Genomic DNA, 144179 nt, shown 5'->3' with positions numbered 1-144179 from the left:
TCTGTTGCTATAAAACACCCCAGCTAAGCTGAATTAGAGAAGAAAGAGTTTATTTGTGTTTATGGTTCCAGAGGGTGGAGTCCATAATAGCAGGGACAAGATGAGAGCAAATGGCAGTGACGGCAGCTAGAGCAGCAAGCTGGGAGCTTACATCTTGAATTACAGCATGAGGAAGAGAGGGAACTGGAAGTGACAGGAGAACTTTAGTTCTGAAAGCCCACTCTCAGTGACACTAGCTGAGGCCAAGTATTCAAACACCTGAGCCTACCAGGAGCATTCTTATTCAACCCATGACACAAACCAAGATTCTTGTGTTATATCACCTAGTTGGCTCCCTTATAATGATTAACCCTGAATATCTAACTCAAATAATTTCCAACCTGATCATTCCCACCCCAGCATCCAATAAACTCACTATTTTTACTACAGGTACTTCACTTCCTGAGATGAGCCTATCTGCAATGTGCTACATTATATGGAGGACACTGTCTCTCTTCCCCACAACACCACTTAGTAAATGCAGAGCTGAACAAGTATGATGAGGGGTCCCTAAGCAACCCTAGAGATGCCTTGTAACTACACGTTAATTGTGTCTAGACTGCTAATTGTTGGAATAAACTTCCTCACTGTGTCCCTCTACTTAGTGATTGCAAGTCTGAGAACTTCTCTAAGTTCTTGGAGATGCATTTCTCCACTAACCTAAAAGAGAAATATCACCTCCAGTCACCCAGGCTACTTCCTCCAGTGTTTCTGAGGAGATATGCCTCACTGGTAGCATTTTTAATTAGACAAATGCTATGAAAAACTGTCTCAGATGAGCCTTAAAATATCCAGAAAAATGGTGACATTGATGAAATTTAACTCTTTCCTTCACCTTTCACCCTTCACCGGCATTCAAACAACTGATCTGGCAATATTAAAAATTTAGGCTTTCTGAAGACCTAAGAGAATGAGCAGGGAATAAGAGGATAAGGACAAATTACTGAGCTCCCTGTAGCCAACCATGAGTTTGGAAGTGAGAAGACATCTTTGGAAGGGATTAGGAACAGAGAGGATTCAGAGATTTCAAAGATAAACCCTGAAAGGAAAAGTATCAGTTCAGAACCCCCAAAAACCAAGTTCTTAGACCAAGTTCTCAGCACAAAGGAGATTTATTTACCCCAGAGGGACAGAGGGCAGAGATAAGGGACAAAGACAGGAGGTAGAGGAAGAGGGGGAAGGGGAAGGGAACAATGGAAAGAGGGAGGGGCATTTGTCCCAAAGGGACAGAGGATTTGACCACCTCTGGATAGAGTGGAGCCAGATGTGGCACATAGGAAAATGGCAGTTTACCAAGACACAAGGGAATCCCTGTTAGGATGAGGTGTTTAATTTTAATTGGGACTGTTAATTAGGTTCACCAAAGTGTGATTTTGATTGCTGGATTTCAGTATTTTGATGGCTGGACTTTAGTGGTTTAGCCTCAAGAGGAAGGACTGGCCAAATAAGGGAACAGACCTTAGGGGTTAGCTTCAGGAATGTAATCTAATGGTTTTTAGCAAGGTTGGGGGAATCAGGGAGAAGGGCAAGGCCTGCCAGAGCCATTTCCCCATGTCCCTTCAAACCCTGCAGAAAGACTTTTTGGTTTTAGCCTATAATAAATTAATCTTCAGTTCATGTGCTTCTCTATGCAGCCTCCTGAAAATGAATTCGTTTACTAGTCTTAGCCTGTTCCTAACTAGCTTCAGAACTTTTCTGTTCCTTTCTTATCTTGTGTTGGAACAAAAGCCAGGTGTTTATAAGATGTTCCAGTGCAAGCAGTGTGCATCTACCTACCTCCTCACCCAACATGTAGGGGAGCAGTGTAGGCTGGAAGGTGTTGGTCAAACCTTTCTGCTCCCTGTGGTGTTGATAGGGTCACTTGATGGTGGTTAGTAGGTCTAGAGTATCTGAGATGTCCTCTCATGTATGCCTTGGAAGGTTAGTGGGTGGCTTGGACTGTTCGCAGGATCATCTAATGTGCGCTTCTAATAGAGAATCTCCAGTGTGGTCAGATGTTCCTCCTAACTTCCTCCAGGCATTAATTCAGGAGAACACAGCAAAACCTGCATCTCCCTTGAGTCTTCTAGCTTTGGGAGTCACATTGTCACTTTTACTACAGTCCGTCAATATAAATTCAAAAGTTATTGCAAACTAAAAAGTAAGGAACTTAGGCACAGCTGTCATTGGAAAGTACTCCATAAAAAGAGTGTTCCTATTGGGCAGACATGAGTTCAAATCCTACTTCATTTCCTCTGAATGCTACTCTTAATAAGTGACGTATTTCTTTTTTCTATGAAATGAATTTTTTTGAATGCTACTTCTAATGTTAAATTACAAGATGCACTTTGGCTCAATATACACATATTTTCTTTCCCTGTTTTCCCTAACCAGCAATAATACAAACCCCAATTCTCACAGGACAGAGGGCCCACTGTTCCTGTGACTGATGTTCCCTTATTAGAATCTTCTCTTCCTTGGTCTTGCCTTGTTTTTCCCATACCTCTTTTAACACTTCATCCCAGAAACATTGGGACATGATATGCAGTTAGCTATATCAACCCACATATCCTCAGAACATTGCAAACTTGGGGTTATGGGAAAAGACCCAAAGATATTGAGAGCTGCTGGTAGCTATAGTCCATGGAGTATACAGCAGTGACAACTAGAGTTCATAAGGTCAACCTATCAGAACTAAGGGTTCTGTTAGAGGAAACCATCACACAAGGCGTTATGGAATTACTGCCTTTTGAATGAACTGACTGTCTCTTGTAAACTTCTTGTATAATAACAGCTATGATTCTCCCCATTTACCGTGTATTTCCATGTATGTACACATGTAATCTCACGACTGCATCTCAATCTTGGGTACGACTTTCCCTATACATTTGGGGTAATTGGACAACTGTCCCCAGCTGTGTTTATTTTTTCATTAACATATATTTGGCCAGGGCCATTCTCCAGAAATACTCCAAAAGTATTTCAGCAAAGATATCTTTTTCCAAGGACAAAACTGTACATAGATAAACATTAGCTCATCTCACCCACAGATAGAAAAGAACCACTAACAATTAAATCCTCAACTCCTTACCTTCACCCTGGGTTATTTACCCACGACCCTAATTTAACAGATTTACTGCTCACATTCTTGGGATGATGTTTTAGCCACTTGCTAGTTACTAAATTAAGGTAGTTTACTTCTCACTGACCCAAGGAGATTGCTGTCAAGGCCAGGCAGGTGATGGGCACCAACCTTCTTTCTTGTGCAAATTAAGTTTTAATTCCTCCTCAGCCAGGTGCTATTCCTAGATTCCCTAACTGATCTTAGCCTTTAGTTGACCCTGCCAACTAAAAACTCCCCTTTAGTCACTCCCCTTTTGAGTTGTAATTTGAAGCTGACATTTATTGCTTTATGTGTGGATCCTTATCACCTCTCTCTGTGACCCTGAAAACTTCAAGCCTCACATTGCTTTGCCAAAGAATTACTGCTTGGGGATATATACTAGTTCTTTGAGAGAACTGGAGATAATTGATTGAGAAGAAAATTAAAATGAGGATAGAGATGAAAAGAAGTAGATAGAGATGAGAGAACAGCAGAAGGGACTGAGAGCAGGAGGGACTGAGAAGAGCTAACTATGAGAACAGAAAAGAAACTGTAGATAGAATTGACTTAGAAGAAAAAAGTAAATGGACTAATGAGCTCAGTGTGCTTAGATTAATTTGATATCCCTCAGATTAGTATCCTTAGCCGATTGTAGCATCTGTCCTGGACCCTGATAGAAATCTCCTCAAGGTAGGCACTTGAGGGGAATTCGGTACAAAGACTCACTAACTAGGAGAGTGGCCAGATTTCAGCACCTCGTATCAGATTAGAGAATCTGCCTCCCTTTGGAGAACAAAAGGTAAGACCAGCTCAGGCCTAGTTCACTGCAAGTACTGAACGTATAGGCACACATTCCCAAAGTGTGCCTGATGGTGCATATGGTAAAAGTACAAATTACACCTTAAATACCGAGTGTAATTGCCAAACGATAATATAGAATTTTATATGAAAGTGCAAATCCAGGCAGAAGAGGGCAATAAACCTGTTAGGGTTGGTCTATGAGGCCTGTACTAATGCACCATGTATATTTGTTTTCACCGTTACTAACAAGGTACTTCTCCCATCCTTTCTTCTTTCCTTCCTACCTCATTTCTTTTATCTCTCCATCATTCCTTTTCTTTGCTCCTGTATTTATATCCACTCCTTCTCTGAAGTTTATGAAACTCTGATGAAATGTAGAATCTGGGCCAGCTCAGTGTGGAGCAAAGCCAGACTAGGTTTGCTTTCTTTCAATAAATGAAGGAAGGAAGGACAGTGGAAGTGAACCTCCTGCAGTCTGGCTCTGGATGGCCTACAGTGTTGTGGGAGGATTGGTGACTTGGGGAGGATCACAGAGGCTGTCTGTCTTCTTTGGGGAGAGCTGAGACTGTCTTGCTGTTTGTTACCCGGAGCATCTTCATGGATGAATCGTTTTTGCTGGAGGCATGAAGTAGCACTGTTCCTTTGAAGAAACCAGAGAAAAACTGTCAAGGACAGTAGCTCTGAACATCTTAGGCCCTTTTCTTCATGGAACAATAAGGGTTGAGAACAGCAATTAGATCAAAAGCTGACTTTACAGCTTGCGCGTCTGGCCCACAAATGCTCAATGCAGACAAGAGCTTACCCAGCAGTGCCCTCCTGGGCAGGCCAGCAGCAGTCCTGTGGACACACAGTCCTATTTGTACTTTCTTCTAATAAAGGTAAAGTCAGACTCCTGACAATGCCGTGTTGTGTCTTGTCTCATTAAAGGTGTTGGCCATCTAATCCAAGCAGTCATACTGTGGCCTCATGTAGACCAAAGATATTTACCATGGAAGTTTTAGCAGTATTTGAAACCACAGTGGTTGTTTTAGAGAGAGAACAGGAGAGGTCTCCAGAGCAGGCAGGCAACAGTGGTGATCACACCTGTACCCACCAACTGGAGCTACCACCATTAACTCTCTTGTCTTAGTCCATTCAAGTTGCTATAACACAATGGCCCTGACTATATGGTTTGTGAACAACAGCTTGTGTCTCAGAGTTTAGGAAGGAAGGCAGTCCAGTACTCAGACCCCACAACCTGTCTTGAACCTCTTCACAAGGCAGGGATATATGAAATCTCTCTCAGGCCATTTTTATAAGAGCACTAATTCTCTTCATAGGGCTCTGCCTTCATGTACACACCACTTTCCAATGTCTTGAACCTTAGCAATCCCACACAGGAATCTTGGAGAACGTATATTCGCAAGCTAGCATTTCCCTATCTGTCCTCAAATAATGGATGTTGTGTTTTACAATGACTTTATAAGACTTGTCCATATTCCAGGTATCTGCCCTGATATTTTAACATATGTACATGCTGTAAAATGGTCTCCATGACCAAGCCAATTAGCAGGCCCAACAACCCACTGATTCCTGTTTTCTCCCGGCGTGTGTGTGAAACACATACAGCTCTGGCTTAGCAGGTCTCAGGTTCTAATTGCTCCTCTTGCACCTGGAATTCTGCACCTTTTGAGCATTATCAATCTACTGGCCCTGCTTTCAGTCTCTAGAAACCACCATTCAGCTGCTGGTGGAAGATGCTATCCCCTTGGATCTTGTCTTCTCAAAGGAAAGAATTCAGCCAAGAGACATAGTTTAAGCAGAAGTTTGTTTAGCAAAGATGGACCACTCCGGAGGGATTGGAGTAGGTCAAAAGGCCATTGGGTTCTGTGTTGTTCATCTTTAAGGGGGATTAATGCACATTGATGAGCTGAATGCATAGCCATCAGGTGAGGCGACCTTCTCCTCTATCAAATCATGGATGGCAGAATCTTCCTTTTGGAGCATTTCTTCCTATGATCTTCTTGAAAACTCCACAGGGGTTGGATTAAGCCCATAATGCAAAAGATGTTATAATGAAATGGGTCTTTTGAGGACACAGACCCTTCTTAGTGTGCATATGTGGCAACCGGGAAAGTCCCTGGCATCTTAGTCTCTGAAAGAACCTAACTGAAACCTCAAGGCTGTTCAACCACAAAGGAGCATTCTAACCACCAGGAGACACAGCTGCAAGTTCCTTAGATGCCTTCTAACTTGCCTACCTGGTCTCATCACTACACCTCGGCTTCTATGAGATCCTTATTGCAGATTTTACAAGTGAGATTATGCAGTATTTATTTTTCCAGGTCTTGCTTATTTTACTGAACATTGCATCTTCCATATATATCCATGTTGTCCCAAACAGCAAGATTTTCTTCTTTTATAAGGCTGAATAAAATTTCATATGTGTGTTATGTATATGCATATATACATATGTGCATATACGTATATATATCACATTTTGTTATCCATTAGTAAAGGCTGATTTTGTTCATCAACTTGATTAGACTGAGACATGCCTAGTGGATAAGTGAAGCACACCACTTGGTGTGATCTGATGGTATCATTAGTCATCAACCTGATGCAGTTTGTAGTTTGGTATTCCTCCACCGGTATTCCAAACCCTTATAATCAATTCTTGCACACATTCCACTGACCTTGGGAGGCACAAGGAATCTGATTAGTGATAGTCTATAAAATTTTTTTTGTATATTTCTGGAAAAATAAGAAATAGAATGTTTTGGTCACTTGTCTTCAGCATATTTCAATAAAGTACAAAGGAAAAGGATGTGCTCAAATGAAATTTCCAAACTTCAAAAAGACTTTGATGTGTGTCCTGAAAGAGAATCTTCTCTCCAGCAGCCATAGGTCTAAGGATGCTAACAACCAAGGCTAAGCTTTATGAGTTATGACAGCCTACGAGGAATGTAACCGCTCCCCCTGCAGCCAATGTCTATCGCTCTTCAAATATAGTATCAGAGTGCTAACAAGAGTTCTTCTCCCACTTTTGCCACTACAAACAATTGCATTCCCTGCACTGCCTCCAAATCGTGTACTCCTTGTACTAAAGCCACATATTGCCTTAGGGCACTTACCCTCCTCTTGAAGAGTATAGTGTACCCCCACCCCTACATAGGTCACACTGTATACTTCACTTCTAGGGGTTCTGTCGAACTTGTGTCTGGCTATATGTCTAGAAGCAAAAATGATTGGTAAGGCTGGGCCCCAAGAGGCATCCACAGGAAGTGCAGACAGGGATATATCTGCTATGAAGGGTAAGGTGCATGCTTCCTCAGGTAAAACACACTCATCAGACTCTTAGAGCTTGATGTTTTCAGTCCCATCGGGATCCTCCTGTTATAAATGTGAAGCTGATTTCTGAAGTGTCTACTAAAGTTTCAGGTTCTTGTGTCCCAGGACAAAGAATTCAAACACAGAAGTAGACACCATTTAAATGGAAGGAAAAACATGCTGGAGAGTGGGAGTGGCCAGTGTGCTGGGAAGGGGCATCCATTCTGAAAATGCTGGACCACAAGTCACATGACCCTTTGTAGCTCACCACCTCACTCATTTCTGTACTATGAGATTTTGGGGGGGGGGGTGTAGGGGAATCTCCATTTGCTATACGACATTGCCTTGGTGGATCTTTTAAATGACACATGTGATAACGGTTCCATAGGAAGAAACCGGCAGGCATTACCCCTCAGAAGAACTTATTAGGAGAGTTGTATTTAATAGCATCATAGCCACAGACAGCTGTGATGAGGCCCTGAACGGAAGACCATTCAGTTCCAAAGAAGAGCTTCACTAGAAGAGACAGCCATGATAGAGAGCATGACAGGATTCCTGAGGGGACAGATGGATCCTTCAGTTCCCTTCAGTTCCAGGGAAATTGTTCCTGCTGAGAATTTAATCGTGGATATTCCCTGGTATGTCATTCAAAATCCTCTCACTATCTTTTTTGACAATTTAATTATAATGTATAATAGTGAAGTATGTTTTATATTCAAACTATTTGGGATTATTTGGGCTTCTGTTCAAGTTCTTAAAATTATTTTTATTGTGTGGATGTGTGTGCACATGTGTGGTGTATGCATACCATAGCACATGTGTGTGACAGGTAAGAAGGCAACTTTGAGGAGCCAGTTCTGCCCTTCCAATGTGGGATCTGGAGATGGGCTGAGGTGTCAGCTCAGGCAGTATGCACTTTCACCTGCTGAGCCGGTCTGTCAGTGCTGTTTAGGCCTCCATAGTCTGGCTCTAGATTTCCTTTCTCGACATGAGAGTTTCTCCTCCAGTGTTTCTTTAAGGATCTTGCCTCCTTGTTTCTCTTCCTCTTTCCACAGTATGTGACCTCCAGTGTGTGACCTCCACAGTGTGTGACCTCCACAGTGTGTAACCTCCACAGTGTGTAACTTCCAGGAGAGGATACAGTATTATTGGCTTTGAATAACAGAAACACAGCAGCATGATGGAAACCCAGTAGCAGACTCAACTAAAACTGCAGGGCATTGGTGACAACGGTCATGGGATCCATGGTTGTTGGGTCATCTATGTGAAGACCTTTGGTGTGGCTTTTGATCTCCTTCTCTGAGCCAGGAGAATTCCTCTTCATGATAATCTCTGCCAGCCTGAAAGACAGGACGACTCCAGTGAAGTGAAACTCATCCTTCATTCTTTTCTATGTTTTTTATGAAAACTGATTCCCTGAAATCATTCCAGTCCTTCCTCCAAATACCCCTGGCCAAGTGTATAAAAAGCAAACTTGAAGAGCTCACTCAGCAATGCAGGAGAGACTGTATATAGGATGGGACCCAACCACACAGGAAGCGTTGTGCAGTCACAAAACGTCACCCAACACCAGCTTGCTGTCCTGATAGTCATCCAGTGTCCATCCTGTCTAGGTTATACCAAGATGCAAATGAACAACAGCTTTCTGAAAAAGTGCAAGACCTTACTGTCCTGATGCCATTCTTCCAAGCTAGGCAGTGTAGGTAGAGTAGAATGAAGGGATTTTCCTGATGGGATTGGAGATGGATGCAACTTACCTTCACTTTAAAAATAAACTTACCAAAACCTACAAGGGCAAATTTCCATGTAGTCATACCACAGTATGAGTCACATTCATATTCTCTTGCTACTACAACTGAATAGCTACATCCATGATACACACACACACACACACACACACACACACACACACACACACACACGATGCAATGTGAAAATAAAAATAGTTTTAAAATTAGCTACTCTCTATAGGCAGCTGATGGACACAGTAACTCCCAGAAGGCTGTCTTTGTGCATCTCCCTCCTGCAAACAAGTGATTCATTTATGTAATTTTTCTTTTCTTATGGAGACTAAGACAATATCAATTTACTTACTATGCTAGAATACAAATGGTTCAACATTTCAAACATTATTACTAACTAATAGACACAGCAGGAAAAACCAAAAGACAAATTATTTACTTGCTCTGTTTACATTTTTATTTCAAAAGGCAATATTTTAGCCTACCAAAAGTTCTTCATCACAGGCATTTTTGGGTCTTAAAAAAAATGTAGCTACTGCAGGATCATGCTAGAGCCCAGCAAGCTAATGCTGTTTACAGGTAGTCCACTGTTGCTGATGGAGAGCTGTAGTATAACCAGTAACTAGCTCTAATTCCAGCAATGTACAATACAGAACCACCTGAAAGGAAAAGGTGTTCTTATTTTCCTGGTGTTGCATTTCTTAGTCACACACAACAACACAGGAATTGTTATTTTATTATTCTTCCCAGAGTCTTAGTTATTTAAAACAAACAAACAAACAAACACACCAACAAAAGAACAGTGGGCCAACGTTAGGCTTATCCAACTATTCTGAGTGGAAACAGATCCTTCTCCTTGTTACCTTTCAGTTCCTTTCAAGACCTGCCCCCTACTTACCAACTCTGTCGCCATATTCTCCATAGTTGTTATTTTTCTCTGCATTTGACAAAATACCCCAAATACATTAATGGAATGGAGGGGATACACTCTATCATGGTGGGGAAGGGACAGCAATAGTGGCCCGATGATGATGACGATGATGACGATGAAGATGAAGATGATGATGATGATGATGACTAAACCTTGGCGGTCTTCAACTCCTATATCTCTGTGTAACAAGAATAGAGCCCATACAGGATGCAGGACCAGGCTGTATCCCTCAAGGCCCATCTCCCAGAGACCCACTTTCCCCAGCTAAACCCCACTTCCAAAAGTTCTATAACCTCCTAAAACAGTCACTGGAGAGCCAAATGTTCAAATGGGAGCCTGTGGGTGGCATTCGCATCCCAGCCAGATTTAGTGGACTGGCTGTTTGAGGGACCGCCAACAAGTCGTGTGCCTTTCTTGGCCACACCCTCTGTAGTCTACATCTCAGACACTTGCTTCCACAGAGAAGTCCTGTTCCATCCTTCAGACCACAGATTGGCTCCATCCTCTAGACCACAGGCCTTCATACAAATTGTCTTCTTCAACTTCCATAAAATAAGCCTTGTCTAATTAGCTTATTATGTAAACCTGGCATCCTACACAGTGTTTGTCACACATACTAAAAGCTCCATAAATAACCACTGAATAAACACATAGCTTCATTTTCAGGGGAAACTGAAGAAGAGTCCAGCACTCTTCCATACAATCCTAGATATATCTGTCTTGGCAAAAAAAAAAAAATGAACAGGTTATAAATTAATATCTATTAAATCCTGTGAAGTAACATATCAAACAAATACAAGTTTGTTATTTCTGAAAATGTATGTTTTCTGTAATGATGTAAATCTGGGAGGGAAGGCATAGAAGACAATTTTCAGTGTCCTATTTCACATACTGTACTATCAGGATTAGCTGTTCTATAGACTGTTAACTTCAATAATGGTATTTACCATGAGGTAGGAGGTAAAACTGAAATGGACGAGAAGAATAAATTGCCCAGTTGTGCTGGCTACTTTTACATCAACTTGACACAAACTTCAGTCATTTGGTAGGAGGGAACCTCAACTGAGAAAATGCTCCCACCACATTGGCCTGTGGGCAATCTGTGGTGGATTTTCTTGATTGATGATTGATGTGGGAAGGCCCAGATCACTGTGGGTGGTGCCATCCCTGGGCAAGTGCTTCTGAGTTGCAAAAGAAAGCAGGCTGAGCAAGCCATGAGAAGCAAGACAGTAAGCATTCCTCCATGGCACCTGCCTTGGTTTTTGCCTCCAGGCTTCTGCCTTAAGTTCCTGACCTGTCTCCTTCAGTGATGGGCCTTGATGTAGAACTGTAAACTGAAATAAACCGTTTCCTGGAGAACTTGCTGTTGGTCATGGTGTTTATCACAGCAATAGAAACCCTAACTAGGACAACCACACTAGCTGATTCTCTATGGGAATCAGCTCTATTAATAATAATAATAATAATAATAATAATAATAATCTCTATTATTCTGTGAAACCCATAGCGCGAAAAACTGAATCCCACCCCACCCCCCCAAAAAAATGCCCAAGCAATTGCATGGCTTCTTAACCTTCTTAGCCTCTTTGACAAGTAGTAAAAGCTGTAGACTTGTAATCTACCACTTGGGCTGGACTCTCTTCTTCATACTGCAGCAGAATGCTTGAGAAGGCTCATTAAGATCACATACACGCATGCTTTCCCATTATCTTAAAATACCTTTCAAACTCCTTTCTAGCTTTCCTTCTTACCACAAAATGGTATTAACATCTACTCACCTTCAAGGAATATTTATAATGTACAATGAATCAAAAGAGCTGAAAAATTGCATACACATGTTATAATGGAAATGTCTAAAATGATTAAGAAGGAATCCATCCCAGCTTCACAAATCTTTGCAGCTTTCCAACATCACAGAAAAGCTAGCAAAAATAAAATACTTCATGACATTTCTCAGAAACAAAAAGAAAAGAATGTAAATTTCAAAGAAATAAGTGTCACCAAGAGAAACGGCATGTGAAGGAATTAAAATAGGACTCCTGAAACCCTCAGAAGCTGTGATAAGCACATTCAAAATGATGAGTAAGAGAGACTCACATACACAATGCGCCGAGTGGGTTGGTGGGAGGACTTAGTGGGCAAAAGTGCTGCCTCTAAGCCTGACAACCTGAGTTCCATCCTTGGGATCCACACATTAGAAATAATCAGCTTCTGCTTGATGACTTCTGACCTTCACCTGCAGGCCATATCACACAAGTGTCAACACCCCCAATGAATGAATGGATGAATTAGTAAAAATAGATAATAAGTAAATAAATAAATAAATGTAAAACCATGTTCTTAAAAGAACGCAGCAAGCAAGACATTCATGGGTATGTCACATCTCAATATAGACACAGATAACCCTGGTAAGGGATGCTTCCATTATGATTGTGATTACTATGAAATATCACTGTCATTATTTTGTTATTAAACAGGAGTTTTAATTCACATTTTATTTTATGTCTGTGGTTGTTTTGCCTGCAGGTATGTGTATGTAGCACATTTGTGCCTGGCATCTGTGGAGGCCAGAAGAGGGCTTTAGAACTAAAGTTACAGACAGTTGTGAGCAGCCATGTTGGTGCTGGGAATAGAACCCAGGTCCTCTGGAAGAGCAACTAGTGCTCCTAATTGCTGAGCCATCTCTTCAGCCCCTTACTGTTATGTTCTGTTTGTTTGTTTGTTTGTTTGTTTGTTTCTCTGGATTTTTGTTTTGCTTTTTTTAGGCAATATTTTATTATATATATCCTATGCTAGCCTCAAACTCAAATCTTCCTACTTCTGCTGTCCTTGATTTTTTTTTAAAAGACACAAAGTTACAAGGCAAACAGTCTCATTAAGACCACTGTCCTCTCTTATTATTATGATTGATTTCATTTATTATGAATGATACAAAAAATGAAATAGCACATTATTAACATAAACTTTCTTCCATCTGGTCCTTATCAAACTTAAAGTAAACACAGAGGGAGAATTTAGTATAATAGGCTAAGAACTGGCATATCATCTTTGTGAAGCCCTTTTATTCTTGGCGTTGGGTTCCTTGTGGATATGCCATTGTTGAGCAATAGGTCCTACAAGAAAACTGGCTTCTGACTTGCTAAGTAGATACACAGTCGAACTGCCTCTGCAGTACATGTTTATACTTGCGGATAAGCACCTCCCTGAACTTCACTCAGAGAGGGCTCTGCTCACTCCGAAGTGATTTGTAAGACTCATCAAGATGTAAAAACAAGTATTTGTTGAGTGTTCAGCCCTCAGCAGTACATACCACCCCTTCCAAGGATCCGGAAACCTTGCAGAAGGGAGGCAGAAAGGATGTATGATGATGTTCCCTATGATGGGGAAGAGAACCATGAGATGCTGTCTTCTGGACAAGACAGTGCAGTCTGAATTCACACAGCTGTGGCTGTCTACACAGGCCTTGAAGAAGACTGGGACAGTTACCCTGCAGGATAGGAATGGGGCTCATGGGTTCATACCACTTTGGGGGAGCTATTGGTAGTTTGTTGCTGGAGACAATATATTGTCTCTATTACTGGAGACAATAATTCCTTCTTCTACAAACAACCAATTGCTTGTAATACAGCCACTAATGGGTCGTCTGCTCTCCAGCCCCATTCACATGTGGGTGGCCCTGGTCAAACTCAGTGGGTCACAAAAAAAAAATTAAAAAAAAAAGGTGTGATAGTTAGAGAAGGGCTTGTGGTGATATTTCATCTGTGTCCCCCAGTAAAGCTTATCTGAGGATCAGAGGAAAAAGCCAGCCACTACAGCAAACATAGAAGTCAGGCAATGGTAGCACATGCCTTTAATCCTGTCACTTGGGAGGCAGGGATCTGTCTGGATCTCTGTGAGTTTAAGGCCACCCTGGGAACAGAGCCAGGCGTGGTGGCACTCGCCTTAAATTCCAACACTAGTTAACTGTAAAGGTCTGGAGGTCTTCACAGACAAACAGGAAGTGACAGAGGTGGGCAAGAAGAAGAAGTGATGTAGCTGGACAGAGAGAGGAAATAAGTTAGCAGAACAGAAAGGAATATAGGCGTGAGTATACAGGAAGTAGGTTTCTCTTTTTGGAGACAAGGTCAGTGAGGTGAGGTTGGCTGTGGCTTGTCCTGTTCCTCTGATCTCTCAGTTTTAACCCCAATTTCTGGCTCCATGTCTTTTTTATTAATAAGACCATTTAGCAATTCATCTATAAGGGCTTGCTGGGAGGAGGGGAGAGTGATTGGTGGTGGTGGAGGAAGATGAGAGGCGAGAGTGAGTGTGATCAGAATGTATTATATAAATGTATGAAATTGTCAGGAATAGAATAACTTTAAAAAAAATTTAAAAATATAAATGGACCTCATAGCATTAAACGGAAGATCTTCTGCCTAAAAGGTAATAGAATAACATGGTAACTGAAAGCCACAAAACAAACAAACAAACAAACAAACAAAAAACCCCACAAAGAACACTGGGAACCATATCTTGTAGTATATAAAATCTGAAAGCATGTATTTTTACATTTTATTCCTTAGCTCTCTAAAAGGCAATAATTTTAGACATTGACACAACATACAAGCATAACATATGTTGAGCTAAAAGTACAGAGAAGTGCAGCGAAATGCATACATATCCGAGTAAAGTTTCTATATTCTATTCAAATTAAACTAGTATTATTTTATAGGAGATAATGGTAAATTGAGATATATTTTATTTAAAATTCCCAGAGCCATCACTGCGTAACTAATTAAAAAAGCAATTGGAAGAATCCATAGAAGAATCGATTGGTGAACTAAAATTACTTTCTTAACAAAAGAAAATGTCAGAAAAAATAGAGCAACCAAGAAGTAAACAGCTGAGGTCACAAGAAGCCTTGATGGGGAGGGTCAGTCACTGGTAAAAGGTCCATAAATGGACCAGGTCCAAGCATGGCAGCCACCCAACATGGCTGACCCTGGAGAACAAACCACACAGGGACTCAAAATTCATGACCTTTTCCAGTACGCAAAGAACACTTTCCATAAGAACATTCTGTAGCCAGTAATCAGATCTCAGAACTTTAGAAAGACCGAAGTCATTCCGTGTGTTGCCAGCCACGATAGAACTAATTTAGAAATTTAGAACAATCTAGAAACTCCTCAAATATTTAAAGGGTAAATAATACACTCATGAGTCTGAAAAAAAAAATGATCAACCAACCTAAGTGTGCTTGTTCTTTGAAAAATACACAAATTTACAATTTTATATGTTTGCTTATAGCAGCCAATGAGAGACAGACAGACTGAGAGGCTAAATTTCAATCATAGAAGAAATCCTGTGGTAAAATAAGAAATGTTTTGCCCTGAAAGAAAAGAAACAAAGAACTCTATCCACAACATATCAAAGTCATTTGGTTAATCTGAGGCATGAGCTAGCGCCATATAGGTAGTGAGGGAAAGAGAAAACTACTCGTAGCTCACACATATTGCAGAAGGAGCAGAGCCTGAAAGGAAGATTAAGGGTCAAAACACAGAGCCCCAAGCACCAAGAGGAGTAAGAGGGCCTGTGGCTGGGTGTGAGGGGATCATCAGCTAAACAGGGAAAAGAGGGCAGAGCTCTGGGCCCCTGACAGCAGTCAGCAGGGTCCACTCAAAGCCTTCAAAGAATACATGTAAAGCGCTGTGGTTCTAAAACAGATCATTTTAACAGAAAAAAATGTCAGCCTGACCTACTTCAGTAAAGAGACCCAGATCCCCACAAGGACAAGGTGCTGAACATGAGCTAACCCAAAAGGTCTGCAGCTCCATCTTGGTGGCTGTCGTAGAGTTAATGTCTGCCCTGGTGAAACTACAAGCCAGGCACGTAAATGTGCAAACAGAAACAGCTTCATAACTTCTGCTTTGAATACTGTTCCCACAGGAGTCCATATCATTGATTTTTCTTTTGCATGTGACAACAAACTCCCAGCCTGGCCCTGTCTTATCTTGGGTGACAACGAATGTCTGTCATTTTGTGTCCTTGGGTCAGGCAAAATTGGTATGAATGTCATACTCACAATCCCTGCATCACAACCAGTGCTTTGAGAAACAATCACAGCTCACAGGCATACATAAGAAAAAAAAGACAGCTCCAAAGTCCAAGGTCTGTACTTCTGCCATATAGAAGCAGCTAAAGAAAAAAACAGGCTAACCTTAGAGTAAACAAAAGAATGGAACCAGGAAATATTAGAGGAGTCAGTAAACTATGAAACAAAAACAATAGGGGGAAAGATCTATGAATTTCAGAGTTGTAGCTGTGAGAAGATCAACAAAACTGGAAGTCTTTAGCTGGACTAACCAAGGGGGAAGAGAGTAAAAACACAAGTTAAGTCCAGAAACGACACTAATATCGCTACATTTAACTAGTATCGCTGCATTTAACAGCAATCGACTTTTAGTGTGTGTGTGTGTGTGTGTGTGTGTGTGTGCATGCCTGGGTGTGTGTGCCTGAGTGTGTGTGTGTGTGTTTGTCCAACGTGCTTGCAGGAGCCCATGGGTGTCAGAAGGGATGATGTCAGCTCCCCTGGAACTAGAGTTACAAGCATTATGAGCCACAGCGTTGGTGCTGAGAACCAAACCTGGGTCCTCTGCAAGAGCAGTAAGTGTTTTTAATTGCTGAGCCACCTCTCCAGACCCACCCACCCACTTAAACAGACACTTAAAAGATTATAAGGGAATTTATAAACAAGCATGTTTGGTGGTATTGTGTTCCCCGAAATATTGTCCACACTAATAAACTTATCTGGGGTCAGAGAACAGAAGAGCCACAATATTAAACATAGAGGATAGGCAGTGGTAGCACATGCCTTTAATCCTAGCATTCCAGAGGCAGAGATCTACCTGGATCTCTGTGTGTTCAAGGATACAGCCAAGCATGGTGACTCACGCATTTAATCTCAGGGAGTGATGGCAGAAAGCAGAAAGGTATATAAGGACCAGAAACTAGAAGCTTTTAGCTGGTCAAACTTCAGGCTTTTGAGCAGCAGTTCAGTTGATAGCCATGCTACAGGCATACCTAAGCATAAGATAAATAATACAAAAATGATTGAATTACTGAAAATAATGGGAAAACTTCTGAATTGTCATAATGCAGAAAGTGGAGAAGCTGGTGTGAAAACATCTAGTACATGTAGGAAGTACAAATTGAAATCATAATGTATCATTGAGCACACACACATACTAATGATGATAATCAAACAGAAAGATACTCCCGTGTGAACACAAACACAGGGAAGATCTGGACCCCTCATTTGTTGGTGGTGGGAAAGTAAAATGATACTACAAGTACGCAAAATAGTTAGCAGTTTCTTAAAAAGTTAAGAAAAAAAAACTTACTACATGCCGGGCGATGGTGGTGCACGCCTTTAATCCCAGCACTCGGGAGGCAGAGGCAGGCGGATCTCTGTGAGTTCGAGGCCAGCCTGGGCTACCAAGTGAGTCCCAGGAAAGGCGCAAAACTACACAGAGAAACCCTGTCTCGGAAAAAAAAAAAAACCTTACTACATGATTCACCAATTCTACTTCTTGGAACCCAAGTGAAATGAAGACAGTTGTCTACACAAATGCTTGTAAATGAATATTCACAACTGTAACCAAAAACTGGAAACCATTCAAATGCCCATAAGATGATAAGTGAATAAACAAAACATTATGAAATAGTAGACACCGGTCAGCAATGAAAAAGGGTGGAATGATAACATGAGGAACAGTGTGGATGAAGTTCAGAAATGTGTGCATGCCAGAGATCTAATCTAAAAGCTGGACACCAAACAGTTGCTCTCTGCAGAAGAGCCACATAAGGTAAATTTATAGTCATGGGGCAAACAGGGACATGGGTCCCTAGCACCAAGTGTGGGATAAAAAAAAAATCACTTGCAAATTGGTGGGAGATCAGTATACAACTACATTTGCTTTTAAAAAAAGATCAAATAGAATTGTATTCATAATATGATGGTGTTTATATCTTGTAAGCTATACATCAATAAAGATTAAAGATTAATATGAAAATTAAATACAACTATTTCAATTAAAATGTCTGATTCCTTATAAAAAGAAAATGTGAGCTAAAAGTGTACTGCACAGCTTTTACAACTCGGGTTTGCTGAGATTAAAAAGTTTGTCATGCACCCAATTTATAATGACATGGGCACAACTGACTTTATTCATATCTGGGACAAAAATATAATTTAGTATTTCCTTATTTGGAGAAATTTAGTTTATATATCAAAAAATAAAATTACATATTTCTTGTCAGTAATTATATCTTACTCCCACTGATGCCAAATGATGAGTTTATATTATTCCCTATGAGCAAAAAAATGCAGACCATCCAAAAGTCATCAAGAGAAAATGGAGCCAGCTTATGGCACAACCCTCTAATGCAGATGTGAAAACACACAAGTCTAAACTGTGTTCACATGCAACATGATTTTACATGCACAATTTTTCCAGTATTTTACTAGAACTAATAAATTCAGTAAAATGGCAGGACACAAGGTCAGTGCACAAAAATCAGTTGCCTTTATTTATAAAAACAAAGAACCTCCAGCAGAGTGAGAGGATACAACATTAACATACAAAAATTAGTAGTTTTCTTATCTACCAATAAAAAATATGCTAAGGAAGAAATCAGACAGACAATCTCATTTACAACTGCCCCGAAAAATAAAAGATAAAAATACCTTGTAATCAACCTAAGACGGAAGGAGAAAACCTTCTACAGGAAAGCCTGAACACGCTGAGGAAGGAAGCCGAAGAAGACTCTGGAAGTTGGAAGGACACAGGATTAACATAGCAAAAGTTTTCTACCAAAACTGATCAGCAGACTCAAATGCAACTCCCAATAAAATTCCAATTATATTCTTCACAGAAATAGAAAAAATCGTTCATGTAGAATGATCCCAAACAGCCAGAGCAATCTTGAGAAAAAAAGAACACGATTTCAAATTGTACTGCAGGAACTATAGGGACAAAGTGGCATGGTATTGGCCTGTGAATAGACACTCAGATCAGTGGAGAAAAATACAGGGCCCAAATAAAAATCCACGTGATTTTTTACAGAAATATCCAAAATATACAAATATGTGACCGACCTTCCAGCCCTTAATTCCTAAGTGCTGGGAGTGTGGGTATGCACCACCACACCCAGCCTGCCTGCCTCCCTTCCCTTAGTATCTATCACTCAACAGCAGTTTTCAAAGACTGTGTGGAGCACATTTGTAAATGCCAAGTCCAGCCCCAGTGGACTACAGAACCCACAGGCAGTGAGTAGCTACTGAGTCATCCTTGTCCATGTGGTCTTTCTGGTGGGTTGCTCCTATAGACCAAAGTTCACAAGGGAGTCATGTCTGCTCCGCACTCTGACTAACCTGTATGAGCTCTGGATCTTATCCCTTGTGAAGTTGGGTGTGATCCAATCTTAGGATGTTGCACTGGTCCCTAGGACCACCCACACTCAAGGCCACCTGTATAGAAACTCTTTTTGTCTGTGTTTAGCCATATAAAGGCTGAACCCAACAGTTCAGTATTCCTTTACATTGGTCAGAACTCTCTGGTCTTTGAATTCTGCTGATCCATCCTCACAGCTCACTCTAGGCTGCTCAAATGTAAGCTACAAACACAAATTCTACACTGTGGCAGTACAGACGGAGGCCCCGTGAAGAACCTGGGAGCTGTAAGTGTGGCTTAATGTTGTCCTAATCATGGAAAAACCTGTGAAGAGTCTCCTGGTCAGGGCTGAATGAGTGATGCCTCTCCCCAAACAGGAGGCAATTGCAGTATAGCATCTTCATTACTGAAGGGATCTGAGCCAAGGAGAGGCCAGTCAGAACCCTTCTTTCCTGGCCCCGCCACATCTCCTTTGCACATGTCCCTAATCCAGCTGTTCCTTCTCTTCTGGTTATAATTTGGCAGTTTTGCCTCACTGTCCAGCTCGTGTGAACCTTGACTGACATCCTGGCAGACCGTAAGCTTTGTTCACCAATCCAGCTTTGCCATAACTGGTCCCTAGTCAGAGAAACTAGGGAAGGGAGACCGTAGACCTGGTAAGTCAAACTCTTAAAGGGGCTGTGGGATGGTCTGTATGTCAAATTGCTCTGATTGGTCAATAAATAAAACACTGATTGGTCAGTGGCCAGACAGGAAGTAGGTGGGACAAAGAGAGAGGAGAATTCTGGGAAGCGGAAGGCTGAGGCAGGGAGACACTGCCAGCTGCCGCCATGACCAGCAGCATGTGAAGACGCCGGTAAGCCACCAGCCACGTGGCAAGGTATAGATTTATAGAAATGGATTAATTTAAGCTATAAGAACAGTTAGCAAGAAGCCTGCCACGGCCATACAGTTTGTATGCAATATAAGTCTCTGTGTTTACTTGGTTGGGTCTGAGCAGCTGTGGGACTGGCGGGTGACAGAGATTTGTCCTGACTGTGGGCAAGGCAGGAAAACTAACTCTAGCTACAATTTGGCAGTTTTGCCTCACTGTCCAGCTCGTGTGAACCTTGACTGACATCCTGGCAGACTGTAAGCTTTGTTCACCAATCCAGCTTTGCCATAACTGGTCCCTAGTCAGAGAAACTAGGGAAGGGAGACCGTAGACCTGGTAAGTCAAACTCTTAAAGGGGCAACACCTGAAAGAAGAGAGCAATTCAGTGGATTACTTCCCTTATTTCCTTTAAGGATTAAGGTAAGGAGAGTGGGTAAAGTTCACTTAAAGTTTGCAGAGTTCTTGATACACAGCTTATACTAAGAGGCATGCAGTTTGGAAACTGTGAATATCAAATGTTCCCCAAATGAAACAAAAGTTAGGGATACATATAAAAATTTGAAGAGATGAATCACTAAAAACCTAGTTAATGAATGCCTTGAAAATGCGTCCTTTCTTTGAGAGTTCACCTGTGACTCTGTCCATTTACCCTCATGCTGAATGACAGGCTTCAGTGTCACCACAAGTGACAATAACAGGACTCACAGCCCACTGTGCAGAGGAAGCCAGCACAGCACCCCGGGCTCGATGGGACGTGAGTCTAACAGTTGGAGAGGCAATACTGTTGTCAAGAGATGGGTGTGAAGCTGGCAGAGCTACCCACATTGAAATGCAATCCACTGGAGTGTGTTATATAACACAAACACTTACCAGCAACAAGAGTATCCAAGGAAACACTGGAGATCATGCCCATAATTCTATAGCATCCGAGACATATTCCATAAGACCTGGTTGCAGTTTGTAATATGAAAAAGAAATGGAAAACTTTAAATATCTCTGTTTAGAGGAAATCAAAGAAAATAGACTCTAAAACAAGATGGGACCCTTAAAGAACAAACGGAAAACTGGATTACAGAATGAGACCAAGTGCAGAATTCTGTATGTGAGTTGAACTGTGTATTAGGGACTGTGGAGATGATGTAGCTTGGATCTTGAATGTTCCAGAGTTGTGTAGCTATTGCTTTGACTTGAGACATTTTCCTCTGGATGGGAAGGCTCGCCAGACTCGGAGAGGACCAGTGGAAGGACCTTGTGGCTAAGTGCTTGTTCTGAAAGCCTGATGACCAGAGTTCTATCCCCAGAACCCAGGGTGGAAGGAGAGAGCCAACTCCCAGAAGTTGTAAGCTCCCCCCTCTGTTCACACTCTGACACCCGGTGTGTGTGTGTGTGTGTGTGTGTGTGTGTGTGTGTGTGTGTGAGAGAGAGAGAGAGAGAGAGAGAGAGAGAGAGAGAGAGAGAGAGAGAGAGAGAGAGAGAGAGAGACTCAGCGAGCTGTGGACTTTTACCGAAGTCTCAGGAAGCTGAGAAAGTTACAGGACTTACTAGGCCCCTCCCTACAATTACAAAAGCAGTTTTCAGCTGTTGGAGGAGAGGAGACTTTGGCGGAGCTACCTACAAGTTACTCCAGGAAACCCAGGGTCGTCACCACGTGGGTGGGCTTTTTGGAGACAATTATTTTTGAGAGAACTATGCTCCTGGAAGTGTTTCTGTGGTTTGCTGTCGAGGCCCTATCTGGGTTAAATGGATGCTCATGTCTCCCCCAAAGTCACACAAGACTCTATCCAGACCCATGGGATGCACGGCTCAGTCCCACGGTGCCATTATTGGGAGGAGACAGAACATTTCAAAAGTGAAGTCCAGTGAGGAGATTGGATTTAGAAGATTGGAGAAGTGCCTTAAAAAGGCGTAATGGGGCCCCACCTCTTCCTCTTCCTGCCTTGTGGCTCCTGGTCATGGCTGAATGGTTTGAACTGGTCATGCATTCACCACGATCTGCTACATTGTCATTGGCCCAAAGAGCATGACCAATCAACCACAGATTGGACCTCCAAGATCAACCTTTTATCCACTGCGACTCCCCTGTGCACAGTTCCACTCTGATCCCATGACTCAGGAGCTCCGGCTCACCCCAGCCTTTCAGCTGACAAAATGTGACAGAGAAGGAGAGAAAGGCTCAGGCAGGCACACATGTGCCAAGAGGGAGTTCAGACTGCACAGGAAGCAGAGGTGTGCAGGCCTCTCCCATGATGTAGAATTTTGGTGGAAAATTGTGTGACCAGAAATGAGAAATACCTCTCTTACCGCCCCAGTCCTTGCACCCAAATTTACTTTCTGATGATCTTCCTGAATTTCTTAGGCCCCTGCTTTCCACAAGGGATCTTTTCTCCCTCCTTTCAGCAAAAAGAATGTTCAAGAAGCTGGGGTTCTGTGCCTTTCTAACTGGAGCCGTTGCAGCTACTTTAATCTGCAGTGGCTTTCTGCATTGGGAAACGCCTCTCTGGATGCCTTGTCTACACTGGTGTCTAAGCTATTCTGCTCCCATCTCGGTATGTACTCAGATTGCCATCAGCCTGTGCTAGATTGATGCTCACCCTCAGGCAGCATTCCTTAAGGTTTCCACATCCCTGAAAATAACATCTGAGTGAGCAGAGTTCTCTGGAGCTGAGTTGTAACCAACCATTCACAAGCTGGCTTCCCCGCTGACCCAGGAAATATAGTATGCTGCTTTTCTTTATCTTTTATCTCCAGTGTCAGTGTCCTGGCTCCAGACACACTGAGTCACATGAAAAGACCCTGTGAAGTACCCAAGGAGTCAACACAAGTTTTTGTGAACCTGTGAATTCCTGAACCTCTGCATATGATGCAGTAAATTTTATGATCATAGAGAGATTAAAACAGGATCTCAACCTCAACACGTTCTGTTTCGTAGCCTGTGGAATGCTGAGGAAGCCCCCCTTCACAGTGCTCATGGAAGTGCTTGAAGACATGATGTTTGCAGAGGACCCGGGGCACGGACGACAGACACTCCATTTGTTAAGTCAGTTGCCATTCCAGCTGTGTGTTCTTAGTTTATCATCTGTAGAGCTAAAAAGAAAATAAACTCAATGGGTTCTCAGAGATTTGGGCACAGGATTATCAATAATTTATAGGAACCCCCCACAAAACTCAGTAAATACAGACCAAAATTGAGTGGCACAATCCACAAGCTTGTTAGAAATAGCCCACATAGGCTGTGGCACCCATACTTTGCTGCAAAAGTCTGCAGAAAAGTACCAAAATTAAATTCTATTGGACAGAAAGTGATATTATATACAGTGACAGGAAATGGATGAAATGTGACCACTGGTACCAATATGAATGAATCTTCAAACAAAAAATAATCTTTGAAAAGCTGGGTGTTTGCAAGGTGTTAGAATTTCCATATGGCTTTGAAGGCATCTGCAGGAATAAGGTAAAGGAGGGCTCAGTACCTGGGACTTGTTTGATGAGAGTATTCATGTTAGGTTAACTCCAAGTGTACACCGATGGTGCTCCCATAAGTTATTAGCAACAACAAAACCCTCCAGCACGCCCAGCTAGTAAGTGGTAGATCTGGGGTTCCAATCATGCTGCAGAACTCAGAACCTGGAGTGTCTGCAGGGCTTCTGTGTCAGGGGAACTGTCTCAAGTGTTTCTGGGTGTCTCCTTTGTTGCACTTTCTCCAGAAGGTCTAGGGAGAAATATGGCATCATCTGGATACCTGTCCCTAAACTTCTCTTTGATTCAAGGTTTGTTTCTTCGTGACTTTATTTGAGGATGAGCTATCCCTGTGTTGGGTAGTGTCATCTGTCAACTTGATAGACTCTAGACGGGCCTGGGAGGTGGGCTCTGGAGATGCCTGTGTTAACTGATGTAGGAGGCCTCATCTTAACTGTGTGGGACTAGTTCCTGAGCAGGTAATCCTGGCCTACACAATGGAGAATCAACCAAGTATGCATTTCATTGCTCTCTGTTTCCAGCTGTGGGCATGATGTAACAGCTGCTTCAAGCCCCTGCTGTCTTGACTTCCCTCCATGACAGAGGGAACCTTGAACTATGAGCTAAAACAGGCTGTTTCCTCCTGAGCCTCTTTGTCAGAGTATTTTACTGTCCTTGATACGGCATTTTACATCACAAAAGTGGAGAGGTGGGGCCAGAGATAGGGCTCAGGAGTCAAAAGCACTTGCTGTTCTTACAAGCAAGGACCCAGGTTTAGTTCCCAGCACTCGCATCTGGTGCCTTACCTGTAACTCTCGTTCCAGGGTATCCAACGCCCTTCTTTGGCCTTTTCAAGCTCTGCACACATGTGGGATACATACAGACAAACAGGTATACACACATACACTAAAAGTAAATAAATAAACTTAAAAAGTTGAGGGCAGACGTACCTCATCTTTCCTATCCAGTTGTTTCACATCTTCCTCAACAAATGTAAGTTTAACACCCAGTACATTAGCAGTACCTGAGGAGAAACATGGTGGTGAACTAGCACAAAAGACAGCATTTGCACCCATAAAGTGAAAACAATGATTGCATATTGTCATGGAGACCAAATTAGACAAAAAATGGCATTAAGAACACTGTGCTCAGAACAATAAGTGTGAAACACATTTCTGTCACTATTATACCTTCCACAACTTAACCATCTCCATGCATAGTGGAAGAAACTGGCCTCTGAACACTAGCACAAAGTGAACAGGAAGAAAAGAAAGGAGATCGCGTTTCTCATTGGACAGCACTTGGAGTTCATAAATGACCCAAGCAATGAGGCATATCCCAATTCACTGACAGCTGACCTTGCTAACAGGCTGGTGGACCCCACCCCCTCACATCTACAGAAACCACAGTGGGCTAAACTGCCTCTTGTTCCCTAGAGCACAGAGCTGCTCCAGATGATAAGTCAAGAAAGCCACACACTGCTCTTAACTATGAACTATGAAGAGTGCTGCTCAGGAGTGCACACTTGTGTCTCTGTTAGACTGTAGCCTCTACACCTACCTTACTTAAACCTCCACAGCTGCATCTATTCAACACCCTGCCTGACCCCAGGGAGCCTTTGCTTTATGCTTTTATTTTTTAATCTGCAAAGCTGGATGAAGTCTTTGTCCTACTAAACTTCAGGATTATCATGGCTAGAACTGGAAAGGGCTGCTGCTGCACTTGCCATTGTGAGGGGCAAAGGAGAGGCACTAGACTTTTCTCTCTATCTGTAGCCATGGTGGCCTCATAAGGATGCTTGTCAGAGTGAGTTTATGAGGCCAAAATTGTAATGTAAGTTTTCCAAATAGCAGCCACACACTATTGAAGAGCTTCCTACTCTGTGCACCTGACTCACTAATGCAGAAATAATGTAAACAGTTACTTTCTGTCCATTCCTAGTATAGTGTAGAAGGGAATCCTGGAGATGAAACCACACAGACATTAGCAAGCAGTTTTCAGAAAGTGTACATCACAAATACTCCAGACATGGTATTCACATCCACTTCCCCTGTCCTTGCAAACAGTATCCTCACAACCAGCTACTCATCACTCCTTAAAGCTAAAAAGACAAGTACATGCAGACAGAAGTTTCCTGTGTCCCACAGCCATTCAGTCCCAAATAAACACACAGGGGCTTATATTAATTACAAGCTGTTTGGTCTGTGGTCCAGGCTTATTATTAACTAGCTCATTCATTTTAAATTAACCCATTTCTATTAATCCATGTTTCACCACATCTTGTGGCTTTGAGTTCCATTACACCTCGCATCTCGAAGCATCTCCTCTGACCCCACCTTTCTTCTCCCGGCATCTCTCTTGGATTTCTCACCTGGCTGTCTCCCATCTTGTCATAGGTCAAAGAAGCTTCTTTATTAACCAATGGTAGCAACATATATTCACAGCGTACAGAAAGACCATCCCACAGCAATTACAGGTGGCTAGTTCTCCCGAGAAGGACTTTCAGGCAGAGAAAGAAGAAAAAGTATAGATCGAAAGCCCTGCTCTAACAAGTGGCACATCACTGTGCTGAGGGCCTCTACATGGGATGACCCATGTCACTTCATGGTCCACTTCCATAGACCATCCTCAGGACACCCTGGAGGCCACAATAAACAGAAACTCTGGATGGAGTGAGGAGTTAAGTGAGGTGAGAAGTAAGAGGCTCAAATGATGGGTGTGAAATCCATCTCTGCATTCCCTGACCGCAAAGACTTGTCTCTGCTGCTTTCTGGGAATGCTTGCGGTGTCAGCACAGAGGCCCGTTTACAAGTTAATGGGTGCTAGAAAGTATTAGCGCCTAGGAAGCAGGATGATTTTAATATCCTGGGCAGTTTCTCAGGAGCATCACAGTGGTGCTTTCCGGGAGGCTTTTTGTCATTGGCAGCTGCCCTGAATGCTCAGGGGGTTTACAGTATCCCTGGCTGATGCTCAGGTTCCCATTTATGACAACTAAAGATGTTCCCCCACCTTTCCAGATGCCTCTTCGCATATAGAAACTATCCTGAGAACCACTGGTCTAAAGCAACAGAAAAGAGGATTCAGGAATCTTCAATATCAAAAAATCTGACAGTAGAATCTCAGACAGAGTGACTAAAATTTAGGCACAGTATCCAGAAAAGAGGATGAACACATCCATCAGGTTTCCACAAGTCAAAAGTTGGCCTAAATCAAAGTTATATGAGAAACTGTCAAATGAACAACACGTAAGTAGTTTCGAGATGCAAACTTCAGGTCTAGCAGGTGGTAGGAATTCAACCCTGTCATCAGGACTCAGTTTCTCTCCACTGTTGAACGCTGCTCTGCTGCATAAAGGCGCCTCCTTGTGGTGGCAAAGTGCTCAGCCCTCTATGTCTACCTCCCATTGGCTCAGTCAACCAGTCAGGAAAGAGCATCCTGCAGAATTCTAAAGGAAACAAATTCCCACCACGGAGTTTCTTGGGACCATCCTAGAGCACATGTCCATCCTCAACTCAGCAGCACTGAGGGGATGTCCAGTAGTGAACCACCGAGTGAATGGATCTACTGGAATACAGAAACCAGGAAGAGGCCAGTCCCACCCCACAAAACTTAGATTAATGTTGGGGTGCAGAAAGGTCTTCAAACCCTCAAGAAAATGCTGTTGCTTGGGTGGGGACAGACACTGGCCCTGACAGGCAAGCCTGCAGCCTGTGCACGGAGAAGCTGGGCGTCCATGGGAGAGCAAAGTCAGAGCCTAGTGCTGCCTCCGGGACACCTGCTGCTCAGAGGGGACGCTGCTTAGAGCTGTTTTATTTAAATCCTTCTTGGCCAAGAAGATTCTGTGAGTACTTATTAAACATGAAGAGGTTTATGTATTCAAATAGCAGCACTAATCTTCGCCCTGCCTGCCTCTATTTGCATGCCTTGGCTTTTCTTTCTGCCCTTTCTAAAGCTCCCCTCAGGTAAACTTGGGCTTAGACCAGGCCCTCCCAGCTAGAAAACAGTCACTTCCTATTTTCTGCTGCCCCCAGCCCCTGACCTGTGGGTCACACACTGGGATCTGCTGACCACCATCGCCAGGCTAGGAACAGGAGAGGGAGAGAGTACCGCCTTACCCTGGTCGTGGAGGGAGATTTCAGCCTACCACAGCTAATGAGCAGGCTGTGCCCAGGAAAACCTCTTCATGCCCAGTAATGTATGTAAGCTGAAGCATCTCTGAGGGCCCATGTCTGCTGAACTCTCCAATGAATATGCTGTGTATTTCTCTGTAGACTGTCTCACCCCATCAGCCCCAGGTCTCTTTGGAAACTTCTGCCTCTGGTGCTTCTTGTGTGCTAAATGCATGAGTTAGACAGAAATGAAATGAGTCTGGTCAGCACTCATAAAATTAAGTTTGTTTTTCAGGGTTCCTTAAGAATACTGACTTGGGCTTGTTTGGGGCAACCTCAGCCAGTGGGAACAGAAAGTAGTCAGCGTCAGGGTCACTGATCTCAGGGTTCTGACAGCTCTTGGGGGTAGGATCCTGGATCCCCTAAAAAAGTGACAATAACATCTGTTGGAGAGTCTTCAAATACATACATCCCTAGAGACAAAATAGAGCTACTCATTTCCAAACATAAGAATAATCGGTGAGTCCCAGCACACATGTAGAATGCCCTCATAGGAGACCTCAGCCTCTTTTGTCATTTCCTGGCCTGGTTCTTCCCCTGCACAAGCTTGCTGGCCCTCTTCAGAGCATTAAATAGAGCCTCACCTCCATTCATGCTCTGCACAGCAGCGTGCTAAAGGTTGCAGATCTGTGTGTTCACAAACCTAGCTCTGCTTCCTACCAGTTGTGACCCAAAGCCAGTTTCTTATGTCTGTCATCCCTAAAATGTGGTCACACCTGCCAGCTTTTACTGTCATTTACCAGGGAGGCCACTGTGACATGTGACCCTGTTGTATTGTTTCCAGGTCTTTATTATGTGAAAACTATCTTTGGTTCCTGCATCTGCCACCATCTCACACCTCTTCCAAGGCAAGCTTCTGGGGCCCAGAGCTCACAGCAGGCTGGCTGCTTTGTGTGTCAGGCAGGGCTGACTAGGCTTTCTGTTTGGTCTTGTAGCCTTGTCCAGCATGGCCACCTCTGTGCCTTATTGGTTTCCTGACAAAAAAGCACTGCTGTGTGTCACAAGAAGAGCTTGCCACAAGCAGGATGGCTTGACCCTGTGTGTCTGTGCAGCTTCAGCTGTGTTGACTGCTTTATGTGACAATAACAGTGAGTGTGTGTGTGTGTGTGTGTGTGTGTGTGTTTGCACTCATGTCTAGCAGAGTGGGACAATGTTGCTATTCCACAGTACACAGTATTTACACACATATGCTGAGAGCACACACAGTCTAGAACAGATGTTTTTGGAGGAAAGGCAGTCTGCTCTAGGGACTGAACTCGATTAGATTCAAAACATCTCTCTCCACTGAAAACATCTCATGGTGACATCACCCCACTTGTTCTTCTTACTTCATTCCTCTGTCGCCCATGGGCTGAGAAAATTCTATTTCCCTCCTCAAATAAATAGAGTTAGCTCGGGAACACATGGCTTGTAGAAGGGACCTAGACAAACCTTCCAATTCTTTGGGGGATGCTTTCATAGTGCCTTTAAGTGTATTTAGAACATTTAGCATCTGAAGATTTGGCTAGTTTTATGGGTATTTAATATCTATATTCAAGTTTCAGCTCACGTCTCAGGGGTTCATCCCATATAAAATATCTTATCTGAGTAGATATAGATATAGTAGAAATCCATTTAATTAACAAGCAATGTTAGGCGTTTCCTATTAGTTCATCTCTACACTGAGAGTTGAGGATAGCTATATAAATGAGCCATTGCTGAAACATAGAAGAGCTGATAAAATAAGTAAGCCCCTAAGTGCATGAACTATAAAGCCATAGTATGTGAGCTTACAAGCCCTTCGGCATAAAAGCAGTGCACCCAGCCCGAAGCTGAGCTTTCTGGCCCTTCATGTCAGCTGTTAACACCAATGCAAGCACGGGTGACAGCTCTGACCCCACTGCTGCTGTGGACAGGTAAGACAGTACAGGTGAAATACCCCACTGCTCGGGCAGCCGGCTCAGAAAACAGGGAGTGTGGTCCCGAGGATGCGGCTGCCAACCAAAGGAGAAAGGGTCCTCAGACAGGAGCACCTCTTGCTTACATCTCCACTTATCCAGAGCCCAGCTGCAGTTGTCACGGATGATTCTTCATATGTGAAAGGATTTCTGACCTTGGCATTCATGAAAATCACAAGAGAACTCCCTGCCAGTAGTCAGTCACAGAAGTGGAAACCCCCTGCACCTCTCACCAACATCCCTTCCCACCCTTCACCTCGTATTACAACCATCTTTATAGGATGGAAATTATTTTCATTAATAGCAATTTTCTGAAAAAATAAGCATTTATTTTCTGTTTACTTTTTTGAAATAGCATATTATTTAGTAGGAGTTGACTGAAATTGATAGAGGAATTGGGACAAGAACAATCTTTCACAAATTACATGTTTAGGAATCCTTAGGTGGGTAGGTATCTAGGTATCTAGGGTACCAGGAGGCTCACCACATAAAGCCATGATCCTTAAAGTGATGAAGGGGATTCGTTCCATTTCTGCCATGACTATTTCTTTTCTTTTTTTTTTTTTTTTTTTTTTTTTTTTTTTTTTTTTTTTTTTTTTTTTGGTTTTTCGAGACAGGGTTTCTCTGTGTAGCTTTGTGCCTTTCCTGGAACTCACTTGGTAGCCCAGGCTGGCCTTGAACTCACAGAGATCCACCTGGCTCTGCCTCCCGAGTGCTGGGATTAAAGGCATGCGCCACCACTGCCCGGCCATGACTATTTCTATAAGCAGTATAAATCTCCTATGGTATAAGCATGAGCTTAATGCTGTTTGTCACTGTGTTTGGTGGAGGGACACAACAGTTTCGGGCTGAACTGAGAAGCTGATACACCCTGCTGGGCAGCCATAAGATCTGTCTTCTTCATTTTCAATGTGGAATGGAAATAAATGTTTTACTTCTGTTTAACTCTAGAATGTGCTAATTATCATCCACTGACCCCAGTCATCTCTACACTGCCAACAAAAGTCTAGAAGGTGATATTTTAATGTTCTGGCCAACCATCTGAGCTCCTCGGTGACTCATTATTTTTGTTTGGTTTGCCCAGAAACAGATGCCCTCAGGACAGGAGTCAGCAGCATAGCACAGGGCCCCTCAGGGGAGTAGGAACTAGCTAATCAGAGTGTTTTATGTAGCCAGACAGCTAAGTGGGCATGCTGTACACAAGCCTGGGAGAACACTCCGGTAAGACACTAAAACTGATACCACAGGATTTCCTAGCTCTATGTGTTCTGAATTAATTACTCCTCAGATACACACTCAAAAGATAAACCTAACTTAGCATCTTGGCCTGTGATCATAATTGAAAATAGGGTAATTACAGGCATAATTAATTAGAGTGTGGTAGGTTAGATTTTAAACCAATAAGACTAGTGCCATTACAAAATGACCATGGGCTGATGCAAAGAAGGAATGCCCTGAGTATGGAGGTGGAACTTGGTGAACACTGAGGATTGGAAGCTGTCTCCAAAAACAGAAAGAGACAGGGAAGAATGTACCCAGAATGGCAGAGCCCAGCATCATTTTAGCCCTCAGAATTTCAGAAAAGTAAATTTCTGTTATCTGTGGAGCTTTATACCATTTTTTTAAAAATTAGTTTTTACAAGTTCATACATGTATACAGTGTACCTTGAGCATACTCATGGCCAATTTTCACTTCCCTCAAATTCGCTGAAACATGCTGCCCACCCACCTTCATGCCACCCCCTCATTTATAACACACAGAATCTACTAGTGATGTCTGCTGGAATTTTGCCTGATCTACCTGTAGTGACTTTGTATAGGTTTTCTTCAGGCAACTTAGCCATAGGTAGCTGTAGCCACAGTGAGCCCATGAATACAAGAGTCAGATCATGTCCATTATTTTCACAGCCCTCCAGTTCTTCCCCATTCTCACTATATTCTCTGAGTATTCCTATTACTTGAAGTCCCCAAATTTGTCATCTCTTGTTACAGAAGTGCTAGAAAACTACCACATGGAAGATATTGCCTCTCTCTCAGTCATTGGCCAAGCACTGATCCCACAGAGACTTGAGTCCTCCACACCTTCCTGACTGTCATGTCTACTAAGAACAGAATTTTGAGTTTTCCAGAAAAATCTGTTACACAGAGTGAATGGAACAAGGAACCACTATATAGATTCTGAAGGGCAGAGAAGAGCTTTTCCCAGGCAGCCTTGTGACAGCACTTGTACTCCGTAGACCACAGTGACAGAAAAACATCTGGTCCAATGGTGGTGGGATTGTTCGTGATCTTGAATGCTCCAGCATCACCCGGCTTCCAGCTAGAGGCAGCCGCCACATGGGTTTCCTGTCTACATCATATGGAGCAGATCTGTCTGGTTGTCCAGTCTATTTATAGAATCTGAGAAATAGATATATGTTTATTTAAAAATTTTATGCAATGTATTTTGATCATGTCTTCTCTTCTCCTGACTCCTCAGAGGTGTTCCTCACCTCCCTACCCACCCAATTTCATGCCTTTCCTTTATTTCTCTTTTAGAAACAAAAACAAACAAAATCCTACGAAAATGAAAATCAAACTCAACAAGCAAAAGACAAAAAAAAATGGAATTTGTCTTGTATTAGCTAACTACTCCTAGGCACAGGGCCTATCCTGGAGTGTAGTTAATATGCCCAGTGATGCTCCAAACTGAGAGAAAACTTTGCTAGCAGGTTACAGGTAATTTTTTTAAGGATAAAATTTGAGGGCAGTTTTTAGTGCTCCAGAGACAACAGGAATCAGGCTTTGATGGTCTTGTTGCATACTCTGTTGCCTTACCCTGCTATCATAGCAACCTGACAAGTGGGTGCTGGCTTCTCATTCCCAATTTGCAATGAGGTAAGAGCTTTCAAGAATCTGAGCAGCCAGGCTTTAACCACCAATGTTTATAGTATCTCTATTCCTTCCTTTATATGGTGAAACTATATAAACTCAAACCTCTGCTTTTCACAAAGTCATTTCCAAAGTTGTGTCCTGAAAAGAAATTCTTCAACAGCCACTAACACAGGCTTAGCCTGTTGGAAGGGGACTGTCAGTACTGTGAGACTTAGACATGTGCCCCCAAATGCTGACCTTGCCAGGAAAGCAGTTGGGAGAAGATGCCCTAGGGAGAAGTAAGGATCCACCTACCACTAACCATATGTCAAGCTGTAATGAGGCAGCTTTTTTCCAAGAGGTAAGCATTCACAGAATTGTCACCTGTGAGCATATGGCCATTGGGATAGAGGAAAAGACCTCACCATTCTGTCAAGTGTTAAATACCACTTGCTAAAAATACTCACTGTTCATGTCATCTTCCAGTTTCTAGAAGAAGGCAGTGGTGGCTTTTTCCTATGCAGCTTTGTCACACTCTACAAAGTGAGCCACTGTGTTCAGAAAAGTGCCTGACCCAACAGTGGGGGATCTAAGAGGATGAGCACGTCCTCCTAAAGTTGTGGCCTAGATTATAGTCAACGTTTAACATGACCAGCAAACACGGAAAAAAGGGGTTCAGCTTCACTGAACATCTAAGAGCAAATGGAAACCCTGTGACATCACTGGAGCTCACTGAACAAGACTGAGATGGGAAACCACCAAGTGTACACATGCAGAGTGCAGACACTTCCACACAACCCCAATGGAAGAAGCATAAATCAGCATTCTCCGAGAGTCTTGACCAATCCAACTGCTTTTATAACCTGACAACCCCAACTTCAGTTTACCTAACCAAGATGGCTGCCCATGTTTACCAAAACATACATGAAGAGTTCATACCTATGTTAGCCGTACATATCCCCTAGACCATGGTTCCCAGGACCAGCCATGCTGGGACACATTAGACAATGTAGTGTACAAACAGCCCTGGATAGTAGCCAAGAACATTCATTAAGGATTCATTAAAGATCCTGAAACTGATCTTTACTGCTCTGCCGTGTAGACAAGGTACCTATGCATGGGTTTTCATGTCTAACATGAAGGTCGTACCATTTCCTGACCTATTTCAGGTAAAAGAAAACTTAACTAAGGTTCCCCATCATGGTGCTCAGGATCAAACCCAGGGCAGCAGGAATACCACTCAAGCACTTGACTGCTAAGACACACCCCTGACCCTTACTATGCTTTTCAAGGAAGAAAATTAAAAACAAAGAAAGAAAAGAAAAGAAAAATTGGGCTCTAAGGGTGGAGTTGGCTTTCACTTGTGATTGTTGAGGCAGATGGCATCCCAGTCATCCAGCTGATCTGAGCAGGCATGGGGGGCGTTGCAGGCAGAAAAAGCAGAAATGAAGAAGACGCAGTTGACTGGCCATGTCTAAGTTACTTCTTCCTGTAGCCAAAGCAGAGGGGATTTCTGCCATGGTGCCTCAGGCTGATGGGGCCTCTGCTGGCCAGCTCTTGTCATCTGCCCATTTGTGTGAACACTGAATCTTACCATGAGTGCTGCCATATTGGATTGTTCAGCTGGGGCTAATGCAGCAGAAACCAAGACATTTGATCAACCAGTTAATCAAGTGAGGCAGTTAGAGCAATATCAAACAGAGTTAGTGTTCCACAGTGGAGGTGCCTATCAAGCCATCCCCCACTTTATATTTATACTCCTAGTCTCAGGTACATTCCAGGCAGACTTAGTCCAGGTGAATTCTATATAAACATCTCAAGTCAATGGACCAGTAAGCATTCATGGAAACTATGAAAATCAAATCCACTGGTTTATAAATGCTGATGTTAACTGGTGATGGAGATAATTTCTTTCTGACTGCTGTTATGGACTATTTAATAGCAGCAATACATTCTCAGAAATGAACTAGCTGATGTCATCATGCTATGAATGCCATAAGCACACAAACCTCAATGGCATCCTCTTTCTACACCAGGCTGTGTAGTGTAGCTGAGGACTCCTAGGCTACAAGCCTACACAGCATGTTATTGTACTGAAGACTATCTAATATTGTGGCATAGTGACAAGCATTTGTAAAGAAAAGACAGAGTAAAAAGATGTAATAACAGGTGAAGAATGGCAGTGCTATGCTGAGACCTTGCCACAGGTAGCCTGCAGAACTATAGTTCTGGCTGTGTCCAAGTGGCAATGAACAGGAAGGCTTCAGATTGACTGTACACTGCAGCTCACTCATGTTGAGAGCTGCTGGTAGCAAAAGGCCATGGGAGTGTACAGAGGTGACAACTAGTATTCAGAAGGTCAGCCTATCAGAACCAAGGATTCAGGTGGAGAAAACCATCATGCAAGGCATTTTGGAATTATTGCCTTTTGAATGAATGGGCTGTTTCTTATTATAAACTTCTTGTGCAATAACAGCTGTGATATCTCCCCATTACCATGCATTTTCATAAAATGTATATATGTAATCTCATGATTACATCTCAGTTTTATGGGCATATATATCTGTGGGTGGTCAGGAAGATGACTTTTCATTTAGCTGTATAATTTTGATATATAGAAAATATACTAGGATATGCTTCATAGTCAGACCCATTTTCCCACGAGACTGTAGACACTGAAAGTCTGCTCTGTTCCTTTTGCTCAGACTAACACAGAAAATAATAATCTCTCCTCAGTCTAACACAACTGCACAGATTTAGCTCATTTTTACCTCAGAGCAAGTTCAAACTAGACTAAAGGCCTTTGTAAATAGATCATAAGTTTAAAAGTTTACAGTTATGCACAAGGTCATAGTTGCAGACGCCTACCAAGGCTACTAACACAAAACACCCTAAGGAAAGCCTGCCAAGTCTGCTGATAAAAAGCTATGTCTCAGAGTTTGTGGCAATGGCACTGTGGCCCCTCCCTCTGGTCCTGAGAACTTAGAACCTTGTGTTACTATGTTAATGGCTCTGCTCCTTATCTTCTATTCTAGGATGTGCTAGGACCTTGAGGGTTTTGAAACTTTTCTCAGGTTTTCAAAGAGTCTCCTGTTAGAAATGTAAGGAGTCAGGCAAGAGTAGAGCTAAGAATGAGAGCTGAAAAGAAGCTGTAGATTTAGAGAAGCGGTAGACAAAAAGATAACAGCAGAGAGATCTAAGGCAGAGTTGAAGCTTACTTAGAACAATAAAGTGATGGACTGAAAGAGTATGGTGTGAGTAGATTTATTGATATACCCTCAGATAGGTATATTCATTTGATATCCTTAACATTAGATAACTGCTGCTTGTAAGTACCTTCCCTGGACTCTGGGAGAAAGTTTTTTGGGGACAGACACCTGAAAAGCTTTGGATACACTCAAGAGTTTTCTTCACCAAGGCTATGCTAACTTTGAAAATGGCATCTTTCTTTCATAAGTAATAAATTAATTTTATTTCACTGCAACCTTTTACTTTATAATTTTTATTTTCTTTTAGTTTTGTACTTTTTCTACTCACACAGCTTAACACACAAATGCATCTTACACTATGCAAAACTATAATCTCTTCTTATGCATTTCTTCTATGAGTTTTTTTTTCTATTTTTAATTTGTTTTATTTTTAAACATGTTTTTTAAAACAATAACTAAGACACATATTAATCACAGTTATATGGCACCAAGATGTCCATATCACTGTTTCCATGCCTCAATTTCTCAATCCCTGGAAGGTCCCCAGGGGTTATAAAAGGCATGTACTACTATAACAACAAAATCTTCTAGATCCTTCTTGAGGAACCTGTCTGAGGCTGTCTTCAGGGAAGGGTAGGCTTTCAGATGTTTGCCTCAGAGGCAGCTTGGGTCTGTTTTTCTGCCCACCCTGGCTTTGTTGGTAACTGGATCATGCACCTGACCACCCCTCTGTCACCAGGTCTCTCTGTGCAGGGCCACGATTCTCAGAGTTCATAAGAAGCTCATAGACATCAACACATCCTCTGTTGAACCCTCACTGAGGGCTTTCCTGGGGGTCGCCTCTTCTCCTGTAGTTACCTGTCTTTTGCTTTTTTTTTTTTTCAGTTGTGGACTTCTTTTCAGATTCCACCAGTCCTTAACTAACAAACCTCTGGAAGTGTCTCTGAGCCCCGAAGGCCACCCTATCCTCTATCCAGATCTGAAGGGTAAGGTCATTCTACATCAACCACACCTCTTTGAGTTTTTGCAACCTCTCCATCAAATCCTCCAAGCTATGGATGAGCCTCTCTGTCTTCAGTTGCCATGAACGAACTTGAAGACATCATGCCAAGGCCGAATGAGGTTTATGCTGCAGTAACAGAGGATGTATGTTCATTTAATGCCTGCTGTGCAGCAGTAGCCTGGGCAAAGACCATGTGGGCAGTAGGCCATAAACATTGCTGTAAGTCCTGAATTAAAGAGATGGTACTTGGAGGCAAGGATCACTCCTTTGATACAGGGGGGAAACATTATAAAAGGAGAATTGTGAGAGCATGATTGGCAGTAAGCAAAACCTCAAAAATGGCATCGTTCTGTAGCCAGTCCTCATTTCCCTGGCCTAACAGTTCATGCACCTCAGAAAGCGCCAGGATCATATTGCTCCTATAGTGTGCTGGCAGTGTGTGCTAACTGCCATGTAGGAAGGCTTCTACCATGCCAGGTCCCTGAGGGTTTCAATCTGTCACTGATTGAAACACCATTACTCAGCACATGGCTGAATGCATTTCTGAACACCTCCCTTTCTAATTTGTTTAAATTAAATTTGGGATGTATAAAGTGCTTTGGTAAGCAAGTTGTATTTTGAATTCAATATATTACATACATTATTAACTATATGCATATCCAAACATTTGTTTAGTCAAGCCTTTCATTTATTTTAAGCTTGGCTAATCTAGAGAAAGGTAAAAAGTTAGCATTTTTAAGACTAAACTACTGCAGAAGAGAAAAAGCCATAATTTTTTTTTATCATATCTCCAGAGTCATGGCTGACATTTCTATAGCAAAAGGAACAAGAAACACAAATGTATTTAACTGAAGTTTTGTATGATATGCAGTTTATTTTCATTGTTTACTTGATGAAGGAAGTGGGTAGCCATGGAGAACTGCCAGACAGTAATGAGTATAAGATAATGGTAATGACTTGGAGGTCTCAGCAAGGCTTAGTTGTTTACACTCCCTGCCTCTCTGTACATCCCTTTCCCTGCAAATGGAAGCCCCTGTCAGAAAGATCTCAAAGAAAATGGGGTTCAGTGACCTTCCTGGGTTTTATGGCTTCATTTAGGAAGAGAAATTCTACTTTTTTGTGTGTGCAGTACTGGAGGCCAAACTGAGAACCATGTATGTGCTAGATAAGTACTCTACCTCTGAGCTACATCCCAAGATCAAAATCTACATTTCTTTGATTTGGAGGAGGGAGGAGATGGAGATACAATCAGACTGTTTGTTCCTTCATTTGTTTGTTTGTTTTTAGCTAACCTTTCTGCTTTCTTTCTGCTCCGAAAGAACTAAACATGCCATGGAGCACATGAGGTATCGTATTCTTGGCACTAACACTGCCCGTTTGCCTTGAGGTCTTAGCAGAGAACAAAAGTGCACTGTATTTAAGTCTTATTCCCCCAGCAATACATGCCCTTGATAGCTCTAGGTATTCAACCTTTCCACCAAGTGGCAGAACAGATTTTTTAAAATTGATTCCATTAGTACCTTCAAGGTAACATTAATATATTTCGCTCTTGGGAATCCTGGCATTGGGGATTGGATGTTTTAGGCCATAGCTACATGTCAACCTCAGAAACTCCATGTACTGGGCAAAGTGAGAAGATGAGAACTCACTGAGAACTTTCGCTGGGAAAATGGAACTGATGGCTGTCCTAGTGCTGGGTTCCATTAAGAAGAGCGTGACAGCCAGGTAGAAAGCTAGGGCCATGGGTCCCCAGTACTGTCTGCTAAAGAGCAAGCCAAGCTGTACACACGATGGAAAAATTACTAAAACTCTAGGGGAAGTAATGGGGCTTATAAGAAAAGAAACACTGCCATATTACAGAATTTGGCTCTGCTGAAAATATTTCCATGGCCATGACCATGGAAACTCTACATTGAGACACAACATGACAGAGCTATACTGTGTAAAAGGTAAACAGGGAAACAGAAAGAAAATACACATGCTCTGGGTCTCAACAAGGAAAGGTGGTAAAAAAAAAAAAAACAACTATCTTAGAAGTCTATTTGCCATGGAGATGACAGCTAAAATCTAAAAGAGATAATAGCTGCAAGGATTAAGAATTCAGATCAGGGACCCTGCCAGCTCCAACTGGACCAAGAGGTGAGTGACTGTTTTCCCAGCCAATCAGTCTCTAGGCCCTAGCCCCCACCCACCCATTGCAGCCCCATTTGCAGGTTATCAGGGCTGCTCACCTCCCCCCACCCCACTGGGCCCTGTAATCTACCAGCCCCACTCTATCCCCCAAACACCCCTGCTAGGCCTCAGTAGCTCCCTGAGACATAGACTCTGCCAGCTCCAACTGGACCAAGGGGTGAGTGGCTATTCTCTCAGCCAGTCAGCATAGTCTCTAGGCCCTAGGCTCCTGAGCACAACCTATGCTCCTCCACCCCCACCTATTGCAACCCCAGTTGTAGTCTATCAGGCAAGACTCCTGCTGGTAGGCCTGGCCATCACCACCCCCATTAGACCCTTTAAGTCCCACTCAGTCCCCCAAACCCACCCATCCCCCAAGACCCCAGTGGCTCCCTGAGACACAAACACCACCATCACCAATTGGACCAAGAGAGGCTCCCTGTGATGCAGACAACTCTTGTGTTGCTTGGATGCTAACCACTCCCTTGGGGGAGAGGGTAAAAAGGCATGACATCAACAATACAGACAGCAGGTGTCTGTTGAAGGCAAATAGTGAACTCATTTATTCAATAACAGGGAAAGCCTTATATATCCCCCTCCCAGCACCCAGTCTGTGTGGCTATCCCTCATTGGCTGGGCATGATCATTAACTCTGACAATAACTGGGAACTCTGACAGTGACCATGAACTCTAACAGCTCCTGTGGCTAGGCCCTCAGGCAGACTCCTGTTTGGCTCATAAGGAGTACATTATGTGCATGCCTTGGCAACTAGTCTGAGCTAATTTTCTCAACCCTATGGGCCTGTCCTACTACATATCCACCCTTTTATTTTATTACATGGGTACTCCGAGGGAGTCAGAGTTCTTTGGTCGAACCTTGTTGTCCCTGCCTCAGGGGGACTCAGCAACTGGACTGTGCCTGTCTTAGGTTGACTGCCCAAACAAGCTCTTACCTATCTTTGACTACCAGCCCTTGAAGAGCATTCATCCCTGGGAAGTCACCCCAGGTGGGGAGGGCCAGGCAGTAACTGAATTTTAGAAAGCCAGGCATGCAAAACCTCCTGTGGAGGACTATGAGTTGGATGTCTAAGAGCTATTAACACTTATAGAGCCACTTTAGTGGCCACCTGTTATTGTTGTATGTGCTGTAGGAGACACTTAAAAAGGAGAAAGATCTTTATATCATGCCAAACATTTTCAAAAAATAGAGTCAAAGGCTATAACCTGTGCTCTTGTCTGATTTAATTGGAAAATTTCATGTGTTTGCAGTAATGGATAGTATAGAAACTTAGCTGACACAGGTCCTTAATATATTTAGCTAGCTCCTGGCCTGCTAAACTAATGTTCCTCATCTTAAAAGGCATCATACAAAATGAGGAAAAGCAAGGCTCCATAAATCTTCAGCCTTTAGAGGCGCAATAAGAGCAAGAAAGGGGAGTATATACATTACCCATCCTAGGTTATTTCCTCCTTGGTGGAAGCAGGCTGACCTATGTCTAAGTGAACATCTCTTGCTGGGACCCATATTGACATAGTGGCACTCTGAAGAAAAACACAAGCATATCCTCTCCCATGGGTTAGTAGGGGGCTGGCAGCTGTCATTGGAGGGAGATAGAGTCTCTCCATCTCACCAAGGGAAGTGATGTGTTCCTTGGCAGAGACACCCAGTGCTTGTAGGCTGGGCTGAGCCCCTTGTAGGGCCTTGAGGGCCAGGTCTGAGATCTGTTGAACATAGGTATTCAAACCAATCTGTGCCTGGTACACAGGATGGACATATTTTCCATGCCTTGTGAACATATCATAGGTCACTGGGATGTTAAGAAAGATGTTTGTCCAGGCCTGGGATTCTGCCTGATCCTCATAGGCTGATTTCCAACTGAGAAAGACTGCAGGATCCAACACAGCTTTAAGCAAATGATACCAATGGAAATATGTTTGTAACTTCATCAACTATTGAATAAGGACCTGCTGAAAGTAAGGGGAATCTGAGCCTGACTCATTGGCTGCCTTCCTGATGAGGGAGAGATAAGCTATGGGAATAGGAATCCAGGGTTGGTCTTGGGTGTTTGGGCCCACATTGACTGGAAAGGCTTCTATGGGCCTATGGACTGACAGTGGCACAGGCTGTGAGGGTTGTAAGACCCCTGACACTGTGGGATCAGGATCTATCCCTAGTGCATGAGCTGGCTTTCTGAAGCCCATTACCTACAGTGGGACATCTTGCTCAGCCTTGATGCATCAGGGAGGGTCTTCCTCCTGTCTCAACTGAATGTACCAGGCTTTGCTGATTCCCCATGGGAGACCTTACTCTTTCAGGGGAGGAGATGGGTGGCATTGGGGGGAAGGAAACTGGAGGCAGGGGAGAGGGGTGAGAGGGGGGTCTGTGGTAGGTATGTAAAATGGATAAAACATTTCTTAAGTAAATAAAAAAGAAGAATTAATAATGAAATAAATCAGGATCATAGAAATGAACACCTCTCTTTGAATACATTATATTGTCATGAGACCATGAAAAAAAAAAGAATTCATATTACAGTACTTGGAGGTAGCATTTTCATTATTAGATTTGAAATAAAATTTTACTGTAAGACTGTATACATGTCTTATTCTGATTAAAATACTAACTTAAAAATGAGTTCATGGTTGGCCTTGTTGAGTCCTAGTAGTAAAACAAGGGGTGGGGCAAGATGGGTAGTAGCATTTTATAAATTAAAATGTTGACATTTATGGATAATCATTTGAGTCCTCTGGGTAGTTTACATTCTGCCCCTAAAAGCTTGGTCACCAAACCCATTCCCCCACTATGGTGAAGCCTGCCTGACTTAAGACACTAGAAAAAAGGTACAGAATCTTTTCAAGCTATGTTTTTTGTTTAAGAACAAACACTGCATTTAAATTCTAAGACTGTATCTGACAATAACATAATCTGATGGCATTGTTGCATCCCATCTGCTTTCCTAGGAAAGCCAGGAGTTCTTGGCCACTTGAAACTGCTTCATGTGACTTGCAATAGTCTATGAGAGGAGAGGAGATCACTCCCCCAGACACCTGAAGTTCTAGTTGTTCTATTACACCTGCAGCTCTTTGGTCTTGCTAATGAAATGTCCCTGGCTAGAAAAGGCAGAACCAGTTATTTGAGATGGCAAGCTGTTAGAATAATCGCATCACATCTTCTTCTGCTCTCCTTGGAGGTGGCAGAGGGCAGGGTGGGGGATAGAGATCATGAGGGCTGCTTTCTTCTGCTCTTCTCACTCCATTTGTGCTCACTTGATTGGAAGAGATAAACCTTCTTTCAGAAAAAAACTAGGCACGGGGTGATAACAAGAATGAAAATGGAGCAGTCATGCCTGTAGATCATCATCCCAACTGGAACAAAGAAATCCAAGCTAGAACTATTAAACATAGAGACCAGGCAGAGGTAGCACATACCTTTAATCCTTTAAGCATCAGGAGGCAGAGATTCATCCAGATCTTTGTGAGTTCAAGGCCACACTGGGAACAGAGCCAGGCACAGTGGCATACACCTTTAATCTCAGCACTAGTTAACCATAGAGCTCTGGAGCTCTGTACAGACAGACAGGAAGTGATAGAGCTGGGTGGAAAGAGGAAGTGATGTAGCTAGGTAGAGAGAGGAAGTAAGATGGCAGGGCACAGGAAGGTATACAAGGTATGAGTATACAGGAAGTATCTCTCTCTTGGACTAAGGATTTCCTAGGGATAAGAACTTGTGGCTTGGCTTGTTCTATTCCTCTAATCTCTCAGTTTTTACCCCAATATCTGGCTTCAGGTTTTTTATTAATAAGACCATTTAGCAATTTGTCTTACATGTATATGAAGGCAATCTAAAGGAAATAGCTAAATAATGAGGTAAACAGAGTTCCAACTGGCCAGCTCTTGTCACCAAATTAAGCTCACAGAATCAGAATGATGTTACATCTAGTTGAGTTGTTCGACAAAGGGCTACCTTGTGAATCCCCAAATAACCAGATTATTGCCAAGTCTATAGGTTGCTCTCCACAAACTGAGAGCAAGGCCCCATTGTTGAAAACAACACCTGAACAATCCAAAAGAAAAACAAACACCAGTCAAGCCACAAACTCTTTGATCTACAATGGTGTCCTGTCTTCAAAACATGCTAGGACAATGGTGGCACAAAGCTTGTGGGAGTAACCAACCAATATCTGATTTGACTTAAGGCCCACTCTCTGAGATAGAACTCATAACCAACACTGCTTGGCTGACCAAGAACCAAAGACTAGATATTCCAGGGACCCAGAGTAAAATTAAATCAAATGCTATTGTTCTAAAAAAAAAAAAGTGGCAATAAAATTACATTCTGTTATACTCATAGATCATTGTCTTGCTCAGTCATCCTCAGAGAAGTTTCCTCCTGCAATAGATGGAAACAAATACAGAGACCCACAGCCAGGCATTATACAGAGAGTGAGAGACCTTGGAACACTCAGCCCCAAATGGGAGATCTCCATCAAATCCCTCCCCTCAGCTCTGGAAACCCCAGTGAAGAGGAGTCAGAAAGTCAGTAAGAGAGGATGGAGGACTCCAAGAAACATGGCCTTCTAAATCAACATGATCGATGAATATATGAACTCAGAAAGACTGCGTCAGCATGCACACAGCCTGTATGAATCTGCACCAGGTCATCAGCAAATACATTAGGGCTTCTACTTTAGTGTTTTTTATGGGATTCCTGAGTGTGAGAATGAATGGGTCTCTAAGTCTTATGCTTTCTCTTAAGATCTTTTCTGTTTGTTGGTTTGTCTTGTCCAAATCTGATGTCTTAAGTTTTTTTCATCTTATTTTATTATATTATAATTCATTTTATTTATTATTATTCCTTAGAAACCTTCTCAATTTCTAATGAAAAACAGAAAGGAAGTGGATCCAGACAGGAGTGGAATGGGGAGAAAATGGGAAGAGTAGAGGAAGAAAAAAAAAACATAATCAAAATATATTATGTAAGATAAAAAAAATCAATTTTCAATAAAAGGAAAAAAGAAAAAGAAATCCAAAGTAGGATACTCTGTACCCTTTCAACATCCGAGGACAAGACATTTGAAGCAAGAAAACTGATGAAAAATTTTAAGGAGTTAACTGCATGGGGAAAATATTGGGGACTTGCCAGTTGGAATGAAAGTGTTGTGCTCAACTCCCTAAAGCCTGTGCTGCCTCGCAGCTACAGCTTGACCATGGGGTTGGCTTAGGTAAAACAATCATAAAGACTCCAGGTTTTCAAAGGTCATTTTCCAGGTTACCAGCCATGTGTTTCCTTACCTCACAAGCAGGGATTCACTCTGTGATAGTCAAGCATGCATGTGACTCAAAAACTTTGCCCTTTATTTTGGGAAACTCTATGGTCATAGTTGGTATTCTGTGCCATGAGGAATAGAAATCTAACATAGAAAGTAAAATGAAAATGATCACAGAGAAAGAAACCAGAATCCAGCACAAACTGTGTAAACCATGCCTGAGGCCTGCCCTGCTCCCATCATTTTGACAGATGTCAATAAATCCCCTTTGTTGTTGGAGCTGGTTGAGTCTTTTTTTTTTTTAACCAATAATGAAAAGTATCTGGCAGTGCACCTGAATCAGTTGAGGTCATGAAGAAGTAAAAGCTGATGAAATTTGGGGCAGCAGGATGGAGGACTCAATGTCTGAAAATAATCTCCTTTGAGCAGAGTCCAGAAGACAATGAAGAAAACATCCAGTTCTGGAAATGAGGAGATAATTGCCTAATCACTGTTTGGGCACAGCATGCAGGAAGGGTGATGCTTCATCCCAGTAGAGTTGTGGGGAAGAAAATTGCTCATTGTCCAAGTTAGTAAAAGCTGAAATCCCTCATCAATGTGTTAATTTGTTTATACTTGAAAAGAAACACATTTTTCTACCACCCTAGAGAAGATGATTTAGGATGGTAAGAAATGAGGAGTTGCACTTTAATAAACGAAATACAAAATGTGTTTATTCATAAACAATTCAGGTGGGGCAGAATCTTGTATTTGTCAATCATTGGACTACTTTATTTTCATTCATTGTGTGTGTGTGTGTGTGTGTGTGTGTGTGTGTGTGTGTGTGTGTGTGTACATGCATTTGTCATGGTGTTCCTGTGTAGGTCAGAGGACAACTTGGGGGAATCCCCGTGTACCATGCAAGTCAAGTCATCAGGCTTGGTGGCAAGCACCTAGTGCTTAGTACTTTAAGTACTAAAGTTTGGATAAAGTGACACAATGTAAGTAACTGCTGTACGCTGCTGAACAAAAGCCTCCACCTCAACTCCCACCCCTACCCCACTCTCTCTTGAGGTATCTGTGGAAAACCAAAACCAAAACAATTTTTGTTGGATCAGAACTAGGATCAATCCCTGGCCTGAGCCTTTGCCCTTTATCTCTTCCCTTAACCACAGTTGGCACCATTATAATTCATTTGCTTGTAGGCTAATTTATTCTGTGGTAAGAAGTCTCTTGATTTGTACATTGAAACTGCAACTACTTGCTGGTTGCTTCTAATTTGCAATTCAATACCAAATTATCCATTTCTTCATAAGTGGATTCCTGAGTCAGTGCCTTGAGATTCACACCTGTGATCCCTGAGTTGGAAGCTGAAAGGAGGATCGGGAGTTCAAAGTATCCTGGCTTGTTTTTTGTCAAATTGCCACAATCTGAAGTCATCTGAGAAGAGGGAACCTCAACTAAGAAAATGTCTTCAGCAGATTGGTCTGTGGGCAAGCCTGCAGGGCATTTTCTTGTTTAATGATTGATGTGGGAGGGCCCAATCCATTGAAATTGGTACCACCCCTAGGTAGGTGGTTCTGAGTTGTACAAAAGGCAAGCTGAACAAGTTTTGAAGAGCAAGCCAGTGAGCAGTGTTCCTCCATGACTTCTGCTTCAGTTCCTAACTCTGGCTTCTTGCCTTGAGTTCCTGCCCTGACTTCCTTCAATAATGAGCGGTGACATGGAACTATAAGCTAAATTAACCCTTTCTTCTGAAGATGCTTTCGGTCACTCTGTTCTATCACTGCAGGAGAAATCCTAAGACATAAAAATCACCATTGGCTACATAGGGAATTCAAGGACAGCCTGCACAACCTGAGATTCCATCTCAATACAAAGCAAAGTAACTTTCGTAGGGTCACCAGAACAAAACACCACAGACTGAATGGTTTACTCAATACAATTTTTTACCCAAATTTTAAGTTCCAAAAGTCTGAGATTAAGATGATGTCAGGCTTAAATCCTCTGAGACTTCTGCATTTTAGTTGCACTTGGCAAACACCAGTATGTTTCTTTGCCCTTTGTATTAAGTGTGCCCAAATTCCTTCTTATAACTACGCCAGTCAGAGTAGGCTGGGCTCCACTTAAGTCAGTAATTTCTATAAGTAAGTCAGTCATTTCTATAAAGGCCATCTCCCAACAGAAATACAGTGTGTCAGAGTGGGAATCAAGGCTTCAACATGTTGGATAGGAGCTCAGCTCCTAAAACTAGTTGTTACCTAAAAACCACTAGTGACCACCAGGGAAAATCATGAAAGCACCAGTAACAGCTTGAAGAATCCAGAAAACCAGAGACAAAACAAAGCACATGAAATGTTGCTTACCAATCTTAGGTAAAAAGCAGTGCTGGAGACACCACAACACCCAATTTCAAATTATACCACAGCGCCACAGTGACAGTGACTGTGTGGTGCTGGCACAAAGTCAGACATGGAACAAAGAGAAGACCTAGAAGTCATCCCACACGGCCAGTCTACCATCACCAGATGGAGGTGCCAACAGTAAACACTGGAGGAAAAGCAGTATCTTCAGCAAGTGGAGCTGGGGACACTGAATTCACATTTGAAAAAAATGAAACTAGACTCTATCTCTCACACTGCACAAAAACCATCTCAAAATGGATCAAATACTTTGATATAAGCCCTAAAATGTTGAAACTGCTATAGAAAAGCATAAGTCAAGTGTATAGAGCCACAGTCATAGGAAGGACTTTCTGAAAGGGACTAACAGAGCATGGGAAGTGTAGCAGTAATGCCCATGTTACTGCCTGTTCACCATGTCTGAGTGAGGGGCTGAGGATCAAAGAACAGAGACAAGACAGTGGGTCATTTGTCTTAGCAGAATGATGAATGCCTTTTATTGAAGGAGGGAGGAGGCCTTGAATACAGGCTTACAGCACAATGGGAGAACCCTGAGGCCAGAATTTTGCTGCTACAGATGTTTCACATTCTTGCAACCTAGCTGTTTACACCAAATGCAGGATACACAAACAAAGAACCTCAGGTAAGTGTTCAGGAGGAAGGAAACTAGCAGAGAATCAGCATAGGGAGGACATCTGGTCAAGGTCAACAAGCAAGGCAACAGCTACTCAAGAAACGCCAGGTGGGGAAGGGGTGTGTGGCACCAGGGCCCAACAGGGAAGTAACCAAAAACTGGTCAATGGAATCACATGCATGAAATGGAAAAGCATCTGCACAGCAAAAGATTTAAAAAGAAAAAAGAGACTGCCTGAAGGATAAGACAAAAGCTTTGCCACCTCTACATGTGACAGATTAACATCGCTAGGATTTATAAAAACAAAACTCCCAATATCAGAGAGCAAAGCACCATATCAGTGAATAGCTGAATTGAACTCACAGTTTTCAAAACAAGAAATATAATAGCTGGTAGACATTTGAAAGAAAGGTCAACATCCTCAGCAAGGAAGTATAAATTAATATTACCCTGAGATTCCATCTCAGAGCAATGAGAAGATAACCATAAAAAAAAAGCAGTAAACATTGGCAAGAATGTAAGGACACTGGGGCCCTTATGCACCTAGAAGAATAAAACAGTGCAGCACTATGAAAATCAGTGTGGAAATGTCTCAGAAAACTAAAGCTGGAACAACCATGTGACCCAGCTGTATTATTCCTGGGTAGACAACCTAGAGTAATCTAAGTCCATATGCCACAGAGATATTTACACATCCATGTGGCCTGCTGAACTTCATACAATAGCCAGGGTATGGAATCTGCTTAACTATCCATCAACACATGACTGGGTAAGAATATATAGATAGATATAGATATATAGATATATATGTATATTATAGTTATATATAATTTAATAATATATTATATATAAAATAATATTTTGTTCAGACACTGAAAAAGAATAAAATTGTGTCATTTTCAGAGAAATAGATGGGATTGTAGATCATCCTGTTAAGTGAAATAAGCCAGACTCAAAGGTGTCTCATGTTTTTCTCTTATATACAGAACCTATATTTATTTATAAACGTGTGTGTGTGTGTGTGTGTGTGTGTGTGTGTGTGTGTGTGTGTGTATGTGTGTCAGAAGGGTGACTACGGAGGTAAGAGGAGTGCTAAAGGGATGAGACTGTAAGTGGGGTGAAGAAAGACAATATTGACTGTCTCTATCATCTGTATAATCTATATTTTAATATATGGCATGAAAACAGAAAAGGGGCTGGTTTGGAGGAAGAAGGACCAGTGAGGAGGAAAAGATGGTGGTGAGTGAGTATGCACAGGATTCAATGCTACAAGAATGTATGAAAATGTCATAATGAAGCCTATTGCTCCATATACTAAGTTTTTAAAAACACCATAAAAATACCTATGACATGTGGGAAAAGAAAAGATGTACTGTGCACAGCACAAGATCAAGGAATGCTGGGAAACTAGAATGCATCACCACTGTTGTAGTGGAACAGGTTTTTTGTTTGTGTTTTTGTTTTTGCTTTCTCCCCAGTGACAGATGAAACAGACAGTGTATAATCATGGACACCTGTGCAGGTCATTCACCTGTTCCATCTTAGCCTCAAGCCAGCTGGACAGTATCTGTAATGCCAGAGGTAGGGTGTAGAGACTGTGCATCTCCCATTTCCCTGCTCATGTTGGGTAAACTTTACCAGTTGGAGACTCAACCAGGAGCCTGGAAGGCAGAAGGAGAGGGTGAAGGACTTGATTACTTTGCTTCCTGGACCTGTCAGAATCATGCAATGAACAGAAGACAGCTGTGTTTCCAGCCTCCAAATGCTTTATGGCAGTTCCAGACCATCCACATGGCATGCCTCTACAGAAAGATGGCCAGCATGCCTACATGCATTTCATTGTATTCCTCCAAGGATAGAGCACCAGGTTCATAGGACCAAGCTACCTGGCTCTGCATTCTTTTTTTTTTTTTTTTTTTTCCGGTTTTTTCGAGACAGGGTTTCTCTGTGTAGCTTTGCGCCTTTCCTGGAACTTGCTTTGGAGACCAGGCTGGCCTCGAACTCACAGAGTTCCACCTACCTCTGCCTCCCCAAGTGCTGGGATTAAAGGCATGTGCCACCACAGCCCGGCTTCTTTTATTTCTTATATGGTACTACATGTTAAGTCTCAATGGCTGGAGTACTTATTTAACATATCAAAGTGAACCTGGCCACCAGGTTCTCCCAGCATCCCTCAGTCCCTACCTGTTACAGGGTCCTCCTGGCTGCCATCCCCCATCCCCTGAGTTCTCCAGCCCAGGGGGCTGGGCTGCTCTTCCCATATACTGCAGCCATTTTGGTTACCCACCCCTTTTGTACCTTTGGACCTCCTGCCTGCTGCACCTGGTCCTCCTCTCTCCCATTTGCTCCTGCCCCACCCCACCCACGACATAACCCAGCACAGTGTGGCCATGTCCACTCTGGATTCTCCCAGATGTCTCTGCCTCTGGCTATGCTCTGCCACAAATCTATAATAAACTTTCTCCCACACCATACACAGAGCAGTCATGTCCTTTCTTTTCCTTTTTATTTCCTTTGTTTTTTCACATAATAATTAACATTTGCGGGTCATCTCAGCATCTATATTTTTTCTACCTTTGGCCTTGCAACAACTCTTGGTGGCTTCTGTTTTACTGCCTCGTTTTAAATGCCTGGCATGGGTGATGTTTTCCCAGATGGATGGACCCTCTAACTAATGCAGTACCCTAAAACAGATTAACTACAGCACCGCAGTGCAATTTAAGAACCTCTAAGTGATCTGTGTAGTTTTGATTAAGGATTTCTACCCCTTTCGGGTGTTGCTGGAGAGCTTCTCTCCAGGTTCCCCAAGTCCCGCAGTCCCACAATCCACGTATAAAATAATCACTCAGACGCTTATATCACTTATAAACTGTATGGCCGTGGCAGGCTTCTTGTTAACTGTTCTTTTATCTTAAATTAACCCATTTTTATAAATCTATACTTTGCCACGTGGCTGGTGGCTTACCAGAGTCTCTACATGCTGCTTATCCTGGCGGTGGCTGCAGTGTCTCTCCCCCCTTCTTCCTGTTTCCCCAATTCTCCTCTCTCTTTGTCCCACCTATACTTCCTGCCTGGTCACTGGCCATCAGTGTTTTATTTACATAGAGTAATATCCACAGCACTTCCCCTTTTCTTCTTTTTTTAAAAAGGAAGGTTTTAACTTTAACATAGTAAAATTACATATAACAAAACAATTATCGAGCAAGAATTACAGTTACAATATTAAAGAAGTTGTCCTATCTATCTTATATTTGTGAGTTTAAGGTTTTATATCTAACTTATCTTTTATCATAACTGAGGAAATTACAACTATCTAGTTTTCAACCACATCAAAGACCTGAGAAGGAAGATAATGGTACCTGAGAAATGGTAGATGGATGCAAGCAACTTTCGGGAATCTTGCAAGATTAGACCAAGACAGCTGGCAACCTGGACAGTCACCTAATGTTTCTCAGCATTATTGGTGCATTCAAATTGGCTACAGGCCTAGAGTATCTGACAGACCATTTTCAGAAGCAGGATTTCTGAAAGACCATCTTACCCTGTCTTGGCAGAGTACAGTGGTCGCTTTCCTTGTGTCCCGCTTGTCCAGAAAGGACAGCATTGCATTTGTACTGTCAGCCGTCAAGGCAAGGGCAGTTCTTTGCCCAGTAGGCCATTTTGTGCCAAAAAGACAAACTTCCAAATGGAAATGTCTTAGAAGCCCAACATTCTCTTGGGATCAATTGGTGCAGCCAGGAGCAATTGTGTCTCATGTCAACAGAATTTTAAGTTATTTAAATGCCATATTCTCTAGGTCTATGAAGTGTTTGAAGATTACCTATCTATCTGAAATATATCTATGTATACCTAGAAGACTTAACTAACATGGCTACAAATATGATTATCATAAATGACTAATTATTAATCTATTTTAATTATCCATTACAATTTTAAATGAGTTACATAAACATAATACCTCAAACAAGAATAGAAATATATATATACAGTATAACAAAATTAACTTAAAGTTTGTATCAATAAACTAAAATTTATACCAATGTAAAACATTTTAAACATAAACTAAAATCTATACCAATGTAAAACATTTTAAACAAGTTGTTCTTTAAAAGTAGGTTCATTAATCTACCCTTTTTTTTTTTTTTTTTTTTTTTTTTTTTTTTTTTTTTTTTTTTTTTTTTTTTGGTTTTTCGAGACAGGGTTTCTCTGCGTAGCTTTGCGCCTTTCCTGGAGCTCACTTGGTAGCCCAGGCTGGCCTCGAACTCACAGAGATTCTCCTGGCTCTGCCTCCCGAGTGCTGGGATTAAAGGCGTGCGCCACCACCGCCCGGCTTTAATCTACCCTTTTATCTTATCATCTCCATATCCTCCTATATATCTAATCATATCCCCTTTTTCTTTTTTAGAAAGAGGTCACATTTATAATCAACCTGTTTTAAATAAAAATATTGGTTTTTCTCTGTCCCACACCAGAGGGCTCTTCTGATTTGGGACACAAGAATCTCTTAACCATTTTTTTTAAGCAATATGTCTGGGTTTAGAGGGGGAGTGAGCCAATTCCACCTCTAAAGCCAGCTTGGTATATTTGGGAATTTGGGCGTAGCATCTCTTACTACTTCCTGCTGGAGGGGGGCGCTGTGTCTTATGGGGACGCAAAGAAAATTTTAGGCCTATGGGGTAGTCCTTGAGGCTGTATTGTGGGAGCCAGTTGCCTTGAAACCGTTCTGGATGTTGGATCATCTGGGCCATGGTGTCATCGGATATCTTTCAGGGGGTCTTGGCTGGTGAAACCTGATGTATCTTAATCTGGAACAAATCCACAGCCTCTGGCTTTCTGTGGAAACAAAAGCAGAACCTCTTTTCCAAAGCAACATATCCTTAAATCCAAATTTTGAAGTCAAGGTACCTTTAAAATATACATTTTGGCATAACTGAACAGCTTTTGTAATCAAATGTTTTTCTTTAGTTACGAATATCAAAGAGAACATAATCCAGATTCTCTGTGTGGTAGTCGTCTTTACGTGGCTTATATTTTTATATTACCTTAGCCTATTGCTTTAAACTGTACATTCTAAGACTGAAACGGCGCTGACTGCTGGCTCCGCCCACTTCAGCTTCCCAACATGGCGGTGGTACGTTTTCTGCCAGCTCTGGGAATCATTAAGTCTCAGAAATAGTAGGTCTACGCTCTTATCAAAGCATCGTGTAGCCCAGAAACCTTTTTTTTTTTTTTTTTAAATACTAGTAAAAAATAAATCTACCACACAGCGTAATGTGCCGCTGGCAGACGCCTCATTCCCGCCATACTGCCGGTCAAACGCACACGCCAGGAACCCGCCGGTGTTCAAACCTGCGTTTTGCAGCATCTAGCTGCCCGTATGAGACAAGAAGCAGGAACCTGTTTTTGGCTCTGTTTAGAATTGGTTATTAAATATTCTCAGGTTTAAGGTGGAAACTCGAGCCGTTGGGCGCCATTTGTTGCTGGAGAGCTTCTCTCCAGGTTCCCCAAGTCCCGCAGTCCCACAATCCACGTATAAAATAATCACTCAGACGCTTATATCACTTATAAACTGTATGGCCGTGGCAGGCTTCTTGTTAACTGTTCTTTTATCTTAAATTAACCCATTTTTATAAATCTATATCTTGCCACGTGGCTGGTGGCTTACCAGAGTCTCTACATGCTGCTTATCCTGGCGGTGGCTGCAGTGTCTCTCCCCCCTTCTTCCTGTTTCCCCAATTCTCCTCTCTCTTTGTCCCGCCTATACTTCCTGCCTGGTCACTGGCCATCAGTGTTTTATTTACATAGAGTAATATCCACAGCATTCGGGAAGATACTTTACCTCAATTATCCACTTCTTTAGCTTTGTGCTTTAGAGTAGCTTTTGCTTGGTATTCTTTTTTAACTCTTTATAGTTTCAAAATAGCACATTATCTGAGTGTCTTCTAATACCCTCATTCCTGAAAGCATTATCTGTAAAGAAATCATAAGCAAAGAAATAGTTTTTTAACTATTAAAATGTTCCTGAAATTTTAGCTTCATAGTAGTAGAAGGGTAACTTTCAGAATCGATATAAATTATCTTTAGCAATTTTAGGTTAGTGAGAAAGAGAGAGTTCACAGACTATATTGTTCTTTCACAAACAGGTGAGTTCTGGAATTTGTCTTCCAGAAATCTCTGCTTCCCCTCTAACAGCATCTTTCCCTGACCTTACGTCAGCCAGTGTGCACTCTGACCTCTCCAGGCCTCGCTGTCGACTCAGGGCAGCCAGTTCATAATCTGACTTCTCTGGGTCTCTATGACTGTGCTCACCTAAGAAAGTTCACTACTCTGCCCATCTGAACTTCTGTGACCACAGGTCATCCAGTTCATACTCTAACTTCTATAGACATTGTGACTGTTGCTCACCAATTCACTCCTCTGGTTTCCATAGACCTCTGTGACCTTAGGTCAGCTGACATTTTTTTTCCTCTCTTCCCTCATAAGCTTCATGATTTAAATTTTCTATAGTATATTTAGGTTTAGATTCTTCCATATTCTTTAATTATAGTTATACAATTTTGAATCAACTTTTAGATTCCTGTTTTTATTTTTAAACATATTTCAGCTTGTTCATTATTATGTTCTTTAGTCTCTGAAATACCACCTGGGAAATCCTTTTGCATTATTAACTCGGCTCTATTATCCCACATAAATTCCATACTTTATGTTAGAAAAATAGCTGCTTTAAGCAGACTTGTCATTAACTATATGTATCAGGCACCAACATGGAATTGAGCCAAATGAACATCCACATCTCTTTCCTTGAGAATTAGTTTGCTGGTCCCTCTCACAAAGTATAAGGCCATCAAGTGACTACATTTATTCCAACAAGAGTCAATAGTGTGCTGAAGCTAAAGTTTAGTTAATTCATTAAAGTTAATATGTTTTCTTTTTCTGAAATCAGCATACACAGCACTAAGCTTCATTGTGGCATTTTCAAATACAATCTGTTTTAGTCCGTCTTCCTCACTCTCTCCTCTCCCATTTCCTTGTCCACATTCTGCTTTCTTGTCACGTGTAGATGTAACCAACCGTCTTATTAAATAAGAAACACAGAAACAATGTAAAAGAGAAAGCCGAGAAGTCAGAGCTCAGAGCTAAAATCTCACCCTTCCTCCTGCTGTCCCAGCTTCGCAAAAAGAGACCTACTTCCTGTCGGTTCATTTTTTTATAGTATGTTGTTCTGCCTTCTCATTGGTTGTAAACCCAAACACATGACTGCCTCGTCACTGTCTGAATGTACAGCCCCCTAGGTCTTAAAGGCATATGTCTCCAATGCTGACTGTATCCCTGAACACACAGAGATCTTATGGGATTAAAGGCGTGTGCCACCACCGCCACACTCTTGCTATGGCTCTAATAGCTCTGACCCTGAACACACAGATATCTATGGGATTAAAGGCGTGTGCCACCACCGCCACACTCTTGCTATGGCTCTAATAGCTCTGATCCCCAGACAACTTTATTTATTAACATACAATCAAAATAATATTTCAGTACAATTAGATTACCACCACATTTCCCCTTTTCTATTTTAATAAAAAGAAAAAAAGCAAAAGGTTATAACTAACAAAAGAAAAACTATATATAAAAGTACAATAACTATATACAATATATACAAGTAATAAATACCTAAACAGGTATTTGACAAATCAGAGAAAATAATTCCATTATCTATCCTATTTTGGTAAATCCAAGATGTATCTAATGCACTTTCTATCCTAATTAATTTTCAACTATAACTAACTAATCTTCAACCATAACTAACTAATCTTCAACTCCCTCAGAGACCCAAGAAGGGAATAATATTAGCTAACAAAAATAAAAACAGGAAGTGCATGCAAGCAACTTCCAAAAAATTTGTGAGTTGACAGAAACAGCCAGCTGCCTGGGCAGTCACCTGAGGTTTCTCCGAAGTGTTGGGGCATCATCTTCAGCCTATAGGCTTAGTGTATCTGACAGACTAATTTGTGATGTAGGATGTACACAAGGTCAAAAGTTCAACCTCACATTGGGTGAGAGCAGTCCACGTACCAGAAACACCTGAATTCCACTAGTGTCCTGTCATGATTCAGGATTTTAAATTCTGGAAATTGTTGACAGTTTTTAAATTCAGCTGTCCATTCTTCTTGGCTGTGTATATATGGCTTCATCTCAGCATCCCCTTCTTCTCCACATCCCTCTATTAAATGCCAGTCTACTTTTGAGAGGCATGAGCTTTCAGCTGCTGTTCCATTGTACAACAGAATCCATCGGCCCTCTGCCTGTTAAGCTGCCTTCGAAGAAAAGGGCACTGTACCTTTTCTGGATGCGAAGGCCACTTCAGGGATGGGGCCATATTGTCCTGGCCTCAGAAGATGCCTTTTGATAAAGCCATAACCACACTTGTTTTGGCAAGAATCAGTAGTCCCTTGTTTCGTGATCTGTCTGTCCATTTTGTCCTGTTGATTCGAGGATACTTTGTTGTCCAGTGGCTAACTTTTGCCAGAATGAAAGTTGACTCCATATGCAGTTTCTTCAATGCCCATATTTTCTCTAAAGTAGATTGGTACTGCCAGGAGCCGACATGTCTCAAAAAAGAAAAATTTTCTAAGTTATTAAAACATTTTAAATGCCATATTCTGTAGATCTCTGAAGGGTTTGAAGATGACCTGTCTAAAACATCTCTGCTCAATTTTTAAAACATATCTAATATGACTACAAGTTCTATGATAATGTCTAACTACTAGCTTTCATTTATTTATATCCTAATAGTTGATAATAATAACATTCAAGGATCAGAAATTTGCATTACATTGTTAAATGGATGGAATAAATACAATTAGAAATATACATATAGCATTTTCTAACAATATCAGTTTCAAATTTGTGTACAATATAATAAAACAATTCAATCCAATGTAAAGTATTTAAAACTAGTAATTGTCTTTTTCTTTTCTTTCTTTCTCTTTTTTTTTTAATTTTAAACAAGAACCTTAAATCTAATCTCCTTTGCTTAGCCTTTTTCCTAACCCTTGACAATAACTTGTAACCAACCCTCCTAAATACTGAAAATTATCCCAGACCCAAAACCCATTAAAAAGACCAAAAAACCACCCGCCCCACACCACCTCTTTGGGAATGTGGGCGTCGTATTCTTAAAATTGCTTCCTGCTGGGTATGGGCGAAGTTTTCTTTATCCTGAAAGAAAAATTTTAGGTTAATTGTCAAATTCTAGGAGAGGTAACTATATCCTTCATTATCCAGTCTGTGTATAATGCCAAAGTTCAGGGTTTATCTCAAGTCCTTATTCAAGTAGTCTTTGAGACTGGATCATCTCAGCTAGTCATCTCAAAATTGCTCTGAGCACCTTGTAGTTCAAAGCTGATCTGTGGATGATGTTTGTCAGCTTAATGATATTATTATTGTCCACGTGGAATCGTTGTTGTTGTGGGGCCCCATCTTCTTTCTGGAAACTTCAGTTGATGTTAGGCCTGGCCGTGATTTCTTGCAGAAAACTGATAAGAGACTCGAACACAAAAACATATATATGCAGCTAGCCTTTTTTCTAGAATTAGTACTCTATGTGACCATTCATATCTTAACAAAGTTTAAAATGTATATATATATTAATCTTGTAAATTTTGATATAAAATTTATACTTTGAGAAAAGTTTAAAGAATCAGAATAGAATCAAAGAGTTGAGATTAGTAATAGAATAGTCCCTTAATTAATTTTGCTTTTGTCCTGTACCATAGCAGAAGATGGCTCTTATTCTGGCATGATACAGGGAGTTTGCATTTACCTTTTAACAACATGCTTGAGTTTAAAGAAGGAGAGAGCCATTCTCCAACTCCAAAGTCAGCTTTAAATTTTAATTGAACTGGGACTGTTAGAAGACCAATAGTGTTAAATCTTTAGAGAAAAGCAGAAACAAACATTTAGGAAGACATAAATTTTTTTTAGATAATATATACCCATACACCGTTTCACTCTGTTTCTTGGGATAGATGATTTGTCACTTTTCTTCAGTTGTCTCATTTGTCCAGTGTTCTTCAGATTCCTTAACCTTCATTCTCCTAAAAGACAAAAACAAAAACCTTTCCCCAAGACTAATTTTGGGGATGTTTCCTTTTGACAAGTTATTATCTGATTAAATGAAAAGGCATGTGTTATTGATACAAGTTAGTTTAAATTGGATGTTCATGCTGGTTAATGAACTATCACCTCCTCAATTAAGAGGTCTCTCTTGTTCAAATCGAACCTTTATCAATTTTGACGGTACCCACAGCTTATCTTCTCCTGTAGAAACAAAAGCAAAACCATGTCCCCAATGTAATACATACCCTGGTTTCCATTCTGAGGTCAGCACATCCTTAAAGTATATAGGCTGATTTAATTCTGTAGTTTTTTCTATTATCCAATGTCTCTCTGCAGCTGTTGTTCCTTTCTCATTGGCATTCAGAAAATTCAAAGTTAGAAGAGCATTATGCAGTCTATTTCTGGGGGTTTTTGTTACCCATTTCTGTTTATTTAGCATGTCCTTTAGAGTTCTGTTTGATCTTTCTATAACTGCTTGACCTGTAGGATTATGTGGTATGCCTGTAATATGCTTTATATTGTAATAAGCAAAAAACTGTTTCATTTTAACAGAGACATATGATGGAGCATTGTCAGTTTTGATTTGTGCAGGTATACCCATGATGGCCATAACTTCTAGCAAATGAGTGATTACAGAATCAGCTTTTTCAGAACTCAAAGCAGTTGCCCATTGAAATCCTGAATAAGTATCGATAGTGTGGTGTACATATTTCAATTTTCCAAATTCTGCAAAGTGAAACACGTCCATCTGCCAGATTTCATTTCTCTGAGTACCCTTTGGGTTACATCCTGCTGGTAATGGCGTTTGATTGTAGAAGGAACAAGTAGGACATTTCTTTACTATTTCTTTGGCTTGTTGCCAGGTTATGGAAAAATCCTTTTTTAAACCTTTACTATTGACGTGATGTTTTTTATGAAATTCTGAGGCCTCCAGCACATTTCCTATCAATAATTTATCAATCTCATCATTGCCTTGTGCTAGAGGGCCTGGCAGACCAGTATGGGATCGAATGTGAGTTATATATAAAGGATGATTCCTTTTCCTGATTGTATCTTGTAATTGAATAAATAGTGAAGTTAATTCTGAAGCATCAGGGATAAATTCTGCAGTCTCAATATGTAACACCACTCTTTCAGCATAGTGAGAGTCAGTTACTATGTTGAGAGGTTCTGAAAAATCCATTAATACCAACAGAATAGCATACAATTCTGATTTTTGAACTGAATTATACGGACTTTGAACCACTTTACTTAAATTTTCTGATTTGTAACCTGCCTTTCCTTCTTTGTTGGCATCTGTATAAAATGTACGAACTCCAGATATGGGTTTTTGCCGTACAATTCGAGGCAAGATCCAATCAGCTCTCTTTATAAGATCAATTCTATTGCTTTTGGGATATTTGCTGTTAATTTCTCCCACAAAATTACTGCAAGCTCTTTGCCAAGGTTCACTTTCTGTCCATAATTTTTCAATGTCCTCCTTAGTTAATGGTACGACAATTTCTGCTGGGTCTATGCCAGCTAATTGACGAAGTCTCAGTTTTCCTTTGTAAATCAAGTCAGAGATTTTTTCCACATAAGTTTTTAATTTTTTATTTGGTTTATTTGGTAAAAATATCCATTCCAATATAATATCTTCCCTCTGCATTAATATTCCAGTAGGAGAACGCCTAGAAGGTAAAATAACCAAAATGCAATCCAGCTTTGGATCAATACGATCCACGTGTCCTTCATGCACTTTCTTTTCTACCAAGGCCAATTCTTTCTCAGCTTCAGGTGATAATTCTCTTGGACTATTTAAGTCCTTGTCACCTTCTAAGGTTCTGAACAAATTAGTCAGTTCATCATTTTTTACCCCAACAATAGTTCGTAGATGAGAAATATCTCCAAATAATCTTTGAAAGTCATTAAGAGTCTGTAGTCTATCTCTCCGAATTTGCACCTTTTGGGGTCTAATTTTTTGTAGCTCTATTTTATATCCTAAATAATTAATAGAATCTCCTCTTTGTATCTTTTCAGGAGCAATTTGTAATCCCCAGCAAGGCAAAATTTTCTTTACTTCTTCAAATATTATTTCTAAAGTATCTGCATTTGAGTCAGCTAGTAAAATATCATCCATATAATGATAAATTATAGATTTAGGAAATTTTTTACGTATCACTTCCAATGGTTGCTGTACAAAATATTGGCACAGAGTTGGGCTATTCAACATTCCCTGTGGGAGGACCCTCCATTGAAATCTTTTAACCGGTTGAGAATTATTATAAGTAGGCACTGTAAAAGCAAATCTTTCTCTGTCTTTTTCTTGTAAGGGTATTGAAAAGAAACAGTCTTTTAAATCAATAACTATGAGAGGCCATCCTTTTGGTAACAGAGTAGGCAAAGGCATCCCAGATTGTAGAGAACCCATTGGCTGAATTACTTTGTTAATTGCCCTAAGGTCTGTTACCATTCTCCATTTACCAGATTTCTTTTTAATAACAAATACAGGAGAATTCCAAGGGCTGGTTGATTCTTCAATATGCTGAGCATTTAACTGTTCTTCTACCAGCTCTTCTAAAGCCTGGAGTTTCTCTGTTGTTAAAGGCCATTGCTGGACCCATACAGGCTTGTCTGTTAACCATTTTAAAGGTAGAGCTGTTGGTGTCTTTGGAAGATCATCAGTTATTGTGCCCTGTTCTTGTATAATATGGATGGCTGGTGACCACTCATTAGAACAATATCTTCTAATATTTCTCTCAGTAACATGTGCTAGTTTATTATTTGTTTCTGAGATTGGAGGGATGTTAATCTGAGTATTCCATTGTTGCAACAAGTCTCGACCCCACAGGTTCATAGTTATGTTAGCCACATATGGTTTTAATTTTCCTCTCTGTCCTTCTGGACCTATACATTCGAGCCATCTTGCACTCTGTTTCACCTGAGATAATGTCCCAATTCCTAACAGTTGAACGTTTACCTCCTGAAGAGGCCAAGTTGGATGCCAAAATTCTGGTGCAATTATGGTAACGTCCGCACCTGTGTCTACCAGACCAGACAACAAAACACCATTTATTTTTATTGTTAATTTTGGTCTTTGTTCATTAATAGAAGTTTGCCAAAAAATTTTCTTTATGTTTTCTCCTGAATTTTCTATTCTCTCTGTTTCATCATCCTGACCAGCATGATTTATTCCAATAGGCATTTGGTTATTTAATCGCTCTCCAGAGCAGGCATTTCCTCTATGGCTGCAGGAAAGGTTTGAACTGGATTTGCACTGGGGGCCTGCCTGAGGCCCCTCTGGGAGTTTCCCGAAGACTGAGGCAAAGGATTACCCTGTCTGTCCTTTGTTGATCTACATTCGTTGGTCCAGTGTTTTCCCTTACCACACCTTCTGCATACTCCAGAAGGAAGGGGCATTCTGTTGCCATTGTTCCTTGAAGAAACATTGTTTCTGGGAATGACCTGTCTACAGTCCCTTTTCAAGTGTCCTTGCTTTCCACATCCAAAACATCTAACACTCCTCAAACCTTTTGAAATTACTTCTCCTACCCATGTATCATCATGCTCATCAGCTTCAACATTAATTGTTTCTCTAATCCAATCTTCCATAGGTGCAGATCTTGCCCTTAATGGCCTGATTATTCTTTTGCATGCTGCATTCGCATTCTCAAAGGCCAAAGATTCAATTATTGCCTTACTAGCTTCTGAATCCGAGACCATTCTCTTTACTGCTGAAGCCAGTCTTTGTAAAAAATCTGTAAAAGACTCTTTTGGGCCTTGCATCACCTTTGTAAATGACTCAGATTTTTTTCCTGGTTCCTCAACTCTGTCCCATGCATTCAAGGCTGCCGTTCGACATAAAATTAGGGTTTGGACATCATATAAACATTGTGTTTGTGCTGAAGCATATTGGCCTTCGCCCATAAGCTGATCCTGGCAAACTTGTACTCCTTTATCCCTCCATTGTTTTTCTATGTTTTTAGCCTCCTCCTTAAACCAAGTCAGAAATTGAAGTCTCTGGCTGGGTTCCAGAACACCTTGTGCAAGGTCCCGCCAGTCCTGTGGTACTATCCTATTATATGTTGACCAAGTGTTTAACATTTGCTTTACATATGGGGAATGCATGCCATAAGATACTATTGCCTCCTTAAACCTTTTTAAATCCAACATTTCAATTGGAGCCCAAGTATTTTGTGTAGCCATTTGATCAGGCATCTGCTGTACGGTTACAGGATAAATTAAGGGTGACTGTGTGAAAACAGGCTTTCTTTCTGCAACCTTATGATCCCGACTTGAAACAACTTCACTGTTAATTTCTTCTGTCTGAATTTTTACAGGTTTAACAAGTTCTTCTAAAGCTGTTATCCTGGCACTTAAATTGACTATCTTTTTAAATATTAAAATGTGGATTATTATAGTGATAAGGTGCATAATTCCACCAATACTAATATTATATAGTTGTTCCATTGCCAGACTGCCTAAAATTTCGAACAAAAACCAATTTTCTTCCAATGTACACATAAAACCCATTTGTTTTTTAATGTGGAAAAAAATTCTCTTTTAGATAGTTTCCTTTAAAATATCTGATATATTATGACTTACCAAATCTTCGTAGAACAGTAGAAATTCGAGGGGATTTTCAAAGCAGCCACCTAGTGTCCCAGGTGTAAATCCAGAGAGAGAGAGAGAGAGAGAGAGAGAGAGAGAGAGAGAGAGAGAGAGGAAAGAGAGAACGCACAAGAAAGTGTAGGCGGCTAAAGCTTAAATGCAGCTACGTGTTCCCTCTTGTGCTGAGTCAAGGCTTGAGTCTGGCTTCCTTAAGCTCCGACCACGTGCGTTGGCTTTACAGGCAGGGCCCTGTTCGGCAGGGCAGGTCTGAGTTGTTTGTAGCACCGGCTTTAGGCAAGCTGCTCACAGACCTAGGCCCGGGCTAGAAGTTGCTACCCGGACTAGGAAGCCGGCAGCTCAGACTAGGAAGCCGGCAGCTCGGACTCAGACGCCGGCCGCTTCCTGCCGCTTCCTCCGCCGCCTGCCACCGCCTGCCGCCCTTGCGGGAAAGCGGACCTGCCGTCAAGCCAAGCGGTTTTTAATGGATTCTTGTCACGTTGGGCGCCAGATGTAGATGTAACCAACCGTCTTATTAAATAAGAAACACAGAAACAATGTAAAAGAGAAAGCCGAGAAGTCAGAGCTCAGAGCTAAAATCTCACCCTTCCTCCTGCTGTCCCAGCTTCGCGAAAAGAGACCTACTTCCTGTCGGTTCATTTTTTTATAGTATGTTGTTCTGCCTTCTCATTGGTTGTAAACCCAAACACATGACTGCCTCGTCACTGTCTGAATGTACAGCCCCCTAGGTCTTAAAGGCATATGTCTCCAATGCTGACTGTATCCCTGAACACACAGAGATCTTATGGGATTAAAGGCGTGTGCCACCACCGCCACACTCTTGCTATGGCTCTAATAGCTCTGACCCTGAACACACAGATATCTATGGGATTAAAGGCGTGTGCCACCACCGCCACACTCTTGCTATGGCTCTAATAGCTCTGACCCCCAGACAACTTTATTTATTAACATACAATCAAAATAATATTTCAGTACAATTAGATTACCACCACAGTCACGTGTGTCCTTCAGCCCTGCCCTCCCTTCCTTAAAACACCTTTTTCTTTTTTCATAGTCTCCTTAAGTTTCATAGCCTACACCCCTGTTCACGTGAATCTTTATACAAACGTGTATACATTAAAAGTAAGGATCTGCAGATGAGAGCAAATGTGATATTTGTCTGAATCTGGGTCACCTCACTTACTTTTACACTTTCCAGATCCATCCATTTTCCTACAAATTTCATGTTTCTTTATAGTCCAGTAAAATTCTACTGTGTTGTGAACCACATTTTCATTACCCATTCATCTATTGATGGTCATCTAGACTTACATTTCTTAATGATTGCGAGTTCAGCGGCAGTAAATATGGATATACAAGTACAACTATGGTAGGGTAAAGAATTCTTTGGATATATGCCCACCAGTAGTATAGCTGGTTTATATGGAATGTCCATCTCTAATTTTTGGAGCAAACTCCACACTGGTTTCCACAATGGCTGTACTAGTTCACACTCATGAGCAGTGAATGAGAGTCCCTGCTTCCTTACATCCTTTCCAGGGTTTCTGGTGAGTTTTCTTTGCTTTTCTTCTTCTTTTATTTATTCTTATTTTATTTATTTACTCTTTATATATTACATCCCAACTACAGTTTCCACTTCCTCCTCCCATGCCCAGCCCCCCACATTGCCTTTTCCCCAGATCTACCCCCACTCTACCTCCACTCAGAAAAGAACAGGCCTCCCAGCAACAGCAGCCAAATATGGCATAACAAGTTACAATAACACCAGGCACATACTCTTATATCAAGGCTGAACAAGGCAACCCAGTGGGAGGAACATGGTCCCAAAGGCAGGCAAAAGAGTCAGAGACTGCCCCCAGTCCCAAGGTTAGGAATCCTACAAGAACACCAAGCTACTCAATCATAACACATGTGCAGAGGACTCATGTCAGAACCCTGCAGGCTCCCTGATCTCTGTGAGCCCTCTTGAGTTCCCTCAGCTGATTCTGTGGACCATGTTCTTGTGATATCCTTGACACCTTTGGCTCCTCCAGTCCTTCCTCCCCATCTTCCTAATATTTGGCTGTGGGACTCTGCATCTGCTCCCATCAGTTGCTAGATGAAGGCTCTCTGGTCTCTCTGATGAGGACTCTGCTAGGTTCTGGTCTTAGGACACTCTGCAGGCAGGACAAACTGTAGGTCTGAGGATTTGTGGCTGGGTTGGTGTCCCAATTCCTCCACTAGAGACCTTACCTGTTTATAGAGGATGGCCAATTCAAGCTCCATGGCTCCCATTGCTAGGAGTCTTAGCTTGAATCACCCTCCTGGTTCCATGGAGTTTCCACTGTACTAGGTTTCTACTTCCTGATGATAACCATTCTGACTGGGGTGGAATGGAGTCCCAATGTAGTTTTAATTTGCGTTTTCCTGATAGGTAGGGATACTGACCTTTTAAAATACTTTTTGTACATTTGTGTTTCTTCTTTAGACAAGTGTCTATTCATTTCATTAGTACATTTTTAATGGTAGTGTTTTCTTGGTGTTTATTTTTGCATTTCATTATAAATCCTAAATAGTAGAATTCCAAAGGATAATGGACAAATGTTTTCTCCAATTCTGTAGATTATCCCTGTACTCTGCTGATCATTTTCTTCACTGAATAGAAATGTCTCAGCTTCATGCAGTCTCATTTGTTAATGCTTGGAATTTTTGAGTCATTTCTTGGTTTTGGAGTTCTATTCGGGAAATTCTTGTCCATATCTATATCTTGAAATACATTCCCCATATTTTCCTTTAGAAGTTTCAAAGTTTCAGGTTTTAAATGGAAGGCCTTTGACCCATTTCAAGTTTGTTTATATACAGTGAAATATGTGAATCTAATTTCATTCTTCTGCAGATGGATATCTATTTTTGCCAGCACCAGCACCAAATGTGGAATAGGCCTTTTTTTTCCTACTCTGCTTTTTATATCATTAACAAAAAATGAGTGGTCATAGCTGTGTGGGTTTATTCTTGGGTCCTCTGGGGTCTCATTTGCTGTTGATTTCTTCTTTTTTTTCACTGTGGTCTAAAACAATAGAAAAAGTAGCCTTGAACTCAGTGGCACAGAAGACTTTCTGAACAGAACACTGATAATTCAGGCACTAAGATTAACAATTAATAAATGGGACCTCATGAAACGTAAACATTTCTATAAGACAAAGACACAGTCATTTAGACAAATTCTGTAGCAGCAGCCTACAGAATGGGAAAGTACTTTTTAGCAACTCTGTTGCTATATCCTAATGGCTCTCTTGGAGGAGGGGGGAGAAGGCGAGGTGTCAACAACACAGACACCAGGAGTCAGTTGAAAGCAAGTGGCAGACTTGTTATTCAATAATGGAGAAGGCCCTATATACCCTCCTCCCAGCACCCAAGCTGTGTCCCAATCTGGTGGCATTGTGTGGTCGTTCCTCATTGGCTGGACATGATCAGGAACTCTGACAGTGATCAGGAACTCTAATGCATCTACTGCTAGGCCCTCAGGCAGATTCCACACAATCAGGAACTCTGACAATGCCTGTTGCTAGACCCTCAGGCCAACTCCAAGCTAGCTCATAAGTAAGTACGTTATATGCATGCCTTGGCAACTGGTATGAGACAATTTCCTCGACCCTATGGACCTGTCCTACTGCACAACTCCACATCTGATAAGTGACTAATACTCAAAATATACAAAGAAGTCAAGAAGCTAGATATCAAAAAGTAAATAATCATATTAAAAAATGGGTTACAGACCTAAACAGAGAATTCTCAATAGAGGAATCTCAAATGGCCAAGTAATGCTTAAGGAAATGTTCAGCATCCTTAAACATAAAAAATGCAAATCAACTATTTAAAGATCCTATCTTACATCTGTCAGAATGGCTCAGATCAATAACACAAGTGATGGCTCACACTGGCAAGGATGTGGAGCAATGGGAACACTCCTCCATTGTTGGTGGGAATACACATTTGTAAAGCCACTATGGAAACTAGTATGGGGTTCCTCAGAAAGTTTAGAATCAATCTACTTCAAAATCCAGCTATGCTACTCTTGGGCATAAATACCCAATGGATGCTCCATTCTAACACAAGGATACTTGCTCAACCATGTTCACTGTGGTTCTATTCATAGTAGCCAGAAACTGGAAACAACCTAGAAGCCATCAACAGATAAATGGATAAAGAAATTGTGAAAATTTACAAAAGGGAGTAATACACAGCTGTTAAAAAATGGCAATCATGAAATCTGCAAGCAAATGGATGGAACTAGAAAAAAACACTATTGGTCTAAAAAAAGAAAGTATCTATAAAATGACTCCTAATGATATTCTGGTATACTCATAGACCAGTGCCTTATTCAGCCATCATCAGAGAAGCTTCTTCCTGCATCAGATGGGAACAGATGCAGAGACTCACAGCCAGACATTTCATGGAGAGAGAGTCTAAATCAGATGTCTCCATCAAATCCCTTCCTGAGAGATGAGGGAACCCTGTGGAAGAGGATGCAGAAAGAGTGTAAGAGCCAGAGTGGGTGGAGGACACTGGGAGAACAAGGCCCTCTGCATCAACTGATCAAAGCTCATGTGAATTCAGAGACTGAAGGAGCAAGCTAAGGGCCTACAAGGATCTGTACCAGGTCTTACATATGTGTGTGTGTGTGTGTGTGTGTGTGTGTGTGTGTGTGTGTGTGTGTGTGTAATAGCTTTAAGCTTAGTATTTTTATGGGATTCTCAAGTGTGTGAATGAGTGGTTTTCTGATTCTTGGGACTCTATTCTTTCTGTTGGTTTGCCTTGTCCAACCCCCATGTGGTGGATTTTGCTTTATTTTATTGTATTTTATCTCTCTTAGCAGCCTGTCCTTTTCTGATGAAAGACAGAAAGGGAGTAGAATCAGAGGGAAGGGGAGGTGGGAAGTAACTGGGAGGAGCAGAGGAAGGGGAAATTGTAATCAGAATATACTGTATGAGAAAAGAATCTATTTTCAATAAAAGGAAAAAATACTTGAAAGGAAAAAAGAGAATCTGAATTTTTAGTATTTGTTAAGTTTTCCTTTGATCAATTTGGAGAAGGTTCCATGTGCTCTGGAGAATAATGTGAAATCCTTTCAGCTGAGTAGAATATTCCATATGTATCTGTTAAATCAATTTGATCTATAGTATAATTTAGCTCTGAACTGTCTTCACTGATTTTTAGTTTGGAAAGTGTATTGAAATCTAGTGTGGAGACAAGGAAGCCTTGAGTGCGTGTGTAAGGAGTGGATGAAGTCTTGAGCGAATGAGGTGCTGTAAGGACCAGCCTTAAGCAGCTCAGGAATTGAGGGAGAACCACAGAGTTGGCCAACTAATCACTCAATTTGACTTTTCTGAGGGAGTAAAACATAATTCTCTGGGGCCAGTGAGTAGGACAAAACTTAACTCTCTGAGGCTGGTGAAAAGGGGAATAACACACACACACACACACACACACACACACACACACACACACACACACACTTTTAGGGTCTTTCTATCATCTATCTCATTTCTTTATTTCTTTTCTTGCCTCAATCCAGATGTTTCCCTTCTGTGCATTCTTAATTTTTTTTCTTACAGGTTATATACTCCAGCAAAATGAATTCAAGTAAAAAACATAATTCTCATTCCCCTTAATGATTAAACATTTTATGTATCATAAGTGAAAAAAAATTATTCCTGAGAATCCATATACATTCATGTCCAAACAACTTGTTATAGATTAACAGAGTATAAGCAAGCAAGGTATTTTTTCTCAGCCAGTTCTTTTACTGGCAGGCTACATTTTTCAGTTACGAAGAAGAGATCAGTCACTTTACTATTTAACTTAAAAGCTATTCTTATAAAAAAAACTTTAATGAATCACAAATTTAAACTTTTATATATGAAAAACAATCAGTTAGTTCTTTTAATCTTCAGGATGCATACACACTTATCAACAATTTTTTATTAAATCATATCAGGAAGCTGAGGGTAAAATGGGTACAAGAAATTAATCATCACCCTTGATCACCAACCCATCCTAGCAATAAAGGCGTGTCCACTAGTAATAACCAGGCTGTCTTCGTTCTTCTTTCTTGACCTCAGAGAATCCCTCACTCCACTATATGCCTTTCTAAACTTTAAATTGTTCCCCAAGATTTTCTGCCTCAAAGTCATTAACAAAAACATTTCGGGCTTGAGAGATGGCTCAGAGGTTAAGAGCACTGCTTGCTCTTCCAAAGGTTCTGAGTTCAATTCCCAGCAACCACATGGTGGCTCACAACCATCTGTAATGAGATCTGGTGCCCTCTTCTGGCCTGTGGGGATACGTACAGACAGAGCAATGTATACATAATAAATAAATAAATCTTTAAAAAATTTCTTTCAACCTAACCTTAAGTCATTATTTAAAGCTTTGTTTTAGCTATGATGCACACTGAAACCTGTGAACACATCTCCCAATGTTAAGATTAAAAGAACTTGAGCTAGCCTAGCTTCTGGGACACAATCGTTTTTCTTAATCATTAACCTAAGTCACAGTCTATATGGCTCCTCAAGAGAAACTCTCAATTCCTAGCTGCATGACCCTTCCTTGTTCTTATTTTCCATCCTCTGCAGCCCCTGCTTTATCAGGGGTGGGAGCAACTCCATATCTTGCCTTTACCTATATTAATTCTTCCACTAAGTTAACCTCTATCACAAACCCTTACTATATTTATTAAAAACCTCCAATCCTCAAAATTTTATTTAAACTAACTATTTTTGTATAAAATCACTGCTTCAGTTAAATAGGACAGCTTCAGAGGAAATCATCTTCATAATAATCCACAGGTAAAAATTCTCAGCAAATCATCAGAACAGGATATTTTCATGAGACAATCACATTACATTAAAGGCAGTGGGGATCCCCCTCACACCCATTCACACCATGCCAGATACCAGAGAAAAAAGGCAGCATCAAACATGTAAAGGCACATCAGTAGCAAAAGACATTCTGGAGCCAAAGCCCTCTGGGCCTTACCTTTCTGAGATTCACCCATCAGTGCCTTGCTTCCTAGTGGGCTGAACTGGATTCAAGTGCCACTTGCTGTTCCTCTGACATGGTCACCAGTATGAATGTGTATTTTTTTTGACATGGGCACAGCCATGTCAAAGATCAATGCCTCAGATCCACGGGAGTAACAAAGACTTCCTCCAGAGGGAAAGCTCAGAGGAATGGCAAAGCCTTCCTCTGGTCTGAGCGTGAATGTTTACACTTGTGTGCAAAAACCCACAATCACATCTTCCTCCTCTCAGAAGTTTATAGCCTGAGATTGCTCATCTACAAAGACTAGCTAACTCCTCCTCATGTGCTGCACATAGTAAACATGATGAGGTTCCAGAATGTGGCCTGCCTGGTGTCACTCCATCAGAGTATTCATGCCATCTGACCAGCTTTTCTGTACACGTGTCTGTGTGTCTGTCCTTCCTTCATTCCCTTGCTGTCCCTAGTCTGGTCAAGTCTCAGTCCTGTGGTCTTCTGCTATTGTACCAGGACCTATACATAATTTTATGCCTGTGCTTGTTTTATGAAACTGGAAGCTCCAATAGCTTATGCACAGTGCCTATAACTTTTATCAGTATGTAGAGGCTTCGTTACCTCTTATGACTGCTTTTGGTGTAAATTCCACTTTATCAGAAATAAAATGTCTGCTTCTTTGAGGCTTTTGTGTTCTTGATAGATGCATTTCTATTCTTTGGCACTCAGTTCTTAGCTGGTTTTTCTTAAGTATGAAGTATGTTTCTTAGAAACAACAGCCAGTCAGTTTGTGTCCCTTCCTTCCTACTCAGGAAGCGTTTGGATGTTAGACTCCTTGCTACATTCTTCATTACTCTGCAGGCCTTTAGTTGTGAATGGTGGTCGCAGTTGTGCAGCTGCCTGCTTGTTCAGGGAGCTGGACCTTTTCGATCTGAGTACGTGCCGGGCACAGGCGCGTTCCTGTCCTCAGTGGGGTTCAGTGGGATCCTATGCCCATCCTTAAAACTGCACACAGTTGCAAGTATCCAAGGCTGTGTCTTACTGCTTGCATTGTAAACAGGCTTCTTGGGACCACCCAACACTCCTTTAAGCCTTGGAAGTTAAATGCACCCTCACTCCTGAAGGGATAAGCCTCAAGAAACTCAAAATCCCTCCAAAAGTGTTAAGCATGAACACCAAAGCAGACTGACCTGATGGGGATTTCTGCCTTCTCTAAGGTTCTTTTGGAAGCCACCAGCCTTGTTCATGGTGCCTTCAGCACACTGGTCAAGGCTGCCAAGTTACAGAGAGTCACTGTTGTACTCAACGCTTCAGTATGTTAGCCTGATCTACAGTACGCTACCAGAGCAATATCGAAACATTGTTGAGCCTGAATCACAGTTGATGTGATGGAGGCCATGAACTATCACTCAGGGAGGGATGAGGGACCCTGCCACTTATGGTTCTTTCTTTTTAAGCCAGTCAGTCACTCTGTGTCTTTTTATTGGTGAATTGAACTTAAAGTTATTACTGCAAATGACTTGTTATTGCCTAAGATTTTGTTCAATGATTCTGGTAGGCTGTGTTATTAGTATTTCTTTGGGGAAGTTTACTGTATTATACACAATCGATTGATTCACAGTTCTTCGTTGTTCATCAATCTTTCATGGAATGCACTCTTTCATGTGTTCTCATGGAGGAAGCTGCCTTTCTTCTTCTACTGTGTATATTATTCCTGTAAGAATTTTTGGCAATGCTGGCTTGTATGTTATAATTTGTCATGAAACAACCATCAATTAAAAAAAAAACTTTTCTTGCATGACTATATTGTTAACTTGATGAGATTTAGGATAACCATGGAAACAAATCTTTAAATTTGTCTGTAAAATAATATATTAGGTTTTTTGAGTGGGGAAGACCCACCCTAAATATAGATGGTACAGTTCCATGGACTGAGGTCCTAGATTCAATAAGAAGGAAAAAGCAAGTTGAACATCATCCTCTGTCAATCTCTGCTTCCTGACTAAGGATGCAAAACAACCTGCTTCTCTGAGCTTCTGTCATCATGAGTTCCCATCATGATGGATGTACCTTGGAACTGTGAGCCAAAGTCAATCCTTCCTTTATTAAGCTGATTGTGTAAGGCAAATGCCTCAGCAATAGGAGAGGAAACTATACATTATCTGTGTCCATCTTGGTTGGCAGTCACCTGTTTTCTGTGCTTGAGATATATTGCTCTATGCTTTTCTTGCTCTTAAGGATGCTGATAAAAGGATTTGAAGTTACTCTGGTATTCCTGCATTTGTATGTGGGTTAAAATGCTTTTGTTTGCTTTTTTTTTAAGCTTTTAGTGTGTGTCTTTGCTTTGTGCCTTTGAAAACTTGATACATGTCACAAAGTTTACTCTCGTCTAGATTACTTGCTGTTCCTAATGCCTCCTGTGTTTGAAAGCCAACTTTGTTCTCAGGCTTGGGAAATTTTCTGTTAAATTTTCATTAAACATTTGTCTTTCCCTTCAGTTTTCATCCCTGCTCAGTCTTCTACGCATGGATCCTGGGGTTATATCCCAGACTTCTTTGATGTATTGGTAATATGCATTATTATTTTTCTGTGTATTTGCTGGGTATATTGTTGTCTTCCATCACTGGAAAAACCCCTTCTGCGTGGCCCTGTCTGTTACAATGCTTTGTGCCAAGGCTTTTATTTGGTTCATTATTTTTATTTTCATTTCTGTTTCTGTTTGGTTTTTTTCAGTGATTCAATTTCTTTACCTAATTTTTCGTTCATATTTATGATTTTCTCCTCCAATTTACTGCTTTGGTCATTTCTGAGATTGTCTTGTCCAGTTCTTGTACATATTTCCTTAATTCTGTTTTTATTTGAGGTTTCTATGTGGTCTTTAACTCTTTAAAAGGTAAAATTGTGAGTTGTTTCTCAAACATTTCCACTGTCTCAGTGCTTGTGGTTCCCAGTGTAGGAGAGTTACAAGGTCAGGCGTGATTGTGGCAGGCTGCTGTCTCACATTCCGTGTGTCCTGTGCACACCTGTGCATACCTGTGCACACCTGTGCAAGGTATCTTCCAGGTGTGACTCCCCATTTTTCTAACTCTACTTGTCTGTTTCGTTTTCCTGTGAGTCTTACTAGAGAATAGTTTTCACTAGAAATTACGTTTGCTCCGATGTTTAGGGAAGGGCCACAGTAGTGCCCATCCCCACCAACTTACCATCACTTCTGGTTTGCCCAGCTGCAGGAGACTCCTTTGCATTGTGCTCGTTTCCCTGGGAAGACCCAGAGACTGCGCCGTTGTGGGAATAAAGGAACAGAAAGGCATGAGAGATGGCAGGAAAGGGAGCAAAAGAGCTCCAGGGAAATCCCAGAGCAACCCCAACAACAAAGGAGATCCAGTGCTTTTATAAGCTTTTAGGGAGTGGTAGGAACCTCTGCACCACATGATTTAGTTCAACACAACATACTTGACAAAGTGCATGCAAAAGCCAGGTACTGGTTGGGCTATAAATTAGGCTGTTGAGCCACAGAAAAGACAGCTTCTTAATTCTCTGTCCCAGGATGAGATCTGCAGGAGGCGTGGCCTGATTTCCTCGGGCTGTGGGATCTGGCATCTTAAGAATGACAGCTGTCTTAATACTTCAAACCCTGCTCCATTGTACACTTGATGTTTGCTTTTTGCTAGTCAGGCTCTTCTGAGAGTCCTGGAGCCTCATCTTCCTGAAACTGAGTCCTAGAAACAATTAATATGGTCTGCGGGTCAGGGTGGGGTAGTTGAGAGAATCCTAGCCAGTACCAAGGTGTCAGGGTAAGTTGCAGCAGCAGTAGTGGCTATGGTGCCTTGGGATGGCTATCACACAGTGGAAAGACACAGAGGTAGTGTTGCCAGGCACTTTTTGTTATGCAAGGTCACTGGTTATGTAGTTTCTACAGGCAGTTCACTGGGGACACATTTGGAGCTAGTCAGCTGATATGGCCTCCCTGTCCCAAAGGGATATTAGCCTCCTGTTACCCTGGAGGATGTAGAGTCCCATTATGAAGAAAGAGTGCTATCAACCTGTCCGTCATGAAATAATGGTGAACTTGGTGGAGTGTTCAAGCCTCCCTGGTACTTCTTTCTTAGCAGCACTAACCCTCACTCCTGGAACATGGTTTCTGCTCCACTATTTGCGCTGCAGATAATCTTCCCTCCTCAGGCATATGGCATTTCCCATTTCTTGCCTCTGGTTGCCTCCAACTGCATTTTCCTATCAAGTTGCTGAGGCCCACGAGTGTTTTCATTGTGATAAGGAGTGTTATCTTAGCTCCAGAGGCTGTGGAGTGCCTAGTGAAGCTGTGGTGGCCTGGTGTGTGTGAAGATAAAGTTTTTAGATTTCGTAATTTATATAGTCACAGTATTGAAAGGAACCTCAATTAATTAATCCCAATGGACCCTTAATATCCAGTCTTTCCTTCCCATGCTTCTGGCTAACAATTGCTTAAACTGTGCTTGAATAAATTAAATTAGCAGTAGTGTTCATTATCCACCCATGCAGATAAACGTATCCCAAACATTTCCATTGCCTGAGGCCCAGGGCAGGTGTCCATCTCATGCTCTACCACCAGCACTGAGAACATAGTCATTAAGTGCTATCTACAGTTTCCAGAATCTCAGGTCTGCTCTCTGAAGCTAACTGCCGAGTTCTGCTTTCATTCCTCTGCATGAGATAGAAATCATCACACCTTGGATTTATCTGCACAGGCCCAGGAAATGAGACAGAGCAGCCACCTAGTTATTCCAGGTCAATGGGAAATTGCGGCCGTTGAGGTGAAAGGGAAGCCAGGGATTCTGAACCAGCTAGACCAGCGTTTATTTTGGCTGAACTGAAATCACTGCTCACTCCTCCTCCAGCACTCTCACGCCCATATGCCTCACTCATCTCGAACATTTTGCTTCTTTTGGATGTTTTTTCTCTTTCTCAATTTATATTTTTAGAAAAGATTTGTACCACCCCTTATTCAACTAATTATCAGTTTCTAGCAGACTTGTTGATTTTCTTAATTAAATAGAGCTAACAAATCATTAAAAAAAAACATACAACCATTTGTCCTCAGCCAGTTAATTAATGATTTGTTATTTTGCTGTGTGTACCCCACATCCCAATGCAAACTGGGAAATGAACTGTGCATATAACACTTCTGATTTTACCATTCTCATCCTGGGTCCCCAGTTATCCAGACACATTCCTTTGGTATGCTGTTATTTTTTGAGAGCATCAAAGCTCACTTGTATCTTACTGGAGATGATAAAAAAGAAAACATAAAAGCCAAACAACTTTGGAACCCTCACAAAAGAGAAACACAACTTTCAGAGACATCTTATATTATTTTGTGGAAGTGAAATGGAAATTTTTGTATCTCATCATGGTACCGTGAAATTGAATACTTTCAACGGTTAAAATAAATTGTCTCTCTCTTATCAGATATTTTTATATGACCAAGAGTTATTTTCTTAAGCAAGTAATTTTTCTCATGTAACATTTCTCAAAAAAAATGGGGGGGGGCCTATTTGGTTCGATTTCACAGATAAATTCTTATGTGGCCCTTCTTACTGACCTATAGTGACCGTCACAAACCCACACTGTGACCACCTCACCTTGTGGATCTCAGTCAGTGCTATGGGTGGTGAAGAAAGTTCAGCTGGGGTGCAGTCTCACCCAGTAGGTGACCTTAGGGAAGCCAATTTACCCTTCAATTCCTGGAGGGTTGTCCTCTCAAAAATGGTTCGGAAGAAGACAGACAGAAGGTGTCACCTCAATCTGTCACAATGGGAGCGGCAGGATGATGGAGGAGCCTGTGTCCTGGTCCACCTCAGACAGGGTCCCCTGCTGGAGTGTTCTGCTTGGGATTTCTGCATTGCCCAATCCTCCCTTTGTCTCCTGAACAAGAGGCTGCTGCTATGAGGGCCTTCTCCCAACCCCCACCAGTAATCCCCAGATACATCTTATCTTGCTCTAAACCTTCTCTGATTGATTGACTGATGGTTGGTTGGATTCTTACAAGGGTACGAATGCACATAAGCCAGCACCTACCCTTAGCTGATGTTCTGTGGCCACAGAGCCCGGGATCCGACCGTGGAATTCAGATGGACACCACCAAGCATGGCTTTTATTCATGGAGCTAGGGCTCGAACTCATATCCTCACGCTTGCACAGCAAGAACTTTGCCAGCTGAGCTAGCCCCCAGTTCCTCCCTTTTTCAAAGTAAAGGTTCCCTTGTCTGACTCAATCATGGAGTGACCAAGAGATCTCAGTAGTCAAGGCTGTAAAAACTCCAAGGACAGCACTTTCAGCTGAACAAATATAAGTGACTATCAAATATGTTTTCCATATTTTGTTCCTTTAAAAATGTAGAAATTCTGTGACCTTTTCCAGAGATACTTTTCCATGAGCTCACTTTCATCCTCAAATTCTACAATTTTAATTACTTTACGTGATGGATTCATCCTCAGTGTCTGACGCTTCCAAGGCTGACTCACATATACCAACTCCAGATTTACCCTGAAATACCTACCTTAGCATGCCGGCTAACATGGAGGGTATAGTGGCTCCCAAGGATGAGATAACTGTGTCACAAGCTGAGTACATAAGAAGCAAGTCCTTCTTATGTCCCGTGAGACCAGCAAGACAGCCTGGGCTTGTGTTCATGGTGGTGGTGGAGGTTCAAGGTTCTACAGAGAAGTCAGTCTGGATGTGATGTGAAAGTCTGCTTGCATTTGTTACTAATATCTCCTAAACTAAAGCAACTTGCACAGTGGAGCTTAGGTCAAGCGCAGGGCACTCCATGTTGCTCACCTTGGGAGTCAACTGAAAATTAACAGGGATCCCCTTGCAATATAGTTTGATACCTTGATGAATAATTTCCTTCCCTTGCAAGCTACAAGTGTGCCTGTGTGCCTGTGTGTGTGTGTGTGTATGTGTGTGTGTGTGTGTGTGTGTGTGTGTGTGTGTGTGTGTGTGTGTGTTGTCTGTATGTATGTATTCCTGTGTGCCCGTGTGCCCATGTGTCTGTGGATTGCTGGAGAATTTAACTGGAGGCCTTGTATAGGATGGGTAAGTGTCCTATCATTGAACTGCATACTGAGCTGTCCAGTCAGGTTTGTTTCCAAAATCCTAGGGGTGTCAGCAGAAAAGCCACAGACCCACTGAAAACAGAAGTTTGTTCCCCCTCTTTTCACCAGTAAATAAGCTCTCTGCAGTCCCCAATAAATTTAGAGACTTCTTGCAATTCTGCCACCAGCTTTCACATAAGGCTTGAGTCTGCTCAGAAGGAAAGGGTCATCACTTTAGAAATACAGCAGTACTTGAGGAATGGAGAAATAAATAATTTTTTACTACAGCAGGTGGAATCATTTATATTGAGCCATATTTCTCATTCTTTCCTCAAGTTCCAATATTCTTCTTCATGTGTTAGCAGAGATATTAGTTTGTTATTGGGGTACTCTCCGTCAATATCTTCAATAGTTTATATCTTTAAAAGCCTATTTTGGAAATCCGATTAAGAGTGTTTTTTTTTAATTTAATTAAGAACATATTAACTATTTTACAAATAATATATTCATATGTTTTTTTCTCAATGGTTATAATATTTCACTTATATGCATGTAGAGTCATATTAAATTTCCTACATTTGGGTTATAGAATGGGTTCTCAGTAAATGTTTGTTCAGCAAGTTCACAGGTATATCCATTAATTCAAAATCCATTAATTCAAAATCACTAAAGCCCACTCCATGAAAGCTGGTGGTCTTCTCCCATACTGAACCTGAACTTGGTCATGTGGCTTGGTGACCTCATCTTTAGCTCCTTGTCTAAGGGGTAGTCTGGGTGGTCTCCTAGGTGGATGTTTCTTATTAGAAGGCATCCTTACTTACAGTTTAAACAAATGCAGTACAAACAAATGTAATACATCTTTGCCTAGTTAAAATAATAGTCCACATACACAGCTGTGTTACCTTGACCTTCTCTGCAATACTGAACCATAGGGGTGAAATAGCCACACTGGAAGACACATGGCATTCACAACTGTGTTCCCTTGTCTACCAAAGGACTAAAGACTGTGCTTAAAAAGATCGGAAAGACACAAGAAATCATCAGCCCTGTCAAAACTCAGAGTGTTTGTCAAGGTGCACACAGAACTTTCTAAAGGACAAAGCACTCTCTTGTAAGGAACTCCAAACAAAACTCATGAAATATTTTATTTTTATGGCTATCCTCAGACCTTAATATATCTTGTGTTGTGTCCCTATCCCAGGGCTTCACAAAAACAATCCAGATTTCCTCTTTCTTGGGAATTAAAAAGTGTGTTACGACTCATCACAGAAGAGAGATGGGGAAATAACAGCAGTAACCTTGAACTTCAGTTCCAAAATTCTTGCTCTTGGGCTTTTTTTTCCCTTTCCCCTCAAGGATAATTTTGTTAGAGTTTAAAAGAAAATAACCTAGAGCAGACAAGCTGTAAATCTCAGCAGCTGCCTGGAGGAGGAGAACGGGGAAAGAAAGGCAAAAAGCCATGCCCATGGTTCTACCAGCATGGATGTCAGCCCACGGTCACAGTGGGGAAGGGGAACTTTAGAGAAAAGTAAGGAGACCCGAGGTGCAAGGGAAAGCAAGCTTAGGAACAGAAAGAAAAATGGAGAGGTACTAAGTGTCTCCTTTAATAGTGACAACTAGGCAAGAAGGACATATGGGCTGGGCTGCCTAGGGACCTACAATTGCTCAGCACTACACACTCCGAATTAAGAGCAGAGCACAAAGCAACACCTGATGCCCCTACTATTTTGTACATAATGACTAAGCCCTATTTTCAAAATCCAGTTACCTAAGAGTGGAGAGTTACTCCAGGACCACTATCTCGTTAACTTTTAGTGACAGTTGAGTATACCTGAAGTCCCTGGACCACACTCATCTGGTCTGAGAAAGGCTCTGTCACTGTCAAAAGCTAGCATCCTGGCTACATGAAAAAAGAACCCATAATTCTACTCAACTTCTTACTCCTTCTTACTGATATGACATGAATGGACATTGGGTTAAAAGGAACATTAGCATTAAAACTATGAAGTCTAGGTGTTAGGGAGATGGCTCTGCCAATAAATGTGCTAGCTATATAAACCTGATGACCAGACTTTGATTTGGAAACAGGCAGAAAACCACAGATTGGTGGCCAACCAGCTAAGTCTAAACAGTGAGTTTCCCATTCAATGAGAAACCCTGTCTAGACAATAAAACAGTGAGTGATGGAAGACACAGGCAGCCTATTCTTGTGGCTACATGCACACAAGCAGGTATGCACACTCACACACTCATCTGCATGCACCACATACAAATTTAAAACAACAGAAACACAGCCACCATAAAAAAAAAAAAAAAAAAAAAAAAAAGGTTTGCAGCTGGTGGTGAGACATCCAAGCTGATAAGAAGAAGATGGAATATTCTGGGCAAAAAGGGACACACTCAAAATTGCTCCACAGACAAAGAGCTAGGTGAGAGGTCAAGAATGTCCACAACACAACATCCTGGTGGCTGTGATGGGAGTTAGCTTCTTGCCATGGTGAAACTCGGCGTGAGAACAAAGGGAGTTTAGTCTAATTAACAACTCCAGACCCTGAGAGGTCTGAGATGAGTGACACCCGGAAGACAGAAGCATAGTTATGTCGCCAGATGAGCCAAGGTCAATGCTCTCAGAGCAGAGGTCAGAGATGGACAGAGGCAGACTACAGCCGCCCCTAACTGAGTGAACAACCTGAGAACAGTGTGTGATCATCTCAGTGGTTGAGCAAGAAGAAAATGCAAACTTTGGGTCACCCTCAAATTGTCTTGGTTCCCAATATATTCAGAGAATTAACTGAGCTCAGTAGAAATTACCTCCACCTTTGACCTGTTTCTGCCCTAAGCCCTATACTTAAAAACCCCTAGACAAATATATTGATGACTTCTCCATCTCTTGAACCCCTGGCGACTCTGTGGACTTTCTCTCATCTTTCCTGCTTTGCTTGCTTACGCTCACATGTGTCTCATCCCTAATTATCTAATATCGTTGGTATAAGACAACAAACTCAAGGCCACTATCTCAGGTTGGCGTTCAGTGACAGTTGAGTATACCTGAAGTCCCTGAGCCATGCCCATCTGGTCTGAGAAAGGCGGTCACTGTCAAAGGTTAGCATCCTGGCCACAAGGAAGAAACGGGAGGTGTTGCCGTGAGAACTAACAAACGCACAGTCAGGCAGAAGTGCTTCTCACTACATTTGCTTCCTTGTCAGGCTGAAGTTCAGGAGTGTCAGTGCATGTTGTCATTGGAAAGGAGTTTTAGAATGAGTCCTTAGATACAGGCTTCCACAGTCCTAACTGACTCTGGGAGCTTGGGATGTACAACCATCTTGGTGAATTTTCATTGAGAGAAAGATAATAAAGTAAGCTTTAACAAAACTCTAGTTAAAGACATTTTACCCAATGTAACATTGTGTTGTTTAATGCTCAAGTGTGTATGTGTGTGTGTTTATATATAGAAAATCTAGCTACACAATACTCACAACCTATTGATTAAATTATGATCATGTGTTAGAGGCCAGGCTTTTTTTTTACCAGACACTGGGTGATAGAAGCAACTTTGAGTCTCAAAGAGGCCATTACTACAACTGAAGTGCCTCAAGAAAGCAAAACTTCACTATTGATCAAGAGAGTGTGCTCTGAAGAGCAAGCAAGACAGGAAGTGTATTTATACCAAGTGGTGACTATGTCTTTCTGAATTGGCTGGGGTCCAATCTCAGTCTTTCTCAGTTGGCCAGACTTTTTGGTTGGTTGGTTGGTTGGTTGGTTGGTTGGTTGGTTGGTTGGTTGTTGGGTGGGTGGGTGGGTGGTTGGTTGGTTGGTTTTCCAAGGCAGAGTTTGGCTGTCTTGAAACTGGCTCTGTAGACCAGGCTGGCCTCAAACTCGCAGAGATCCATCTGCTTGCTGGGATTAAAGGCAGGCCTGTGCCACCACCCAGCTTAGTTAGCTGTCTTAAGAACTGATGCATAAGAACGGAAGGGAAAGGAGTCAGCCACTTTAATCTGAGAATGTAGTGTGGAACTGCTGTACCAAAGGTTTTTATGAGTGTCTGTGTGGTGAGCTGTAAAATATTTGCATACAAGGTAGATGAGATAAAAAGATGTGAATTCCTCTTCTTCTTCTTCTTCTTCTTCTTCTTCTTCTTCTTCTTCTTCTTCTTCTTCTTCTTCTCCTTCTTCTTCTTCGGGAAAAAAAACAAACGGCAGACAACACTGGTGCAGCGGGAGGGCCTGGAGGACCCGGGGGGCCAAGGATTAGGAGGCTTCTGCGGAGGATTCGGCAGCGGCCTTAGGGGCCGCAGTCATGGTCGAGGCTGTGGTCGTGGCTGTGGTCGTGGTCCAGGCCGAGGGGCTGGTAGAGGTAAAGCTGAAGACAAGGATTGGATCCCCATCACCAAGCTGGGCCGCCTGGTTAAGGACATGAAGATCAAGTCCCTGTAGGAGATCTACCTGTTCTCCCTTCCCATTAAGGAATCCGAGATCATTGACTTTTTCCTGGGAGCATCCTTAAAGGATGAGGTTCTAAAGATCATGCCAGTACAGAAGCAGACTCAGGCTGGCCAGGGGACCAGGTTCAAGGCTTTTGTCACTATTGGGGACTACAATGGTCATGTTGGTCTTGGTGTGAAGTGCTCCAAGGAAGTAGGCACTGCCATCCGAGGGGCCATCGTCTTCGCCAAGCTGTCCATTGTCCCTGTGCAGAGAGGCTACTGGGGAAACAAGATTGGCAAGCCCCACACTGTACAAAGTGACAGGCCGCTGTGGCTCTGTGTTGGTGCGTCTCATCCCTGCCCCCAGGGGCACTGGCATCGTCTCTGCTCCTGTGCCCAAGAAGTTACTGATGATGGCCGGTATGGATGACTGCTACACGTCAGCCAGGGGCTGCACTGCCATCCTGGGCAACTTTGCCAAGGCCACCTTTGATGCCATCTCCAAGACCGACAGCTACCTGACCCCCGACCTCTGGAAAGAGACTATGTTCACCAAATCTCCTTATTAGGAATTCACTGACCATATTGTGAAAACCCACACCAGAGTGTCTGTTCAGAGAACCCAGGCTCCAGCTGTGGCCACCACATAAGGATTTTATACAAGAAAAATAAAGTGAATTAAATCTGTTTAAAAAAAAAAAAAGATGTGAATTCCTTGTTAGAAACACAGGTTTTATAAGCTGGGTAGAAAATCTGTATTTAATGTTTCTTACACTGAGGATGAGGTGATAAACCATTCTAACTTTCAGAACTTGATTCAAGAGAGGAACCTGTGCTATGGACAGCCTACCAGTTCCTTCTTCTATGCTCTGCAGAATGCACTAAAGATGAAAAGGGGTTAATATAATAAAACATGTTCTTCAATACGTATCTACCATGGTGCTAGATGCTGGGTTTGTTTTGGGGGTTTCTGTGTGTGTTTGTTTGTAGAGCTAGGATGAAACCCAGCAGGTGTTATTTTTGTGTTTGACAATTAACTTTTTACTCTGTATTCTCTGCCTATTGTTATTTGTTTTTTAACCATTTTAGGAATTCATTTTTGTCTTTTTCTTTAACTAACCAAATTGTCAAAGGTGACTAATTTATTCCAGTGTTGACTGTCTCACCCTGGAGAGTCACGGTATTTTATAATCAGTATTTTCATTCTGGAGCTGGTGAGAGTTTTAGGGTCAATGACTCAACCATTACAGAAACTAGAGCACAGTCTTTTCTAAATAACACAACCCAGAGCATCCTGCAAGCATATTAATGTGATCAGTACAATACTTCTAATATATGTCGTATGTAGTAATTAGAACACTCTGTACCAAGTCACAGAAATGTGACATGGTGTGATGATATATTGTGTCCCCCCAAAATACTGTGCATTCTAGTAAACTTATCTGGGGTCAGAGGACAGAACAGCCACTAGATAGACATAGAGGCCAAAAAATGGTGACACACACACACCTGTAATCCTAGCATTCCAAAGGCAGAGATCTGACTGGATCTCGCTGAGTTCAAAGCCACACTGGAAATGGCCAGGCATAGTGACTCACGCCTTTAATCCTAGAAAATGATGACAGGAAGCCGAAAGGTATATGAGGCATGATGAATAGGAACTAGAGTCTGTTTAAGCTTTTAGGCTTTTAGTAGCAGTTCAGCTGAGATCCATTCAGTTGAGGACTCAGAGGCATCCAGTCTGAGGAAACAGAATTAGCTGAGGAATTGGCAAGGTGAGGTTAGCTGTGGCTGTTCTGTCTCTCTGATCTTCCAGTATTCACCCCAATACCTGGCCCTGGGTTTGTTTCTATTAATAAGATCTTCTAACAGTTTGTACTACAACATGGTTGCTGAGGAAGAGACTGGGGTACTCACTCAAGAACGGATTTAGCTGTGAACATTTCAAATGGGAAGGTATCTCTGAATAATGATAGATCCTGTTCTTTATAATAAGTATTTCTTATGTATACAACTCTTTAAGTTCTTTGGTCATTTTATTTATTAAATGTAACTGCCATTCCCACTAATGAGAACAGGGAATTAATTCTAGAGAGAGAAAATTCATTCATAACCCACACATCTAAATTCAGCTGAAATTGCTTCACCACCAGCATTTCAACCAGAGCTGAAAATGGGGGCGAGGCATGAATACACAATCTGCTTTGCTTTGATTTCCACAATGAAAATACTTCAGTGTGAAACATAGCCTTGAGGCAGACAAGAAAACAAGGGAAGAAAGTCTCTGCATGAATGCACTGGGTAAACAACCAAAATGCAGATTAGGATAAGTCCTCTCATCATAGCCTCCAACCCCATTGTCTCCAGGGATGCGGGAGCTCTCAGAGACCTCACCAAGGATGATGAGGTTCTCAGAAATGAGCAGGACCTCACCGGAGATGCTGAAACTCTCAGAGGTGAGCAGGACCTCACTGGAGTTGCTGGAGTTCTCAGAGGTGAGCAGGACCTCACTGGAGATGCTGGAGTTCTCAGAGGTGAGCAGGACCTCACTGGAGATGCTGGAGTTGTCAGAGGTGAGCAGGACCTAATTTGCATAGTGCATCCCCACTTGGTGACATTGTTTGAGAAGGCTGGGGGATGTGGACTTGCTGGAGAAAGTATGCCACTGTGGGCAGGTTTTGAGCATTTAAACACTCTTATTCTTTTCAGATCACTTTGTCTGCTTCCCGTCATGGCTTGAGATGTGAGCCTTTGGCTCTCAGCTTCAAGCTCCAGTTGCCATGTCTGTTTCTGCGATATTCCCCACCCTGATGGTGATGGACTCCTTGATGTCTAGGACCATAAGCACCAAGTAAAACCTTCCTTCTGTAAGTGTTTTGTCACAGGAGTGGAAAAGTGACTAAACCACAGGCATGTAAGTCCGCCCCAGCATGCCTAATGACTTGCCAAAGCCTCATCCCCAGAGATCCCTGCCCAGTTGGTAAGCAGCTGCACTGAAAAATCTCCTCTCCCTAGCAATGGCTTCCTGCTTTTATAACCTTGGGGAGGGGCCTAGTGAATCGTGTAACTTCCTGAGCTTCCTGAGCCTTACAAGCTTCTTTAGCATCTTGAGTCTTTAGATTCTCCCTTCTATTTCCTCCTACTGGAGGACCTAGCTGAACAGCATCACACTTGGAACTTCTATAACACTGATCAATGTTTGAACCTTAATGGGAAACACTTGATTGAGACAAAGAAGTAAGCATGGAGGCTTGTGGTGTAACTCGGTGGCAGTGTCTGCCTAACATGAATGAGGTTCTGGGCTTGATGTCCAGAAACCCTCCACCTACACAAATAAGTAAAGACAGCATGGTACCTGCTGCTGTTGTGTCATGTGGTTCCCAGCCCGGGTCAGAGTCTGGGTGTGTGGCAGGGAGGAAACCTTTGTAGAAGTGACATTCATTGTTGTGGACAGACAGCAGACTGTGACAAATTATATTTCCACAGTAGCTGCATCTGTGTTTTGGATTTCAAGCATTCCTTGATTGCCTCATCACTTCCCCACAAATGTTCTAACCAACAGACCCAGGGGAAAGTCTCAGCCATCAGTCAGCATTAAACACCAACTATATGAGTGATAGAGTCTACAAACAGTTCTAGATCCCAGCTGTCAATCAGTGCCTCTTCATGGTCTGCCATGAATATCCAGCCATTGGGAACAACAGCAAATTATAACATATTCTCTGATGTCTATGAAGCTCTGAAGATAAGCAGATTTTTCCATAGGCCATGAAGTTCTGGGATAATTGGTCATGTGGTAGTAGATAAGCAAACATCCACAAAGGATGTACATGTCAATGGCATAATTCCCCTTGTTTTCTAGCTTAAACAAGGGTTGAAATGAAGATCAAGAGCAACTTTGAAGGTGAAATCTGCATCAGCTGAGCATCCAGATGGCATGGATACATTCCAAAGAGCTGTTGCAGCATAATCCAGAGCCTCTGCCTTCAACAACATCAGATGTGCTGATCTCAAGAGCATCACTTTATCTTTCCAAATACAGGCAGGGAAACCCTGGGAGCACCTCTCACCATCCATCCAAGAAACTCCCGACATCTGCTCAGGCAAGAAGCTCTACTCAACAAGACTCACCTTAGACCTCTTTCACCCACGACATCGTCAATCAGGGACTTTCACAAACAATATGTGAGACGAATGATAAATCATGTCACTGAAGACATTTGTTTGCCTTATGACATGACTCTTCTGGATACTGTTAGAACTTGGAAAAGAAGGAGCTGACATGGAATCAACCTTCAGAGGAGCCTTTATTAGGAGCGATAGCATCGCAAGCAGCGTGGTGGGCCTTGAAAGGACAGAGAGGGTCTCTGATTTTAGAAAGGACTGAATGAAGGACCGCCATGTGTAGCATAGCAGAGATATGGAGGGAAAGAGCCTTTAATTCCAGAGTATCCAGAGACCCAGAGCACCATGGCCACAGGCAGCCACGATGGGATCTTGAATGTAAAGAGACAGATTTCCCTTCAACTCCAGAAGACATAGGAGGTTTCTGGTTCCCATAGATTGGGGGTAGGGGGTTGTGGAGCTAAATACCATGTGACATGGAAAGGCCTAACCTCCATGCCAGGAGTCAGGAAGTTATAAAGACAAGCCGTAATTCAAGGTTGTCCTGGGCTTGTTCACAGCTGCAGGAGGCGGGGAAGAGACGGCAGGGCCACAGCACACTTTACCAACTCTGTCCCAGAGAGAGCTGCAAGAGAAGTGTGGCCTGACTTCTCAGAGAGAAGGAAGCAGTTAGACAGTCTCTTGTCTGATGGATATTACCTCTCCAAATTCCCTCAGGACAGCCTTGTGGAGGACGGAAGGATCTGCTGCACCCATATCCACGCCTTTTCTCACGCCACTTCACTGAACTTCATGCTACAAGCAACAATATTTCACAGCCCCACTGCTGTTGGGCTTGGCAGGTGATTTGCCATGACAACTGAGTGTGAGTGGATGAGTTAGACGCCACTCCAGCTCAGGGTTTTAGAAACAGTGCCTGTTCCTCCTGCATTTTGTCTTCACCACCGCTAGTGTTGCTAGTGTTATGCCTCCTAATGTGCCACAGTCACTTCAGCTATTGACTTGACACAAGCCTAGACCAAAGCCGGGCGGTGGTGGTGCACGCCTTTAATCCCAGCACTCGGGAGGCAGAGCCAGGCGGATCTCTGTGAGTTCGAGGCCAGCCTGGTCTACAGAGTGAGTTCCAGGAAAGGCACAAAGCTACACAGGAAAACCCTGCCTCGAAAAAAGAAAAAAAAAAAAAGACAAGCCTAGATCAACCTGGGAAGAGGAGCTTCAGTTGAGGCATTACCTCCACTTGACCCCCAGTTGATGTGGGAGGGCCCAGCCCACTGTGGGTGGTGCAGTCCTTAGGCGGATAGGTCTGAACTTGATGAGAAAGGTAGCTGAAGCCAGAGGAAGCAAGACAGTAAGCAGCACTCCTCCATAACCTCTGCTTCAGTTCCTGCCTGCCCTGGATGGAATAGGATCTATAACCCTTTTCTCCCCAAGTTTCATTTGCTCGGGTTGTTTATCACAGCAAAAGAACCCAAACTCGGGCTGGAGCTAACCAGAGTTAAGTAGAGGAAACAGCGCAGAAGTCAGCTGGTGCCCACACCCTGTCAGTGGTCCCCAGGAAGGAGAGCTGGTTTTGACCACTAGGGATTGTAGAACCCTAGGGATTCTCTCAGTGAGCTCCTGCTTTGCTCAGGTTAACTAGTGTCAGTGTCTCCGGCTGCTGCCCAAAGTGCTGCTTTTGTGTACAGTGGAAAGGACATAACCATAACCGAGACTATTGGGAGCATTCCTTCTTTCTACTGAAAGGAATCCACACCTAGCTGTCTTCAACCAGCACAGCCTGGTTCAAAGGGATATGGAAGGAAGGAAAACAGAGGAAGGAACAGTGGGAGGGAGGGACGAGGAGAGAGAGCTGGCAACTCAAAGTCAACCTGTACTCTGGGAAATGGAAACTGGGGTACAGAACAAAATTTGACCTTAACCAAAAGATCCATTGTACCTATACTTGAACCTTTGGCAAATGACTCTGCATTCAGAAAATGGAATCTACATGATGGCTGGGCAGCTTGGACAAAGAAAATTTTCATTTCTAGTCTTTAGCTTTCTGCTTGCCAACCAAAGTAGTCACATCTCTAACAAATTCACTGGACCTGGCTGGGGGGTGGGGAGCGCAGGTGTGGAATAGGGTCAAGGGTGAGGGGACACTGACTTCTAGTAAATAAAGACAGATCAAATTAACCAGACATGCCTAGGACCTGGCCCCACAGAGGCTGTCTGGGCTGTTGTATGTTATTTTTATAGTACTGTCCACAGCCTTGGTATATTTTCCTGTGTAATCAATCACATCTCACTCTTTCCCTGGCTCTGTGAAAGCATGTGGAACCTCACAGCCTGAGTACACACTGGTCACTTGGCAAGTTTATTTCTCAGTCTGTGGAAAGGGGTCAGAGGCCACATTCCATCATCCATCCTGCAGGACAAGCATTCTCATCTGGAGCTCTTTTCCCTTTTGCCAGAAAACCTTTTTTTCATTCTTCTGTACTTTATAAGATGCACGATTTCCCTGAACTTTAATACTAATACAAAGCACTCAACTTTGACCTTATATTCTCACTTCTCATTTCATGAAAAATAGAGGAGAAAAGAGCAGAAAATGAATTCTTACTATGTTCACCTCAAAATACCTCTCTATCTATGGGTTTCAGTATTCTAAAATATACTAAATATCCAAAGCTACAAAGAAAGAAAGAAGCCTGTCTATAACAGAAAGTTCACTTAAAGACTTGTATTTAAGACATTGTATGTAAATGCTTCCTCCCAGTCCCCCACCCCACCCTCCACCTCGACACACCCCACTTCTCCACACCCCTCCCACACACACCCCACACATGCTGTGAAAGGCACAGCAACCTCTCTTTACAATAACCAAGAAACAGCAATTTCAAATCTATGTTTCTTTATTGGGGATCTAGAAGCCAGGTGAACTGGCAAACACATGCAGATCTGAAGGAGACTGCCTGAATCTTTGTTCTACAGAGAATTCCTGCTTAGCAGGGGGCATTCCCAGGAGAAGGGCATCAAAAGCAAGTTCTGAACTCTGGTGTGCCAGAGATTGTTAAGGGTCTGCACATCCATCACCCAGCCATGTTCAAACTCATTAGGTTTGTCCTACTGTCAAAACATGGGCAACAGAAACTGATGGGAGCAAGTAGATTTATTAACATAGGCAAGTAGAGGAGGAAAGACTTTCTGTCTCAAATCTCCGTCTCAAGTGGAGGCTCTGCTCCAGGTGTGACAGGACACAAAGGAATCACAGTGAGAAACAGGCAGGAAACCCTTCACTATGAGGCCCCTCCAGAGCCGCCCCTCCATCAGAGACCAACATGTAAGAGCCTGGCCTCCTGGAGTCAGCACCCCGCTCTTCAGATGACAGCATTACTTCCCTGCAACTCAGTTCATTGGAGACTTGAAAAGAGGAAAAGGTGGGTGGAGATTAGTTGGCTAATATTCCTCCCTTTTGTTTATTATAAAAGGTAAGGAAATAGGAAGGGGTGACTGGTGAGGTAGCAGTGAGGCCTCTGTGCTCTTGAGACTATTTCCTGTTGTCGACATCTTTGGAGATCCAAGAAAGCTGGAGGAGTGCTGGCCAAGGCCAGGAACAGCAGGCTGTTTCACTAGCTGTCCAGGTGCTGTGGGACCGTCTGGGACTAGGGTAGTGCAGGCCACATTGGAGCAGTTTGTAGGCTTTAATTGATTGGAAATATGCTGGATTGGGGTGGGGGAGTCCCAAGACCAGGGGAGAAAAAACGATCCCACTCTCAGGAATAGGCAGGTGGAGAACTTAGGAGCATTTACCTGGAATCTGTTTGACCTTCCAGTGGACTCAAGTGGATTCCCTGAAGCTTACAAGAATTTTTTTGAGTTTATAAAAGAAAGATGAAAGTTTTACATATGTTAGCATTAGCACTATTTGTAATCTGTACTGAAATCTGTATTGTAGAAAAGGCAGTAGACTCATGCCTTTGAGCCATAGCAAAAGCACTAGCACACTTTCCAGAGGACTAGAAATGTCTCTCTGTGTGTGTATGTATGTATGTGTATATATATATGATGGACAGAGATATTTTTAGCACATGAGAGGCACTTTTAAGTGTATTCTTTTTTGTTTTGTTTTGTTTTGTTTTGTTTTTGTTTTTGTTTTTGTTTTTGTTTTTGTTTTTCGAGACAGGGTTTCTCTGTGTAGCTTTGCGCCTTTCCTGGAACTCACTTGGTAGCCCAGGCGGCCTCGAACTCACAGAGATCTGCCTGCCTCTGCCTCCCAAGTGCTGGAATTAAAGGCGTGCGCAACCACCACCCAGCTTTTAAGTGTTTTCTTAGAAGACAACCAAAGTAAATTTAAAATCTTGAGCTTGTGACTAATTATAGTACTCAGTGATTGACCAGCTCATCAGAACTCTATAGACTGATAATGAAATTTTGAACGTTAGAAATTTTAGTATAGCGAGGAAGAAAGAATATAACTCTTTCTTAGAACTTTATAACTTGCATTTATACATCTTAAGACACTTTTTAGACCCTCAACAACTTACTTAAGTTAAGCTTAAGTAAGTTAACTTACTTACTTAAGCTTCCGTAGCCTCAGATCTTTACAACTTGTATTTATACACCTTAGGACACTTTCTTAGACCCTCAGACCTCACATAAACTTTAAACTTCTTTCTATTTAATAATATACCATGAGACGTGAGCGATTGATTCTTTCATTTCTTTTGTTTGCTTGTTTGTTAGTTTTGTTTTTCGAGACAGGGTTTCTCCGTGTAGCTTTGGCGCCTGTTCTGGATCTCACTCTGTCGCCAGGTTGGCTTTGAACTCAGAGATCCTGCCTCTGCCTCCCGAGTGCTGGGATTAAAGGTGTGCACCACCACCGAGAATGATAGATTCTAAGAGCAGTCATTGTAAAGTAAATCTTTAAATAAAAGAGTAGTAAACAGTTATTGTGAAACCTGTTTTGTGAGTTGATCTCTTTTCAGAACAAGGTAAACTGTCTTTCTTGGCTGGAGACCTAGCAGCTCTGGGGCTAGGAAGGTGAGGCCTGAAGCCTGTTTTTTCCACATGAAGAGAAGGCAGCTCTAGCCTTGCGGGAGGGAGCTAATGTTCTTGTTGCTGTTAAACTGAAAAAGCTTCAGTCAGTCAATGTCATCAGAGATCCGAGCAGGAGAGATTGTGGCAGGAAGTATAATCCAAATGGTGTATGTATCAATTAGAATGACAGAAAGTTAACCACAGCCTAGACAGTTGCCCTGGGCTCCAGTGGTCCTGACGGCTCTGTTGGGGCATTGGTCATAGGTCTTCAGCTGTCATACAGAACAGCATTTAATCTGCAGCAGAACTGAGAGCAGCAATAATCACAGAACAGCATTGGCCTTCAGCTGCCAGACCCTGGTCTGAGAGATTTCCCTGTGGAGAAATTTGAGAAAACTGACCTTACTGTGACCAGGTAGAGCAGGGCAATCAGTCCAGTAGTGTCCACAGTTTGGGCAGAGGCCTGGGGGCAGGTGATGCCTGGGGTAGTTTTCCCCAGTGGCTAGTGTTACCACAATTCAGGTGCCCCATCTATCTTCTTTGGAAACCATAGGTTCCCAGTAGGATCTGTATGTCTATTATGGGAAGCTTTTTTTTTTAATTAATCATTTTAAATGCCATATTCAGCAGAACTCTGAATAGTTCGAGGACCATCGATCTATTAAGTATACCCGATTGAGTTACTTATCTTAGGCTTAACTTTGAATACACTTTAACTTGTATGTTTTAATTATCTTTAGCAGTTTAAGTTGGCAGCTTTTAAAGACTAGGGTTTTACAGCTTTATCCCTATTAAGTTTGAGTTTTAAAAATTTGAGTTAAAGATTTAATCAAAAACATTTTACCATCAAAATAAAACATTAAACTATAAATACAGTAACTTTAAAGAATAAATACAGTCCACTGGAAGACTGGGAACTTTTCTCATTCTTTTAATAGTTCACAACTACAGAATATCAATTTGCTTGTATGATTCACTTTATCCAAATAGCTAAAGCTTGAATCAGTTACTGTTAACCTGAGTAGACCTTAGGAATTTATAAACCTTATTCATCAAACATATGTTGTTCATTATTTAAATTTTATAGAAGCCTGGTGTTGAACAGTTAGCAAAGATATAAGTAGTTAGGTGTAAATCTCTAAGTCAGCTTTTGTTAATCTGGGTAGACTTTAGAATTTTAAATTTTATCATCATACAAAAATCCATACCAATCCAAAATAATTTGGAGATTTTCTGTTGCTTCCTTAGTCTAAAAAAAGATACAGTAATAAACTAAGGGCTCAGCAGGACTGGGATGTTTAATAATTGTTGCTTTATGCCACACCACATGGTCATCTTAAGATGGTGGTGTCCCATGGCATGTACTCTTCAACCTTAGTAAAGATGTCTGCCAGTCATGGGGTTGCTTCCGTCTGGATAAGGTCATCAGCCAAGATGGAAGCAAGCAAGATGGTTTCTATTTAAAACATCTGTTTTCTTAGTAGTTCTATTTTTAAAATGAGAAGTGTATCCAAATTATACACACACACACACACACATCCTAAACAAAAGTTAACTCACATATATATGAGTAACAAATTAAGATTACCTAAACATAGATTTCTTTTATTAAGAAATTCTTTTATTCATTTTACTTGCCAATCATAGATCCCCCTCCAACCTCCCCTGGCAACTCACCACCCATTCCCTCTTATAAGAAGGTAAGGCCTCCCATGGACAGTCACCAGAGCCTGGTACATCCAAGCCCCTCCCCCTGTCTCAAGGCTGTGTGAGGTGTCTCACCATATGTAGTGGGCTCCAAAAAGCCAGCTCATGCACCAGGGATGGATTCTGATTCTACTGCCAGGGGGCCCCTTAAGCAGATCAAGCTACACAACTGTCTCACTTATGCAGAGGACCTAATCTAGTCCTGTGGAGGTTCCACTGGTGTTGGTCTAAAGTTCATGAGTGTCCCCTAGTTTGGTTTGTTTGACTCTGTAGGTTTCCCCATCATGATCTTGATGCCCCTTGCTCATAGAATCCCTCTTCTTACTCTTCAACTGGACTCCTGGAGCTCAACCTGTCCCCTGGACATGGATCTCTGCATCTGCTTCCATCAGTCACTGAAGAAAAGCTCTGTGATGGCATTTAGGGTGGGGTAAACCATTTCAGGTACCCTCTCTACTATTGCTAGTAGTCATCCTTGTGGGTTCCTGGAAACTTCCCTAGTACTTGGTTTCTCCCTATCCCCATGATGTCTCCCTATAGAAACAATGAAGAAGACACAAACTGAATGCTGAAACAGAAAATCTCAGTAAATCAACAGGAACTACAGATGCAAGCATAGCCAACAGAATATAAGAGTTGGACGAGAGAATCTCTGGCATAGAGGATACAATAGAGGAAATAGATTTGTCAGTCAAAGAAAACACCAAAGTCAAAAAAGTCATAACACAAAATGTCCAGGAAATCTGGGACACCATGAAAAGGCCAAACCTAAGAATAATAGGTATAGAAGAAGGAGAAGAATACCAACTCAAAGACACAGAAAATATATTCAACAAAATCATGAAAGAAATGTTTCCCAACTATGCATAGATTTTTAATTATAAGCCTTTAGTTATACGTTTAAAGCCAAATTTTATTACAGATTTTATACATTTTTTATATGCATTGATGTTTTGCCTGCATGGGGCTGTAGGGTACCCTAGAACTGGAGTTACAGACAGCTGTGAGCTGCCATATGGGTGCTAAAAATTGAACCCAGGTCCTCTGCAAGAACAGTTAATGCTCTTAACCACTGAGCAATCTCTCCAGCCCCTTTATACATTTTTAACCATACTCTATGAATTCACAAAGATAGAGTTTATAGCATAGTCTTAAGATTTTTTTTGAAAGCAGAGCATAGAGAAATTTTAGAGATAAAAGATTTTAAGAGTGAGACACTGAGTTATAAAGCAGAGCAAGTTTAGATATAAGAGATTTGGAATGAACTGTCTGTGCAGTGGTAGCTGTTACAATTTGAAAAGATTTTGAAATTGCTGTAGTTGGAATGTAATTGACTTCTAGAATCTCACAGGGAGTGGCACTATTAGGAGGTGTAGCTTTATTGGAGTGGGTGTGACCTTGTTGAAAGAAGTGTGTCACTGTGGGGGTAGGCTTTGAGGTTTCCTAAACTCAGGATACCACCCAGTGAGTCAGTCAACTTCCTGTTGCCAGCAAGACATAGGACTCTCAGTTATTAATGCTGCAGCACCAAATCTGCCTGCATGGTGCCATGCTCTCAGCCATGATGATAATGGAGGGAAGCTCTGAAACTATAAGTGAACCACCCCAAATAAATTTTTTCATTTATAGGAGTTGCTGAGGTCATGGTGTGTCTTCACAGCAATAAAAACCCTAACTAAGACATAAGTTGGTACCAGGAGTGGGGTATTGCTGTGGTAGGCCTGACTATGTTTTTGTGTGGAGGAATTCGAACTTTGGTACTTTGGGTTATGAAAGCAGTGGAATGCCTTTAAGCACTTTTTGATGGGCCAGCCATGATAGGAGCATGGAAGATGGGGGTGCTAAGTGTAGCTGGAGTTTTCCTGGTCCTGCCTGGCCCACGGTCAGGATAAATCTCTCTCACCCGCCTGTCCTGCAGCCACTCAGACCCAACCAAGTAAACACACAGAGACTTATATTACTTAAACTGTTTGGCCTAATGGCTCAGGCTTCTCGCTATCTAGTTCTTCTATCTTAAGTTAACCCATTTCTATTAATCTATACCTTGCCACGTGGCTTGTAGCTCACCGCATCTTCACATGTCATGCTTGTCATGGTGACGGCTGGCAGTGTCTCTTTGACTCAGCCTTCCACTTCCCAGAATTCTCCTCTCTCCTTGTCCTGCCTATACTTCCTGCCTGGCTACTGGCCAATCAGCTTTATTTATAAATCAATCATCCACAGCAGCTAAGAGTTATTTGAACTGTTGGGGCTCACTCAAGAGGTTTCAGATAAGAATTTTAGAATGTTGGCTAGAGATTGTTCTTATGATATTTTGGTGAAGAAAGTGGCTGACTTTTGCCCTTGTCTGAAGAATTTGCCTGAGGCTAAAGTAGAGAGTTTTTGGATTACTGCCTGGGGCTAAAGTGAAGAGTTTTGGATTAATCCATTTGGCAGAAGAAATCTCAAAACAACCTAGTATAGACTCTGTCATGTGGTTATTATTGGTAACACTAATGAAGGTTTATAATGAAATGGTGCAAGCTGAGCAGGATAAATTACAAAATATAAATTTTGAGGAGAAAAAGAACACCGGGAAGTGGAATGGAACTCAATACTAAGAAATTGAGTAAAGGGAGTGGTGACCTCAAGGCAAGATCCCACGCAGCTAACCTTCCAATTTGTGAAAAGGAATTAAAGAAAAGTTAAGAGTAGGCTGTGGTGGTGCAAACCTTTAATCCCAGTACTTGGGAGGCAGAGGCTGGCAGATTTCTTAGTTTGAGGCCATCATGGTCTCCAGAGCAAGTTTCAGAACAACCAAGCTTAGGCAGTGAAGGACAGAAAGCTGATGAAGATGTAATTGAACAAGGGAGCCATGCTCCAGCCCCAGCAAGCAGTGGAATTCGGCAGCTTCAGCCATATGGTTCTGCATTTAGAATTAAGGACAGAAGGAAGGAGTTATGGAATGAAGCTGCTGAGGCCAGGCATGTATCAGGGGTGTCCTTGAATGGAGGCCTAGAGAGGCCATTGCATGAAGCTATGAAGTTGAAACTTGAATTGCCTTGGAGACACCAAGATGTTAGAGATGCCAGAATCATGGGATACCTGCTGAGAAGAGCTGCTAATCAGGAGTGGAGCCAGCCCAAGAGAAAAAGTGTGTTGCAGTCAACAAAGCTGAAAGGAGTTGGAGATCTGAAGAGCGTTTTGACATCAGACATGGAGATGCAGGATCTGGAGTTTATTTAGCTGGTTTTCCATCTTGCTTTGGTCCAGTATTTCCACACTATGCTCTCTTCCCTACACTTTAGAACGATAATGTATATTTTGTGCCATTATATTTTGGAAGAATGTGATCGTTTTATTTTTACTTTACAGGGGATTACAGTTAAGAGATTGCATGAATCTCAGAAGAGACTTTGAACCCCGTACTTTTAGACATTGTTGAAACTGTTATAGACTATGGGAATTTTTGAAATTGGACTAAATGCATTTTGCATTATGCTATTGTTACAAGTTTAGGAGAGCTAGGGAGTAGAATGTGATAGCTTGAATGTAATTGGTTCCTATAATCTCACAGGGCATGGCACTATTAGATATGGTTTTGTTAGAGTGTGTATGGCCTTGGTGGAGGAAGTGTATCACGGTGGGGGTGGGCTCTGAGGTTTCCTATGCTCAGGGTACCACTCAGTGAGTCAGGCAACTTCCTGTTGCCTAGAAGATGTTGGACTCTCAACTATTACTCCAGTACCACATCTGCCGGCATGCCACCATGCTCCCTACCATGACAATGGACTGAATCTCTGAAACTATAAGCCAGCCACCCCAATTAAATGTTTTCATTTATAATAGCTGCTGTGTTCATGGAGTCTCTTCACAGTAATAAAAACCCTAAGATAGGAATCAAGTGTGCCATTTTTGGCTATTGATCTGTACTGGGGCCAAGCTGTCTGTAGTCTAAGGAGAAGAGAGAGGGTGAAAAAATGAAACTCCACTGAAGGGAATTTCTATGATTTCTCTCTCTGAGAGGAACCTGAAAGCAGAAACTGCAGGATTGCAGACAGGAGACTAGAGATAGTTTGGTGGGACCACAGTTTCCAGGAGGATGTAAGAGAAAGCTAGCTGAGCAGAGGAAAAGGGAGACACCAGGTGTCTTTAGTGGAGAGACCTAGATGGGTGTAGCAAGGCAGAGCCAAGGGACACAAAACAAGTGTCACACATGGGTGTGTTGGGATGGCATAGAAGGCTGTAGGAGTCCAACACACTCACAGCATAGACAAGGGGAGAAATGATTACAGCACCTGGAGGGGAGGAGGAACTGAGAAGGAAGACTCTAGAATTTGGGGTCAAATTTGATGTCTGGCAGGAACCAGCAGAAACAAACAATCAGTATATACCTTAGGAGAGTCAAATCAGCATCTTGGTTTGGAGTGTCTGCCAGGGGTCATGTCTGGGTCTGTAGCCCTACTGTGGCTGGGCTCTGAGTTGACATCTGTGGCTCCTGTTGCTAGCAAGGGCTTTTCAGAGACCTGTGGTCTGGGCCAAGACCTGAGGCCATGTTGGTCTTAGAGGGTCAAGTTTCTGCTGGGGCCATACAGACCTAGGTGACCCATGCTGTCACCTGGGGCCATGGTGATGTCTGCTCCTGAATTGAGTCCATGGGCCATGTCTGGGTCCATGGCTCTACCGCAGTCAGAGTCTGTGTCCATGTCCATGGCTCCTGCTAGCATTGAAGGCCTAGTGGATGCATGGGGGGTGGGCTGCCACCCAGGGACATATTGACATTTGGGAGCCATGCTGTCACCTCGGTCATGCTAATCTGGGTGATCTGCAATGTCAGCTAGGGCCACAATGATATCAAGGCCTGGGTTTTGCCCAGAACCATGCTTGGGTCAATGGTCTTATAATAGCCTGAGTCTGTGCTGATGTCTATGGCCTATGTTGCCACCAAAGGTCACACTGATGCCCAGAGTCTGGGCCTCCACCTGTGGCCTTCTTGGTGCCCTAGGGTTATGTTGCTGCCAGGCCCATATAGACCTGAGTGACATGTACTGTCACCCAGGGCCAGGGTGTCGTACAGGCCTGAGCTGTTACGAGGGCCATGTCTGAGTCCATGGCCCTGCCACAGTCAGGACCTGCACTGATGTCCATGGCTCTTGTTACTGTGGATAGGGCTGCACAGAGTTGGCCCTGCCCCTCACTGGCTGCAGCACTAGGGAAAACTGGCCCTGCACCTCCCCAGCGCAGCACAGTAGAGCTGTCCCTGCTGGCAGGGCTGTGAAGACATGAGAGTGGAAGAGCTAGCCCCACAGTTTGTCATGCCTTGGCATGGGCAGGGAGAGATCCCCTTTGTTCCTCACACCCACCACCACCTACTGCAGGCAGGAAAAGCTGGTCCCAAGAGTGGGAGAGTTGATCCTGCCCCTCACCAGCTGCAGCCCTTGGGAGAGTGAGCTCTGCACCTCGCCTGGGCAGCACAGTAGAGCCAACCCCATTGACAGGGGTCCAGGTGATCCGGTGCCTAATGTGTGGGCTATCTGGCCCCACCCTTCATCTGCCATATGGTGGAGTGGGACAGGGAGAGAAGACCCCTCCCCTCCCCTTGCTGCCCTGATGTCATGAGAGTGGGAGAATTGGCACTGACCCCCGCAGGCAGCAGCACTCTGGAGAGCAGGTCCTGCACCTTGCCCAGGCAGCACACTAGAGCTGATCCTGTTGGGAGGGGTGCAGGTGAGCTGGTCTGGGGGCACGAGAGCAGGAGGACTTACCCCACACCCCCCTCACCTGCCATGTGATGGCATGGGTGAGGAAAATAATGCCCTCCCTCCCCTCGCCCCTTGCCACATGCAGCAGGTGAGAGAGCTGGCCCCGGGGTCACGAGAGTGGGAGAGCTGGCTCTGCCCCTCACCAGCTGCAGCACTTGGGAGAGCATGCATGGCACCTCACCTGAGCAGCAAACTGGAGCTGACCCTGTTGGTGGGGCACAGGTGAGCCAGGCCTGTGTTCATGGGAGCAGAACTGCCCCATCCCTCCCTCATATGCCATGGGATGGCAAGGGTAAGGAAAATATGCCCTCTACCCCCCACCCCTTGCCACCTGCAACAGGCCAGAGAGCTGGCGCTGCCCCTCACCAGGTACAGCAATCCTGTACTTCACCCGGGAAAAATAGTGAGGAAGAGCTGGCCCTGGAGGTGTGACTGCAGGTGAGCCAGTCCCAGGGGTGTGAAAGCTGGGAAACTGGTCCCACTCTTCCCTGTCTGCTACACTGGGTGAGCTCCCCAGGGCAGTGCTGGAGAGCTCTCCCAGGGGTGATGAGGAGGAAAAGCTGGTGGGCAGACCAACCCAGTTACCACCCAGGCCCAGAACCATGACAGTGAGGTAACCCACGCCAACATTCACCTCATCTATGAAATGCTGGAGCACATGAAAGGGCTGGACCTGCAGATCCAAAGCTGCAGGATCTCCATGACACACACGGGGCAACAACAGAATATCCAAGAGGAGTCCTAGTGAGGGCCCAGTGTCAATAGTGTAGCAGAAACCAGAGGCCTTGAGCCGGACCAATGACTCTTTTCAATGAACACTTGAAAGTTAAGATGTGTGAACTAAAGGGTGTACTGTGTAACTCACTGGACCACACTACAGCTTCCACACTAAGATTTTTGTTTGTTTGTTTTGTTTTGTGGGCTTGTTTTTTGTTTGTTTTGGGGTTTTACTTTTGAATTTTGTTTTTGGGGGTAGGCTGCAAGGGCAGAGGGTGGAACTGAAGGGACAGGGAAATGAATGGGATTGGGATGCATGATGTGAAATCCACAAAGAATCAGTGAAAAGTTAAAGGGGAACAGGGTTTGCATAACCAGAGGCAGGAACATCTGGGAGAGTACAGACTGAACATGACCCTGAGTGGGCCCATGTGAGGAGAAGGGGAGAGGAGAGCCGGGAGAGTGAAGGACAGATAGATGAAAGGGGGCCAGGTAACCAGAATGGCTGGGGGATGGGGCGCGGGGGGTGGGGGGGAATGCTTAGAGACAGGAAATTTTTGAGCCCTGGCTGTAGACATGGATGCTGCAGGAGGGAGCTGAGAGACCCAGGAGCCAGGGAGGAGTGTGTGCCTGGTGTGTGCATGCTGCAGCAACCGGCCTGCTCCTTTACTTTCTCCCCCTCCTGCCGGGTCCAGCTCCTGGCTCCACTTCGCAGCAAACGTACAGATTCATCAACCATAACCTAAAAGACTTCACACTGTGGGGAGGTGAGAGCAGACAGAAGCAAGCAGGGCTGAAGTGGAGAGAAGTAGGGAGTGAGGAATCTCCTTCCACTTCCCAATGCTCACAGTATTTGTAAAGATCCTGAATAATATTCGGATCTAGGGTGCAGACTGGTTATCTAAGGGACATTTGATTGCAAAGGCAGGCAAGTTTAGAGACCCTTAAGTCAGGCAGTAGTGGAGGGTCAGATGTTCTCTAAGATGCATCCCAAGGGGGAGCCAAAAGGTATGAATGATGCTGTTTCCATGGGTGAGAAAGAGGCAAAGATGCTAAGCCTGTAGTCTAGGGCATTCCCGGGACTTAGGGAGGACTGAGATAAAACACAAACCATTCAGAGGGTCATCACCACACTCATCAGGGGTCAGGAACTAAAGCCTGGGGAGACTTGGTACTTGATAACCAGGAGCTTTCAAGTGAAGCCAAAAGGTGAAAAATCAGGCTCAAGAATGAAGTCTCACCCAAGGGAAAGGGTTGGGATCAGGGTTGATAAAGAGGGTCAACTGTGGCCTTAAAGACTGTGGCTGGAAGTACCTCTGCCTCCAAGAGTACCAGAGAGGTGCTAGATTCTCAGTGTTCACTTCCTCAGATTCAGGGAAGTGTTTACACCAACCTAGAGGGATCACTTACCAATTGCCCGTGAGAGATGGAGATTCCAGCAATTGGTGAGCCAGTGAATGAGTCTGCTGCAGGTGGGACAGACGGGTAGGGTCCCAGTGTGTCTCAGACTCCAGGAGGAGCACAAACATTGGAGGGACCTGAGTCACTGCTCCAAAGAAAGGGTTGTGCACCAAGAGCATCTTGGCAATCAGAGTCAAGGGATGCTGCAGAAATCACACAACAGACCTCACGCAAGGGATTTGGTGGTGGTAGAGGATGAAAGGCTGCCTCTGAGCAGGCATGGAAAACAGGCATACCAGGTTGTGAGGACGGGCTTTAAGGAGATTTGGAGCACACACATGAGGAAAACACTAAGCGGGACAGTGGGAACTCAGAGCTGCTGGCACTCAGTCTTTGAAGGATGGGTGGAAACCAGTTCTGGGGTGTGGGCAATTCTTTGTGGACTAACAAATTTGTCTAACAAATGCAGACCACGAGTTCAGTCTCTGGAAAGCTTTGAGATACAGTCAAGCTGACCTCGTTTCCGAAAAGGCTGCATGGTAAGTGTGCTGCCTTGTTCTTTGTCAATTGACAAAGCTAGAGTCATCTGGAAGAGGGACCCTTAGCTGAGAGGGTGCTTCCATAAGGCAGGCCTGTAGGTAAATCTGGAGGACATTCTCCCGATGAAAAATGATGTAGAACTGTGCTGCAGTCGGCAAAGCTGAAAGGAGTTGGAGATCTAAGGAGCTCTTTCAACATTTGGCTCCATTGATGAGGAGAGGGGATTTTTTTTTTTTTTTTGATTTTTCGAGACAGGGTTTCTCTGTGTAGCTTTGCGCCTTTCCTGGGACTCACTTGGTAGCCCAGGCTGGCCTCGAACTCACAGAGATCCGCCTGCCTCTGCCTCCCGAGTGCTGGGATTAACCACCGCCCGGCTGAGAGGGAATTTTTTAAGAAAAATGGTTCGGTAGTTTGGATTAGGGGATCCTAAAAGTGAAGGTATTTTGCCTTCCCCCCATTGGATAAAAGCCAGAAATGTCCTTAGCCGTATCAGACACTTTATCGCTTCTCTTTTTTTAAATAAACACCTCTACTTGGTGGCTACGCACAAGACTGAGACTTCAGTTTGGACTCAGTCGCTCTGGCGACCAGCTTTGGAATTGTATTCCTAAATTGTATGGTGATATTTTATAGTGGGTTACATCCAGTCCTCAACTTCAGCCCATCTCCTCAATTATTCTAGAGTCTCAACTCTTCAGGCAGGACTATTACAATAGCCTTGGAAGCCATTGAGTGTGGATACTAGGGCTCTGTGAGGCACAGAAAGGGATTCTCCTGATCAAAAAAAAAAAAAAAAAAATGGAATCTATTTGAGGTCCTGGGTAGAGACATGACAAGCTGATGTGCTCTGAAGATTAGAATATCGCTTACTTTGTTCTTCTCCCTTAAGGGTTAATTCAATTGTACCTACCATTCATCTCGTGAAGAGACTACCTTTAAGCAATATGATTCATGTAGTCACGCTAAGAAGATGAGAAATAATTATTCACTAATGATAATGTGCTTTCCCTTTTCCAGAAATCCTGCCACAGTGCAGTTGCTTGAGGAGACACCACCATATAGCACTTCTAAGCCTTAATTTATCTTTTTCTAGCTCTCTTTCCAAAGTCTACTCAGTTTTTTCCCTGATACTCCAGGTTTCTCTTTCTTTGCTTCTACACTGTGGCTGCTTACAAACACCGTATTTTCCCCCTTTTCCTCCTACCCATCTTCCTCCTCTGGACAGCTGCCTTCAATGCTATTTTCCTCTTGAATAATGATAAAATTGTCCTTGAGTTTCCTTTCATGTCTGTTTTTCTATTCTTTTATTTATGAGATTAAGACCCCCCCCAAAAAAAGCCCAATTTCCCATAGCATCTAGCACCCAGTGTGGGGTTCCCCAAAGTTTCTGGAAATTTTTAAAAAGCTCCAGATTTCATTCCACCATCCCACAAGCTGAGAATGTCATCTAATTCTATCTAAAACCTGCAGCAGAGATTGCCTCGCTCTGTTGTAACACGCCTCGGTGGTGTCCTTGCCACTGGACTATAAAAAGTTAATGCAAGTGTTTCCATGTTAGAACACCTTCTTCGGGCAGCAGAGAGCCAAGTTCTAAGAAACAGTCACTCACAGTTTGCTCAGAATAAATTCTCTTATTTTATTTGAGATGAAAGCAATCTTTTTGCCAATAGCATATGCTTATGGAATATATCTTTCATTCATTTTTTTCATGCTTTTGCTGAAAATCTATAAGCCAGGAAAATAGAGTCATGATGCCTGCACTCAATCCCTGGAGTTCTGATTCGTGTGGCGGGAGACCTGTTTTGTTTTGTTTGTTTGTTTTATTGTATGTATATAGAAATTCAAACCTATGTAAGTCCCAACTCATTTTCAACCCTTCCTCTATCTGAAACCCAGTCTCTTCTTAGAGATTAAGGGGACTTAGAGCAAAGAAACTAATTATCTATTCTAAAATTAAGAAGCATGAGCTGAAGTCTCAAGTGGGTTAAATAAAGGCCTGTGGATCTGCAGTTTACATTGCATAGTTTTACAGGGTTTTGTGGAAATGTGTTTGTTGTTTAGAATCTCATTCTGCTCTCTTGTTCCCTAGTGAGAAAAGTCACACTACAAAACTGAGAAGCTTATTAGAAGCCTGCCGTGGTCGTTGCTTCGATTTTCACACAGTGGAGCCAACATGAAATGAAGGAGGGTGCTGTAAAGAGAAATTTGAAACACTTGCAAAAACTCCCAGATGGAAGTAAGACCACATAAGACATCAGGAAAACATGTCAAGGAGGTCCACCAGAATCCTCCCAGCACAGAGAACCGGAGACTGGAAGGAGCCTGGACACTGGAGGGAACCTGGACACTGGAGGGAGCCTTGCACTGTAGATCAAAGATATATGATGTCATTGGGAAAACTGCTGTAAAAAGGGCCATATTTTTATGTTTGTTGTAATGGTTCCACTTCACTTTTATTCTATTTTCACTTTGAAAGGGGCTTTGAATCATCAGGGGGCAATTAAGCTGAAGTATTAAGAGCCAAACCAAGTCAATAAATGTATTCATTTGGTTTTTGTTTAATTATTTTATTATTATATTTATTTATTTTTGTTGGAGATGGATGTACACATGCCACAGAGTGCATATGGAGGTCTGAGAACAACTTGTGGGAGTTGAATATCTTCTTCCATCATCTGGCTCTTAGGAATTGAACTCGGGTCATCAGGCTTGGCAGCAAACCCTTTACCCACTAAGTCATCTTGTCAGCCTTTCATTTCTTCTTGAAATGAATTTTGGTCAATAGACTGGGAGGCATGCTTGGAAAACACAGTTCAGAAATCATAGTAAAACTCAATGTGAGAAGTAAGTTTTGAAAAACATGAATCAGAACTGATGAAACAATGAGATAAAAATCCCCAGTTCTAGAGAGAGCTATTGGTGGAGTTCAATAGATAACTAATGAATTAAACATAAAATTAAAGGAAAAAAAATCCTCTGCACATGTACTTAGTAATAACTGTGCATAGGTCTGCCCAAATGGCTCAAGTCAGGACAGAGGCTAAGGGCAATGCCAGAGATGGACCCCCATCTGTTCCGTTAGCTTCCAACTAGGGAGCTCACAAATAGTAATTCCATATGTCTGGCAGAGAAAAACTGGCATTTCCCTAATGTGCTGACTAGTTTTATGTCAACTTTATACAAGCTAAAGTCATCTGAGGGGAGGGAACCTCAATTAAGAAAATGCTTCCATACATGGGGCTGTAAGCAAGCCCATAGGGCATTTTCTCAATTAGTGATTAATTGGGGAGAGCCAGCCCATAGTGAGTGACACCATTCCTGGGCTAGTGGTCCTGGGTTCTATAAGAAAGGCTGAGCAAGCCATGGGGAGCAAGCCAGTAAGCCACCCCACCATGGCCTCTGCATCAGCTCCTGCCTCTAGGCTCCTGCCCTGTTTGAGTTCCTGTCCTGACTTCCTTCAGTGATGAATTCCAATGTGGAAGTGTAAGCCAAATAAACCATTTCTTCCCCAAGTTGCTTTGGTCATGGTTATTCACCACAGCAATAGTAACCCTAACTAGGACACCTAACTTCCTTGAAGGGCTAGGATATGACAACCTAGGATACAACAGTGGTATAGCTTTAGAAGTGCTAGGCTAAAACTTAAATAATCCTTAATAATATTCATTATACTGTCTCCCTAGTAACCTGCTATTGAACCAACTTTGACAAAACTTGTATGTTCTACCATAATTTTTTTAGTCTCAATTACTTACCCAGGCTGGCTTGAATACATGATTCTCGTATCCCAATGGCTGAGATTTCAAGCACATGCCACCAAACTCATTTTACAACAGGGTTTGCAATAAATACTAACATTTGAATAAATTCTTTTCTGATAAAATCTACATTTATAAATGCCTGAGTTTCTCTCTGACCTTTAATATGAGCCTAGTTCTTCTGCTTCCTGTACTTTGTTTCATGTTCCCTCATCCATTGTCTCAAGAATATACACATTAGAAACATGCCTTTTATGGTGCTTATTTGTCATAAATGAAGTTAAATTATTCACAGCTTTCCTTAAGTTGAGCTAAATTAATAAGAATTTAAGAAGACCATGAAATTCTCTTTCCATGTATGTAAAGTTTTTTGTTGTTGTTTCTGCTTTTGCTAATGAGACAAGTCCAAAGGAGCTAACAGAGAATAGGATAGCTTTGCATAACTTTAAACAAATTAATTTAACATTGCCAAGCCTTAAATTTCACATAAAAATACAAAACTAATTATAAAGTATGTCTTTAGCAGAAAATTGTTATTCAGCATCAATGACAGAATTAGCTACAGTACTTGGTAAAACCTAAACACAGAGCATATGATTGGTAAATATTAGTATCTGTTACCATTGTTTGGTTGTTTTTTTTTTTTTTTTGGTTTTTTTGAGACAGGGTTTCTCTGTGTAGCTTTGCACCTGTCTATAGGCCAGGCTAGCCTCAAACTCACAAAGATCCACCCGCCTCTGCCTCCCGAGTGTTGGGATTAAAGGCGCGCCCCACCACCGCCCAGCTCTGTTACCATTCTTGATGTGTTCTGGGGTGGAGCAGAGTCTTCAACACCCAAGGCCATTTGTTGATTTGGCAGTCGTGTATTGAGCATCTATTGTGAGCAGGGTTGTGTAGTACTAAGTTAGGGAAATGCAGAAGAATGAAACCATCTCTCAGAAACTTGGAAGTATGTCTGGGAATATAAACCATGAGCAGAAAAACCTTCATACAGGAAGATATGTCTGTGAATTATAAAGAAGAATACCATGGTCTCATCATCTGCCCAGCACTCACCCTTCCTCAAGCAAGAGCTTGCAATAACCACCCCTTGTTATTCTTTTATTTTGTTTTATTTATTTATTTATTTATTGAGAATTTCCTATGATATATTTTGATCATATTCTTTCCTCTCCCCAACTCCTCCCAAATCCTCTTCCCACTCCCTATCCACCCAACTTCCTATTCTTTGTCTCTCTTAAAAACAAAAGAAGACAACACACACACACACACACACACACACACACACACACACACACACACACACACAAATTAATATTTCATGTTGTCCGATTTATGTTGGCCAATTACTCCTGAGCATGAAGCCTGCCCTGGTAGGTGTTTGATCTACTCTATGTCACTGATTTTCCCTCTCTAAGCAGCTATGAACTGCAAATAGGTTCTGGGCTAGGGATGGGACACTGCCCACTTCCCCTTCTCCATCTTGAGATATATCTGACTTGAGCTTGTGCAGGTGTTGTGCATACTGTCACAGTCTCTGTGACATCATATGTGTATCAATCCTGCTATGTCTGGAAGACAGTGTTTTCTTAGAGTTGTCTACCACCCCTGGCTCTTACAACCCTTCTAGATTTCTTTGAGAAAAGATGTGTGATAAAGACATCCTCTTTAGGGCTGAGTGGTCCAAGGTCCCTCACTCTCTGAAAACTGTCCAGCTCTGAGTCTGTGTTAATTACCACCTACTGCAAGAAAAAAACTTCTCCTATGAGAGCTGAGCAAGGTGCTGATCTATAGGTATAGCAATATGTCATTAGGAACTATTTTATTGCTATGATCATTGAGCAGAATAATAGTAGTAGGTGTTCTCCTGGGGCCCATGACCTAAAAAGCTTTTTGGCATCATTAACAGAGTCATCAACATCATTAACAGTTCCTTCTTATAAAGCAGGCTCTGAATCCAATCAAAAGGTCCTTGGTTGCTGCCACAGTGTTTGCGCCACTGTTGCACCAGCGAGTGTAACTTGCAGGCAGGTCATTATTGTAGCTTGCAGAGTTTGTTATCTAGGTGAGACTAATGATCGCTTTTCTCCTCCAGTAGCATGCTAGTACCTTCCAGCACTGTGAATGCTTGTCAGTGAGGGTGAAGCCTTCTGAGAACCAGATCATTTCTTCATGTTTGAAGACATAAATATGTGGTGTCTTCAGTAGGATCTTACCGTGAGGTTGTGGAGAATAACCAATAGCATTGACAATAGCCCATAATGTTTTATGTGTCAATAGGACCCCTTTGGCCAATAACTCAGAAAGATGTAACTCATTCCTGGTATTGGGGGTTTATTTAGCATATAATGCCTAGTTAGGGTATTGTCTCCCTCTATTATATAGTAATCCCATTTAAATTCATTTGATATATGTATCTATTTCAGAAAGCTTCTACAGTAATAGATTTCTACATAACTTTTTACAATTCAACATAATAAAGGCAATTTAGTGAAAGCCCACATCCAACAATGTCCTAAATGAAAAGAAGCTCAAAGCATTTCCTTACAATCAGAAACAAGACAAGGATATCCTCTCTCTCCATACCTATTCAATATAGTACTTGAAGTCTTAACTAGAGCAATAAGACAATTGAAGGTGTTCAAGGGGATATAAATAGGGAAGGAGGAACTCAAAGTATCCTTATGTGTAGATGATACGATTTTATAAATAAAGACCCTAAAAACTTCACCATGAAGCTTCTACAGCTTATAAACACTTTCAGCAAAGTAGCAGGATAAAATATTAACACACAGAAATCAGTAGCCTTCCTATATACAAGTAACAAACATACCAAGTAAGAAATCAAAATCAAATCAAGACTGTCTCCATTGAAAAGAGAGAGGCAGGAAGGTAGGAAGGAAGAGGTTTAGCAACAAAAAAGCCTTTGGGCCTCTGGGAGTTGATCCTAACACTCCCTGACCAGGCCTTCCTTGAGGTCTACTGATCTCATTTATCACAAATCTAGAGACTTAAGGAGCAAGTGGATTACAGGGATTAAATACAGGTCTGCACTCAGGCTAGGAAAGTACTCTACAACTGAACTAAACCCCTTATCCCTTAGAAATTGTTTTGTGTTTTTGTCTTGAGTTTCTACTGCTGTGGTGATAGACCATGACCAAAAGCAACTTGGGGAAGAAAGGGTTTATCTGGCAGGTTACAGTCTATTATAAGGGAAATCAAGGCAGGAACTCAATGAACCTATTGCTATCCTTCCCCTAAAGTGAATGCCCTTCCTTTCTTAGTAGAACTCCAAGATTTTAGCAAGAAACAAATTCTCCTCACCTAAAGGATTTCACTGCAGAGTCTCAGCTACATGTCATGTGACCAAGTTCTAGCCAGCAGCATCTACCATAGTTGGCTTTAAATGTCCTACACTGTAAGTTCAGGCCGTCTTGGCCCACCAGCCATCCTGGAGGAAGAGTTAAGGAGGGCGGCTGGCCCCAGATTGACTCCCTCTCTCCTAATTCAGTGGAAGGGAGGAATGGACTTTGATGTTTGTGAACAGTAATCTAAAGGTTCCTATTACCATCTAGATCTAATTGTGACTGATACAACCTCTATAGACTAAAGAATAAAATCAGCAAAAGTATGGTTTTGAGTTTAAAAAATTGAAGCCATGTACAAAATGATACTGGTCTTTAAAATGGGTAATATATTTATGTATGAGAATATACCAAGATTTGACCAAAAGAACACATAAAACAACCAAAAAACCCAAAACAAACAAAAAAACGCCATAGAGTCTCGTGGAATGTTTGTCCTTACACTCTAGTAGGAGGAATATGGACAGTGGCAGCTAAATAAACAAATCCTGCTAACAATGTGTGCTATGATGACAGAAAATAGAGTAACATGATACTGTCACTGAGAAAGGAGAAAGGTCCCTGCTGAGGACATGGGGAAAAGGAGAAGTCTCTCATGGGAGGTGTCATTGGACTTGGGGGATAACACACAAGTCATAGACAAACTCCTTTTTAGACTTCAGGATGTTGCATGCTTTTTGTTAGGTGAGCTTATAGGTGTCATAATCAGAAATTTACTCAGAAATTTACATAATAAGAAATTAGATATTGACTGTATTTCTGCTTTTCAATATGATTCCAAAAGTTTAATACACCAAGCATACTTTTTGGAATTAGTTTACGAAGAAATTAGCTATCACCTGGAATCTACCACTCACAATCAAGTATATCAAAATCCCCACTCTGTTTCCTTTCTGCCTGGGCTGTAGAGGGAAGCAGGAGAAGGCTTCATCCACTTGGCCACAGGAAGCTATCATTCATGCTGTGTGCAGACCTTCCAGAGCCTCTGCTATTGCGTATTCATGCTCTTGCTCATTGCCACTAACTAATGAGCTCCTTGCTTCCCCAGGTGAACTCTGGTGGAATTGAACTTTGGTTTGTTGTTAGGCTCTTGTGAAGAGGAGGAAGATGTTCTTTATGTCTCCATGGGGAAAGAACAACAGTTTGCTCACTGTTTTTCTACCTGTGTGTTGTTTGTTCTCCTCTGGCCAAAGGCCAGTTCAAGCCCCAGTTGCCACAGACAATGACAATTGCTTTTTAATTGAGTGAGAGAGCCAGCTGTGAGTACTGAGAGTGATCTGAGGACAGAAATGCTGGCAACCATGAACTGTGTCCCCAACAGTCAACAAAAGACTCTACATATGTTCTCACTTAGCCCTAAAACACCACTTCAGAGTCTAGGTGTAAATGTCCTGACTTTAGAAGTGAGGCTCAGAGAGATTAGACAAGGTGCCCAACAGCACATAGACAATGTCACACACTCATATTCAGACCTGGCTGGTTCTCTTAGTCTGCTCTGGGTAGATATTTCCAAGCTGCAGTTTAGACCTTGCTCACCAGTTGCTTCTTCATGGCCTGAGAAGAGAATGGGGATGAGTAGGAGAGGAGGGGAATAGGTGTGCATAGCACATAAAAACTACATGAAACACAAGTGCTCAGAAATAAAATTATATTGGGGCATGGCAGCCCTCATTCGTTAGGTATTGTCTAAGGCTGCCTTCCCTCTGGAGAGCAGAGGTAAGCAGTTAAATTACAGCAGAGACAGAATGCCCTACAAAGACTGATATGTTTGCTAGCATCATTTAAGGGAAACTTACCCAAGCCCTCCTGTAGATGAGCAAGCTAAGCAGTACCCCTCTTCACTTGATTAGAAAAGCAGGGCCAAAGTGCAGGTATTGGAGAGCTTGGCACAGGGATCAGAGCTTCCAAGATGGTAGAAGGAGCTGCATGGTGAAGATGGAGACAATGCAGCTGGACAGTAAGAAATGCCCTCCGCAAATTTCAATTTCCATCACCTCAGTGGGAAGGAAAAAAATGAAGCTTTGGGGGAACAATAACCAGGCTGTCTAGCCCCAGAAAGCAGGCTCATTGAAAGCCCTGTGCAGGCCCTTTGCGGCAGCCTAGGTCTTCTGAGAACAATGGCTGCTTCATCATTTCAATGTCCAGGAACTACATCACAAGTGGGGTTCTGGGAAATACAGTCCTGGCTTTATGAAAACTTAGGAATTGTGTAGACTGGACTGTAGCTAGAGTTTTCCTGCCTTGCCCACACTCAGGACAAATCTTTGTCACCCGCCAGTCCCACAGCCGCTCAAACCCAACCAAGTAAACACAGAGACTTATATTGCTTACAAACTGTATGGCCATGGCAGGCTTCTTGCTAACTGTTCTTTCAGCTTAAATTAATCCATTTCCATAAATCTATACCTTGCCACATGGCTGGTGGCTTACCGGTGTCTTCACATGCTGCTGGTCATGGCGGCAGCTGGCAGTGTCTCTGCCTCAGCCTTCCACTTCCCAGAATTCTTCTCCTCCTTGTCCCACCTATACTTCCTCCTGCCTGGCCACTGGCCAATCAGTGTTTTATTTATTGACCAATCAGAGCAACAGATTTGACATACAGACCATCCCACAGCACTGGACAACATAATCCAGTTCAGGGCCCACTCAATCTTGTCATAAAGCATAGATAGACAAGGGAGCTTCAGCAGGGAGGGTACCTATAGAGAGCCCTTCATCTGCCTGTAGAGATGAGGACACAGATTAGGGCCTTAGGTGCTGGAGTCAGTGGGAGTCCAGCTCTGACCTGCTCCCACCTTTCAAAGGGTTCTTTGGTGGAGGAGAGAAGAATGAGTAGATATCAGATAGAAAGAGAGTCCTAAACGACAAGAAGAAAGACAGAAACATAGGATAGCTTCTGGAGGGCCCTGGGTCAATACCCAACAGCCTCATCCTTTATTCAAAAGGGCTTTTTATAATATGCCAAGGGAAGAGGCAAAAGACTTCCCCCTTGCAAGATCAAAGCACACCATATAGCCAAGTGTAGACCCTTCCAAACACCTGGTAAACACACCTGTGGCCAAATCATCTCCTTACGCAGTCGTGCTGGGTTAAGCAAGCCCAGATTCTCTGACCTTGAGTAAGTTCTCACTAGGAAGCCTCTGTGGGCTCCCATACTTAGGCTACCTCTAGGAGTGAACACATGACTTTCCTAACTCCTGTCCCTTGGGTATGGCAGACTTTCTGCCTAGGGCTCACCACACCCTGCCTTCACAGCATGGGCTCTAATTCCTCTTGGAATTGGGATCCAGACTTGAACTTGGAAACAGTCTCATGCATGTTAGATGTGGGCCTGGACCTTTTGCCCTGATCCCATAGCCTGGATTAGGACATGCCTACCTAACACTCTGTCTGGGACCGAGAGATAAATGAGAAGCAGGCTGTACTGTGACTTGACAGTTCTCAATTTATGATACCTGGCTCCTCTATGCTATTTGTCATGTAGACTATGTTAACTTAAATCATGTGATGTGAATTTTCCCACCACCCCCAAAAAGTTATAAAGAAATCATATCTTTCTTTTGTTTTCAAGGTTGGTTAAGGACTCCTCAGGAGGATAACTGGACGATGCTTTCTGAAAGGGTTCTTGTGGCCTCTCCCTCCTGCATTCCTCTCATGGTGGCTCCCCCCACCCATCCCTGCCTCTCTCTCTCTCTCTCTCTCTCTCTCTCTCTCTCTCTCTCTCTCTGTGTGTGTGTGTGTGTGTGTGTGTGTGTGTGTGTGTGTGTGTGTGTGTGTGTGTTGAGATAAAAATCTCACTCTGTAGCCCTGGCTGTCCAGTAACTTGCTACATGGACCATGCTGGCCTCAAACTGAGCTCACAGATATGGTGATATTTTATTTGTACTGAAATGTGATCTTATTTGTATGTTAATAAATAAAGTTGCCTGGGGGTCAGAGCTGATAGCAAGCCATATCAGAAGTCTGGCAGTGGTAGCACACGCCCTTAATCCGGATCACATGACAGGTAGATCTCTGTGTATTCAAGGATACCACCAGCATGGAGACACATGCCTTTAATCTCAATACCAACCATAGAAGACGTGGAGGTCTGTATAAATGGGCAGTTTTGAGGAGGTCATGTGGTTGGGTTTATAACCAATGAGAAGGCAGAACAGAAAGTCTATAAAAAGACAGACACACAGGAAGTAGCGCTCTTGCTGAGAGGAAGGACAGCAGCGGCAGCGAAGAGTAAGCTCAGCTCTCAGCTACTGCTCTGACCTCTTGGGCTTTTAACTCTGCAATTGGCTCTGTGTTTCTTATTTAATAAGACTGTTCATCTACACACAGATCCACCTGCCTCTGCCTCTGGAGTGCTGGGATTAAGGTGTGTGCCCCCATGCCTGACTTCTATCATTGTCATCCTCATTTTGAATGGTGTTCCTTGTCCAGTTTTAAAAGGAAATCCCTGCTTCCTTTTAAGACACTGCTGTGCTCAGATTCTCCATACACTTTCTTTTTTTCTGCTGTCTAGAGTTCTTTTCCACCTTGGGGCCCAACATGGCTTCAAGGCCCTTTCTCTACAGCAAACGTCACTGAGGGAAATGTGTGTCACCTTCCTTTCCAAACTGGCCACTGCTGCTCATCTTGGTATTTTATCGTGGTCATCCTCCCTGTCACTAAAAGGCACTTGAACAATGTCACCTTCCTGCTTTGAGCTTTTTGGGGTACTTTATAAACATCCCGTTTAATTCTTCCAGTGATGCTTTCAGGTTTAACCTTTAAAGAGGTTTGATTTTCCGGATTCCACAGTGTACATGGCTTCCTCAGGCCTGGAACCCGCTTTGTGTGGGTCCCAGTCCTGAAGACACTGAACCCTCTGTGGCTGCCACAGTCCCGTTCTCCTCTGACCCTGCCTGATGCTCTTCCTGTCACTGTGTCCAACATGCTGGAGAACCTTCATTTTCTGGTCCCCTGCAGTCCCAGCCAGGCTGCCTTTCTCCCTCCATCTTATCTGGCCCTTGAAAAGTTTCAGGCTCAACTAGATTTTAGTAAACCTCTGGAATCCTGGTACTCACAGCTGTCTTTCTTCTCTCCTGGGTAGCATCAGGTACACTGGTCCCTCTGGTTGTTTTTAGCATCATTCACCATATCTGCCCTCCCAGGGGCATGCAGATCACTCCTTACAATGACAAGGAATTGCCCTACACAGTGTCTCCCACCAGCCCAGGGGAGGGCTGCTGAGCAGCTCTAACTGGTTGCTGCCAGCTTTAACCTAATCTGTCAGTCAGCAGAAGAGGATGTCATTTTCTTGTGTACTAAGGAAACAGTGTTCAGGCTTTCTTCCCAGACCACTCTGAGAGTTCACACACTGTACCAGAGTAGTCAGTACAAGCTGTTGGCAATGTTGAGTGTTACTGTTACATTCATAAAGATATAAAAAAAATACTTGCTATTAATCATGTTCAGTACTTACCTTCCTCCTCAACCCAGTCAGTCTGGACAATTGCTCCAGTGTGATGAAATGATTCTTTGGTATAATAGTGAGAAAACACTAACAGTGGTTAGCCAGTATGGCGCCTTGTGATTCTGAAGCAACCATCTCATTAATCATGACTGTGAACGACCATTTTTGTCCATGGCCTAAATCTCCAGTTAATGGATTCTGAGCAGGGTCATGCCACAGCAGCCAGAGGGCGTACGGGTTTGCAGAGAATCAGAGAAAGGCTTGGAAAGCCAGGGCTCAGCTGCTAATGCATGTAAGACCTGTGCAGCTGATCTGCATACTAATTGCTTCCTCAGAAGCCAGAGTGGGCAGTGGATAGAAACCTTGCCAGGGACACCCTTCCTTTGCTTCTCTCCCCTGTTGTCAACCCCCATTACATAATCTTTTTGTCACTTAAAAAGGGACTCTGTCTTATCCCCAAAAGGAAGCAAAAAGTCTGGAAATAGTTTTATAAGCATTCCATAGATTGGAAGTAAGTCATAACGGCACTCAGGATCCAGGCACACGAAATAGCTTTAAGCCCGAGGGAAATTCAGTCAGGTCTGTGCTGCAGGAAGATCCACCTGGAGACAAAGAGCTGAAGAGGGATTCAGCTGAAAGCAGGGGGTATCGTTATCCTAATCAACAGTGGAGTTTTATGGAATGGAACAAGGTATTGCAAAATGGAGAGAAAGATGTAGGAATCACAACTGGAAACTGAACCAACACAGGTGGATGAAGGAGTATTAGAAGTTCCTATCTCAGGCAACTGGGTCCTCTGGACCTGCAGATAATTAGGAATTCAAATTATCATTTGATTATGTGACCTGATACACTTATTAACACAGTACATCAATATGTTCATAGTAATGTTGAGATTGTATATCCACCAGATGTACCAATATGAGTCACCTACTGCATATGCATACAGATATATGTATACACACAGATACACAGAGAGACACACACACTAACACACAGAAAGACACACAAATACCCATCTGTTCTTATGCTGTGTCCAGCACCAGAGAAGATATGGAAATGAATAAAACACATGACAAAATGTTCCTAAAGGTGTAAATAGTTGAATAATGTCAATATAAGGAAGCAGAAAATTCATTCTCCATTATCAATATAAATTGTAGCCTCACAGAGAACCCAGCCCTCAAGGAAAGAACGGGCTTCAAGTTCCAGGTCCCCCACTACTTCTTGGAGGGTCTTTTTGTCTGTGTCTGGTGTGTGTTACCTCACCCCTAAAAAAACTTTCCTCATGGACTGATTCTGTCTGCTCCTCTGCCCTGCATTCAATAATTCCCCTGCTGCTACCGTATAGTTTGAGAGGTTTCCTACCTTTCAGTTCTTTACCAGGCAAAGAAAAGAACCCCATCAAGACCCCTAAACAAAGTTCCCAGAAATCTTCCCATCTGCCCAGCCCTGGCACTGGGGTGCTTTCTGCATGGGTTTCGGTGATTTTGACTCGGATCCTTATGCTTAGACAAAAAATGCTTTTTACCCACTGAACCTTCTTTCCAGCCCTCCAAAGGGACACTGTAGTTCACTGAACATACACAGCTACAGTGTGAGGTCATTAAGACAGAATACACTTACCATTTAACAAAATCATTAAATTGATCAAAGGACTGGTTTTAAGATAATTTCCCACTCTCATGAGGACAAGGAAGTAAGTGAGAGGGCATCCTAATGGGTTCATGGCCCTGGGCCTTGAGTGAAATTACATACTTTGTGCTATGAAGACTTTATGCTAGATTCAATTACAGCCGGACTCTGAGACTCCAGCCAGAACCCGGCATCTGCCTACCTGATAGCCTCCCTGGGAGCCTGGTGTTCACTAAAACTGAACCCTTGCTGTTGAGAGCACTGAGTTCACCATGGCCTCCAAAGACACTGGCTATTCCTTCAAATCTAAGCATCAGAAATGGAAAACCATGTGGAAGCCTCTTCAGGGGGTACACAAAAGCTCGTTTTAAGGAGCAGCATGTGCTCATCTTTCAAGTCACTGATTGCAGAAATGCATGAGACCAAAGAGTGTACATGTGTTCTGGGCAAGGCGGCTGAACTAGTGAAGTGAGTCAAAAAGACACTGGGCTTAGCCTTGCATGGGTGGGCCAGAGGAAAGCAGGGGCCAGAGGAGGAAGAGGTTGTGCAGTGTTCAGCTTGAGGTTGCTTTGCTGAAGAAAGAAATTCTTTAGCCTCAGAGACTCATTTGAATTTATTCTAAATCGTCAATAAAAATGGGCCGAGTTCAGAAATTGCTTTCGTGGGTGTTGAGTAAAGCACAAAGATTTGGGTCTATCCATATGATGGGAAACTGAGTCAGCACTGTGGAACTGAATGCGTACCATAAGGAGAGCTGGCAACTTTGTGGAGGCCCAAATGACTCAGGGTCCAAGAATCTGAGCTTGCTTAACCCAGCAGGGCTGCATGAGGGGATGATTTGACCACAGGTGTGGTTACCAGGGGGTTGGAAGAGTGATGTGCTTTGATCTCCCAAGAGGGAAGTCTTTTGCCCTGCCCCTGGGCATTGTTATAAAAAGGCCTTTTGAGTAAACAGAAAAGGCTGTTGGGTTTTGATCCAGGTCCTCCCGAAGATATCCTGTGTTTCTGTCTTTCTCTCTTCACTATTTTTCTATCTAATATTTTCTTATCCCTCTCTTCCTCATGGGAACCCTGGAAAATGTGGGAGCTGGGCTCCCACAGAACTTCCAAAGCGAGGATTTCCAGGAAACCACAGACACCATGCCCAACTCGACTTCTACCCCAACACTGATCCACACCCAACCCCAAGGGAAAGAAATTGGGGAGAACCTGTACTAAATAATAAGGCTCAGAGTAAGGTCAATACTAGCATATAAAGGAAACCAATAGGGAAGAGAGAAAAACTAAAAGGCTGCCCATCAAAGCTACTACATATCCAATAGAACATGCCCCATCACCTCCAAAAAGAAAAAAAAAAAAAAAACTGCCACCTATACAAGTGAGCTATAAATGTCCCAATCCACTGGGATCTGGGGCCATTAAACTTCTAACCTTCCCCTCACCTCTAGTCCACTTCCTTCTTTTGGAGTTCTCTCTGCCAGAATACACTGTCTGCTATTGCCACTACACATTACATCGGTCCCTGGCCCAATTCCATTTGAAGACACAAGGACCCAGAAATCCCAGCAGATGCCCACCAGACTGCTTGTAACAGCTCTGGCCAGGAGGTGAGATCATGTCCCTGAGGAGCTATTGACACAAAATGACACCCCTCAAATCAAAGCAAATAAGAAAAAGCTTATTCTGGAGCCAGAATATGTGTGGCCATGGCCTGGGAGAACACAGATTTGTTATCCCACTTCCATTTTTCTAATGTGGAATTGTTTAGTGGACTTTTATAGTAATAGAAAAAACGTTATAAACCAAAGCACTTTTTAAATACATTGATAGAAACATCAGAGAGGTCAATTACAGCAAGAGGAATCTCAACTGTAGGCCTCAGACGTAACCCAGGAGGATATTCTTAGCCATTCCATTAAGAGGAAACGATTTTGTTAAATCAGTACATTCCAAAGGTTTTATCTGTGTATTGGAGGTTAGGTCTGGCACAGAGGTGGGCAAAGGCTCTTAGGAGGCTTCAGCCAGTCTTGAGTATATAATCAGGCTCCCAATTTTGCAACATTCCAAACTGTCCATAATCTTGAAGTTTTAACAAGCCATCCCAGCAACAGCTCCTTTCCAGAATTCTTGTTCATGGAGCTGGGGATACTTTCCTCCATTCTTCTACTGCCTCCTTTCATTCCCTCCAAAGTGCATGGAAAAGGCAGATCCGGGTGCAGAGGTCATGGGCACATGACTAAAGCTGGCACTGAAAGCCTGCAACGGTAGACCTGATCCATCCCATTCCCTCCCTTTACCCCACTGAAGCTCACCAGGCCCCATGGTCAGTGTCTCCCTAGACCCTGCGACGGTAGACCTGATCCAACCCATTCCCTCCCTTTACCCCACTGAAGCTCACCAGGCCCCATGGTCAGTGTCTCCCTAGACCCTGCGACGGTAGACCTGAGCCAACCCATTCCCTCCCTTATCCCATTGTAGCTCACCCGGCCCCATGGTCAGTGTCTACCCAGACCCCTAGGCCCCATGCTGCTAGACTCACACCACAACCTCCAGAACCTTCAACAAAATTACAGTGTCTGCTAATGTTCATGCTGATGCAACTACACCAGCCATGATGATGCATACGGGGATACACCCGACATCAGGTAAGCAGACCTGCAGCTGTTGGACACAGTTCACACTCAAGGCCAAGGGACAGAAAAGCATGGATCCACAATTATTGATCAAGGCCTGCACCAAGACTGGGAGATATGTAGAGACACAGCCCTCAGGGGGACCTTCCCCAGAAGTCTTGGGCTTGTCTAGAGACAGCCAATATAGTGGCAGCACTAGATGGCAGTCATGGTAGCAATGTGGTGGCACCCACATGATAGTTCATGTGGCAGCCTAGGTCCAGGATACAACCCTGCCATTGGCTTCTCCTAGTATCATCACTTCCTCAGACTTCCCTGAGTGGCAAACATCTCTATCCCCTTAATTCCTCTCTTTGTCTTCTCTCTTCACCTTCCCTCAGACCTACAGGCATGGTGGTCAGGGGTGCCTCTAGGGTAGCAGTGACAGCTCACAGTTGTGAGCATTCTGTACCTCAAGATTTATAAGTTTATTTTATTGAATATGGTTAAACATCTGTAAAATCTATGAAAAAAACTTAAAACACTGGAAGTTGGAAGTTAAAACCTAGGCATAGGTTATTTTAAAGGAATTACGTGGCATTATTTCATTTTGAGATAGAAGCAGCATGTGGATTGTCACTATCTTCAGGCAGCCACATGGCTGGCAGCCATCTTTGCTAGGGTCGGAGAAGACAGATGTCATGTGACTTCACCACTACCTTGATTAAAGGTGACCTTGTGGTGTGGGCCTACCAAAGAGGCAACAACAAGTCTCCATGTTTAAACAACACTTACAGACACACTAGAGAACAGTCGGACAAAACTTTCCAACAAAATAGGCAGACACAACTTTCGAGAGAAATAGACAGACAAATGTTTCCAAGAAGACAAACTCGCCAGGAGGCCTCGGTAGATGTTTGCTGCATTTCTCAACATGTCAGTTCACTCCGACAGTCCAGGAACTGAAGGCAGCCTCGGAGCCTTGGAACATCCCAAAGCACGTGCCTCCTAAAGCAGACCCTCAGCCCTGGAGCTCCAGAGTAAAGGTCCACCTTTAGAATTTGGGTGGGTGGTCTAAATCTCACTGGGGGCCTCCAGAAAATGTTAATCCGCTGGTTGAGAATGAGACCACTACCACAGTTTAAAGTCAAATTTGAAGCAAGCTTTAATTAAATACTGGCCAGATAGATGGGCTTTGCCAGTCCATGCCCAGGTTTCCAGAAAATGGCTCTGAGTCATAGTTTGCAAAGACTTAAAGTACTCCCCATTAGGTCCAATCAGGGACAAGTATACACCCTGATGTATTTCCTCCTTATACCCAATGAGGGGCAAGACTACATCCTGACATATTTCCTGCCTGCGAAACTCCTACCAACATGTGATCAAGCACATCCTATGTAGTTGAGTCAAAAATTTGTTTAGGGGAGTGAAAATGTGGCTTATTATCTCCCACAAACAACAGCCTCCAGCATTTCTGGAACTATCTGTCCTTGGGCAAGGGGCTTATAGATCAGAGGCACTTTTGATTTATGGATCTCTTAAGCATAATAATTAAAACTTAATGATGGGTACTTGTTTGTCTAGGATCTTTGTGTTGAATCTCCTTTTCATAAGGAGCCACTATCCCAACAAGCAGTAACATTCGGAGTCTAGGAGTCTACATAATGGGAAAGGGCTATCATATCAAGTCTTTCTGAAAGAGAACCAATACTGTAAAACTTCAGGATAATTTTTAATTTATAATTGTGTCTTTAAAAATGTGAAAATTATTGCCTAGCTGCCTGTACACCCACCCCCAAAAAGGAACTAAGAATACTAAGGTTCTTATTTTATCCAATTTAAAAGAAGAGGATGGGGAGATCATTTTAAAATCAAACTGTTGACATCTGCTCAGGCTTCATAGAGACTCAGAAATAATCAGATGTGGCTCCCTGTTTTTGAAACCTAATTCTTCTACATTGTTAATCAAGTGTCATATCTTCAAAAGTACAAGTTTTAGATTAAAGATATCTTAGTGCTATGAAGAAAATAACTAGATCAACTGTCTAACTTAAAAATTCACTTAAAAATAGAACAAATAAAATCTCCAAAATCTTTGGCTTTTAAATCTATTTACTGCTGCATACAAATATACCAACTGATAAATATGTGAGTGGTTACATAAACTAAACTGTTAAATTAGCACCAAATTGTCCTACTCTATGGTGTAACCAAAAATTCAAAAGCAAGTATACAGGCACTGGCAGCCCCAACAGGTTAGGCTTGACCACCAGTCTCGGCATGTCAGTATTGCTGAGAAAGCAATACTGAGGAACTGAAAAAAATTTAATCAGTGTGGCCATGTTGGGAGAAAAGACATCCCTGATGGTCCCTGGCCTGTCTTTGAGGTACTGGCTCCCTTTCAAAGGCAGAAGCCATTTTGTTGTATTGTTTAAAATAAGTTTCCATTTATTATAAGAACTGAATTTCTGTTTGTACATTTCTATTTCCTAGAACATGACCTGCCCCAAACCATAACCTTGACTTGTTTTTGAGAATGCCCTGACACCCTAGTCTGTGACCACATGACAATGACTGGGTTTTTGTGTGTTTTCTGTGCTTCCTTACTGCCCCATTGCCTCGATCCTAGAAACCTGTCTTGATTTTACTCCTTAAAAGGGCCATGAGAAATGGATTCAGCACTGCTCCCTCTAACCCTGCTTAAGAGGCAGTCCCTGGCCAGCTCTTTGGTACTCCTAAATAAAATAAAGTTTGCTTCAAATTTAGCTTGAAAATTGTGGTAGAGGTCTTAATCTCACTTGGTGTTATTAACAACATCAATTTTAATTTTTGTAAAAAAAGGTTTTGGAAATACCAGTATAAAACCTATTTCTGGTAAACAAAGTTAAATAAGGGAAATATTTCAAATGAGGATGGTTTTTAGATATTTTGTCCTAAAGTCCTAAGGAATTGTTCTAAAATAGAAATAAAAAGAGTTCAGCTTAAGCACTTACAAGTCTGAGTAAGTCACAACAAGCTTTATGTGTGACAGAAACCTGATGACAACATGAATATTACTAAGTTTACTATAATTAAAGATTATTATGACTTTTCCAAAGGTGAGATATGCTAAACACTTAGTTCATCTGTCTGTTACAGGTAGCTCACCAGAGATGACCACTCAGATACATTATATAATAGCCAATTCAAAGTCTTTATTCCAACTGGCTGGAGACATGCCCCAATGTTCGGGGACCTGGGTGGAGCTGGAGTTTTCTCCAGTCCTGCCTAGCCTATGGTCAGGACAAATCTCTCTCACCCACCAGTCCTGCAGCCTCTCAGACCCAACTGAGTAAACACAGAGAGATTTATATTGCTTACAAACTATATGGCCATAGCAGGCTTCTTGTTATCTAGTTCTTCTATCTTAAATTAACCCATTTCTATTCATCTATACCTTGCCACGAGGCTTGTGGCTTACTTTACATCCTGCTCCTCATCATGGCAGCTGGCAGCATCTCTTCCCCCCAGCCTTCCACTTCCCAGACTTCTCTCTCTTTGTCCTGCCTATACTTCTTGTCTGGCTACTGGGCCAATCAGCATTTTATTTATCAATCAATCATCCACAGCACCTGGGTTTACCCCTAACTGTCTAGAACAGGGGGTTTTTTAAGGCAGAAACCATGTGCCATCATTTTACTTGGCAGCTACATGGTGGGGGCTTCACAGATCAAGCAGTTTAAAACAAGCAGTCTTATCAGAAGCTAGTAAGATAAATGAGCTAGGACATCCCACCTGGATTCCTCAAAAAGAGTTGGGTAATTTCCCGTGGGATTTGCCATCAAGGAGATCACCAAGAATACAAGATGGAGGAACCTCTGCACTGTCTTGCCCCATTATCCTAGCTGTGGAATAATGCTCATGCATACTGTAAAGATTTGACACTTGAATTGGTTTAATAAAACTCTGATTGGCCAGTAGCCAGGCAGGAAGTGTGGGCAGGACAACCAAACTAAGAGTGCTGTGAAGAGTAAGGGTGGAATCAGGAGTCTCCAGCCAGATGCAGAGGAAACAGGATGAGAATGCTGAACTGAGAAAAGGTACCAAGTCATGTGGTTAAACATAGATAAAAAATTATGGGTTAATTTAAGTGTAAGAGCTAATAAGTAATAAGCCCGAGCTACTGGCTGAGCATTTATAAGTAATATTAAGCCTTAGAGTCAATTATTTGGGAAGTAGATGCTGGATATTTGGGAACAGGAGAGAAACTTCCACCTACAAATCCTTTTTTTTATTAAGAAATTTTTATTCATTCCACATACCAACCACAGATTCTCTCCCTCATCCTTCTTCCCTTCCTCCACCCCCACAGCCTTCTTCCCCAAGCCCACCCCCATCCTCTCCTCAGAAAAGGTATGGCATCCCATGAGGAGTCAGCAAAGCCCAGCACATTCAGCTGAGTCACAACCTACAAATTCTATAAGCATAAGTAAAATTGTTGACTTGTCCTGTTCTAGGTGGGCATAGCTAGTCCTAAAGACCAGTAGTTTAACTGAATTTATTCTGTTTGGTATAGTTGGTCATACAGTTGAAGATTCAAGGTCCCACAGTTAGCCTAATCAGGATAAGAACAGAAGGCCCAGTTAATACTGATAGTAAGGTAGTCAGCCATGGGGGCCCGGTGGACAGAGACTGTTACCAATTATCTGATCTATGTCTCCTTTCTTGGGGGTTTTCCCTAACCATGTCAAAGTTTGCCCTAATTATACTGGATTAGTTGGCATAGAAACAGCAGGTTTCTCCTAAAGCCATACATAATATTCCCTGTTTCACTGAGAGAAGTTCTAAGCCTCTTTAGATATGCAGAACCAGTTCTGCCGTGGTCCACCTGCTTTTATAGCCTGGATAAGGAATCTTTTAACATCTAATATCCCCAAGCCTTGTTCCACTTGTTTATTTCATTCTCTGAAGTTTTTATCACTGACTTTGAGGGTCGATGTTCCCATGGCTGTTGCCCCAGCAGTACTAGCCCCAACCAGGAGAAAAACAATGATTAGGTGCAGTTTACTTTTCCCATTATAGCCCCAGATCCATATCAAGGTGTACATTTCCTTCTTCCCCATTATCTTAGGGTACTCCCAGTCCAATTGTTTTTACTTGCTGGTAGACCTATGGTCTGGTTGGTCTCTAGCCCTGTGTAGTAAGGAGATCAAGGGTTCAGGTACAGCCAGCAATCCTGACCAATTCTCAAATGGGAATAATTATGCAGATGGTAAACTTTATCAAGGGTGGAAAATAAAGAAGGATTACTGGCTCCAATCTGGTGAGGCCTAGCATAGTAACGCTTTTGGCACTGGTTGGACCCAATCTTATGGGAGGGAGCATTGGTTGGAGTTAGGTCTTTCCTCTTTGGAAAGAGTAGGAAGTCTCTGTTGGGATCCACAGATAGGCCCAAGGATGGTGGCTTCCTCTCAATGGTAAACTTATTCACTGGTTCTCTTTTGGTAGCATAAGAGAGTCTTATTTCCAGGTTCCTCCTGTTTCCAGTGGAACAGTCATCCCTATGTTATTTCCAATTGCTCAGTCTTAGGTTATGGGATTACAGTTCACTATGACAATATTTAGGAGGAACCCCTCTATATATATATAATTGTTGGCATGCTTCCAGGAAGCCCCAATTACATAATCTCATTTGGCACAATAAAAACTGTCCCCCATTACCAGGCCCCTGATAGTGTGGGGGGCCTGTTCACTGGATATGCATAGAACTAAATTTCCTGTATCTATCTCTCAAAACATAGTTCCCATAATCATCTCTTCTCTAGTTTAACCAATTTCCAAAAGCAAGCCTAAAAGAACAAATGTCTACATAGAACTATAGTTGTTCATCCATAGTACTATCACCTTCCCTGTGTCTGTTATTCTTAATTCCCAAGACTGGGTAGGGGGATATTGAGGGTTGTAGGCTCCTGTACCCATACAGAGAGGAAGGAAAAGAATGAACATAATGTTTTGGACTATGATCTCTGGGCAGTGTTATCTTTAAGGATTCCAAAGTCCAAGCAACAGTGATGTTTCATCTGTCCTCGTCCTTAGCAATCTTCTTTAATTGGGAGTGAAGGATCCAAGGGATGATACCACCCATTTTCACAGCAGTTGGGATAGTGAGGATAACTGGATAGGGTCCCTTCCAGGCAGTTTCCAGAGTCCGAGTAGGATCTTCTTTATCCAACCAAGTCTCCTGACTGAAACTGGTGGGTGGGTTTGGAAATGGAGATGCCAGGGCTCCCTCCACTGTCCAGCTAAAAGACTGGAGAGCTTCCTGCAAAGCCTGTAAGGACTTGAGAAGGATATGATGAGAATTCTGCCTGGGGAATATCTTGGAGTTCGGGGAGGATGGGAAGTGATCTCCCAAACATAATTTCAAAAGGAATGAGCCCTTCCTGGTAAGGAATATATCAAACAGGGCAAAGGAGAAGCGCTTGTTCCAATTTTCTCCAGTTTCCAGGACCAATTTGGTCAGAGTCTCCTTGAGAGTTCTGCTCATCCTTTCTACCTGAGCTGAGCTCTGTGGCCTATAAACACAACATAATTTCCAATTAATACTTAATACCTTTGTCAATTTTGAAACATTTTTATAATGAAGACTAGACCACTGTCAAACCCCAAAGCTAGGGGTAGTCCAAACCTAGAAATTATTTCCTGAATAAGTTTCTCAGTAACTATTGGAGCAGTCTCTGTTGGAGTAGGGGTACATGTTCACTAATCCTGAGAGGGTGTCTATTATTACCAGCAAATATTTATAGACAAAACAGTAGGCCTGATTTCAGTTAAGTCCAACTTGAAATATTCCCTAGGCCCATTTTCTCAAGCCCAAATTCCTTGCGGGATCTTTGGTCCCCGTTTGGGGTTTACCTGAGCAGAGGTAGAATATCTGAAAGTGTTGTCTTTAACCAGCCTCTCTAACTTTGGAACATAATTCCTGGGTGTCTTACTCAGTGTTCTACTGCTATAAAGAGACACCATGGCCATGACAACTCTTGTCAAGGAAAGCATTTAACTGGGGCTGGCTTACAGTACAGTACAGAAGTTTAGTCCATTATCATCATGGCAGGAGGCATGGTGGCACACAGGCAGACATGGTGCTGGAGAGTCGCTTAGAGCTTTATATCCAGATCCTCAGGAAGCAGGAAAAGAGAGTAACACTAGGCCTGGCTTGAGCATTTGAAACCTCAAAGTCCATCCTCACAATATCACACTTCCTCCAACAAAGCCATACCTCCTAATAGTGCCACTCGCCATGAGCCTAGTGGGCCATTTTTGTTCAAACTACTACACTGGGTTTGAGGAGTTCAGCAGTTTTCATGTCCCCTCAGTGGATGACTTGATGGAGATCCAAAATCATTTGCCTTCCCAGACTTGCTGGAAGGCTAGGTCTGTCATCTGGGAGTGTCTACCATCCATGTTTATCCTGTGTGGCCAGTTCTTGTTTTACCCTGTCAATATCACCAGGCTAAGCTGGCCTCTGGCAGAGCTACCAAGACTTGAAGAGGAGCCTCTCATTCTCGGGCCACTTCCCAGGCAGTCAAGTCAGCCTCTCTGTTGCTTCTGGCTTTGAGGGAATCCCCATTTTGGAGTCCTTTGCAACAGACCAGATAGCTTCCAATAAAACTAAGATTTCTTCTCTGTTTTTGAACTCTTTTCCAGGTGAATTTTGAAATCCTCTCTCCCAGTATAGAACCCATGGACATAGGCTATAGTAAAAGCATTTTGGCTATCAGTGTATTGATGAAAACACTGTCTTTCCAAGAAAAAACTGCTTGAGTCAAAAATAAAAGCTCTACTTATTGAGCTGAGGTTTCCCTGTTTAAAGATTGTGCCCAGATAGTCCTATCTTGGGTCATTTTCTTTCTTACTACACTGCTGGTTGTGCAGCTGAATAGCTGACCCCTAATGTCCTCTGCTCCTTATCATTTTCTTGCTCCTTGATCTTCTTTTTCTCTTTCTAATTTTTCTCTCTGCCTGCCAGCCCTGTCTATCCTTTCTTCTGCCTTGCAATTGACCATTCAGCTCCTTATTAGACCAATCAGGTGCTTTAGACAGGCATAGTAACACAGCTTCACAGAGTTAAACAAATACAACATAAAAGAATGCAACACATCTTTGCATCATTAAACCAATGTTCCACATCATAAACAAATGTAATACATCTTAAAATAATATTCTATAACTGGTCTTTTCCAAAGCCCCAGGATTTGCATGAAGATTCCCTTGGCAATGCCTCTAGCTTCATCCAAATACGAGTGGTGTGGCTTAGTAATGTCTGGGAGGATCAGGGTCAGGGCAGACACTAGTGCCTTTTTCTAGGATTTAAAGGCCCTCTGCTCAGTCTCAGTCCACTCCAAAGGCTGCATACCACAGGTGCTGGCATAGAGAGGTTTGGCTATCTCAGAAAAATCCCATTATCCATGGCCAGCATATCCAACAACCCCAGGAGTTCATACCTGTCTTTTCAATGTGGGAGCAGGGATTCACAAGATGGCTGAAATATAGTCACAGTAAAGCATCTTCTTTTCTTCCTCTAAGTTGTAGCTTAGGTACATGACCTGAGGAATGCACAGCTGAGGTGGCTGAGACTCTGTACCTTGGAACTTAGAGGGTTTCTAAAATGTCCTTTGCATTCCTCCTTAGTGGTCAAAGCTATGAAGAGGTAATCTACTTACTGAAGCAGAGTGCTTCGCAGATATGTTTGTCTATATTCCAATAGATCTGCACTCAGAGCATTATTAAACCATGTTGGTGAGTTTTTGAAGTCTGGTGGCAAGTAAGCCCATGTTGGTTGATCAATATGTCCATCCTCTGGGTCAGTCCGTTCAAAGGCAAATATGGGTTGGCTGACTGGGACCAGCAGGGGGCAGAATAAAGTATCTTTTAGATCCAGGACCATATAGATTTTCCTTTCAGTGGGGAGTTGGCAACAAGTGTATGAGGATATAATGGTTGAGTATGGTGGGGTGGAGGATTTCCACCCATTTGTTGACTTCCTCAAATCCCATATCCATCGAGAGTCTCAGTGCTGGGTCTCAGGACAGGAAGTGAGGAGCTGTTCCATGGGGAGTGGCAGGGAAGAAGAATTCCTGCCCCACTCAACCGGGTGATATGTTTGATGATCACTTTCTAGGCCTTCTGGATAATGAGGTATTGTTTGACCTGCACCAGTGTTTCAGAACTTAATAACTGAACTATGATGGGTGGCTGATGTGCTGCTAATCCTGTGGGCTCCCCTTGGTCCAAACATCAGAGTCCCTTGCTTTGAGTTCCTGTAGGAAGCCTGAGGGTAGCTCTTTCTCCCTCAAATATTGCTAGGTGCTTGGACCAAGTCCAGTATTAACCTAGCTGAGTTCTCTAAAAAAGAGATGATGGCTCTGATTTTTTTTGTTATAAGTCCCTTCCAATCAATGGGTATGGACAGTCAGGCATAACCAGAAAAGAATGAGCCACAGTGCCTTGTCCTATGTCTGCAGTCCTGGAGGTTGTCTCTGCACAGTAGGCGGTCTGGCCTGTTGCTCCTTGTACTGATGTCTTCCTGGATGTGAGGGGTCCAAGATGTCCTGTCCAGACAGAGTGGGCTGCTCTGGTGTCTATTAGAAAGTTAACAGTTTTGTTCCCCACTCTTGCTGCCATACTGGGCCCCCAGAGGCTAAGACATATGAAGCCCAGGCCCCATCAATGTCTGGCTAACTGGAGGATGGGGCAGCTCTCCTTCTCTTTTTCTTTTCTGCTTAGATTCATTCTTCCAGTGACCCTTCTGCTTATGATAGGCACATTGGTCTTTTTCCAGATGTTGCCTTTCCCTTTCTTCTAGTCTATTTTCCCCATTTCCTCTCTTGTTTGGTTCCCTAAGGGAAAAGATTACTGCACAGGTGGGTTTCTTTCCCGGTCTGTATTCAGTTGAATGTCAGCTATTGTAAACTTTCTGAGCAATTTCAAAAAATTGAGACTTATTCATCCCTTCAAATCCCTCTAATTTCTGGAGCTTTCTTATGTTTGGGGCCATTTGCATGACAAAGGAAGTATTAGTGACTGGCGGGTATTTGGGGGCATCTAGGTTCTATGGGGATAAATACATGATCTGCTACACAGAGCTTTTCCAGACTCCCAGCTGGTGATTCTTCAGGCCTGAGAATTGCCTGACTTGCCTTGGACAAGTTAGCAGGCTTTATGCTGCTGTTCTTATCCCCCTAACAATGTTTGGTGAAAAGCGTCCAACAATTTCTTGGCTTCACTGGCATTAGGATCTTAACTGGGTCAGGAAGATGGGAAGGTTTGCTGTGGGATGTCGTCTGTATGCTGTGAATATGTGTTGCTCTGATTAGTTGATAAATAAAATGCTGATTGACCAGTAGCCAGGCAGGAAATATAGGCAGGGCAAGCAGATGAGGAAAATTCTGGGAAAAGGAAGGCAGAATCAGGAGTCATTAGCCAAACACAGAGGAAGCAAAATGACAAGGCAGAACTGAGAAAAGGTACCAAGCTACATGGCTAAATATAAATAAGAATTATGAATTAAATTAAATATAAGAGCTAGTCAGTAATAACCCTGAGCTAATTGCCAAGCAGTTATAATTAATATAAGCCTCTATATGCTTACTTGGGGGACATGAATGGGAGAGATTGGTCCTGATGACCAGCCGGCTGAAACACAGGAAAATTTCCAGCTGCAAAGGTTTGTTCCACCCAGGCCGCCACATCAGGCAGTGAACCATTGCCCAGCCCCAGAGCCAACTTTCTACTTTCCAGCTGTATCTGGTCTTGCTTCTTGGCCACAAACAGAGTAGCCAGGAGCAGCTGACCATCATCTCAAGTCTGTTGGTATATATAGAAAACCGTTTCCAATAGGCTGATAAGGGCTTGCTGCTTCTCTGAAAAAGGAAGGTTTGGGAGACTTCTAATTACATAAATCACTGGTGGTGAAGGTGACATATACCAGAAACAGGGACAGGGGCCTCCTCCCTCCTTCTCTTCCTACCCTTGTCTGTAATGGGGTCCCAGTACTTCCCTTAAGGGGAAAATGGATGATAATTTCACAACCTCACACAAAACCTATCTGCCCTCCCTATAGGCAGAACTGCTCTATGTGCATGTTCAAGAAGAGACCAGGTGTAGCAGAATCAACCTCCTGGCCTCCACTCTGGAGACAGTTGTTTCCTCTGGCCTTTCTCATATTCCCAGTCGGTCCAGTCAGAACATAAAGAGAGGGAATGTCCATCTCATCAGATGGAGCAGTAAGAACCTAAGGTACTCTCTGCTACTCTGAGTGTTCCAGCTGGACCAAAAGAACACGGACTCCCAAAGAAATTTTCAATTCAAGAAACAAGTTTTCAATCATGAGGATGGATGAAGGACAAGGGTTAGCCAATGGTCAGGATAGGGAACTGATAAGATGGCTAGGAGAGCTTGTCATGACATTCCAGACTGCTCTGACTGCCTGGGGATCCAAAGAACCACTCAGGAAGCTATCCCACCTTACAAGAGGACCATTCACGTTTACAAAGTGTGTAGAGTCTTCCTGGGGATAAAGGAATACCATAATCCCCATCTGAGAAGCCCTTCTGGAGGTATTTTAGAGAGGCTCTAAGGCAGTCTACATACCTCCTGTCACAAGGGCAAGTGACAGACTGACTTAAAGAGCCAGAGACAAGCAATGCAGACACAGACAACAATGGGTGGCCACCAAGCATCATTCATCCAACGAACCAGGGGGACTCTGGTGATGTCTCACACAGACCCCAGACATAGGAGCTGCAGTTGCATCCGACCTCCTCCCTGTGTCCTATTCAAATGGTACCTTCTACAGACCGAACTTACCTCTACCGGTGTTCAGACCAGATGATATTTTGATTCACTCTTTTGGGTGGTGGCATTGACATGCCTCTTAAGAACTCAGAAGCTATTGGTTAGAGAGGATTTTCTTGGCCCCAGGCCTCATGTCCCCCTCATGGACCTCTCTGCCCCAATGTACTCTTCCCTGCTCCTGGGAATTCTAAGGCCCCTAAATATCGGGGTCCAGTCTCTGGGATCTTGCTGGGGTCTCCAGAATGTTACAGGAAGCTCACCAGAGATGACCACTCACAGTGTATAGCCAATTGGAAATCTTTATTCCAGCCAGCGGGGACCACACCCAAGTGTAGCAGGCTTTCTCAGACCACCAGCGCCCAAATCATGACACAGAGACTTATTATTAGTTATGAAAGCTCTGCCTTACCTTAGGCTTGTCCCACTAGCTCTTATAACTTAAATTAACCTGTTTCTCTTCATCTATGTTTTGCTTTGCCTCCAGGCTTTTTATCTTTCTTTTATTTTGTATGTCCTGCTCTTTCTTCTTCTTCCATGTCTGACTGCATGGTGGCTGCCTGGCTGCCTGGCCCTGGGCATCTCCTCTTTCTCCCTCATTCTATCTTCTCTCCTTGAGCCTAGATTTCTCCTCTTACTTATTCTCTCTGCCCAATAGTCCTTCCTTTTCCTCCTCTGTCTAGGTATTGGCCATTCAGCTTTTTATTAGACCAATCAGGTGCCTTAGGCAGGCAAGGTGAAACAGCAGCACATCTTTACATAGTTAAACAAATGTAGCATAAACAAATGCAACACACCTTTACATAGTTAAACAAATATTCTATTCCACAACACCGAAGTCTTGACATTTGGGTTTACCGCCAAATGTCAAGAACACAGGGTTTTTAAAGGCAGAAACCATGTCCTGGCATCTCATTTGGCAACTGCAGGGCAGTTGGGGGCTTTGCAAAAGTAAGCAGTGTGAAGGAAGCAGTACAGAAGCTGAGATAAGCAGTTAGCTGTGGGTGTTCTTCACAAATGGGCGGTGTTAGCAGAGGCTAAGTCAGCTAGGGCATCCTGACCTTTGGTTCCTAGAATAGAGCTGGGTCATTTCCCATGGGGTTCTCCATCAAGGAGATCGGATTCTAGTTGAATCTGGAATGGCCTCAGCAAGAACACAAGTTGGAGGAACCTCTGCATTGTCTTATCCCATCACAAGTCAATCTGCTCCAGATCTCAGGAGGAAGCAGCAAAAAGAGGTAATGGGACCCCAGACACAGTGAGTTAACTTTAATTTTGGATTTTGAGGTTCTCAAAACAGAGATAAAGCAGAAGTCATCCAAAAGACATGAAGGAAATCACCAGACACAAGAATAAATCTAATTTATAACGTTTCCCGGAAATAATGTGTTCTCAAACAGATGACAACCTATACCTGAGGGAAAACACAGGCCCAAGAAAGAGGATTTTAAAGGGGTAGCATTTGGTAAAGCTAGGGAACACCATGACACTGAAGAGAAGAATTGCCCTCCTAAGGACCTAAGAAACGGGGTTCCCTTCTACAAAGAGGGAAAACACTGTCAAGAGAAGTTGGGTTGCTTTTTGAATTGATTAATCTTCAGTTTCAATGATGGCTGCTGCTCAATTCAAGTAATTACAGATTGAGGCATCTTGGGTAGTACTTTATATAATATGTAACAATGTTAATTTTCTTTCTAATAATGAAGCTTCATTGTTGTGGAAGAAGAGTAAGGTGAAAAGTTAAGTAAAAAGGGTATATAAAAGAAACCAAGCAGGAGTGGGGGAGAGAGAGAGAGAGAAAGAGAAGGGGGGAGGGAGGGAGGGAGAGAAACGGAGGGAGAGAGGGAGAAAGGGAGGGAGAGAGAGAGAACCCTACCCATCAAGGTTCCTGTGTAACAGAACATATATTTAAGAAAGTCTCCATGAAGGTCCCAGTCTGCTGGGAACAGCAGTCACAGACCCTTCACCTTGGCTCTGCCATATCTTGGAAAGGCTCCTTTTCTTAGCTAGCCCTCTCTGCTTCTACAAGTCTGTGTATTCTTGGTCCAGTTCTTTCTGGGACACAAGAACCTGGAAATCCCTGTGACTGCCATTGGACCCAAACTTCTGCTTATAACACTGCCCAGGGGATGAAGCTTCCTTCCTTGCTCTAAAGGAGGAAGACCGCCTTCGGCACCCTACAGCTATGCATACCACAGCAGCAGATGCCTGAGAGACCTGTTGACATCTTGCTTCCACACATATGCTTAGAAGCTGGATTTTTCTGGTATGAAGTATTGATTTGGGGATCATGTGTAGCACAAAGCACAAAAATATCTACAGTAAACACGCTGGCTACTGGTAGGCACAAAACCCCACAGCTTAGCTTTTTACCAGGCAGCAGGGAGAGGGCTGAGAGCAGCAGTGAGGCATCAGTTTACAGGATCAGATTCTAAAAATAATTGGGTTGTGAAGGCTGATGGAATAACAAAGGCGAGGTGGGAGGCAGCCATCCCACAAGCCTCTGCCTGGAGCACTTCCTTCCCCTGGGGTGTTTGGCCGCCTTTTCTCTTTTACATATGTCCTTTGGGTAGAGCTATTTTTAACTGACATATTTTATGATAGACTGAGAACACCACACCCAATACAGAGTGTGGCCCTGGTGGAGCTCCCTTCCTGATAGTGTGTGACCTCAAAGAATTCTGATATTGCTGCTTTCAGCAAAGGAAGACACACAGCATAGTGTGGTTTTTTTGTTTTGTTTTGTTTTGTTTTATAAATGTTAGAGATATTAAGCTCAGTTGAATAAGGTTAGGAAATTGAGCACATCGATCAATTCACATTAATCAATCAGTTTCAAGTTTTTCCGTTGTTTAATTGTGTGGAAACTTAACCACAGATCCACATTTCTTTAGGTAGGATTTTGAAGTTAGAAAAGACCAGGATGCATCAGTATCAAAAATGGCTGGAAAAACAGTGTGGTGGCCAGGGACAATAATTTACATACATGCATGCTGCATTCTAATTCAAATGCTTGCCTGGCTCTCTGACAAGATGAGAGTGGTTTAGAACAGTCTAGACCTGGAAACAAAGACAACCCGGAAACAGGAGAACCTGACCAGAATTGACCCTCCTCCCAGATCATGCACTGACTGCTTCTTTAATAGGTCTGAATAACTCATGGCTAGGTGTCTGAATTACATGAAAATCACATTATCATGTCATTTATCACAAGGCCACATGCTGGTAAGCTAGAGTTTGTCTGGGCAGAGGATTAGCTACTGTTCAACCATCCCTCTCTCTTCAGCTGGGCTCTGCATCCCAGTGTCTCTCACCCACTCGGAGCACAACTGAGACAGCAGCTTCTGCTCTTCCAGTGGTCACTCAGGCTCACACCTGCCTCAGCAGTTCAGAGCCTTCCCTGTGGCGGTTAACGTGAAATGGCTCCCACCAGCTCATGGCGTGGGCTTCAACACTTGGCCTCAAACTGGCAGTGCTGTTGTGGAACTTCCAGGAAGTGGACATTGCTGGTCGAAGTGAGTCACTAGCAGCAAGCCTTGAAGTTTCACTGCTCAGCCTCACTTTCTGCCTATGCTCTCTGCTTCCTCAGTGTGGACACAATGTGGCCAGGGCCATACACTCCTACTGACATGCCTTCCTCACCCTGACGGACTTTATCCCCTTGAACTGGAAATCCAAATAAACCCTTCCTTCTTTCGGTTACTTCTTGTCAGGTGGTCATAGTGAAAACAAAATAACGTGTGTGTGTGTGTGAGTGTGTGTGTGTGTGTGTGTGTGTGTGTGTGTGTGTGTGTGTGTGTATCTATATCTGAACACACTCCCTCCCCTTCCATTTATATTGCAAAGTTCTACCCTCCTAAGCGATCCTGTCATGGGACTCTGTGAGGTGATTCGGTCATGAGAGAATTGCCCTCACCTATAGGATTATTGACCTCCTAAAAGACCCCTCCAAGCGCACCCAGTTCCTAACACTGGGAGGACAGTTGTCTGTGAACAGGAAGCAGTTCCTTGAAGGACAATGAGTCTTCTGTGTCTCTTCTTAGACTTTCAGCTTCCGGACTGTGAGAAATAAATCTATCAAGTCTGTGGTGATCTGTTATGCAGCCCACACAAGCCAGGCTTCTGCTCAAGTCATATCTAGAGATTTTAGTTTGTTTTTGATAACAGATCTAAGAATCCATTACCTAATCAGAAATGTGAGATTTGTGCCCATGTTTCTTAGTGTTTTTATAGTTTATCGTTTCCCATTTTAGGCTATTACCAGTTTTCAGTTGCTTCTTGCATGTGATGAAGGTAAGTTTCTGGTATCCCCTTTAATTAAGATACACAGTCATCCTAGCACCACTAATTAAAAAGACTGTTCTAGCTTGAATGGTGGTTCCAGTGCTCAGGAGACAAGTAAGGCCAGGCTGGGATACCATATCAAGACTGTCAAAAAAAAAAAAAAAAAGACTCAGTTCTGTTCTGATAAGGTTTATACAATCTGGACATCTTTTCTTTGCTTATTGCCATAATATGCATGGATATTTATTGTTTTACCCAAATTCTCTAAAATGATATATATGCCAATTTAAGTTTTTCTGTTGGTTTCCTTTGTAAGGTATAGCTTGTTAATATAGCTTGTCCTTTCACCATCAACTAGAGATGAAAACATATTGTTACCTACATCTTTGAGGAAAAGGTCTCAGCCATTCTACACACCTGACCTTCTTCATTTCCAATTCCAATTAACAATACTTTTGCCTTTCCATTGTCAAAGTTAGTCATTTTTACATTGTGTCCACGTTTCTATATTTGGCAGCCCAGGTTATAGGGTAAGTCCACTGTAAATGTTAAAAATCAGCATATATTTTCATTGTAATTACTCTATTGTTCATCACACAGTTAAGTGGTAAATTACTGCAGAAATTTCCTTCCCAGAGATTGCAACATAATCATCCCTGTGCCACTCACTAAGCACCTTTCCTAATGACGAGGTCAGGCGAGTTTCTGTTCCCGGCCCGTCTTCTTCTACCCCTACTGACTGTTCAAATCCTGGCATAATTCAGTTTACTACTTATGTGACCATACTTGCTCGTTCTGTTTTAAAACTCAATTTTGCCTTTTATTAGATTGTTAAACCATAAGCCTCACAGTAAGATTTTAGTAAATATTTATTGAAATTAAATTACTTTAAATTTTCAACCTATCCAACTAATAAATGAAATATGGACTTTAGTCATTTCCCAAAGATTTCATAAATGATCACTTTACAAAAAAGAATACAATGTGTAACTTTAGGATAAATTCACCATGATTTAAAATACTAAGTTTGCTCAATGTGTTTATACTACTATCTCATGAAGAGAAGCTTCCAGAAACTTCAGTGACTTTACTATACTCAATATTGGTCTTCCAAATAGGAAATAAATATTTTATTTTTCTGTGACTATTATTTTGTCTTTTGGGTTCTAAGTGAAAAGCTTGTGGCTCCAGTTAAAGAGTTGCCCTCCAGTGTGAGTCCCAAAGACTGCACATAAAAAGGGGCCAGAATAAAAAGTCCAAGGAGGGAAGGAAGGGCCCATGGGCAGAATGCTAGCAGTGACAGAACAGGGCCATTGAGGGCCTGGAGAGATGGCTCAGCAATTAAGAACATGTACTGCTTTTGCAGAGAACCCTGGCTCTGTGCCCAGCACCCACATTGGCAGCTTGCAGGCACTTGTAACTACAACTCCAGAGGATCCAATGCTTTCTTCTGGCCTCTACAGACACCTGCACACTTACACACACACACACACACACACACACACACACACACACACACACTTTAAAATTAGGAAAAAAATCTTTAAGAAACACTATTGAGAGAACTATCTATACTCTCTGTCACAACCAAGAATGGTTTCCAGCTTTCTAAGCAGATTTCACAAAGCCACCCTAGGTCCTACTCAGATGCATCCCTGCTGTGATGATAATTGGGAGTTCACGCCTGTAAATCAGCTTTCGACTCTTGGGGAGATCTTTGCCTCCATATCATTATGGTGTCTCTGAGCAGAAGCTTTACAGAGACAGTTGGGTTTGTAAAGATTTCTAAGACCTGAGGTTGAGATTGTTATATAGACTAAAAATGCTATTTGTCCACTGTACCACAACAGACTGAAGAGCAACCTTAGGCTCCAGAAGCTAACATGCATTCTTCAAGCCATTTTCCTTTAGAAAAATAGATATCTTTGGTTTGCTAAAAAGCTCACCATGGGACACCAACTGACCAGTAAATTTTCCATGTGAGATCATGATTGAGAGCTACCTAATCAATTGCACAATCATATGCTCAGATATCTTAGACCAGCCTTAATCAAATAATGACACATACTGGCATGTATCAGGTTACTAGCATGGGCCAGTGGCAATACTCAACAGATACAGAAACTTGCAAACAAGCCTGATAACCCAAATTTGATCCCTAAGGAGAAAACCAATTTCCATATTCCCTGTCATACTTTGACCTCCACACACAAATGCTGTGGTTCATGAAAATACACACACACACACACACACACACACACACACACACACACACACACACACATACACACACGGTCATCATCCAGACTTTTAAGCAGTTATCAATGTGTGTGTACAGATATATTATATAGATGATGACAGGAAGATGATAGACAGAGCTGAAATAAATATTAAAGTACAAAACACTTGTCTGAGTGAATATTCCACACTCGGTGAGGATCTATCTTGCCCCCCTCTTCTCAGACCACTGAGGCGTTTTATCTGATTAGCTTTTCATGATCAATAATGTGAGGAAGGAAGGATGCCAGTTTGACACACAGAGAGTTCCAGACTTCTGCTGGAACTAATCAGAAACGGCTATGGACAGCTTTATTACTCTGCTCATTAGAGGCTGTCTTAGTCACTGTTCTAAGGCTATGAAGAGACACCATGACCAAGGCAACTATTAGAAGAGAATGCATGTAATTGGGGCTAGCTTACAGTTTCAGAGGGTAAGTCAATTATCATCATGGCGGGGAGCATGGAGGCAGGCACTGGAGTGGTAGCTAAGTGCTACACCCTGATCCATAGGAAAAGACAGAGAGAGACACTGGGTTTGGCATGGACATTTGAAACCCACCCCCAGTGACACACGTCCTCCAACAAGGTCACACCTCCTCATGCTTTTAATCCTTTTAAATAGTGCCACTACCTGGTGACTAAACATTCAAATATATGAATATATGGGGAGCATTGTTATTCAAATCACCACTGAGGCCACACAGAATAGAGAGAGAGATTAAGTGTCATTTATTTTGTAAAGTGTGGTGACAACTATCACATATGAGGTTTACAAAAGTAGTATACTCTTGTTCACTGTAGAGCTAGCTCCGAGCCAGCCAGCTCTGCTGTGTGTGTTTTTTTTTTCAGTCTTCTATCCAAACATAAAAGGGCACCCCCTATGTACTGTGTTGTATTTTATTCCAAGGAAAGAGAGACAAAGTCAAAGCTTGTAGTGACCATCTTTTTAGTTAGACATGACTGACTTTCTGTCTAGTTGTATTTCATTGATCAACTACCCTACATGGTCAGGCCTAACCAATTGTCTCTACAAGTAGGTTCTACAATACTCCTTAGAAAAGGAGGTAAAGGAAACCTACTTCAAACAAAACAGATCATTGTTCAGTATAATGAGTCTTTCTCTGTCCCACCAGCCAGCTCTCAAATAATGACGCAGAGGCTTATTATTAATTATGAAAGCTCAGTTTACAGTTTAGGCTTGTTTCTATCTCTTATAACATAAATTAAACTATTTCTATTAATCTATGTTTTACCATGTGGTTTTTTTAACCTTTCATTCTGTATGTGCAACTCCCTCCATGTCTTCTTGGTATCTCTCCTGAACCTCAATTATCTCCTCCTACTTCCTCTCTCTGTCCAAGAGTCCTGCCTATACACACTAGCCATTGACTGTTAAGCTCTTTATTAAATCAATCATAATATATCTTTAAACAATGTACAAATATTCCATAAACATTCCTTCTTTTTATCTAAATAAAAAGGAAAGGTTTTAACTCTAACATAGTAGAATTATATACAATAAGAAAAATTATCAGGTAAAAATTATATTCACAATATCTAGTCCATTTGTATTTGGCATATTCAGAGAAAATACTCTATTATCTATCTTATCTTGATGAATTTAAAGTTTTATTCTTAAACCACTTTTATCATAACTTGTATTACCATCCTAAAAATATCTTTTTAAACTTCAAAACATTTTCTTAGATAAACAATTTAAGATTTTATGTCTCTCAACCTTATAGACTTTATACCTCTTTTATGAGTTTCTCTTCTGAATTTGATAATAAGGAAAACTATAACTACAACTATCTCATCTTCCGTTCCATCAGAAACATGAGAAGGATATAATATTACCTGAGCAAACAGGAAGTGCAGAGCAAACAACTTTCAAAACTATAGAAATGACAGAGACAGCTGGCTGCTTGGACAGTCACTCAAGGTTCCTCTGCAATGTTGGGGCATCCATCTTCAGCCTACAGGCCTAGAATACCTGACAGACTTCTCTGTGAAGCAGAAATTTTGAAGGACTCTCCTACCTTGTCTTGACAAAGTTCAGCAGTCACTTTCTTTTGTGTCCTGCTTGTCCAATTTGGACAGCATACTGTAAACAGTTGAGGCAAGGTCAGCTTCTTGCCCAAATGGCTAGCTTTCCTACAAGTGAAAGCAAGCTTCATATGGAGGTTCTTTAATGTCCATCATTCTTTTATGAAGTAAATTGATGCCAGGAGCAGACATGTCTCACTGTTATGAAAAGTCTATTGTTACTAAAACATCTTAAATGCTATATTCTATAGGTTCTTTGAAGTGTTTGAAGACCACATATCTATTTAAAATATATCTGTTTAACCTTGAAAACATATCTATAAGTTTGTTGATTGTTATAGATGACTAACTACTAACCTGTATTTCTTTATTATCCTAAATAGCTTTTAAGAACTAAAACTTTATATTACATTTTTAAATGAGCTGCATCGTACAATACCTTAAAAACTAATCCACACTAATGTGAAATATTTGAGACTAGTAGTTTTTTATTGCAAAAGTAGACTTAACAGTCCATCCTTTTATCCCTTCATAAAGAGGTCCCTGAATCTAACCTCCTTTATTTAGCTTTTTTCCTGACTATAACCAATAACAATTTGTAACCAACCCTCCTAAAGGATGACAAACATCCATAACTCACCAAATGACCAAAATTCACCCCACCTTTTAAGAATGTAGGCATTGTGTTCTCTAGACTGTTTCCTATTGTCTGAAGATTATGGAATCTTTGGGGGACCCTGGGAAAATTGGGATAATGGTCAAGTCCTGGAAAAGCTAGCTGTATTACTTTTTGTTTAGTCTCTGTGTGGTGGAAAAGTGTAAAGCTTATCTGAAGTCTTGCCTGGATAGTCTGTGTGACTGGACTGTTCTGGATGAAGAATTTTTAGGAAACCACAACAGAGACATTCTGAGATGCTGGATCACCTGGGCTATTTATTTTCATTGGTGTCTGGTCCCTTTTTTTCTGAAAACACACAAAGTTTTAAAGGGAACATATATATCTGCATTAACATAAGTGTACAATGTACATAAGTCAGTTAAAGATAATTTTTTGTTCTGTGTTTGAGCAGGTAAAAGGCATCTGTTAACTTCATGTTTATTTGGACTGTATAACCAGACTTCTACTAATGCCATATGAAAGAATGGTAGATAATAATAAGTTATAAGAACTCTGTAGCCAGCAAGATTAATCATGTCTCATCTTGTCTCAGAGCTGTTGCCATAGTAGAGGGATCAGCATATACATCATCTGTCCTGTAGTCTTTCTTGGATTCTTTTTTATGTTCATAGCCAAGATTTTCAGGAGGTCTCACCCAATCAAATCTGATCTTCATTGATTTTGAAGAGAACCATAACTCTTTGTTTCCTGTGGAAACAAAGGTATAACCTTTCCCAAAACACAATATAATTTATGACTTCCATTTTTAAGTTTAGACATTCTTAAAATATATAAGTTGGTTTAATTTACCAATTTCCATAATCCAGTGTCTCTTAACAGCCATTGGTCTTTGTATACTAGCATTTAAAAAATTGAAAGTCAACAAAGCACCATACAGGATCCAGACTCCCTGTGTATTTTCCATCTTTACATGACTTACTTAAAAAAAAAATTACTTCACTCTCTCTTTAAAGACATTATTTTTAAGCTTTTTATTTTTTTTCTATGACTGTCTATACCCATTTTTTACTGTTTCTGTTTAAAAGTTTTCTCCATCTGGACTTGACTTTATGCTTCTGCAGCCTTTTCTGACCATGTAAGCCAAACCTTAAATTGCTAAGCAGTGGTTAGGCCCTCCACTGCATGGTTCTACTTAGAACATGTCCTGGTGGCTGGCTCTTATTGGAGAAATTATTTTGGCCACTCCACGTAGTTAAAAGGATATTTATTTAATGGCGTAACTCACAAATTAAGTAATGGGTAGGTCGCAGGGTCTGGGGAAGGTGTAACGCAGTCCAGCGGTGTTCTCCGGAGCTCTGCACAGTCAATCTGCACCGGTCAGCGTCCCGACACCGAGCGAGCGCCCAGAGAGAGCGCTGACCCATCCAGCTCTCGGGTCCCCCGGCGCCTCCCCTCGCCCCGCCTCGTAGGCGTGACAGTTGCCAGAGTCTCAATGGGGGTTGGAACTTCCAGAACCAAGTTGGAATGGCTACCCACTACAGGCTCTACTCCCTTTAGGCTGATGAGAGTGCAGCCTCATGCCTGTGGGCCCCAGCCTGGAGCCAGTCTATCTGCCCAAGTTCCAGTAGGCACTTCTCCCTAGTCTCCTGCCACCGAGGAGCATGCCACCTACTGCTCATAACCCCATTAATGTGCTTGCTGCAAGCAGGGCTTCTTAAAAGAGCCATGCCTCTTCATGCGCAAATACCAAGCCAACTCAGAACTTATTTTTTTCCAGCTTTCTTAGGCCCTGTGTAGATTTACATGCTGCATGTTGGAGAAAGAGAGGTTGTTGAAGATGTGGTTTGAAATCAGTTTACAGGCATGGTTAGTGGTTTAGCTGGATTAAGACAGAGAGATGATATAAGAAATTTGAGCAAGAATTGTGTATAGAGATCTCAAAATGGTTCCAGAGTAGGAGGAGAATCATGTCCCATGTGAATCCTCTGAGGAGGACTTTACTGTGGAGGAGGATAATAGTCAGAAGAACCATCAGCCTGGACCCAGCCCTTGGGTGTGGCCATGGTTACAGAATAAGAAATCTGCCTTCTCAAAGTCACCATGACTAGAAGGTTCAAACTGAGCCCTAGCACATAACACCATTTCTCTGTGTAAAGTCAAGGTGGCAGCAGACAAGCAGGCAATGGTCTTACAAGCAGCAGATGGCATTGAGATCCCTTTAGTAGAACTTTCACTACTTCCAGCTTCCAACTGAGTCTGTGGTCTACAGAATTTTCCTCAACCTGTTTTGAGCTCAGAGTAGGTTCCTGCACTTGAAACTTCAAGTCATGACTGAAAAGAAAAGTTCTTAAGTTCTGTAAGTCACTTCTCTTATGAAATAAAGCCCCAAGCTTTCACATTCTCCAGACGAGAAGAAGAACTCTTCCTATTTCTTAAAATGATGGATCTGAGCTCCAACTACTGTTAGATGACTCCAAGAGGAACTTGTCAGGGTTCCTAAGCAAGTTACACAATTGTCCATCAAGTTTGTTCAGTGCAGACAATAAGCCTCAGTCACTCACTTTATTAGAAGCTTCTTCTTGAAACATTGGGTTTTCATCTTCCCATATATTGTTTTTCTCCTGGATTATAGAAATTAAAGTAGTCAGCTCAGCTCAAACTCAAGCAGCTATTGTTGGCATGGTTGTCTTTCTCCCAGTAGCATCTGGGGCAGATTCCTCCATCTGTTGCCACAGCCACACTCAGTGTCTTGGGACAGGTGGACTGGGCTATAGTCATGGGTCTTCTGATTATCTGCCTCCTCTGCATACACACCTCACAGTTTCAACAAGAAAGAACTCAGAGGACTCAAAGTACCCTCATGGCTCCTATCTAGATCTTCCACACTATTGTTTGCAACATTCCAGCTTGAGTCAAATTCCACTAGCTTTGGTGTGATACCTTGCTTAAGAGAGACTAAACTCTGATGCTATAGCAACTCAGCCCATTAAAGACCCAGTTCACTAGTGCCTCTTGTGTCTGTGTTTTGATGTGAGACAGTTCTTCCTCAGCAGTCACAGAGAGGTGCAGGATGCTCATGTGGGTAGTTTCACAGTCTCAATATATGACCTCCAGAAGCCATTGACCAAAATGAGTGTCCCATATTCAGTTCAGCTGTTACAGAGGCTCTGAAATGGAAGGGGAGCATGGAGTGCTGTTGGGGAATATTATTTTAAGATGTGTTACTTTTGTTTATGTTGCATTTGTTTAACTCAGTGAAGCTGTCTTACTTTGCCTGTCTAAAATACCTGATGGTCTAATAAAGAGCTGAATGGCCAATAGCAAGACAGGAGAAAGAAGAGGTAGAGATGGCAGGAAGAGAGAATATATAGAAGGAGAAATCTGAGAGGAGGAGAGATCAAGGAGCGAGAGAAGGAGGAGGATTTTGGGGGCCAGCCACCCAACTACACAGTCAGCCACAGAACAAGAGTGAAAGCAAGATATACAGAAGTAAGAAAAGGAAAAAGCCCAGAGGCAAAGGGTAGACAAGATAATTTAAAGTTAAAAAAAGCTGGCAAGAAACAAGCCAAGCTAAGACTGGGCATTCATAATTAAGAATAACCCTTCATGTGTGATTTATTTGGGAGCTGGGTGGCAGCCCCCCCCCCAAAAAAAAAGCAAAAACAACCAACAACAAACTGCCTCTGCTACAGTAGAGAAAGCTCCATCAGCATTAATTTGTTCTATATTTAGAAAGTATTGTTTTCTTGAATAGCCATTGTGATCCTGATACTGTGTATGTTGTGGGACTAAGAAGCAGAACTAAACATGGGCCTTTCCTCCAGAGATTAAGATTGGGATCTGCAGAGGGGACAAGGAAATCAAATACCCAGGCAGTAAGAACAGCAGAGGTTCCTGTAAAAGAGAAGGGGAAAGAGTGGAAAAAATTCAGTGAGGCATGCTTGGAGCTTTTAAGTACTTGTTTCGGAGTAGCTAAATGACAGAAAATAACAGGACATGGTAGATACCAAGATCAGAATGTGATGGCAGTCGGAAGCCAGTAACTGCCTGGGGGGTTCAGGGACCAGCTGGAGCAGAGGCCAGAAGTAGCAGAAGGTGAGCTGATAATAGGCTTGCCCAGAGGCTATTCCTCAAGATGCAGAGCCACTCAAAATGTCCTGTGACAAAAAGATTCAGCAGCTAAAACTGTAATGTATGCAGGAAACACTGTAGAGTAGATCCACCTCCAGGCACACTGAAGGTTCTTCAGAACCCCATGACATCTAAGCCAGCTGTGACTTTTAGACTAGTATTTCCCAAACTCAGTATAAATCCAACACCAGCTCATAGAATTGTGATTCTGGGGATGGGGAAAGTCAAGGACTCACTATGTGGGTGCTGAACCTAAGGGGGATAAAAAGCTGGGTCCTTATTCTGGCTGTTATCAGGACAGTAGGTTCTAGATGCAATAACGCTGGAGGGTCATAATGGTAATTAGGAAGCTCTACATGTAAATTGTGATTTAAAGGGGAAGTACACAGCTACATTTTCAGGTAATGTCAAGTAACTTGACAACTTCCCAAATCTTGGATTTTCAGTGCTCTTATTTAGCACTAAAACACTTACCAGGTGAGGTAGTTTGAGTGTAATTGGCCCCATAATCTCATAGGGAGTGGCACTGTTAGGAGGTGTGGCTTTGTTGGAGTGGGTATGGCCTTGTTGGAGGAAGTGTGTCACTGTGGAGGTGGGCTTTGAGGTTTCCTATGCTCAGGATACCACCCAGTGTGTCAGTCGACTTCCTATTGCCTGAAAGATGTAGGACTCTCAGCTACATCTCCAGCACCACGTCTGCCTGCACACCACCATGCTCCCCACCATAGTGTTAATGGACTGAACCTCTGAAACTGTAAGCAAGCCACCCCAGGGAAATGTTTTCTTTGTAAGAGTTGCCATGGTTGTTGTGCCCTGGGCATGAGACCCCCAAAGAGACCACCAGAGACACAAACTCACTGAAACGCAAAATCAAGGTTTATTGAAGCAGTTCAAGCCATGGCAGGGACCTCAGTTGAGCACCCCAACACAGCAGAGGCTAGAGGAGGTCCCCACCCCTCTGCAAGCTCAGGTTTTACAAGCAAAAACCACAAGGTTACATCATTTAGGGGTGCTAGTATGGGTATAAGTCTGATTGGCTCAAGTTTTAGGGGCTTTCCAGAATTTCTGTGTTATCTTACTTTGTAGTTTTAACCAGTTGTTTGTCAAAATTTATAGACTACCTCCGTCATTGGGGCATTCAGTGGTTAATCAATTGTTACCAGATAGTCCTTCAAACATCCTGACTTTGTACTTTGACCATCTCCAGCATTGGGGCATTCTGTGGTTAATCGGTTGCTACCACATGGCTCTTCAAACATCCTGACTTTGTCCTGGGACCTATGTCAGCAGCTCTGAGAATTTTGAAACTCAGGCCTACCTGGGGTAAGGGGCTTGCTTGAAATGGGGGTGCTTTGGTTCTTCAGTGGTCATGGTGTCTCTTTACAGCAATAAAAACCTTAACTAAAACACCAGGATGTAGGAAAGAAAATGTATTCCAGTAAGCCAACTGTCTTAGTCATAGAAATACTATTTAAAAGACAATTCCTATCTTCTCTTAGATGGAAGCATTGCTATCATTTCTGTTGATCTGGATAAAACACAGACACATTTCTGCTTATTTCCTATTTCCCATTGTCCTGGTTTACAGACTTGATGCTTCTGAGGAGGTCAGTACTTGGGGTCCCAGGTAGCTTTGAGCCATGGAAGACCAGAGTGACCGATTCCAACAGGTAAACCCGTTTTCCATTAAACTTGTGAATGTATGGTGGAGAAAGGGGGCAGCTAAAGGGAATCCAGCTCATGGAATGTGAAATGTCCACTGGAAAAATATAATCTTTGGCAGACTGAGTCAGATTGAACTAGACACCTATTCAGACATGTTGTCATCAGAGATAAATTAGTATTTTGTTTTCAGTTTTTCCCATGGTGTGCATCCTGTTCAAAATACAGCATAAGGTTTTCATTGTTCTTTTTTTTTATTACGTTTACAAATTGGGAGTGGGATGTATGCTATATCATTCATGTAGAGGTCAAGGGGCTTTTTTTAAAGAGTCGGTTCCCTTCTTTCACTGTATAGGTTCAGAGACTGAATTCAGGTTGTCAGACTTGGTGACAGGTGTCTTTGGCCACTGAGCCATCTCACTGTCCCATGTGTATTTACCAATTTTAACCAAACTTCTGATAAAAAGAACATTTCTTGTTATTCTGTTCAAGACAGCTGAACTATCCTTTCTGGTTCTTAGTACCCTGGATAAATGTGATTCCATTATCTGTTCACTCTTCAGACTTCTGTGGTAATAGTCAAGTGTCTTAAAATTCAAAACATTGTGAAGAATGTTTACCACTCAAACTTCATGGAAGATTAAAGCACTTTTAATGGCAATGTGGAAATTCTGCTCCTTTGAAATACTAGTCTCCGCTTTAATTGCTATAATTATCCCTCAGTGGGGG

The 144179-nt window shown here is 42.4% G+C and overlaps 1 pseudogene; it reads left to right on the top strand.

The window, feature by feature from the left end:
- The first annotated feature begins 29801 nt into the window (after positions 1–29801).
- LOC102923593 (small ribosomal subunit protein uS5 pseudogene) lies at positions 29802–81180 on the top strand (annotated as a pseudogene).
- Positions 81181–144179: the final 62999 nt, after the last annotated feature.

The sequence above is a fragment of the Peromyscus maniculatus genome, chromosome 9 (genome assembly GCF_049852395.1).
Source record: "Peromyscus maniculatus bairdii isolate BWxNUB_F1_BW_parent chromosome 9, HU_Pman_BW_mat_3.1, whole genome shotgun sequence".
Classification (NCBI taxonomy): domain Eukaryota; kingdom Metazoa; phylum Chordata; class Mammalia; order Rodentia; family Cricetidae; genus Peromyscus; species Peromyscus maniculatus.
Note: the sequence above shows the minus strand (reverse complement) of the source record. Positions and strands in the feature narration are given on the sequence as shown.